This window comes from Salvelinus alpinus, chromosome 3 (genome assembly GCF_045679555.1).
Source record: "Salvelinus alpinus chromosome 3, SLU_Salpinus.1, whole genome shotgun sequence".
In the NCBI taxonomy this organism is placed as follows: domain Eukaryota; kingdom Metazoa; phylum Chordata; class Actinopteri; order Salmoniformes; family Salmonidae; genus Salvelinus; species Salvelinus alpinus.
In genome coordinates, this window is record NC_092088.1 from 71996739 (window position 1) to 72140917 (window position 144179).

The following is a 144179-nucleotide window of genomic DNA, read 5'->3' on the forward strand; positions in this document are numbered from 1 at the left end:
AGAATTTGATTTGATTTGATTTGACATATGTTTCCATAGCCGCCGTCTCCGCCTGTGACAGGGGAAACACGTGCCTCCTGGGAAGTGTGGCGTCTACCAGGAGATTTATCGCACAATCCCCGCGTCGATGTGGTGGTAATTGAGTCGCCTTCTTTTTGGAGAAGGCGAGAGTCAAATCGGCATATTCAGGGGGGATGTGAGAGACGCAGACTCGGTCTCAACCTTTAAGTCTTTACTGAAGACTCATCTCTTCAGTAGGTCATATGATTGAGTGTAGTCTGGCCCAGGAGTGTGAAGGTGAACGGAAAGGCTCTGGAGCAACGAACCGCCCTTGCTGTCTCTGCCTGGCCGGTTCCCCTCTCTCCACTGGGATTCTCTGCCTCTAACCCTATTACAGGGGCTGAGTCACTGGCTTACTGGTGCTCTTCCATGCCGTCCCTAGGAGGGGTGCGTCACTTGAGTGGGTTGAGTCACTGACGTGATCTTCCTGTCTGGGTTGGCGCCCCCCCTTGGGTTGTGCTGTGGCGGAGATCTTTGTGGGCTATACTCGGCCTTGTCTCAGGATGGTAAGTTGGTGGTTGAAGATTTCCCTCTAGTGGTGTGGGGGCTGTGCTTTGGCAAAGTGGGTGGGGTTATATCCTGCCTGTTTGGCCCTGTCCGGGGGTATCATCGGATGGGGCCACAGTGTCTCCTGACCCCTCCTGTCTCAGCCTCCAGTATGTATGCTGCAGTAGTCTATGTGTCGGGGGGCTAGGGTCAGTCTGTTATATCTGGACTACTTCTCCTGTCTTATCCGGTGTCCTGTGTGAATTTAAGTATGCTCTCTCTAATTCTCTCTTTCTCTCTTTCTTTCTCTCTCTCGGAGGACCTGAGCCCTAGGACCATGCCTCAGGACTACCTGGCATGATGACTCCTTGCTGACCCCAGTCCACCTGGCTGTGCTGCTGCTCCAGTTTCAACTGTTCTGCCTGTGGCTATGGAACCCTGACCTGTTCACCGGACGTGCTACCTGTCCCAGACCTGCTGTTTTCAACTCTCTAGAGACAGCAGGAGCGATAGAGATACTCTTAATGATTGGCTATGAAAAGCCAACTGACATTTACTCCTGAGGTGCTGACTTGTTGCACCCTCGACAACTACTGTGATTATTATTTGACCATGCTGGTAATTTATGAACATTTGAACATCTTGGTCATGCTCTGTTATAATCTCCACCCGGCACAGCCAGAAGAGGACTGACCACCCCTCATAGCCTGGTTCCTCTCTAAGTTTCTTCCTAGGTTTTGGCCTTTCTAGGGAACTTTTCCTAGCCACCGTGCTTCTACACCTGCATTGCTAGCTGTTTGGAGTTTTAGGCTGGGTTTCTGTACAGCACTTTGAGATATCAGCTATGTAAGAAGGGCTATATAAATACATTTGATTTGATTTGGATGTGCACGGTGGAGACCTGGTCTGGACTTTCCACCGTAGTAGCACCAACTGAAACCCCTAAACACCTCCCCGCGCACTCCCGCGACCACCCCGTGAGAGCCCCCTGTTGCCATGAAATGGTGGGGTCATGACGAGCTAAACATGGAAGGCCAAGTACCATGGGTAACGCAGGAGAATCAATGAGGAAGAGACTGACTCTCTCCTCGTGACCCCCCTGCGTCACTATGCCCAGGGGAGTGGTGGCCTCCCTAATCAACCCGGACCCTAATGGTCGACTGTCCAAAGCGTGAACTGGGAAAGGCCTAACCACTGGAACAATAGGGATCCCTAAACTATGGGCGAATGCTCTGTCAATAAAATTCCCAGCCGCGCCTGATTCGATGAGCGCCTTATGCTGGGAATGCGGGGAAAACTGAGGAAATATTACATGCACAAACAGGTGTACAACAGAGGGCTCTGGATGAGAGTGGTGCAGGCTCACCTGGGGTGACTCCAGAGTGCCCTGCCTGCTGCCTCGAACCCCAGAGGAACCAACCCGACAACGACTGGCAGTGTGACCTCTGCGGACACAGATGGTGCACGTGAAGGCCCCTCCTCCGGCCTCCCTGAGCGCAGCACCTCCCAGCTCCATAGGCACCGGAGAGGTGGTGCTGGGAGAGGGAACCGACAGAGCCCTCTCTGGACGTCCGCGGGTGACCAGCAGGTTATCCAACCGAATGGACAGGTCCACCAGCTGGTCGAAGGTGAGGGTGGTATCTCTGCAGGCCAACTCCCGACGGACATCCTCGCGCAGGCTGCAGCGGTAGTGGTCGATAAGGGCCCTGTCGTTCCATCCCGCTCTGGCGGCCAGGGTCCGAAATTACAGGGCGAACTCCTGGGCGCTCTTCGTCCCCTGTCTCAGGTGGAAGAGGCGTTCACCCGCCGCTCTACCCTCGGGCGGGTGGTCGAAGACTGCACAGACATGGGGGGGAACAGAGGATAATATACACGTAGAGTGATGAGGAGATGTAAAACAGGTGTGTGAAAAAACAAGACAAAACAAATGGAAAATGAAAGGTGGAGCGGCGATGGCTAGAAGACCGGTGACGTCGACCGCCAGGCGCCGCCCGAACAAGGAGAGCGGGAGTCGTGACAGTTTCAAGTTCCTTGGTGTCCACATCACCAACAAACTATCATAGTCCAAACACACCAAGACAGTCGTGAAGAGGGCACAACAAAACATTTTCCCCCTCAAGAGACTGAAAAGATTTGGCATGGGTCCCCAGATTCTCAAAAAGTTCTACAGCTCCACCATCGAGAGCATCCTGATCAGTTGCATCACCGCCTGGTATGGCAACTGCTCGGCATCTGACCGTAAGGATCTCCAGAGGGTAGTGCGTACGGCCCAGTACATCACTGGGGCCAAGCTCCTGCCATCCAGGAGCTTGGGCCCAGCACCTATAATAGGTGGTGTCAGAAGAAAGCCCAATCAATTTTCAGAGACTCCAGTCACCCAAGTTATAGACTGTTCTCTCTGCTACCGCACGGCAAGCGGTACCGGAGTGCTAAGTCTAGGACCAAAAGGCTCCTTAACAGCTTCTACCCCCAAGCCATAAGACTGCTGAACAATTAATCAAATGGCCACCGGACTATTTACATTGACCCCCCCATTTATTTTGTACACTGCTGCTACTCGCTGTTTATTATCTATGCATAGTCACTTCACCTCTACCTACATGTACAAATTACCTCAACTAACCTGTACCCCCGCACACTGATTCGGTACCGGTACCCCCTGCATATAGCCTTGTTACTGTTATTTTATTGTGTTACTTTTTATAATTTTTTACTTTAGTTTATTTGGTAAATATTTTCTTTACTTCTCTTGAACTGCACTGTTGGTTAAGGGCTTTTAAGTAAGCATTTCACGGTAAGGTCTACACTTGTATTTGGCGCATGTGAAAAATAAAGTTTGATTTGATTTGACCTCGCCCTCTGGATGGTAGCGGGATGAACAGACCGTGACTTGGATGTCTGAGTTCCTTAATGATCGTTTTGGCCTTCCCGTGACACCGGGTGCTGTAGATGTCCTGGAGGGCAGGCAGTATGCCCCCGGTGATGCGTTGGTCAGACTGACTCACCTTCTAGAGAGCCCTGCGGTTGCGGACTGTGCAGTTGCAGACCAGGCGGTGATACAGCCCGACAGAATGCTCTCAATGATGCATCTGTAAAAGTTTGTACACTAGAAGGTATAATAGTAATAAATGTTCAATGTGAATACAATAAGGAGATTCACGAAGAAGAATACGTTATTGTCCATTGTCATTTTCTGATTCTGGTAATTGATCTTCGTTTTACTTTTTAACCAAGACCCATTCAGCAAAGTCTTACTATTAGTTCACTGTACTAGGACTAGGTAGGCTACTAAGGGCTATGGTTCCTCTGGTGTCATGCTAACTCATTGTATCCGCTCTTCTTCTGTGGTGTCCCTCCCGGCAGACTTTAACACTCTGGATGCAGCGAGGGTCTTCCACAAGCTGATGGAGCATCTGGGATTCTGAGAGTATTATCTGCAGGGAGGAGACTGGGGCTCACTCATCAATACCAACATGGCCCAGATGAAGCCACAGTAAGAACAGAGTCCCAATTCTCCACTCTTTTCTAGATGTGTGCACTTGCACACTCCCAATCATGGATTTCAAAGCATGTGATTGGTGTAAGCATTGGCTGGAGTGATTTGCCAGCATTGTTTAATCCATGAGAAAAAAGTGTTCATCTGTATACTTTGGGTGAAAATCAGGACACACCCTAAGAACAGAGAGACAGCTTGCCCCAATTGTTCTTCCCCTTGGACCTCTTCATCTTTGTTGATCTATTAGGTGTGTTAGGTTCTTATTTTTCAGAGTAAATAACGGACACTAGAGAAGCTTAACCAAATTTAATTCTTACCAAAGGGTCGTTACAGCTGTAATTCAGACAAAGACATGTTCCCACCATCACAAGTATATATACTCAACTTTAGACACCCCTCCTTCTCTCCAATCCATACATCTTATAGTTCGACAGGAAGAGGGTAAGAAGATAATAAACCATTATTTCTCCCTTCAAGGGATTTGACCTGATCTCCTGACCTCAACCCCTCCTTCACCTAATCCACAGATGTCTTCTAGTATCACCTATCGCACTCCCGTGACTCCCTCCCGTCCACCCAGCACATTCCACAGCCACTCTGTCTTTCTACAGAGAACCATTAACTTCTGACATAAAAACGAGTCTCTTTCAATCCTTTATATACCATGCTTCTGATCTATCATGTCTTTAGTATATCCATGTTCAAAGTTTACCCCCTGAATCCAACAGGTGGAAGCAAGCAATATGGTGGAAGCGCCACCACTATACTGCTTACACATACCCAGACCCTTCAGATCTGCAAATATCGAAGGGTTAGGGCTGCAGGTACATTAGTGTACACAGATTCAAATGTTTTAAGTGCATTGAACTTGTGTCAAATCCTCAACACTAAACCCCACTAAGCAGACAGCCCCCTTTGTTTTATTCTCTAAATTGAGTGACCACATTCATTGCTCTCTTCCTGTGCTACTGTAGGTGTGTGAAGGGTCTCCACCTCAACATGTTAACTGGCAAGCAGAGGGGGTTGGGTGTCCTGTTTACTGTCCTGATTGGTCGCTAACTGCCCTGGCTGGGTTCACCCAGGAGGACGTCAGGAGATTGTATGGCTTAATAGGTTTCATGGAGGGGAACGTACCGTATATGATCCAAAGTGGCGCAACGGTCTAAGGCACTGCATCTCAGTGCAAGAGGTGTCACTACAGTCCCTGGTTCAAATCCAGGCTGTATCACATCTGGCTGTGATTGGGAGTCCCATAGGGTGGTGCACAATTGGTCCAGCATTGTCCGGGTTTGGCTGGGGTAGGCCATCATTGTAAATAAGAATTTGTTCTTAACTGACTTGCTTAGTTAAATAAAACAATTAAATAAAAAAATATGAGATCCTCAGGGAGACTGGCTAGCTGCACATCCAGGCCACCAAGCCAGACTCTGTTGGTGAGAATGTGATCATCATTTTTACCTCACTGTCAAACACACAAACTGCCCATCTGAAATTCAAAGTAGTAATATGATGTATTGTATGATCATATATGTTTTTAACCTGTGATATCCTTCGTGGAAGCAATAGCACTTTTTAATGTCCAAGACACATTTCCCCTCAGGGACAACAAAATAAATACTAAATCCTAATCGAGGCGTTCTGAAGAAACCTACACTGGATGGATTCGAGGTGGCTCTAGTCATGTAAATAAAAATAAATAAATACAATTTGTGGACAATGTCTCCCCTTGCAGGTTGAGGGGTGAATGACTCTCCAGTGGCTCTACAGACTGGAAAAGTTTTCCACCTGGACTGACTTCAACAACAGGGACTTGGGTAACACTTTATCTGATTAGTCCATCTGTAGTTTCTCTACAGACTATTTACAGATTATCAGTAACATTTCAACTATCTACTAAAACTAACCCTAACCTAGCAGTTGCTTATCAAAAGGTACACTGAACAAAAATATAAATGCAACATGTAAAGGGCTAGTCCCATGTTTCATTACCTGAAATAAATTATCCCTGAAATGTTTCATACACATAAAAACCTGTTAGTGAGCATTTATCCTTTGCCAAGATAATCAATCCATCTGACAGGTGTGGCATATAAAGAAGCTGATTAAACAGTGTGATCATTACACAGGTGCACCTTGTTTTGGGGACAATAAAAAGCCACTCTATAATGTTCAATGCCACAGATGTCTCAAGTTTTGAGGGAGTGTGCAGTTGGCATGGTGATTGCAGGAATGTCCACCAGAGCTGTTGCCAGTGAATTTAATGTTAATTTCTGTACCATAAGTCGCCTCCAACGTTGTTTTAGAGAATCTGGCAGTACATCCAACCGGGCCTCACAACCTCAGACCACCTGTATGGTGTTGTGTGGGCGAGCGGTTTGCTAATGTCAAAGTTGTGAACAGAGTGCCCCATGGTGGCTGTGGGGTTATGGTATGGGCAGGCATAAGCTACAGACAACAAACACAATTGCATTTTATAGATGGGAAATTTAAATGCACAGAGATACCGTGACTGAGGCCCATTGTCGTGCCATTTATCCACCGCCATCACCTTTTTCAGCATGATAATGTACAGACCCATGTCGCAAGGAATGACTTGTACACAGTTCCTGGAAGCAGAACATGTCCCAGTTCTTCCATGGCCTGCATACTCACCAGACGTCACCCATTGAGCTTGTTTGGGATGTTCTGGATCGACTTATCCGACAGCGTGTTGCAGTTCCCCACAATATACCACTTCGCACACCCATTGAAGAGTGGTTCAACATGCCACAGGCCACAATCAACAGCCTGATGAACTCTATGTGAAGGAGATGTGTTACGCTGCATGAGGCAAATGTTGGTCACACCAGATACTGACTGGTTTTCTGATCCACGCCCTTACTTTTTTTTAAAGGTATGTGACCTGTATTCCCAGACATGTGAAATCCATAGATTAGGGCCTAATGAATTTATTACAATTGACTGATTTCCTTATATGAATTATAACTCAGTCAAATCTTTGAAATTGTTGCATGTTGAGTTTACATTTTTGTTCAGTATAGTTTGTTGATAGAACATATACAGTGGGGCAAAAACGTATTTAGTCAGCCACCAATTGTGCAAGTTCTCCCACTTAAAAAGATGAGGCCTGTAATTTTCATCATAGGTACACTTCAACTATGACAGAAAAAATGAGGGGAAAAAATCCAGAAAATCACATTGTAGGATTTTTAATGAATTTATTTGCAAATTATGGTGGAAAATAAGTATTTGGTCACCTACAAACAAGCAAGATTTCTGCCTCTCACAGACCTGTAACTTCTTCTTTAAGAGGCTCCTCTGTCCTCCACTCGTTACCTGTATTAATGGCACCTGTTTGAACTTGTTATCAGTATAAAAGACACCTGTCCACAACCTCAAACAGTCACACTCCAAACTCCACTATGGCCAAGACCAAAGAGCTTGTCAAAGGACACCAGAAACAAAATTGTAGACCTGCACCAGGCTGGGAAGACTGAATCTGCAATAGGTAAGCAGCTTGGTTTGAAGAAATCAACTGTGGGAGCAATTATTAGGAAATGGAAGACATACAAGACCACTGATAATCTCCCTCGATCTGGGGCTCCACACAAGATCTCACCCCGTGGGGTCAAAATGATCACAAGAACGGTGAACAAAAATCCCAGAACCACACGGGGGGACCTAGTGAATGACCTGCAGAGAGCTGGGACCAAAGTAACAAAGCCTACCATCAGTAACACACTACGCCGCCAGGGACTCAAATCCTGCAGTGCCAGACGTGTCCCTCTGCTTAAGCCAGTACATGTCCAGGCCCGTCTGAAGTTTGCTAGAGAGCATTTGGATAATCAAGAAGAAGATTGGGAGAATGTCATATGGTCAGATGAAACCAAAATAGAACTTTTTGGTAAAAACTCAACTCGTCGTGTTTGGAGGACAAAGAATGCTGAGTTGCATCCAAAGAACACCATACCTACTGTGAAGCATGGGGGTGGAAACATCATGCTTTGGGGCTGTTTTTCTGCAAAGGGACCAGGACGACTGATCCGTGTAAAGGAAAGAATGAATGGGGCCATGTATCGTGAGATTTTGAGTGAAAACCTCCTTCCATCAGCAAGGGCATTGAAGATGAAACGTGGCTGGGTCTTTCAGCATGACAATGATCCCAAACACACCGCCCGGGCAACGAAGGAGTGGCTTCGTAAGAAGCATTTCAAGGTCCTGGAGTGGCCTAGCCAGTCTCCAGATCTCAACCCCATAGAAAATCTTTGGAGGGAGTTGAAAGTCCGTGTTGCCCAGCAACAGTCCAAAAACATCACTGCTCTAGAGGAGATCTGCATGGAGGAATGGGCCAAAATACCAGCAACAGTGTGTGAAAACCTTATGAGGACTTACAGAAAACGTTTGACCTCTGTCATTGCCAACAAAGGGTATATAACAAAGTATTGAGATAAACTTCTGTTATTGACCAAATACTTATTTTCCACCATAATTTGCAAATAAATTCATTAAAAATTCTACAATGTGATTTTCTGGATTTTTCTTCTAATTTTGTCTGTCATAGTTGAAGTGTACATATGATGAAAATTACAGGCCTCTCTCATCTTTTTAAGTGGGAGAACTTGCACAATTGGTGGCTGACTAAATACTTTTTTGCCCCACTGTAGTTGAAGTCAGAAGTTTACATACACCTTAGCCAAATACATTTAAACTCAGTTTTTCACAATTCCTGACATTTAATCCTAGTAAAAATTCCCTGTCTTGGGTCAGTTAGGATCACCACTTTATTTTCAGAATGTGAAATAATAGTAGAAAGTGATTTATTTCAGCTTTTATTTCTTTCACATTCCCAGTGGGTCAGAAGTTTACATACACTCAATTAGTATTTGGTAGCATTGCCTTTAAATTGTTTAACTAGGGTCAAACGTTTTGGGTAGCCTTCCACAAGCTTCCCACAATAAGTTGGGTGAATTTTGGCCCATTCCTCCTGATATAGCTGGTGTAACTGAGTCAGGTTTGTAGGCCTCCTTGCTCGCACACACTTTTTCAGTTCTGCCAACAAATTTTCTATAGGATTGAGGTCAGGGCTTTGTGATGGTCACTCCAATACCTTGACTTTGTTGTCCTTAAGCCATCTTGCCACAAATTTGGAAGTATGCTTGGGGTCATTGTCCATTTGGAAGACCCATTTGTGACTAAGCTTTAACTTCCTGACTGATCTTGAGAATTCCTGTCCTGAGATGTTGCTTCAATATATCCACATAATTGTCCTTCCTCATGATGCCATCTATTTTGTGAAGTGCACCAGTCCTTCTTGCAGCAAAGCACCCCCACAAGATGATGCTGCCACCCCCAGGCTTCACGGTTGGGATGGTGTTCTTCGGCTTGCAAGCCTCCCTTTTTTTCCTCCAAACATAACAATGGTCATTATGACCAAACAGTTCTATTTTTGTTTCATCAGACCAAAAAGTACAATCTTTGTCACCATGTGCAGTTGCAAACCGTAGTCTGGATTTTTTATGGCGGTTTTGGAGCAGTGGCTTCTTCCTTGCTGAGCGGCCTTTCAGGTTATGTCGATATAGGACTCGTTTTTACTGTGGATATATATACTTTTGTATCCGTTTCCTCCAGCATCTTCACGAGGTCCTTTGCTGTTCTGCGATTGATTTGCACTTCACGCACCAAAGTACATTCATCTCTAGAAGACAGAACGCGTCTCCTTCCTGAGCGGTATGACGGCTGCGTGGTCCCATGGTGTTTATACTTGCATACTATTGTTTGTACAGATGAACGTGGTACCTTCAGGCAGTTGGAAATTGCTCCCAAGGATGAACCAGACAGTGAAGGTTTACAATTTTTGGCTGATTTCTTTTGATTTCCCCATGATGTCAAGCAAAGAGGCACTGAGTTTGAAGGTTGGCCTTGAAATACATCCACAGGTACACCTCCAATTGACTCAAATGATGTCAATTAGCCTATCAGAAGCTTCTAAAGCCATGACATAATTTTCTGGAATTTTCCAAGCTGTTTAAAGGCACAGTCAACTTAGTGAATGTTAACTTCTGACCCACTGGAATTGTGACAAGTGAATTATAAGTGAAATAATCTGTCTGTAAACAATTGTTGGAAAAATGACTTGTGTCATGCATAAAATAGATATCCTAACCGACTTGCCAAAACTAGTTTGTTAACAAGACATTTGTGGAGTGGTTGAAAAACAAGTTTTAATGACTCCAACCTAAGTGTATGTAAACTTCCGACTTCAACTGTATACAGATGGACTATCCGGAGTATCCAAATAAAGTGTGACCGGGACTTGGAAGATGGGGGGGGGGGGCTAGAGGAGAAATCCACCCCCTTTTGATGGCCAGTCCTATCAGCTGCTGGTTATAACTGCATCCCAAATGGCACCCCAATCCTTTCTAGTGCACTACATTTGACACAGATCAAAAATAGAGCACTATATAGACAATGGAGTAGCATTTCAGATGCAGACACAGCATTCCTGTTGTCAGAGCTGCTGATTGGTCATTTCTTTTTCCTATCTTTATGAAGTTCACCCTGGACTACCTGCTGACCAACACCATGATCTACTGGACCACCGGCTCCATCGTCGCTGCCATGAGGTTCTAGAAAGAGAACCTCAAGACTAACATCGAGAACAGACTGGATAACGAGTGAGTGTTTGTGTTGCTGCACAGTGCTCCATAATGACATAAGGCTGTTGGCTTTCTCTCTACAGGGCCTGTCATGTAATACCCGTTTAATGACAACAGTAATGCTACTTAATATACCATAAGTAACTTACTGTACATTTGTAGTTGTATGTGATCCTTGCAGGACTTGAACTCATGACCAACTTAATTACAGAGCCCTAATCATGCTTGCTTTATGATAGCAGGCTCCCAATAATGAGGGGCTCTAAGTGGTTGTTTGACCTACTTTAATTGAATGGACTGATTCTAATTCACCCTGGGAAAGAGCGCCTGCTAAATGAGTGTCTGCTGTAAATAAAATGTAATTGTGTTGCAGTGTTTGTTCTCTCTCGTGTCCTCAGGAAGATGGTGTACAGTATGTGCCTACAGGCTTAGCGACATTCCTTAATGAGATAATGCATGTGCCCCAGCCGTAGGAACATCTACGAAGCCACTTCGCTGCCTTCGAAGAGGCACGGCTCTTGGCCGACAACCTGCTGCAGTTTGTTAGGAAGGTGGAGAAGTTGTAGGGCTGTTGCAACAACAGCCAGTCCCAAATTGCTCCCTACCACCTGGCACAAACCCCTCGATGTTTGCAGTTCTGTAGATTCTGGATAGGTAGAAGAAGTGCAGTGGTGAAGCTCACACCATATTTGCTGACACCTTAATAAAGATCTGCAGAAATGAAATTAGGGCCAAGAAATGGGTTAGGGCCAAGGAAGAGAGGTAGGAAGCGTTTGGGACCGTCAGGAGAAGGGGTGGGACATGGGTTTGGTATGTAATGAACACAACCCAGGTATGTTCACTGCACTCTCCAGCCAAGTGCCAGGAAGACAACCAACAGCACTTCAGGGACTTAGTGTTATCACAGAGGTGCACAACTAACTACTAATAGTCCAAGTTTCTCTAAAACCATTTTATACTGGTATCAAAGCTCAAAATCAAACTGTCTTATCAAGTCAATATTTGAAATACTCTGTCAAACAATGCTATTATAATTTAAGATCAATGTAATATGAATAAAGCTTAGTCATTTGATAATGTGCACTATCAGTCAAAACATAATTGACCAGCACTAACACATTCAGGTTACACATGTCTTCCATATTGAACAAGAACTGTGGAAGCAACATATAATCAGATGTTTCAGCTCTTTCCTTCTCCTGTCCTTGTTGCAATAATGCACTACTGCTGTAATCACATCTATTGTGACAACCCTGTAATGTCTGGCTTGTTAAGTCTTTTGTAGTGTCTAATACTGGGTGGGGCTGGTTTCCCAGAATAAGTCTAGTCCTGGGATGTATACTATAATTCAGCTTTTAGCTGCAGATGTGTACAATTCAAATGAACCTGAAATCATTTAGTGATCATGCTAAAACTGACAAACAGCACTGTATATTTACAAAAGATTGTTTCAGACCTCCATTTTTAAGCAATTGAAAACCATGACATGTGAATGTACAATACAGGTACAGCCAGTGTTGCGTCTCAACCAGATGAAAAGTAGGCATACTGTCCATAACATTTTTTAGAAGGCTATATTATACACAGTAACAGCACCAACACTGCTTTCATTACAGCACATAGCCAAGCTAAAAGTAAATACATAGCTAAAAGACAACATAATTAATAAAAAATTATGTACAGATCCCGACAGCTTTTCATATGAATTGTAATAAAAACAGTCCCTGGACTAGGCTCAGGGTTACATACGCTGTGTTTACACAGGCAGCACAATTTTGATAATTTTTCAATTTCACATGAGAAATTTTTCAGAGCTGATCTGATTGTTCAAAAGACCAATTAGTGAAAACAAGATCAGAACTGGACTGCCTGTGTAAATGCAGCCAGAGAGACAGGTGTCCCTGAAAGAGAGGTATGGCAAATGTGTAAATCCACTCGGTCAACATTTGGGCTGCTTTTACACAGGTCCATATTCACAAATGGTCTCAGAGTGCTGATCTAGGATCAGGTGCACTAGGTCCATATAATGTTAGTCATTGTGATCCAAAAGGTCAAACTGAACCTAGATCAGCACTCCTACTCTGAGACACTTCATAAAGAAGTGTCTCAGAAGGCCCAGTTTTGCCTTCAGATCAGTACAAGTAGGATTATTTAAACAGGGGGGACCTGATCCTAGATTAGCACTCTTACTTTCAGACTCTGAATACAGGACCTTGTCTCATCTCATACTATGCTATGGCTGTGGGTTAGAGTACCTTCCTTGTCCCTTGTATGTCACTTGCTGAAGCCTTTGATAGTCAAGGGGGCCTGAAACCACACATAGTCCTGCCAGGCAGTCTGCCCTCCTCCCTCAGACATCCCAGACCCAGAGACACTACTGGGGTCACAAGACAGAGAAATAACCTGGCTCTTCACCCGTGTGGGGACCTTGAAATCCAGCTTGGGCCGGAACCACCCCACGCCACAGTCCCTATGGGCCAGAACCATGACCGTCGTGGCTGTGAGCAGGACAGGTTTAGCGTCAGACAACAGGTCGGCCACGAAGAGCGTGCGGAAGACTTGGCGCAAACACGAGGAGACGCGTAGGCTCCGGTCGCCGGTGGCTAGTATCACATCCTCCATGTTGACTTCGTACAGCTCCTTGGGAAGGAGGAGGGAGCCGCCGAGCAGGAGGAGCACACGGGGGACCAGGGAGAGGGAGAAGAGCACTTCCAGTTGTTGTAGCACCTGCTCAAGGTCTTGGAGGGTACGCTGGCACCTCCTCCAGTCCAGGCCTTCTGCAGTGGACTGACCGGGCCTCCAGCCCACCGCCTCCTCATTCTGGGGGAAAGAGGAAGAGCGAGGGCCTGGGGTCAAACAGCAACTCATAGAGCCTAGACAACACTGCTAGGAGTAGGGCTATTATAGCAGCCAGTATTTATTCAATTGGAATAAATCTGTATTGCAAGAGGTTCCCAAGGTTCATCCCCTCCGACCTTCTCCAATGCATTTTGAGAAGGTGGTGAGAAGAGATGAAACAAGGAATCAAAGAAAGACAAATTGGGAAAACAGTCATTGATGTTAAATAAGTAGTGAGAGAAACATGGTTGAGAACGTTGGAAGCATCACTGCCCAGCACTCACCTGCATGGCAGCTTGCTGTCTCTTCTGAGAGTAAACCAGCTGGTCATAGGTCATGGGCAGCTGTTGTCTTTGGTAAAGGATACACTTCAGTATCTCACTGACGAAGCGGCAGCAGCCCTCCTGTGTGACCAAGCCTGGGAAGACTACCTCCACACGGCCCTCCTCCCTGGCCCTCCGTAGCGTCGCTGCATCGTCAGCCTCAGCCTGCTTGGAGGGGGTCAGAGGGGGGAGAGTGGTGGCTGTGTCTGTGCTGCTGGTCTCGGTGATAACCTGACAGGTACTGTCTGCGGATGACGGATCTGTGGATAGAACACAATAGAATCATCTGATAGGTCCACCTCAGAATTTGAGCAGATCACTGTCAAATTACTTTTTGGGAGATAGGTTCTGGGTTTCCGAGACTAATGACAGCCTAGGCACCATGGTGGCAGGCAACCAGTCAGAGAGACTAGGCTGTCATAAGTGTTGTTGGTTCAATAAGCTTATTTTACAATACAAACAATTTCTACAGCTATGTTTCAAAGAATTGATCACCTGACATATCATGCGTATGACCTGGCTGACTGACGTATGATACATTTATCATGGACACAGAGAGATATCGTAGCTACAAGTACTGTAGCTACCTACGAATAGCAACACGTGAACATCATGCGCAAGTGAATAGGAATAGAAGAGAGACCGACCAACATCAGAAACACAGGAGAGGATGTAGTTTTCCTTATCTTCCGTGGTTACTACGATATCTTTGGATTTAATCTCATCTGACTTTGAGCTGTTTGGTGTGTTACATTTGCTTGTTGTTGTCGGTGTTTCCTGGGATAGTCGCCCCGAGGTTTCCGTAGCTGATTGTTCGTCTGAGAAGTCGTTTGTTCGGCTCGGGACGTTACATTTGGTGTCGGATTTAATGTGTATGTTGAGCCCTTTTCCTTGCGAAGTTGGGAGACACATTTTTGATCGGAGGTTGTGATCATTTGTGAATATATTCGTTGTCTCTACGCTCCCCGTTACCACCTCCCTGCTTGTTTGTTTCGCCATCGCTGACTCGTTTTGAAAAATTCCACTCAGTGCGTTGCATCATGGGAAGACGAGTGGAAACCGGTCATTGCGTGAAGGGATCCAGCTCATTCTTCTTCTTTGAGGTTCAACGGCGGTTGGCATCAAATACATTTAGCATTTCCGCCACCTACTACACTGGAGTATAACTCCCTTATACTTCGCTTGAATCTTTAAATTAAAAACAAAAAAAATACCCTACCATCTAAACCTACCAACCTACTCCACTATTTAAATCTATTTAGTTCTACCTAAGGCCAACAGCCTGAAAGGATGGGACACCACCACTTAACACACCCTGTAACTCTTCTGACGTCAAGTCTCGCACACCCAAATACCTCTCTGCAGCTGCCACCACCACCTCAACTTTCTTCACTGCCTCAGCATAAGACAACTTCTGCACTACTCTAACCCTGGAAACCTCAACCTGCCTTTCTTGACCAGACATTTTTGATCCCCAGCCTCATGGACACCCCTACAATTAACACATACCACTACTTTCCCCAGTGCTACACATTCCTTTGTCTCATGCCCTTCTGCACACTTCTCACACCTAGGAACCTCCCTCCTACATACTGCTGTGACATGCCCATAAGCTTGACACCTGTAACAACGTAATGTATTCGGCACAAAAGCTTGCACGGGATAACTTATACTTCCTACCATCACTATGTCAGGCAAAGACTCAACATCAAAACTGAAAAGGACAGACCGATTCTTATTTTTCACCACTCACGCCACCCTGTCTGCGTCGCACCAAACGACGAGCATCACAAACACCAGGAATCTTAAGGGATCCAGCTTTAGTCAAATGAACGTCAAAAGTAGAATTTGGGGGGATTTTAACTAACCCTAAACCTTTTCTAAACATTTACCTAATTCTCTTAACCTGCTACATGTATTATCCTAACCTGCTCCCTAAGTTCCTAAGAATCCAAGATGGCGTAGCAGTGTAGACGTGTTTCTTTAGTCCTCTCGTGTACGTTCGTATTTTTTCGTATTTCTTGTATATATTTAAAAAAAAAAATTCTATCTCTTTTCGATTTTTAATTCGATTATACCTTCCGGTAACCTACCTCACCCAATGTGATACGGAATCGCTATTATTTTTTAAACTTTGGAACACTTTCAAGAACCCCCAGTAGCTAACCAGCTAATCAGCTACAAGCTAATTTAGCCATTTTTTGCCGCTGCTAGCAGCTTTTACCTTCTGCACAGACACCAGCCCTGTTATTAGCCTGGATATTACTCACCAATTTACCAGCATCGGACTGTCTCTCGACAACAACGCCGGATTCCTGCCGTAATCCCTGAGCCACTACTTCTGATCCTCACAGCTAGCTTGCAGCTAGCGCAGCTAGCGCCACTGCCACGAAGCTAGCACCAGTTAGCAAACACAATTCTACAATTCACAACCTCTCTTTCGCCATCGCCATCCGGCTTGGATTCTCTGTCGACACGACCACGTCTGGTCTGCAGACGAATACCCCATCCGCTGTGCCCTCAACCGGCCTCCGTCTGAGCAGACCCCCTCCGTCTGAGCAGACCACCCCCCGGGCTACTAACTTTAAACGCCGCGTGCTAGCTTAGTGGAGGCCTCCCTGCTCCATCTACGGCTGCCCCCTGGACACTATGATCACTTGGCTACATAGCTGATGCCTGCTTGACTGTCCATTAATTCACGGTACTCCATTCTGTTTATTTGTGTTTTATCTGTCGGCTCTGTGCTTTAACTCAGGATCTGTGTGTAGTTAATCCGACCCTCTCTGCCTAGTCGTCGCCATTTTTACCTGTTGTTGCTGTGTTAGTGGACTAGCTGCTGTTATCTTACCTGTTGTTTTAGCTAGCTCTCCCAATCAAGACCTGCAATCACTTTATGCCTTATTGTATGTCTCTCTCAAATATCAATATGCCTTGCATACTGTTGTTCAGGCTAGTTATCATTATCATTGTTTTGGTTTGCAATGGACCCCGTAGTTCCACTCTCCGTACCTCTGATACCTCCTTTGTCCCACCCCCCACACATGCGGTGACCTCACCCATTGAGACCAGCATGTCCAGAGATACAACCTCTCTTATCATCACCCAGTGCCTGGGCTTGCCTCCGCTGTACCCGTGCCCCACCATACCCCTGTCTGCACATTATGCCCAGAATCTATTCTACCACGCCCATAAATCTGCTCCTTTTATTCTTTGTCCCCAACGCTCTAGGCGACCAGTTTTGATAGCCTTTAGCCGCACCCTCATCCTACTACTCCTCTGTTCCTCGGGTGATGTGGAGGTAAACCCAGGCCCTGCATGTCCCCAGTCACCCTCATTTGTTGACTTCTGTGATCGAAAAAGCCTTGGCCTCATGCATGTCAACATCAGAAGCCTCCTCCCTAAGTTTTCCTTACTCACCGCTTTAGCACACTCTGCCAACCCTGATGTCCTTGCCGTGTCCGAATCCTGGCTTAGGAAGGCCACCAAAAATTCTGGGATTTCCATACCCAACTATAACACTTTCCGTCAAGATAGAACTGCCAAAGGGGGAGGAGTTGCAATCTACTGCAGAGATAGCCTGCAAAGTTCTGTCATACTTTCCAGGTCTATGCCCAAACAGTTCGAACTTCTAATTTAAAAAATTTATCTCTCCAGAAATAAGTCTCTCACTGTTGCCGCCTGCTACCGACCCCCCTCAGCTCCCAGCTGTGCCCTGGACACCATCTGTGAATTGATCGCTCCCCATCTAGCTTCAGAGTTTGTTCTGTTAGGTGACCTAAACTGGGATATGCTTAACACCCCGGCAGTCCTACAATCCAAGCTTGATGCCCTCAATCTCACACAAATCATCAAGGAACCCACCAGGTACAACCCTAAATCCGTAAACATGGGCACCCTAATAGACATTATCCTGACCAACCTGCCCTCCAAATACACCTCTGCTGTCTTCAATCAAGATCTCAGCGATCACTGCCTCATTGCCTGTATCCGCCACGGGTCCGCGGTCAAACGACCACCCCTCATCACTGTCAAACGCTCCCTAAAACACTTCTGCGAGCAGGCCTTTCTAATCGACCTGGCCCGGGTACCCTGGAAGGATATTGACCTCATCCCGTCAGTTGAGGATGCCTGGTCATTCTTTAAAAGTTACTTCCTCACCATATTAGACAAGCATGCTCCGTTCAAAAAATGCAGAACCAAGAACAGATATAGCCCTTGGTTCACTCCAGACCTGACTGCCCTCGACCAGCACAAAAACATCCTGTGGCGAACTGCAATAGCATCGAAGAGCCCCCGCGATATGCAACTGTTCAGGGAAGTCAGGAACCAATACACGCAGTCAGTCAGGAAAGCAAAGGCCAGCTTTTTCAAGCAGAAATTTGCATCCTGTAGCTCTAACTCCAAAAAGTTCTGGGATACTGTAAAGTCCATGGAAAACAAGAGCACCTCCTCCCAGCTGCCCACTGCACTGAGGCTAGGTAACACGGTCACCACTGATAAGTCCGTGATAATCGAAAACTTCAACAAACATTTCTCAATGGCTGGCCATGCCTTCCTCCTGGCGACTCCAACCTTGGCCAACAGCCCCGCCCCCCCCCGCTGCTACTCGCCCAAGCCTCCCCAGCTTCTCCTTTACCCATATCCAGATAGCAGATGTTCTGAAAGAGCTGGAAAACCTGGACCCATACAAATCAGCTGGGCTTGACAATCTGGACCCCCTATTTCTGAAACTGTCCGCCGCCATTGTCGCACCCCCTATTACCAGCCTGTTCAACCTCTCCTTCGTATCATCTGAGATCCCCAAGGATTGGAAAGCTGCCGCGGTCATCCCCCTCTTCAAAGGGGGAGACACCCTGGACCCAAACTGTTACAGACCTATATCCATCCTGCCCTGCCTATCTAAGGTCTTCGAAAGCCAAGTCAACAAACAGATCACTGACCATCTCGAATCCCACCGTACCTTCTCCGCTGTGCAATCCGGTTTCCGAGCCGGTCACGGGTGCACCTCAGCCACGCTCAAGGTACTAAACGATATCATAACCGCCATCGATAAAAGACATTACTGTGCAGCCGTCTTCATCGACCTGGCCAAGGCTTTCGACTCTGTCAATCACCATATTCTTATCGGCAGACTCAGTAGCCTCGGTTTTTCTAATGACTGCCTTGCCTGGTTCACCAACTACTTTGCAGACAGAGTTCAGTGTGTCAAATCGGAGGGCATGTTGTCCGGTCCTCTGGCAGTCTCTATGGGGGTACCACAGGGTTCAATTCTCGGGCCGACTCTTTTCTCTGTATACATCAATGATGTTGCTCTTGCTGCGGGCGATTCCCTGATCCACCTCTACGCAGACGACACCATTCTATATACTTCCGGCCTTTCCTTGGACACTGTGCTATCTAACCTCCAAACGAGCTTCAATGCCATACAACACTCCTTCCGTGGCCTCCAACTGCTCTTAAACGCTAGTAAAACCAAATGCATGCTTTTCAACCGGTCGCTGCCTGCACCCGCACGCCCGACTAGCATCACCACCCTGGACGGTTCCGACCTAGAATATGTGGAAATCTATAAGTACCTAGGTGTCTGGCTAGACTGCAAACTCTCCTTCCAGACTCATATCAAACATCTCCAATCCAAAATCAAATCAAGAATCGGCTTTCTATTCCGCAACAAAGCCTCCTTCACTCACGCCGCCAAACTTACCCTAGTAAAACTGACTATCCTACCGATCCTCGACTTCGGCGATGTCATCTACAAAATAGCTTCCAATACTCTACTCAGCAAACTGGATGCAGTTTATCACAGTGCCATTAGTTTTGTTACTAAAGCACCTTATACGACCCACCACTGCGACCTGTATGCCCTAGTCGGCTGGCCCTCGCTACATGTTCGTCGTCAGACCCACTGGCTCCAGGTCATCTACAAGGCTATGCTAGGTAAAGTGCCGCCTTATCTCAGTTCACTGGTCACGATGGCTACACCCACCCGCAGCACGCGCTCCAGCAGGTGTATCTCACTGATCATCCCTAAAGCCAAAACCTCATTTGGACGCCTTTCCTTCCAGTTCTCTGCTGCCTGCGACTGGAACGAATTGCAAAAATCTCTGAAGTTGGAGACTTTTATCTCCCTCAACAACTTTAAAAATCTGCTATCCGAGCAGCTAACCGATCGCTGCAGCTGTACATAGTCCATCTGTAAACTACCCACCCAATTTACCTACCTCACCCCCCATACTGCTTTTATTTATTTACTTTTCTGCTCTTTTGCACACCAGTATCTCTTCTTGCACATGATCATCTGATGATTTATCACTCCAGTGTTAATCTGCTAAATTGTAATTATTCGATTTATTGCCTACCTCATGCCTTTTGCACACATTGTATATAGATTCTCTTTTTTTCTACCATGTTATTGACTTGTTTATTGTTTACTCCATGTGTAACTCTGTGTTGTCTGTTCACACTGCTATGCTTTATCTTGGCCAGGTCGCAGTTGCAAATGAGAACTTGTTCTCAACTAGCCTACCTGGTTAAATAAAGGTGAAAAAAAAAATAAAAAAAAATAATAAGTTCTCTTAACCTGCTGTGAAAAGTCAAATCTGACTTTAATTTGACAAAAGCTCCATTATGAAAAAAGATTGCAGTCAGGGTGTAGTATAACTGCAGTATGCGACAAATACTGCGTCCAAAATAACATTTTTTTTACTGCAGTGATTTTAGAGTGCAGTATAACTACTAGAGTTATTCTGCAATTACTGCGTCCAAAATACCATAGTCGACTGCAGTTACTGCACTTTGACTGCAGTTTCAAAACTCAAATCTTTTTTTGTAAGGCCTGGATCAAAGGTGTTTATAACTAACCCAAGACAGACCACAGCACTTCTTCTTTTGCTTCTTCTATGATATCATGGCAGACTGCAAACAAATGTTTAAAGTGAATGTAGTCACCTACTGTGCTTGAATGTCCGATCAATCATGATATGCCCAATTCTATACTACCATGAAAATTCTAAACCAAATAAATCCCTACTAACTTCTACCACACCCTCTCCCCCAAAAAACTGCCCAACCCCATTAAACTTGATCTATATTATGCTGAAAAAATCCACCCTTAGGAGTGTTCAGCATGTCAGCAACCATTTCAACAGTAACGTATGTTACCCACAATATCTCTTCTGCCATCTCCACAATAACCTTCATCCTGGCATTTCTGCTTTCCACAACCGAGTTGTATTGATAACCGTACCAATTAAAGCTATGAAGTCAACTTTATTAATTATCAAAGTGTCATTTGACACCGCACATTCATGAGTTCAAGATTTTATGAGCAGGCCTCAAAACCATGCCAAGACCAGTAGAAGCAATGACTACAGTTGCTACTACAGGAACATCCATGTAAGCTCCATCAGTCCGCAGTGTAGTTCTACCAATATGTCTTACAGCCTCTGCACATTATGACTGATCCTATATCTCTGGAACTCTCTAACCTCTCTCTGCACCTGGCATCCACCAAATGCTGCACTGTGTTCTCCCCCACAATTACAGCACTCACATTGCTTCCACAATCACCGTAATCATGTTCCTCTCTGCACTTGGCACATCTTTTCTTTCCTTTACACTGAGCAGCTTCATGTCCCATTCTTTGGCATTTAAAACAATTTGTATTTTTTGTATTTAATATGCTGCCAAAGCAGCAGCTACTCTTCCTGGGGTCCAGCAAAATGAAGGAAGTTTATACAATTTTAAAACACAATACATTCACAGATTTCACAACACACTGTGTGCCCTCAGGCACTCCACCACTACCACATATCTCCAGTACTAAATCCATGTGTATGTATAGTGCGTATGTTATCATTTGTGTGTGTGTGTGTGTGGGTGTGTGTATGCATGTGTCTGTGCCCATGTTTGATTTGCTTCACAGTCCCCGCTGTTCCATAAGATGTTTTTGCGTCAGTTACTTGTTGTGGAATAGAGTTCCATGTAGTCATGGCTCTATGTAGTACGGTGTGCCTCCCATAGTCTGTTCTGGACTTGGGGACTGTGAAGAGACCTCTTGTGGCATTTCTTGTGGGGTATGCATGTGTGTCCGAGCTGTGTGCCAGTAGTTTAGACAGACAGCTCGGTGCATTCAACATGTCAATACATCTCATAAATAAAAGTACTGATGAAGTCAATCTCTCCTCCACTTTAAGCCAGGAGAGATTGACATGCATATTATTAATATTAGCCCTCTGTGTACATCCAAGAGCCAGCCGTGCTGCCCTGTTCTGAGCCAATTGCAATTTTCCTAAGTCCTTTTTTGTGGCACCTGACCACATAAAAAAAGATATAACAAAATTCACCTTTATTTAACCAGGTAGGCTAGTTGAGAACACATTCTCATTTGCAACTGCGACCTGGCCAAGATAAAGCATAGCAATTCGACACATACAACAACACAGAGTTACACATGGAATAAACAAAACATACAGTCAATAATACAGTAGAAAAATAAGTCTATATACAATGTGAGCAAATGAGGTGAGATAAGGGCAAAAAAAGGCCACGGTGGCGAGGTAAATACAATATAGCAAGTAAAACACTGGAATGGTAGATTTGCAGTGGAAAAATGTGCAAAGTAGAAATAGAAATAATGGGGTGCAAAGGAGCAAAATAAATAAATAAATACATGACTGAACAGTAGTCAAGGTGTGACAAAACTAGGGCCTGTAGGACCTGCCTTGTTGATAGTGTTGTTAAGGCAGAGCATCGCTTTATTATAGACAGACTTCTCCCCATCTTAGCTACGACTGCGTCAATATGTTTTGACCATGACAGTTTACAATCTAGTGTTACTCCAAGCAGTTTAGTCATCTCAACTTGCTCAATTTCCACATTATTTATTAAAAGATTTAGTTGAGGTTTAGGGTTTAGTGAGTGTTTTGTTTAATGCTTTTAGTTTTAGAAATATTTAGGGCTAACTTATTCCTTGTCACCCACTCTGAAACTAACTGCAGCTCTTTGTTGAGTGTTGCAGTCATTTCAGTCGCTGTAGTAGCTGACGTGTATAGTGTTGAGTCATCCACATACATAGAAACTCTGGCTTTATTCAAAGTCAGTGACAATGCAGTGCATATGGGACAAATTCTCAAACATTGAAACTAAGGAATCCTATCTGTACATTTTCTTTAATATCATCTATGGACATAGATATTGTGACCTCATTGATGACTCCGCTCAACATAGCATAAGCACCAGGTAAGCATTTCACTGTAAGGTCTACTACACCTGTTGTATTCAGCGCATGTGACAAATAAAATGGGATTTGAGGTACATTGCTTTTAATCTTCTTCCCATTAAGCTTTTCCATTTGCAGAATCTTCCCTTGTTGAGCCTGGCTATCCACAGCCTGTCGTTTTCAATGGGAACAAATTAGTCATAGTAGGCAGAACAATGAAGGGGGCAGAGCCAAGCACGAGCATGCGCAACCTGGCTAGCGAGATCCTATTGCCGCGTTCTAGCATGTATTTGGCTATTTCCTTTAGGGAACGCCTACTCTAAAGTGCGCGTGTGTGATAACTCAATTCGCAACTGTACTCCTTCTAAACAACGCAATTTTTTAAACATTTGGCAAAGGGTAAAGACTACAAAACTTAGTCCACTCTGTTCGTAATAAATTATAGTTTTGGGAACAGAAAACTGTTGAGATCAAATGTTTAATCGATGAGAACATTTGTCAGAATTTCGTCCACAATCCATCTCGCTCCATCTTCTCCCACTGGCCACTGCGCCTTCTCTAACCACCATATAAGGTAGTGAGTGGAAACGCCAAGCGGATGCTTCACATTTATACATCCGGTTAAATATATTTCTCATTGCTCTATCTGTGGCGGAATACCTTCTTAACATGGCCGTGGAAGACTGGAGCTCAATCCTATGAACCCAAGTCAAGTAGAGCCACCTAGCGGTGAGTCTGTGCAGACGGGGACAAGCACAATGGCAGCAGCTGCATCACGCAGTTAATCAAGTTGATATCAGTCCGTTCTGAGAAGTAAACTATTGGAAGAGGCCTGTAAACGAGTAAGTTTCCCACAGCTATTAAAGCTGAATCAGTTTATTGCCATTTCAAAGTTAACGGATTGTAGCTACTTATGTGACTGACACGGTGCAGTTCTCAGGTGACTTGGACGAAAGTGCGCTGTGCCATGGCGTCAGTGCGTGTGGCTGCCCGTGTACGACCCTTGATCAAAAGGTCTGTATACTGATGGAGTCAGTCAATACGCACTATGGCAACGTTAATGAACAGTATTTCCAGCACTTCTACACAGTTTGACATTACTTATTATTCTTCTCTTGGGTACATGGAGCGGCATTTTGAAAACAGTATAAGTGGAAAGTAAAAATGTTGCAGTTTTAACTGTTCAGTTACTATCTCATATGTTCATATTCTGTTAACTCCTACCCAAATAATGTTGTTGACTCATCCTATAGTGGTATTTGTGGCCAAGGCATACATTCTAGAAAAAACACTTCCAAAAACTACACCTCAAACAGCCCGTTTAAAACATGCTTGCGATTTCCTCAGAGGATGATGTCTGGCCAATCAGCAGTCTACTCACCTTAATATTTTTAATGACCAGTATACACCTCCACCATTCTGTTGTTGGGGTGCTTCCACACTATCAACACAGAAAATCTGCTTTTTAACATACTTTTTAACAATAATTTGTCAGGATAACGATTTCACTTGTCTTTTAATTATAGGTCATATGTTATAGACATTTGCAAACATTGGACAATCACTTTAAAGGTTGACTTTTGGTAAAAACTCAAATACTTGATTTAAACTGTGTAACTGATTTAATGTACTATCACAGGCTTTCCTAAACTCATATCCCCTTTTTCAACTAGGCCTTTATTTTTTTTATTTTACTTTTATTTAACTAGGCAAGTCAGTTAAGAACAAATTCTTATTTTCAATGACGGCCTAGGAACAGTGGGTTAACTTCTTTGTTCAGGGGCAGAAGGACAGATTTTTACCTTGTCAGCTCAGGGATTCAATCTTGCAACCTTTCGGTTACTAGTCCAACGCTCTAACCACTGGGCTATGTACAGTCATGTTGACATCAGCATATTTTTTTGTTATATGACTTAGCCCTTTAATGGACTAAAGAAGCCTAATGTTACTCTTTATATTGTTAGGGTTCCCACATAGCCATATGTCCATGTTACAGCGCTTGTTTAGGGAAAACAGAGCAGAGTCGACTATCTGTGCTAATCATCTGCGTCTACGAACACCTGTGTGCAATAGGAATACACAAATGTGTTGTCACTGAAAAAAAGGAGGGTGCTTTATGTTTCTAGAACAATAATGGAATTGAGAATTGATTCACGTTTAGATGGAGTATTTGGCTGCCACAGCCAATTCTCCCCTAAACAGAACATTTAAGGTCCTTGGACTATAAAGGTGTGTAGTAATATAACCGTGTTGTAAAATAAAATGATTTCTCGCTGATATTGAACATGCGTTCCTTATGTTTCCAAAACCAAACCGTCAGCGTTAACATTTTGAGCAAGCGTTGGGGCTCTTAATAAAACTCCCCCGGCCAGAAGATACTATCGTCAATAGGGGCTAAATGTAGTTGGCGTCTAAATGGGCTAGATATGACTCGGCATATGAACGAAGGCTATATATGTTTTGATATAGTCATGATTCGCACAACACATTTTGAAGTCCAATGGTGATTTTTCAAAGAATAACTGCACAGTTCAAACTCTTCTTACCTGATAAGAGGGGAATTTCTGATTCAAGTAAATTATCATCACGACACTGACTGTATTTATCAAGGCACTACCAATCAATTGGCTGTAGGCCAACATTGGGCATTGTATTCAGTTTTCTACATAAAACAGCCTGACTGACTTCAAGTAAACTGCTCAAAAGTCTACATTAATTTCACAGAGAAAAGGAAGTGTCTGCGAAGGTCATTATCCACATGGAGGGGAGCACCACTTCTATAGATTGCAACAAAAAGGTGAATTATTGATTCATTTCAATGCTATATATATATATATATAAGCATTCAAAAAAACAGACAATGTTTAAGAGACATTTTTGTACAAATATTGGGACCAACTAAAGGCTCTAGAATGAGGATGACATGTTGCACAATGACTAAAATAACAATACCTCTCCTGTTTTATAAATTAATCTAAGCGATTATGCTTGTAGCACCTTTCCAAAGGCACCCCTGGCACTGGCCTGAAGGAAAGAGGCAGACAGTCATTCTCCTATGATTTCTCCTATGATTCTACCGATGTCGGAAGCCCCAACTTTGTGCCTCAGGAGAAGGTATAGAACACACACACACCTCTAAACCTGCAGCCACTCTCAAGCCAAGTGGTAAGCTGTTGGTTACAACTTCATCAGCTATACTCTGTGGTGTGTGTGTTCTCTTTTCTACATGGAGAAGAGGCTGTACATCTTATCTTCAGCTCCAGACTTGAGTCCTGCAGTGATGTTCTTCAAGCTCTTTGTACTCGAGAGCAGAACCCTCAGATACCGACTGAACTCACCCCGTTTTCACACATGCTTCAGGCTTAACCCCTATTTCACCTCTTACTCTCACCTCCAGGGCCCTCTTCAACCACCCCCATCACTGTTGCACCCCATATGATTACATATAGGAGACCTCTATGCTCCTCTCTCACCACTGTCTACTAAGATTCCAGTGTTTTGTACACCATGCACTGTCTGAGGCTGTATATAATACTATACATGTTCAAGTAAGACCAACTCTTGTGAACCTGTCCCGAACCATTGCATACTCTGTACCTAAAACCAAATCAAATGTTATTTGTCACATGCGCTGAATACAATGGGTAGACCTTACAGTGAAATGCTTACTTACAAGCCCTTAACCAACAAAGCAGTTTTTTTTAAATGCCTGGGGAGAAGAAAATGCCTGAAAATAAATAAATATATATATATATAACAAATAATTAAAGAGCAGCAGTCAAATAACAATAGCGCGGCTATATACAGGGTGGTACCGGTACAGAGTCAAGGTGTGGGGGCACCAGTTAGTTGAGGTAATTGAGGTAATATGTATATGTAGTTATTAAAATGACTATGCATGGATGATAACAGAGAGCAGCAGCGATGTAAAAGAGGGGTGGGGGAGGCAGTGCAAATAGTCTGGGTAGCCATTTGATTAGATGTTCAGAAGTCTTGTGGCTTGTTTAGCTGTTTAGAAGCCTCTTGGACCTAGACTTTGCACTCCGGTACCGCTTGCCATGTGGTAGCAGAGAGAACAGTCTATGACTAGGGTGGCTAGAATCGGACAATTTTTAGGGCCTTCCTCGAACACCGCCTGGTCTAGAGATCATGGATGGCAGGAAGCTTGACTCCAGTGATGTACTGGGCCGTACGCACTACCCTCTGTAGTGCCTTGCGGTTGGAGGCTGAGCAGTTACCATACCAGGCAGTAATGCAACCATTCAGGATGCTCTCGATGGTGCAGCTGTAGAACCTTTTGAGGATCTGGGGACCCATGCAAAATCTTTTCAGTCTCCTGAGGGGGAATAGGGTTCTGTTGGGGTCTGAGAATATGAAATATACATATTCATGTCACTGAGGGAGAGAGGGTAATGTATAACGTTTACATTATATCAGGTATCCTATTGATATATTGAGTGCAGGGAAGTGATCACATGTGGCAGGCATTGATAAGGGGAGAGAGCCATGGATTAGTGATGAAGGGGGGTCGAGATCAGGTCAGGTTACATTAAGGGAGAAATAAGTTTATGGCTGTATTACTTTGTCCTGCCTAGCAGTAAAGACAAACAAGATGTGTAGGAGGAGACTCAGCCTAGGAGAAAGGGTTAAATATCAGTACTTCTGTGAACAATGTCTTTGTCTAATGCAGCTGTATTGATCCTCTGGGAAGAATAAACTTGGTTAAGCTTTCATAGTGTCAGTTGAGTTTTTACTCTGAGAATTAGTACGTAACAGTGCCCTCATCATGATTGTCTTGGTGTGCATGGACCATGTTATTTTGTTGGTGATGTTGAAGCTCCACTACAGCCCCATCGATGAAAATGGGAGCGTGCTTGGTCCTCCTTTTCCTGTAGTCCACAATCATCTCATTTGTCTTGATCACGTTGAGGGAGAGGTTGTTGTCCTGGCACCACACGGACAGGTCTCTGACCTCCTCCCTATAGGCTGTCTCGTCTGTGATCAGGTCTGTTGTGTCATTGGCAAACTTGATGATGGTGTTGGAGTCGTGCCTGTCCATGCGGTCATGCGTGAACAGGGAGTACAGGAGGGGACTGAGCACACACCCCTGAGGGGGCCCCGGTTCCTCTCTAGGTTTCTTTTTAGGTTCTGGCCTTTCTAGGGAGTTTTTCCTAACCACCGTGCTTCTACACCTGCATTGCTTGCTGTTTGGGGTTTTAGGCTGGGTTTCTGTACAGCACTTTGTGACATCAGCTGATGTAAGAAGGGCTTTATAAATAAATTTGATTGATTGAGGATCAGCGTGGTGGATGTGTTAATCTTACAGCCTGGGGGTGGCCCGTCAGGAAGTCCAGGATCCAGTTGTAGAGGGAGGGGTTTAGTCCCAGGGTCCTTGGCTTAGTGATGAGCTTTGAGTGCACTATGGTGTTGAACGCTGAGCTGTAGTCAATGAATAGCATTCTCAAAAAGGTGTTCCTTTTGTCCAGGTGGGAAAGGGCAGTGTGGAGTGCAATAGAGATTGCATCATCTGTGGATCTGTTGGGACGGTATGCAAATTGGAGTGGGTCTAGTGTTCCTGGGACAATGGTGTTGATATGAGCCATGACCAGCCTTTCAAAGCACTTCATGGCTACATATTTGAGTGCTATGGGTCGGTCTTTTTCCTATTTTGTTGCATTACAACCTGTATTTAAATATATTTTTATTTGGATTTCATGTAATTGACATACACAAAATAGTCCAAATTGGTGAAATTTAAAAAATTACTTGTTTAAAAAAAATGGAAAAGAGGTGCGTGTACATGTATTCACCCCCTTTGCTATGAAGCCACTAAATAAGATCTGGTGCAACTAATTCCCTTCAGAAGTCACATAATTAGTTAGATTGCACACAGGTGGACTTTATTTAAGTGTCACATGATCTCAGTGTATATACACACACCTGTTCTGAAAGGCCCCAAAGACTGCAACACCACTAAGCAAGGGGCACAACCAAGCAAGTGGCACTATAAAACCAAGGAGCTCTCCAAACAGGTCAGGGACAAAGTTGTGGAGAAGTACAGATCAGGGTTGAGTTCTAAAAAACATCAGAAACTTTGATCATCCCATAGAGCACCATTTAAATCCATTATTAAAAAATGGAAAGAATATGGCACCACAACAAACCTGCCAAGAGAGGGCCGCCCACCAACATTCACGGACCAGGCAAGGAGGGCATTAATCAGAGAGGCAACAAAGGGACCCATAGATAACCCCGAAGGAGCTGCAAAGCTCCACAGCGGAGATTGGAGTATCTGTCCATAGGATCAATTTAAGCCGTACACTCCACAGAGTTGGGCTTTACAGAAGAGTGGCCAGAAAAAAGCCATTGCTTAAAGAAAAAAAATAAGCAAACATGTTTGGTCTTCGGCATGTGGGAGACTCCCCAAACATATGGAAGAAGGTACTCTGGTCAGATGAAACTAAAATTTAGCTTTTTGGCCATCAAGGAAAACGCTATGTCTGGCGTAAACCCAACACCTCATCCTGGGGACACCATACCCACAGTGAAGCGTGGTGGCAGCATCATGCTGTGTAGAGGTTGACAGATTCCGATTTTTCAAAGCCGATACCGATTAATCAGCCATTTAAAAAAAAAATTATATATTTGTAATAATGACAATTACAACAATACTGAATGAACAATGAACACTTTTGTTTTAACTTAATATAATACATAAATAAAATATATTTAGTCTTAAATAATGAAACATGCTCAATTTGGTTTAAATGCTGGAAAAACACAGTTTTAGAGAACAAAGTATAAGTGCCATGTAAAAAAAGCTAATGTTTAAGTTCCTTGTTCAGAACATGAAAGCTGGTGGTTCAATATTCCCAGTTAAGAAGTTTTAGGTTGTAGTTATTATAGGAATTATGACGCGTTGACTATTTCTCTCTATACCATTTGTATTTCATATACCTTTGACTATTGGATGTTCTAATAGGCACTTTGGTATTGCAAGCCTAATCTCAGGAGTTGATAGGCTTGAACACATGAACAGTGTGTGAATCAAGCATTGCTAAGAGCTGTTGGCAAACGCAGTAAAGTTTGAATGAATGCTTACGAGCCTGCTGCTGCCTACCACCGCTCAGTCACTGCTATATCAAATCATAGACATAATTATAATATAATAAACACAGAAATACGAGCCTTTGGTTATTAATATGGTCAAATCCAGAAACTATCATTTCGAAAACAAAACGTTTATTCTTTCAGTGAAATACGGAACCGTTCCGTATTTTATCGAACGGGTGGCAACCCTAAGTCTAAATATTGCTGTTACATTGCACAACCTTCAATGTTATGTCATAATTATGTAAAATTCTGGCCATTTAGTTTGCAACGAGCCAGGCGGCCCAAACCGTTGCATATACCCTGACTCTGCATGCAATGAATGCAAGAGAAGTGACACAATTTCCCTAGTTAATATTGCCTGCTAACATGAATTTCTTTTAACTAAATATGCAGGTTTAAAAAAATATACTTCTGTGTATTGATTTTAAGAAAACCATTGATGTTTATTGTTAGGTACATTAGTGCAACGAATGCGCTTTTGTTAAAACATCACCCGTTTGGTGAAGTAGGCTGTGATTCGATGATAAATTAACAGGCACTACATTGATTATATGCAACACAGGACAAGCTATGGTTGATGATATTACTAGGTTAACTAGTGATTATGTTAAGATTGATTGTTTTTTTTATAAGATAAGTGTAATGCTAGCTAGCAACTTACCTTGGCTCCTTGCTGCACTCGCGTAACCGGTGGTCAGCCTGCCACACAGTTTCCCCCTGGAATGCAATATAATTTTAGTCCAAAAATGCCGATTACCGATTGTTATGAAAATGTGAAATCGGCCCCAATTAATCGGTATGGCCAACTAATCGGTCGACCTCTAATGCTGTGGGGATGTTTTTCATCAGCCCGGACTGGGAAACTGGTCAGAATTGAAGGAATGATGGATGATGCTAAATACAGGGAAATTCTTGAGGGAAACCTGTTTCAGTTTTCCAGAGATGTGAGACTGGGACTGCTAAAGCAACACTCGAGTGGCTTAAGGGGAAACATTTAAATGTATTGGAATGGCCTAGTCAAAGCCCAGACCTCAATCCAATTTGAGAATCTGTGGTATGACTTAAATATTGCTGTACACCAGTGGAACCCATCTAACTTGAAGGAGCTGGAGCAGTTTTGCCTTGAAGAATGGGCAAAAATCCCACTGGCTAGATGTGCCAAGCTTATAGAGACATACCCCAAGAGACTTGCAGCTGTAATTGCTGTAAAAGGTGGCTCTACAAAGTATTGACTTTTGGGGTGGGGGGGTGAATAGTTATGCATGCTCAAGTTTTCTGTTTTTTTTGTCTTGTTTCACAAAAAAAAAAATGTTGCATCTTCAAAGTGGTAGGCGTGTTGTGTAAATCAAATGATACAAACCCCCAAAAATCAATTTTAATTCCAGGTTGTAAGGCAACAAAATAAGAAAAATGCCAAGGGGGGTGAATACTTTCGCAAGCTGCTGTAGGCAGGTTACCTTAATGTTCTTGGGCACAGGGACTATGGTGGTCTGCTTGAAACATTTTGATATTACAGACTCCGACAGGGAGAGGTTGAATATGTCAGTGAAGACACTTGCCAGTTGGTCAGCGCATATAGTTGCAGGTGTTTAAGGACTTGCACTGTGATGTTTCTGTGTCATTGCAGGTGTTTAAAGACTTGGGCTGTGATGTCCTGGAGGCAGCGTTTGATGGTTATAACGCCTGTGTGTTCGCCTATGGACAAACGGGATCAGGGAAGTCTCATACCATGATGGGAAGCCCAGTAAGTCACTTTTGAGAAACCATGATAATATGCACTATTGTTGATTCACTCCGGTCACAGAGCTGTTTGTTGAGTTAGTGTTTGTGCCACAGAGATCCTATTAAATAATATGCAGTTCTATGTAGTGTTGCCTTCAATTATTTCAATTTAATCAATTCTGTAAGAAATCCTAAAGTTCCAATTTTCCTAATTTAAAACACTTTCTTCCTGAATGAACCATTTCTATCCATTTTTTAAATATCTCTCTCTGCAACTGGATCCTGGACTTCCTGACAGGCCGCCCCCAGGTGGTAAGGGTAGGCAACAACACATACGCCACGCTGATCTTTAACACAGGGGACCCTCAGGGGTGTGTGCTCAGTCCCCTCCTGTACTCCCTGTTCTCCCTGTTCACTCATGACTGCATGGCCAGGCACGACTCCAACACAATCAAGTTTTCCAATGACACAACAGTGGTAGGCCTGATAGCTTATAGGGAGGAGGTCAGAGCCCTGGCTGTGTGGTGCCAGGACAACAACCTCTCCCTCATCGTGGTCAAGACAAAGGAGATGATTATGGAATACAGGAAAAAGAGGACCGAGCACGTCCCCATTCTCATCGACGGGGCTGTAGTGGAGCAGGTTGAGAGCTTCAAGTTCCTTGGTGTTCACATCACCAACATACTATCATGGTCCAAGCACACACAGACAGTTGTGAAGAGGGCACGGCAAAGCATATTCCCCCTCAGGAGACTGAAAAGATATGGCATGGGCCCCCAGATCCTCAAAAGGTTTTACAGCTGCACCATCGAGTGCATCCTGACCGGTTGCATCACTGCCTGGTATGGCAACTGCTCAGCCTCTGACCGCACGACACTACAGAGGGTAGTATGTACAGCTCAGTATCTTACTGGTGCCAAGCTTCCTGCCATCCAGGACCTCTATACCAGGCTGTGTCCGAGGAAGGCCCTAAACATTGTCAGACTCCAGCCACCCTTGTCATGGACTGTTCTCTCTGCTACTGCATGGCAAGCGGTACCAGAGCGCCACGTCTAGGTCCAAGAGGCTTCTACCCCAAGCCATAAGACTCCTGAACGGCTAATCAAAGGGCTACCCAGACCCCTCTTTTACGCTGCTGCTACTCTATTTATTTGCTATGCATAGTCACTTTAACTCTATCTAAATGTACATATTACTTCGACTAACTAAAGCCTCACTATTGTTATTTTACTGCTGCTGTTAAATATTTGTTACTCTTATTTTCAATGTTACTTTTTTTTACTCTTTAATAAAGCATTGTTGGATAAGGGCTTGTAAGTAAGCATGTCACTTTAAGGTCTACACCTGTTGAATTCAGAGCATGTGACATAAAATTTGATTTGTTTCTCTCCACTAATCAGAAAATGTGATGAGTGGAGCCGTCTGAGTCCTGTCCATTTACGGTCTCTCTCCCATATCTCTTCTTGCACAGGAAACACTCAGTACACAAAAGTCAGACCGTCTGAGGCTAATGAGTTTTCTGCTTGTCTAACCACCAGGAGACTTTTATACAAGGTCAACAGCACCATACAGAGCTGCTGTCAACATGTAGGATAATCATACAGGGCTGTTAATAACATTATTCACTATCTGCTGTGTGTGCTAATTAGAAACAAGGACAGGACATCACAAATCAGAGTGGACCGACGTGCTGTTACGCCTCAGTGACGCTAACTCCACATTAGATTCCCTGGCTGGCTAGTTGGTATTTGTAGGCTGTTAAAGCAGTTGCCTGAATGGATGAGTCAGTGTGTGTGTACAGGACAGAAGAGGAGATGGAATATAGGAAACGTTTTACCACACACAGCCTCTAATGGTGATCAGGGATAGTACTAAGGTTAATCAAATACAGTTTTCATTTATTTATAATAAATGTAAATAATTCTGAAGGGCTTTATTATAGAATTACAGTATGTTTAGCAAATATAAATGTAAGTCCTCTGTCATACTTTCTACTGTTGCAGGGAGATATAGGTCTGATTCCACGGATCTGTGAAGGCCTGTTCTGTCAGATATCAGAGGAGAGCCAGGGGGATGGGGCCTCCTTCCGCACAGAGGTCAGGTAAGAGTCAGCACTGCTGAGCAACAAACAACAACCAGGATGCTGTCACGGAACATTTTATGGCGACGCAAGAGATGGCTACAAGGTACAGATTTCCTCTGGGGGACCAGTAGCAGTTTAAATACGTCTGGCAGACACCGTGGTCCAACGGTCTTGGCTGGAGGGCATATTAATTTAGCTCCTATCTAACAAGTAACTAATTACCTGACAAGTGAGGAATGGACCATGTGCGGCCATCCCTGTTGGTTTTTGCTGCGTTTACCTGGCTAGACTTTTAGCCAGTAGTGCAGATAAGAACAATATGTGGAGGATGCCCCAACTGGAAGTCTGAGGGACAATAGCTAGCTATCCGCTAGCTGAATTAATTGCTTAACCCCATAGAGGAGTGATAGCTGTTCTGACTGCCAATCCTCATAGGAGCTGAGCTAATTGCTACAGTAGCTGACCTGACTGGCAAGCCTTAAGCTTCTGACTTAAGACTTCTGCCCATTGTGAATGATTGAGGAGTACAGAGTGCGTACAGTATGTCTGTATGCCAATGAGCATAAAGAAACGCTGTAATTTAATATCTCCTGTCAGTAATAATTATTTAGGCTTTTATGACTAAATAAAAACATTTCCCCAGACACTGTCAGAATAAATGGGTTGTGAGAACTATTGTAATTCAATAAATATCATCTAGGTGTTTTAAAATGTTCTCAGGTGGAAGTTGTTTCAGCTTTCATTTGTGTACTCACAGAGAAATCATTGTGAGCATTAAAGTAGGCAGGTCGTTGACTCGAGTTTTCCAAACAACTGAGCAATAATATTCACTGTCATTTCCTCTCGCTAACAAACAAACAGAATCTCTGTTCAGGCTGTGAATATTATTTGCTCTGAAGTTAGTGTCTCTTTAATCTCTGTCAGTACAACAATCGATGAGAAAAAATCATGGATATTAATGTGTTTTTCTGACATGGTTTAATTGGGTAATTTGTTAACTGAGAGCTGAAAATGAGCTTGAAAATACCATTTATGTCAGTGGATGATTTGGATCTAGTGATAAGTTGTGTCGATATTATTCTTATGGTTGAATGAAAGCAGCCATGTCAGTGTGACAGACATCAGGAAATGGAGTAGCTTTCTAACGTCTTCAGACTGACGTAATTCTCTGAGGTGTGATAGTGGAATGAAGACAAGTAGTTTTAACCACAAATGGCAAACCTCTTTAGAGCATGTAGCTACTGAAGGAAGCTTTCGGTAGATTGTTCTGCAGCCCGACGATGGTGACGTGAAATGTTCAATGTGTTTTTCTGTTAGTTACCTGGAGATCTATAACGAGCGTGTGCAGGATCTTCTCACGACTAAGAAGAGCCCAGAGAACGGGTCAGGACTCAAGGTCAGAGAACACCCCAAGGATGGGCCGTATGTGGAGGGTAAGACTTCCTCTCTCACAACCATACTATCGCATTGATTAAGAACAGACCAGTGGTATAATCTTAATGTTGACAAGCATATACATACAATGAATAGAGAGGGCATCTCCAGTCAAGTCAATGATGGCATAATGGGTGGACTGGCAGCCATTTTGAGTATAGGAAGTAAAAGCTGAAAGTGTACCCTTCAATTTGTGCTGTAATTTGTTGAGTCAACTCAACTGACACTACAAAAATACATTCCATTCTAAATTACCATAGCAATCCAGCATCAGTTGATAGAACATTTCAAAATACCATGGACATGATTGCATCACAATACCAGGCAGCCATTACGAGTATACCCATGACTTTACCAGTCAAATTACCAGGGTTAGAGCTTCCAAGACCGTTCTATTCATTATATTACCCTTTACAGACAGAATGCCTGTACAGTGACGTGTCGATAGAAACAATTGATAACCTTTAAGACAATTTAAAAAAAGTTCTGCATCAGAAACATCTGTACTTTTTCAGACAGTAGAATTCTGCTCTGGCATAGAATGTTTTGTATGTTTCCCTGACCACAATAGACACCGCTGATTTTTACTGCAGTGTAATTTTTTATGGTATGGTAGCTAGATGTTTTATTTCTACTAAATGTCTTGGTAAGTCACAGTATTTAATTAACTTTAACATCCCTTTTTTTAGGAGAGTGGTCTGAGTGCTGGCAGCTGGAGATGATTTAATTGACAGTTCTGGTGATGGACGTTAGTCCCACTTCAGAAGCGGCATTCCTTTACAGACAAGTAAAATGGCTGTTCAGTGGCGCTTCGAAACAATCTCCAGAGGTTTCATGGCAGGCATTTAAAAAGCTGTAGTGTACCCTTACAGACAAACAAACATGTCGTAGCCGAGGCGCTTTCAAGGCGGCACGTTCCGTAAGTCTGAAAAGGGTATATTTCTATGTTGACAAGGCTCCTTTCTCTAGTGAGATTCTCCTACTGGTCTGGGCCGTAGACAGATATGATGCTAACCAACACAGACAGGTCATAGTGGCTAACAGGATCTGAGCATGTCAGCATATGTGATGTGTCAGGTGTGATTCTCCTTGGGGTGTGTGTGTTCAGACCTGTCGAAGCACCTGGTTCAGAACTACAGGGATATAGAGAAGCTGTTGCATGCTGGGAAAGCCAAACGCACCACGTCGAGCACGGGCATGAATGATGTTAGCAGCCGCTCGCACGCCATCTTCACCATCAACTTCACACAGGTACACACACACACTGTCGGTGACCAAGTGTTCAGTACATATATTTTGATTAATATAACAATATATGCTACTTTTATCCAAAGCATCTTACTGTACATTGAGTCATAAAAATGTTTCTCTGTCACTGTGTGATCCCTGTAGGTAATTGAACCCACAACCATGCTTACAACCTTCTTATCAAGTGGTGTGTGTGTAGTTGACACTTTTGAATTTGTAAATACATTATCTTCTAGCCTTAGGGTGTAACCGAAGACCAGCCCTCAAGAGCCAGTTAGTCCATTTATTGAGTAAATTTGTCCAATATTAGTATCGAACATGTTTGCTTTGAGCCACATCCAGCTATACATGTTAAGTAGCACAGTATTGATTGTTAGTTCCCCTCTGTTAAATGGATGGTTTGCTTTGGATCTTTCTCTCCCTCCCTTCATCCATTCCCATGGATAACAGCTCTGAGTATATGTACCCATCTCCAGGCTCGTTTTGATGCAGAGCTGCCATGTGAGATGGTGAGTAAGATCCACCTGGTAGATTTGGCGGGCAGTGAAAGGGCTGACGCAACGTGCGCCACAGGTGCCAGGCTGAAGGAAGGAGCCAACATCAACAAGTCCCTGGTCACACTGGGCATTGTCATCTCTGCTCTTGGTAAATGATGCTTAGTACACACACACACACACCAGGATTTCTGTTAGCCGATTACATAAATAAAAATAAAAAAGTAAAGCCAATAAATAAAATAGCTGCTGGTCAATTGTCCGGGCGAAGAAAAACAATCGAATTGCAAAATGATGCTTTTTAGCCTATTCATTCATGGAAATTCTAGTCGATGGAAATGCATATCACTGTTCATGCTTATCAGTCTATAGGTTAATTTGCATAATTTCGTGGAATTAAATTGTTTTGCGTGTGAAGTATATTCGTTATGGATCTTATTTATCACGCGGGTACAGGATACAGAGCCTTTGGAGAATCTGTCAGACAGCGCGAGAGCAGCTGCTACAGCATCTCAAACTGCATGCGTAGGCAACGCAATTCAGGCTTCATCAGCGCGTCTCACACCACTAATGAGCAGTATGCATTTTGAAAACATATACTTAATTCTTTTGAAACACGTTTTACTACATGTTATGAGGCATGTCTTGCTTCATAGAAGCCTAGCCAAAACCAGACCATATCCGTGGAGGCAATTATTTTATATAAACCTTCTTTCATTGTCCAGTATCCAAAGGCACAATCCTAGTCATATTAGCAACCTATGTTAGTTGTTGCATATTTGATCTCCCCTCTTTCTAAATGCCCACAAAAAAATGCAGCAGATCAGAACGTTTGGCTTAAAATGTTGATTCACTATTGTTTCTTCACATTATAAACACAGCAATATTTTAACCTCTGTCATATGAAACCGCATTGCTGAGCTTTTGAAAATTGCATTATGGAACGAAGATTCACCTGTAGCCTACTGCCTTGTGCGCATTGCTGAGCTTATTATGTGAAGAAACAATAGTGTATCAACATATTAAGCTAAACAGATCAGATAAGTTATTTAAAAAGTTCAAAGAAATTGTACTTTTTACCCATTTTCCTCCCCTATTTCGTGATATCCAATTGGTAGTTACAGTCCTGTCCTATCGCTGCAACTCCCGTACGGACTCGGGAGAGGCGAAGGTCGAGAGCCATGGGTCCTCCAAAACAAGACCCTGCCAAGCCACACTGCTTCTTGACACACTACTTGCTTAACCCGGAAGCCAGCCGCACCAATGTGTTGGAGGAAACACTGTACAACTGGCGACCGAAGTCCAGTTACAGGCTCCCGGCCCACCACAAGGAGTTGCTAGAGTGTGATGGAACAAGGACATGCTGGCCAAACCCTTCCATAACCAGGATGACGCTGGGCCAATTGTGCACCGCCTCATGGGTCTCCCGGTCATGGCCGGCTGTCTGTAGTGGTGCCTCAAGCACTGCAATGCAGTGCCTTATACCGCTGCACCACTCGGGAGGCGGAATTACCATATCGCATTTAGAATTTCTAACGACTGTTGGTGGATGCACTAATCATGGGTCCGGTACGTTTCTCAATGTCCATTTTAAATTAAAATTCTACAGTTCAAATGTCCAGTGCCACAAACCCTGACACAGACATGGTACACACACGTGCCATGCCTGATGCCAACCATGACACAACAACTTACTCCATTTTAGACTCAGTAAGGCTATTAATAAGTTAATAACACCAATTAGACTCTGGATAAGGATTCATTTTTTAAATCAGTCTGCTGCACAAGTGGTAGCTACATGTACCTATGATTCCATTTCTATCTGTCCAGTTTTGTGGCACATTCTTACATGCTTTTGTAGTTGGTTTTGGAGAGGATGTTTTTGTGTAATTTTCTATTTCAGTGTTGTGTGTGTCTCTACATGGAGGAGGAGTTGGAGGGGTTACCAAGAGGAAAAAGCAGCTCTTTGTCCCCCTATAAAGACTCTGTCCTAACCCCTCTTTCTGTCTGTGTGTGTCCTCCTAGATGATATAATTGGAGCATTAGGGAGTAAGTGAAGGCTCTCAGTCCCAGACCATGGGAAGAGGAGGAAGCAGCTGTTTATCCCCTACAGAGACTGTTCTGACCAGGCTTTTTCTCTATCTCTCTTGGTCTCTCGCTCTGTGTCTGTGTGTGGCTGGAGGAGGAGATGGAGGGGGCTCCCACAAGGGAAAAAGGAAGAAGCAGCACTTCATCCCCTACAGAGATTCTGTTCTGACCTGGCTCCTGAAAGACAGCCTAGGAGGAAACTCCAAGACCATCATGATAGCAAGTATGGTTGATCTTAGTCAGTTGTATTCAAATTGGGGTCACAATCCTATATTTATAAAAATAAGTAAGAGTACATATTATAATGGACAATATACAGACTTTTTGAGAAGAATACATAGAAAAATAACATTTTGAGTAAATATAATTATTGGATGACTTGATTTTGATGAGATGAAAATGAATTGAAGGTTATTTCTTGTTGATGTAAAAATAGAAATGTACTGATTTTAAAGGTTGCCATTAGATTAAGGGTTGAGGTCGTGAAATAAATGGTGTCCCTACTGAAAAAGTTTGAATACCACTGATCTAATTCCTACCTCTGACACTACACAGTGTAACACATTCTTTGTTCCCTCCACCAAGCAGTTAAGCGATGCCTTTACATGTTGATAAAGGGGGAACTAGTAATGTAACCTATTTGGTGGGGAATTTTCATACTATTCCTTTGGGTATTACTGTTTAGCACAGCTGCTGATTTAAATACAGGCTTGAGTTAAAGTTATCCTTCTTTGCGACGGATTTACGTTATATGGACTTTTACAATTTAATTTAGTATTTTTGGGGGGGAGATGTATATTAAATATGAATCCAATATTGAAAAGGACTGAAATTAGTCAACTATCATTTAATACATGATGGTTATTACTTTTTTTACATGAAAGGGAAGGTTAACACTCGTCGTGCCGGAATTCCAGAACTACTAGAATGGCCATCCTGACCGTTGATATTTCAACTGTGTAAATATTCCAGAATAAATAGTGAAATTAATGCATTTTTTATGTTTAAAATATGTCATATATGAAACCTCAGGACACCAAATGTTAATTGTAATCAGACAAATGTATTGATTGATCCAGAAGCGCATAGACTGTAAATACAAAAATAAGACAATATTGTATTTTCGGCTTGTAAGACAGTAGTTGCCTGCCCAGCTAATGCCTTACCCAAACTACGCCTAAACTATATTGAAACTAAATTTGCACACATTTTAGATGTAACCTAAAGACAAGATTAAATTGACAATAGTCTGATGGGTATAAAATTGTCTTAATATCATTTAAAGAAAATAAAAATCTATGACCTTCCTAAACAAAATATTTATGAATTTCTTTGATATATTTTAAATGGATTTATTAGACTGGTCTATTGTTACTTGTGGACGCCTGGCTATTTTACTGTTAATATGCATACAGTCATTTTGAGGTAGAAATGCAAAAAGTTTTTGTACTTTTGGGGTATTTATCTCAAAGTACTACTACTAAAATACACATATTTAGGAAAAGTCAGGGACAGGTATGTTTAAGGTTTTATTGAAATTAAGTTATTAAAATGACTAAATTGAAAACGGTCAGATTTTCGTGGTATTTCTACTGTTAACTTGGCCGCAGACAGTCGATCGTCTTACGTTTCAGTCATGGGATTATCATTTGCTTTAACTCCTGTACAGGGGATTTTTAGTAAGAGATGTGTTCCTGTCAATGTTCCCGCCCAGCTCTTTCTCCCGCTGACGTGAACTACAGTGAGACACTGAGCACGCTGCACTACGCTAACCGAGCTAAGAACATCGTCAACAAGCCCACAGTCAACGAGGACAGCAGTGTTACAGTCATCAGAAAACTGCAGGAGGAGATTGTCAGACTGAAAGGTCTAGTGGAGAAGAACAACCAGGTAGATGGGGAGGGTGGGTGTGTGTGTTAAAGCATTTGGCTAATATCTGTACATGTGACTCTCCAGCAAAGCAACCAGGTGTGTGTGTGTGTGTGTGTGTGGGAGATTATGTAAGGGTATGTTGAAGTACAATGCTCATACAGTAGGGCCTCTCTCGCCAGGCTCGCCTTTCTCCTCAGGATCTCTCCAAGACACTGAAGGTGGAGGAGAAACTTCACAAGAATGAGGTCAAAGTGAGTGCACTCTTCAGGACTACAGGAAGTGTTCCTGGGTTGACTTGTGTATGTTTCTCAGAGTGTGACTCCTAAGGTCTGGGTTCTATTCCTGCTGGGATCGCCATACACATTCTAAAGCTGGATGCATTCACTGTAGCCTATAGCCTATCACTGTAGCCCGTGTCTGCCAGTACGTAGTGGAATGGACTGAATGTGTTTCTCTGCAAATATGAAAAGTTGTATGTCAATGTTTTGTGACTACAGATCTGTTCTCAACAGTTCTCTCAACAACTGGAAATGCATAAGTTTAGCTTTTTTAATTAATTAGAAAATCAACAGTTATTTCTGGTTGTTTATTAAAGTTAGACAGCTAACTCATTGATCCTGCTTTGTAGTAAACTCTTCTGTGCTCTCCCACAGGTGTTAGAACTGACCAGGGAGTGGACCAACAAGTGGGGGGAGACCCAGAACATTCTCAAGGTACGCTAATATGTTTTACAATTTATTTGACAATTGAAAAATGCTACAACCACACCTGTGGACGCAATGGATTTCAAATGATGATGACCAAGTTAAACACATTTCCATTGTGGCCCTCTTAACAATTATGGAGATTAATAAAATAAAATTGATAATGCCATTGTAGCTTTTTGGTGGAAGGAGTATGCCCACTCATGGTGAAGACTGGTGTTTCTGCTGGTAACCCACTTGAGTTTGATGATGGTTTGATGATAGTGATGCCAGATGGTGGTGATGCAGTTGGCAATCCTTCCTCTGTTACTGTTTTGGATCTAAACCTACGTACCAAATTTTCTCTGACTCACACAATTTTGGCTAGATGAGATATGCTCTCTCTCACTCATCCCCATCGCTGGCATATTGGCTGACTCATAGGTCAGCAACAAAGGCTCTCCACTAGATAGATGATATCATGTTCTCATTTTCTTACATCTGGGGTATGCTGGAATGTAGAATTAGTCTTGGCCGCTGGAATGTCAGTCACTGTGTAAACCTAGTGAACAATACGACATTTGAACCTTTTCTTTCACTGGCTCTGTCATCTTGTCTCCATTTGTGTGATTATCGGTCACACTTTCTCAGACACATGCGCGTGCGTACACTTCTCCCAGTAGATCAGTCGAACAGATGGCTGTGTGTCAGTGTCTGAGCTTTGGGCTCTGTCTGACCGTCTATCTAGATCCACGGCTCCCTCAGAAGGCCATAGGCGTTTGACATGTATAAGCACTATTTATCTTTTAGGCTGTATCCCAAATGAAACCTATTCTCTTTATAGTGTACTACTTTTGGTCAAAAGTAGTGCACTACATAGGGTGACATTTGGGACATACACTTAGTCTTGGCTGCCTGGCTTCTCATCTCACACAATTCTGTTGCTAGAATCATCTCTTGTTTGTGTGGCAGCCAAATAAGATTACAAAAAAGTTCTTAAATATCCAGGGACCAATTTGCTGTTGGTTCTGTCAACTCGGAACCTCTATCCCAAATGGCACCCTATTCCCTTTATAGGGCTCTGGTCAAAAGTAGTGCACTGTAAAAGTAGTGCACAAAAGTAGTGCACATTTGGGACGTGGTAACAGAGGCTCAGCGGGCGTCATAGTGCTGTCTGGTGTATGGAAATGAGTTGGTTGATACTCGGCACAGTATAATCACTTGATGTAGCAGGACTTTGGTGTAGTATATTCTAGTTTTCCAGTAAATGAACATTTTGTTTTCTGTTTATTAGTTCTTCTGTCGTGGAGTGATTAGCCTGCTATGCTGATTATGAACTAAATAATGTTGCTTGGAAAGAAGAACCAAATTGTTTGGAAATTAAAGTTGGGGTATTTTGTAAGTAAACTTTGTTTGGAGGATTTTGCAAGATTCTTATAATACAATTGCACTAAGCCACACTGGCCACTTGATTTAATACTAGAACTTGCTCGTCCATGTACCCTTTTGTCTTCTTAACGATCAGCCCTTCGATTGGGTCTGTTAGCTTACCAGCTTCAATCAGTGTAGATGAAGGGGAGGAGACAGGTTAAAAAATCATTTTTAAGCCTTGAGACAATTGAGACATGGATTGTGTATCTGTGCCATTAAGAGGTTGAATGGGAAAGACAAAATATTTATTGAACAGGGTATGGTAGTAGGTGCCAGGCACACCGGTTTGTGTCCAGAACTGCAACGTTGCTCGGATTTTCATGCTCAACAGTTTCCTGTGTTTATCAAGAATGGTCCACCACCCAAAGGACATAAAAATCAAGCAGCAGTAAAATAACAATAGCGAGACTATACACAGGGGGGTACCAGTACAGAGTCAATGTGCGGAGGCACCGGTTAGTTGAGGTAATATGTACATGTAGGTAGAGTTATTAAAGTGGCTATGCATAGATAATAACAACAGAGTAGCAGCGGTATAAAAAAGGGGGGTGGGGGGGGGCGGCAATGCAAATAGTCTTGGTAGCCATTTAATTAGATGTTCAGGAGTCTTATGGATTGGGGGTAGAAGCTGTTCAGAAGCATCTTGGACCTAGACCTGGCGCTCCGGTACCGCTTGCCATGCGGTAGCAGAAAGAACAGTATGACTAAGGTGGCTGAAGCCTTTGACAATTTTTAGGACCTTCCTCTGGTGAAGAGGTCCTGGATGGCAGGAAGCTTGATCCTAGTGGTGTACTGGGCCGTACGCACTACCCCCTGTAGTGCCTTGTGGTCGGAGGCCGAGCAGTTGCCATACCAGGCAGTGATGCAACCAGTCGGGATGCTCTTGATGGTGCAGCTGTAGAACCTTTTGAGGACCAATACCAAATCCTGCCAACTTGACACAACAGTGGGAAACATTGGAGTGAACATGGGCCAGCATCCCTATGGAATGCTTTCGACACCTTGTAGAGTCCATGCCCCGACGAATTGAGGACAAAAGGGGAGGAGGGGGGAAGATGTTTTAGGAAGATGTTCCTAATGTTTGATATACTCAGTGTATATACACAACCGGTCTAAAGTTTTTTTAGAACACCTACTCATTCAAGGGTTTTTCTTTATTTTGACTATTTTCTTCATTGCAGAATAATAGTGAAGACATCAAAACTGTAAAATTACACATATGGAATCATGTAGTAACCAAAAAGTGTTAAATCAAAGTAGCCACCCTTTGCCTAGATGACAGCTTTGCACACTCTTGGCATTCTCTCAACCAGCTTCAGCAGGAATGGTTTCCAACAGTCTTTAAGGAATTCCCACATATGCTGAGCACTTTCCATTCAATCTGCGGTCCGACTCATCCCAAACCATCTCAATTTGGTGGAGGCCAGGTCATCTGATGCAGCACTCCATCACTCTCCTTGGTAAAATAGCCCTTACACAGCCTGGAGGTGTGTTGGGTCATTGTCCTGTTGAAAAACAAATGATAGTCCCACTAAGAACAAACCATATGGGATGGTGTATCGCTGCAGAATGCTGTGAAGCCATGCTGGTTAAGTGTGCCTTGAAGTCAAAATAAATCAGACCGTGTCACCAGCAAAGCACCCCCACATCATAACACCTCTTCCTCCATGCTTCACGGTGGGACATGCGGAGATCATCCGTTCACCCACACCGCGTCTCACAAAGACACGGCAGTTGGGATCAAAAATCTCCAATTTGGACTCCAGACCAAAGGATACATTTTCCACAGGTCTAATGTCCATTGCTCATGTTTCTTGGCCAAAGCAAGTGTCTTCTTCTTATTGGTGTCCTTTAGTAGTGATTTTGCAGCAATTCGACCATGAGGGCCTGATTCACGCAGTCTCTGAACAGTTGATGTGTCTGTTACTTGAACTCTGAAGCATTTATTTGGGCTGTAATTTCTCGGGCTGATAACTCTTATCGTCTGCAGCAGAGGTAACTTTGGGTCTTCCATTCCTGTGGGGTCCTCATGAGAGCCTGTTTCATCATAGCACTGAAATGTTCCATATTGACTGACCTTCATGTCATAAAGTACTGATGGACTGTCGTTCTTCACTTATTTGAGCTGTTCTTGCCATAATATGCACTTAGAGCTATTTTGTAAAAGACTATCTTCTGCATACCACCCCTACCTTGTCACAACGCAACTGGTTGGCTCAAATGCATTATATTCCACAGATTAACTTTTAGCAAGGGACACCTGGTTGAGAGAATGCCAAGCATGCAAAGGGGGGTTACTTTGAAGAATCTTAAATATATTTTGACTGGTTTAACCCTTTTTTTGGTTACTACATGAATCCATATGTGTTATTTCATAGTTTTGATGTCTTCACTATTATTCTACAATGTATGTATGTCTGTATACTGGAATACTTATAAATAGTCATAAAGCAACCCAATATGGAGTTAGTTGCAGGTTTTCCTACATTCCTACATTCCAGTTGCCTGTTTACGAAACAGTCTAACCAGCATTACCCTCTCTTCCTCATTCCGTCCCATGTAACTGCTTCTTATAGTTCCTGTATCCTACCAGCTGGTGTCAGTGTTGCTCTGCTGAACCTCAACATGGCGTTGCTATTTAATTTTCCAGCTATTTAGCTTAAATGGCATCCAGCTGACATTATAGCTGCTTAAATGGTCCTGAAGTCAACATCTGACACTGGGAGAAGAGTGAGGGAGAGAAGGGGAAACTCATCAGACATGCCTAATCGCTTACTCGCTCTACATCCCATATGGCTCATCAGTGTGCCGGAGAGAATTTCCCCCTTCACACTTAAGCGTGCCAGCCCAGAGTTTAGTTGATGCTACTCAGGCCCAAGGAAAGAGTTAGTTGATGTTCACTTCAGCTTCACAGAGATGACAGGTTTTGAGGCAAAAGTTGGATAAAGCGTTCTAGGGGATGGGGAAAACACAGGTCGCGCAGCCACTCCATTTGAATCTCAATTGCATTTCCATGATTCCTCTCGTCTCCTGCTCAAAACCCATTGGATGAGAAGTTCAGAGGGGAGAGACCTCTGACCTTCTCAATCAATGGGTTTTGATAAGGTGAGGAATCAAGGAAAAGCAGTTGAGTTTCTCACATGGACTTGGCCCAGCTGAGACGAGTTGAAAATGACTCGATTTACTTTCACATTGAAATTGGTTCCACTTCTCAAGTAGGTCTTGTTCAGGCCTTCAGTTTTCCTACAGTGTCTACATGGACTAGTCCTAGATGGTGGTGTTTGTTCCCCACGTAAGACAGCAGGGTCATACTCTAAGGCTTGAAAATATTGGGTATAAACCAGTGGAGGCTCCTCAGAGGAGGAAGGGGAGGGCCATTTTCAGTGAATTTCATAAAACAAAAAATAGTGGAACATTAAATGTTATCCTTTTTAGATACAACTATACTACATATATTCACGTCACCAAATAATCGATTAAAACAGGTCTATCCTCAGCAGCACTCAAAATTAAGGAAAAGCGAGAACATTGCTTGCTATATATATACACTGCTCAAAAAAATAAAGGGAACACTTAAACAACACAATGTAACTCAAGTCAATCACACTTCTATGAAATCAAACTGTCCACTTAGGAAGCAACACTGATTGACAATAAATTTCACATGCTGTTGTGCAAATGGAATAGACAAAAGGTGGAAATTATAGGCAATTAGCAAGACACCCCCAATAAAGGAGTAATTCTGCAGGTGGTGACCACAGACCACTTCTCAGTTCCTATGCTTCCTGGCTGATGTTTTGGTCACTTTTGAATGCTGGCGGTGCTCTCACTCTAATGGTAGCATGAGACGGAGTCTACAACCCACACAAGTGGCTCAGGTAGTGCAGTTCATCCAGGATGGCACATCAATGCGAGCTGTGGCAAAAAGGTTTGCTGTGTCTGTCAGCGTAGTGTCCAGAGCATGGAGGCGCTACCAGGAGACAGGCCAGTACATCAGGAGACGTGGAGGAGGCCGTAGGAGGGCAACAACCCAGCAGCAGGACCGCTACCTCCGCCTTTGTGCAAGGAGGTGCACTGCCAGAGCCCTGCAGAATGACCTCCAGCAGGCCACAAATGTGCATATGTCAGCATATGGTCTCACAAGGGGTCTGAGGATCTCATATCGGTACCTAATGGCAGTCAGGCTACCTCTGGCGAGCACATGGAGGGCTGTGCGGCCCCACAAAGAAATGCCACCCCACACCATGACTGACCCACCGCCAAACCGGTCATGCTGGAGGATGTTGCAGGCAGCAGAACATTCTCCACGGCGTCTCCAGACTCTGTCACGTCTGTCACATGTGCTCATGTGCTCAGTGTGAACCTGCTTTCATCTGTGAAGAGCACAGGGCGCCAGTGGCGAATTTGCCAATCTTGGTGTTCTCTGGCAAATGCCAAACGTCCTGCACGGTGCTGGGCTGTAAGCACAACCCCCACCTGTGGACGTCGGGCCCTCATACCACCCTCATGGAGTCTGTTTCTGACCGTTTGAGCAGACACATGCACATTTGTGGCCTGCTGGAGGTCATTTTGCATGGCTCTGGCAGTGCACCTCCTTGCACAAAGGCGGAGGTAGCGTTCCTGCTGCTGGGTTGTTGCCCTCCTACGGCCTCCTCCACGTCTCCTGATGTACTGGCCTGTCTCCTGGTAGCGCCTCCATGCTCTGGACACTACGCTGACAGACACAGCAAACCTTTTTGCCACAGCTCGCATTGATGTGCCATCCTGGATGAACTGCACTACCTGAGCCACTTGTGTGGGTTGTAGACTCCGTCTCATGCTACCACTAGAGTGAGAGCACCGCCAGCATTCAAAAGTGACCAAAACATCAGCCAGGAAGCATAGGAACTGAGAAGTGGTCTGTGGTCACCACCTGCAGAATCACTCCTTTTTTGGGGGTGTCTTGCTAATTGCCTATAATTTCCACCTTTTGTCTATTCCATTTGCACAACAGCATGTGAAAATTATTGTCAATCAGTGTTGCTTCCTAAGTGGACAGTTTGATTTCATAGAAGTGTGATTGACTTGGAGTTACATTGTGTTGTTTAAGTGTTCCCTTTATTTTTTTGAGCAGTGTATATATATATATATATATATATTTAAATAAAATACACAGTTGAAGTCAGAAGTTTACATACACTTAGGTTGGAGTCATTAAAACTCGTTTTTCAACCACTCCACACATTGTTAACAGGAAAACTATAGTTTTGGCAAGACGGTTAGGACATCTACTTTGTGCATGACACAAGTAATTTTTCCAACAATTGTTTACAGACAGATTATTTCACTTATAATTCACTGTATCACAATTCCAGTGGGTCAGAAGTTTACATACACTAAGTTGACTGTGCCTTTAGCTTGGAAATTTCCAGAAAATTGTCATGGCTTTAGAAGCTTCTGATAGGCAAATTGACATAATTTGAGTCAATTGGAAGTGTAGGAAGGCCTTGAAGTACATCCAAACTCAGTGCCTCTTTGCTTGACATCATGGGAAAATCAAAAGAAATCAGCCAAGACCTCAGAAAAAAATTGTAGACCACAAGTCTGGTTCATCCCTGGGAGTAATTTCCAAATACCTGAAGGTACCACGTTCATCTGTACAAACAATTGTACGCAAGTATAAACACCATGGGACCACGCAGCTGTCATTTCGCTCAGGAAGGAGATGTGTTCTGTCTCCTAGAGATGAATGTACTTTGGTGAGAAAAGTGCAAATCAATCCCAGAACAACAGCAAAGGACCTTGTGAAGATGCTGGAGGAAACAGGTGCAAAAGTATCTAAATCCACAGTAAAACGAGTCCTATATCGATATAACCTGAAAGGCCGCTCAGCAAGGAAGAAGCCACTGCTCCAAAACCGCCATAAAAAATCCAGACTACGGTTTGCAATTGCACATGGGGACGAAGATTGTACTTTTTGGAGAAATGTCCTCTGGTCTGATGAAACAAAAATAGAACTGTTTGGCCATAATGTCCATCGTTATGTTTTGAGGAGAAAGGGGGAGGCTTGCAAACCGAAGAACACCATCTCAACTGTGAAGCACAGGGTTGGCAGCGTCATGTTGCGGGGGTGCTTTGCTGCAGGAGGGACTGGTGCACTTCACAAAATAGATGGCATCATGAGGGAGGAAAATTGTGGATATATTGAAGCAACATCTCAAGACATCAGTCAGGAAGTTAAAGCTTGGTTGCGAATGGGTCTTCCAAATGGACAATGACCCCAAGCATACATACTAAAGTCAAGGTATTGGAGTGGCCATCACAAAGCTCTGGCCTCAATCCAATACAGAAAATGTGTGGGCAGAACTGAAAAAAATGTGTGTGAGCAAGGAGGCCATCAAACCTGACTCAGTTACACCAGTTATGTCAGGCGGAATGGGCCAAAATTCACCCAACTTATTGTGGGAAGCTTGTGGAAGGCTACCCAAAACGTTTGACCCAAGTTAAACAATGTAAGGGAATGCTACCAAATACTAATTGAGTGTATGTAAACTTCTGACCCACTGTGAATGTGGTGAAAGAAATCAAAGCTGAAATAAATAATTCTCTCTACTATTATTCTGACATTTCACATACTTAAAATTAAGAGGTGATCCTAACTGACCAAAGACAGGGAATTTTACTAGAATTAAATGTCAGGAATTGTGAAAAACAGAGTTTAAATGTATTTGGCTAAGGTGTATGTAAACTTCCGACTTCAACTATATATATTTCACTTAGCTTGCAATGCAGCTAGCTAGTTTAGCCTACTCAAACACCCGGGTAAAACAGAGAGGGATGCTATGTTAGCTAGCTGGCTTTGGCTATCCAACACTGGAACTCTTCCAAGTCAAAGTAAGCTTTTGGTTTTATTAATTTACGGCATGATGTGGTTACTAATGCATTAGTTCTAGTAGCCATGTTGACAGACGTTAATGTAGGCTTGGTGTAGCGGTTATGGTATGAATATTTTTTATTTTTTTATTATTTCAGCTGGTCATAGACAGCAGTTGTACACACCCTTGATCACATGCATACACAGAACTAGCAGCCACGTATAAACCGCATCACTTTGCTCATTGTATATACACTGCTCAAAAAAATAAAGGGAACACTTAAACAACACAATGTAACTCCAAGTCAATCACACGTCTGTGAAATCAAACTGTCCACTTAGGAAGCAACACTGATTGACAATAAATTTCACATGCTGTTGTGCAAATGGAATAGACAAAAGGTGGAAATTATAGGCACTTAGCAAGACACCCCCAATAAAGGAGTGGTTCTGCAGGTGGTGACCACAAACCACTTCTCAGTTCCTATGCTTCCTGGCTGATGTTTTGGTCACTTTTGAATGCTGGCGGTGCTTTCACTCTAGTGGTAGCATGAGACGGAGTCTACAACCCACACAAGTGGCTCAGGTAGTGCAGCTCATCCAGGATGGCACATCAATGCGAGCTGTGGCAAGAAGGTTTGCTGTGTCTGTCAGCGTAGTGCCCAGAGCATGTAGGCGCTACCAGGAGACAGGCCAGTACATCAGGAGACGTGGAGGAGGCCGTAGGAGGGCAACAACCCAGCAGCAGGACCGCTACCTCCACCTTTGTACAAGGAGGAGCACTGCCAGAGCCCTGCAAATTATTTTTATTTGAGCAGTGTAGAATTCCTTCTTGCATCTATGCTCGCTCTTCCTTTCCCCTTGTCAACTTCAGTGCACAATACAACAGATGTATCCCAATCATGCACTACTGTGTACAGCAAGCATGTTAGCAGTTACACTGGCGGGCCCCGGTGACAATATATTAGCCAGCTAGCTAACATAGCATCCCTCTTTGTTTTGAACCGGGTGTTATGAGTAGGCTAAACTAGCTAGCTGCATTGCTAGCTAAGTGAAAGTTAAAAAAAAATACAAACACATATAGCTAGCTTGCTCTCTCTTGCTTCTTAATTCTAGAAGAAATGAATTTGTTAAACTATTCTTTCTCTGAATCAACTTCAAACCACATGTTATGCACTGCAGTGCTAGCTAGTTGTAGCTTGTGCTTTCATTACTAGATTCCTTCTCTGATCCTTCGTTCTCTGCAGGAGCTCTGATAGGTTGGAGAATGTACTCTGGAGTTGTCATAATTACTGTGTACGTCTATGGGAGATGGTGAGAACCATGAGCCTCCTAGGTTTTGTATTGAAGTCAATGTACCCAGAGGAGGACAGAAGCTAGCTGTCCTCTGGCTACACCATGGTGCTACCTTACAGAGTGTTGCTGATGCTACTTTAGACCTACATTGCCAAACAGTGGGTTTTTAATCAATTATTTAATATAGTGCCATCTAAAAAGGATAACTTCACTGAGGATGGTCCTGTGAGGAGCCTCCACTGATTCTCGCCAAAATATGTATAGTTCTTGAGTGGAACAGCGTCCACCCTCCATTGCACAGTAGAAGGCTGCATGATTTTATTCACTTTTTTAAAACTATAACACTTTTTTTGCCTTTTTTAAAGTATAACATATGCATTTCATTCCATCTGTGGACCGTTTATAGATATACAAGGGCTAGACCCTCCTTTTTGACTTGTATATTTGTCTGGCCTACTGATGCTGTTGCCTTTTATTTATTTATTTATTTTTAATTATTTTATTTGCATCCATTATGTGTGGATGGATTGGTCCCACTAAGAATCTGTTACCATACCTGTCTATACCTCGGAGTTGTGCTTCTTGGTCCTGGTCCTTGGGACCCATCAAACCTCTAATTTGGGTTGGGTGTGGACCAGGGGAGGGAATATGTGCACCCCTTTGGGTTCCCAGGGCCAGGAGTTGGGAAGCATTTCCCTTCAACAATGTAAAAATGTCTGTGTCTTTGAATGTACACGACCCATCTGAATGCATACAGTACCAATCAAAAGTTTGGACACACCTACTCATTCCAGGCTTTTTAATTGTTTACTATTTTATACATTGTAGAATAATAGTGAAGACATCAAAACTATGAAATAAGACCTATGGAATCATGTAGTAAACAAAAAAGTGTTAAACAAATCAAAATATATTTATGACTCTTCAAAGTAGAAACTCTGCCTTGATGACAGCTTTGCACACTCTTGGCATTCTCTCAACCAGCTTCAACAACAGTTGTGTTGTGAAAAGGTAGGGCAATCTTCTGTATACCACCCCTATTTGTTAAGAGACCAAGTCCATATTATGGCACGAACAGCTCAAATAAGCAAAGAGAAATGACAGTCCATCATTACTTTAAGACATGAAGGTCAGTCAATGCTGAACATTTCAAAAAGTTACCAGCCTCAGAAATTGCAGCCCAAATAAATGCTTCACAGAATTCAAGTAACAGACACATCTCAACATCAACTGTTCAGAGGAGACTGTGTGAATCAGGCCTTCATGGTTGAATTGCTGCAATTAAACCACTACTAAAGGACATCAATAAGATGAAGAGACTTGGACATTAGACCGGTGGAAGTCTGTCCTTTTGGTCTGAGTCAAAATTTTAGATTTTTGGTTCCAACCGTTGTCTTTGAGATACAGAGAAGGCAATGCAAATAGTCTGGGTGGCCATTTGATTAGATGTTCAGGAGTCTTGTCTTGGGCGAGGAAGCTGTTTAGAAGCCTCTTGGACCGAGACTTGGCTGGAGTCTTTGACAATTTTTAGGGCCTTCCTCGGACACCGCCTGGTATAAAGGTCCTGGATGGCGGGAAGCTTGGCCCCAGTGGTGTACCGTGCCGTATGCACTACCCTCTGTAGTGCCTTGCGGTCGGAGCCTGAGCAGTTGCCATACCAGACAGTGATGCAACCAGTCAGGATGCTCTCGATGGTGCAGCTGTAGAACCTTTTGAGGATCTGAGGACTCATGCCAAATCTTTTCAGTCCTGAGGGGGATTAGGTTTTATCGTGCCCTCTTTACAACAAAACCCTTGAATGAGTAGTTGTGTCAACTTTTGACTGGTACTGCGCGCGCACGCACACACACACACCACACACACTCTGATATGAAGCCTGGCCATGTTTTTCCATGTTAAACGTTCAGCATGGCACCCTGTGACACCCGGTCTGAAAGGCCACTGTACTGGCAAGCGGCAGGCATACTGATGTTGCCATAACGATAAGTGTTTGATGAACAGCTTTATGGATTTGACATTTTGTCTTCTGCTATATTTGAATTCTGTGCAGGGTGACGAGTGGTAGAACCAGCCATGGAGCCAGGGGTACGGTGTGGAATGCAGGGGATGTATTAGTGGCTATAGTGTGTGTGTGTGTGGAGACGGGTTAATTCTGTTGATGAGAGCTGCTTCGCTTCTTCCTGAAAGGAAAAGGCTGTGAGGCTCCCACCATGGAGCCAGGGGTACGGTGAGGAATGCGGGGGACATATTAGGCTCCCGCTCCTCGTCGTTAGAGAAAGAGAGCAGTGTAAACACAATGTTAATGCCATTTCCCAAGTAGATTTAGAATGCAAATGGCACCCAATTCCTCATTTAGTCCACTACTAAATGAGTAGTGCACTAAATAGGGAATAGGGTGCCATTTGGGAGTATCAGAACCGATGGTTACATATTTTAATCTCTACTGTCCGATGTGCTTATCACAGCACGTTCAAAGGAGTCTGATGACACAGAGACAGACACACAGAGAGCGAGACACACACACAGACAGTTTCTCTAGAGAAATCACATCCAGCCTGAATTATGCAATGTAGCAGGGAGTTGTAGTTTCCAACAGGCTAATATTCTACGTAGTTTAGCGCATAAAAAGTGGTGATTTAACTACATTGCGCATCTACTTGTCCGGTCTGTGTTTCAAAAGAACAAACGCCTGCTACAGAAGAGACAGTAATCCGTGATCGATCTTGAGGAGATATAGATAGGGAGCTGCTGTTGCTTCGTGAGGTATCTCTACCTGAAAATACATGATCAAAGTGATTTTGAAGTACTACAAAATGGTGATTTCTGTCAGAGCATACGCAGCAGCTCTAAAGAGATGAGATTATGACTTGGAATGAAAAGTCTTCAAATAAAACAAATGTAATATATACAACATTAAATATTTTAGGAAAGTAATGTGAATAAAATACTGGTAATAAGTGATAGACAGTAATGGGCATTCACTACCATCATGGGGCATTTATGTATTATTTATTTTTTATTCTCTTACAGCATTCAACCCAAATAATCGAAATCGAAAAATCGTGATTGTTTTTGATAGTCGAACCGACCACAAAAAGCACTAATCGCTCGCTCAGCACTACATCTGGGTGATCCCCACAGACTGTCTTCTGTTCTTCCGCCATTGTCTTTGGTCTGTCATTTCTACATTATATTTAATCATTAAGGGATTCCATGACATTCTAGTATCCACCCTGTCAGCAGTTAGGCCTTGATGTATCATTTGAGATGACCTTTGTGATTGTTCTATCTATAACCTTTACATGAGCGATAGAGCTCAATTTCAGATGGCTTGACTCGACTTGACTCGCAGTGGAAATCAATAAGCATTCAAGTTGCTGCTGTTTTTGAGCCCTTAACTTCAATCAAGTCCACAGTAAATCCCATTAATGCCTAGATCTGTAATCTATGAGCTTCATTCTAATGTCTTTTTGGAGACTTCCCTTAGACCTGCTCCGAATGGAGAAGTCTTGTGCTCTTCTATTGAAGTTTTTCAGTATGGGTTTCTGTACGCGAGTTGGACAGACTGGTGACTTTCTTGCAAGCTGGACAGGTGCTTTGCTGTCCTACTGTGTAGTTTGTTTGATATGTAGGGAAACTCCTAGGTGTCTGGAGATGCTCAGAAACCCGTTTAAAGATGGAATCTGCATGTAGGGGATACGGCGCAACTGTCGGTCCCACGGCAATTATTGTTTTGTTGCCGAAGCAGAGCTGGGGAGCGTTGCACATCGTCATTTTTTGTTGTTGTTGCAGTACATATGCTGCTGTTCTATCGTGTGTGTGTGTGCAATGATGTCGGAGGTGTAAAAAAACAGCGCTAGCAGTAACTTTTTCTGTTTAAATATCGCAAAAGGACATGCCAGTTTCACCATTATGGAGTCTAGCTTTAAAGCCATCTGCAGTTGGGTGACATTTTAATAATGCAATGTTTGCTCTCAAAGCCTCAAGCATTTTGTTGCAACTCCCAAATATAAAACCCAATAATGCAAATATCTGTGATGGGTGAACTTAATTTCAACTTCTTTGAAGAGATATCCCCCCAAGTTACCACAGTACTGTTCCATTTTGAGATGGCCTACTACCCTACTCTGCCCTGTGCTATCTCTGTGGGAGGAGTTTTTATTGATGTGTTGTAGTGTGGGCTCCTGACGCACTGTAAAGTTTGTGCCATATTTTATAAAATATATTGGAAATCTTACTCACTAGTTTTCCCATCATAGCTCTCCGATGGATAGAAGCTCTCATCAGAGCTCTCATGGACAGGTGGTGGGCTGACCTTGCAGTGTAGTTACTTTTAATTTATGTAAAGTGAAGTAGGGAAACTCTGAGTGGAAGTGCTCACAAATGCATGAAAGCCATCATCTGCAGTTGGGTGAAATTTTAATGCGAGTTTAAATGCTGCCCAAGCCTGGCTGATAGATGAGGTGTGTGTGAGTGTTTGTGCCCAAGCCTGCCCAAAAGATAATTACGTCCACCACCTGCCTCAATCAAGGGATGGAGAGCGGCATCATGCTGCATGGCCTGGCCCTATATTCTGATTTGGTCTGACTAAGAAAGAGAATCTCATCTACCCATCCTGTCTCAGGGAAGTGTGTGTCCAGGCCTGTAGTTAATTAAAGGGTTCCTTCACAGACTTCATTAGAGGTGAAGAGAGGAGCCTGGCAGATTAATGCACTGTGTCACTTCACTGAGACAGGACTGGGAGATGAGACACACAGACACACACTGAAGGAGTTAGTTTGTTATTCAACAGGAGCCACTGACTGAAAGGAAAAGGCCGTTTAGCCTTGAACCCAAGGTGGGAAGTCTGCTCTGTTTTTAATGTCTGGTGCCATTTCATCAATGTCAATAGTCATAACACTGGTGACTTGTATACTGTTTGTTTTTCAGCCTCCATTATAGAATAAAAAGACACACACACACACACGGCTGTCGACTCCCTCTCTCAGGACAGTTTCCTGACATTAGCCCAGCTCCCGTACTGTGGGCAGTGAAGCAGACAGATCGCCGATGGAAATGTAGAGTTGTAGCTCTCTGTACTAAAGCCTTAAAAATGTCTTCCACAGATCAATTGCATTTATCCTGCCTCTTATCACCCTCTTCTGACGTGCAGAAACCTAAAAAGCATTAAATACATATTTAGCAGGGATTTCTGGACAAGCGGCATGGATTTTTCCACCTGAACATTCATTGATTTGAGGCTGACTTTTGAGTTTCTGATGCGACTAAGGCTAACGTGGGGGTGTGACTGCCTGTAATGTGAATGTCAGCACTATAGGGCAGCATTTATCACACACACACACACACACACACACACACACACACACACACACACACACACACACACACACACACACACACACACACACACTAGGGTAGCATTAATCAGACTCGTGTGTGGAGTATGGACGTTAAAAACCCTTCTATTAGTCAGTGTTTGACATGGAGGTTTCTGTGTGAATAAATTTAAAAAAGGAAAATGGTTGCTACGGCCATGAAATTGTTCAATAATGATTCATATTCACCCGATCCTTCAACCTTTCCTCAGGAAGATGGTGCATTGAAAGAAATTTTGGCGCAGAGAAAACACATCACTTGTTGTATAATGGGCTTAGAAGTAAGCATTTCACTGTAAGGTTGTATTCGGCGCATGTGACAAATGCGATTTGATTACTAGGAGGGCAACATGCAGTGCCTTCAGAAAGTATTCCTGCCCCTTGACTTATTCCACATTGTGGTGTTACAGCCTGAATTCAACATAGCATACTTTTTGTTTCTCTCACCCATCTACACACTACCCCATAATGACAGTGAAAACATGTTTTTAGACATTTTTGTACAGAAATATCTAATTTTACATAAGTATTCACACCCCTGAGTCAATACATGATAGACTAAAGCTGTGAGTCTTTCTAAGTAAGTCTGTAAGAGCTTTCCATACCTGGAAAATTCTTCATTCTTTGTTAAGTTGGTTATTGATCATTGCGAGACAACCATTTTCAGGTTTTGCCTTAGCTTTTCAAGCCGTATTAAGTTACTTTTAACTTGGCTACTCAGGAACATTCAATGTCGTCTTGGGAAGCAACTCCAGTGTATTTTATTTTGCCTTGTTTTAGGTTACTGTCCTGCTGAAAGGTGAATTTGTCTCCCAGTGTTGGTTGGAACGCAGACTGAACTAAGTTTTCCTCTAGGATTTTGCCTGTGATTAGCTCTATTCTGATTATTATTATTTATTTATTTTAAATACTCCCTAGTCCTTCCTGATAACGGGCATACCCATAACATGTTCCAGTCACCACCATGCTTGAAACTATGAAGTGGTACTCAGTGACGTTGGATTTACCCCAAACATAACGCTTTGTATTCAGGACATAAAGTACATTTATTTACCACTTTTTTGGCAGTTTAGTGCCTTATTACAAACAGGATGCATGTTTTCGGAATATTTTTATTCTGTACAGGCTTCCTTTTCAGTGTCATTTAGGATATTAGCCTAGTAGTTTGAGCATTGGGCCAGTAACTGAAAGGTTGCTAGATCGAATCCCCAAGCTGACTAGGTATCCCCCTTTCCCTAGTATTGTGGAGTAACAATGTTGTTGTTCCATCCTCAGTTTTCTTCTATCACAGCCATTAAACTCTGTAACTGTTTTAAAGTCACCATTGGCCTCATGGTGAAATCCCTGAGCAGATTCCTTCCTCTCCGACAACTGAGTTAGGAAGGACTCCTGTATCTTTAGTGACTGGGTGTAGTGATAGACCATCAAATTATAATTAATGTACTGTTTGCTTTGGTATTTTTTTATTTTTACCCATCTATCAATAGGTGCTCTTTGTGAGGCATTGGAAAACCTCCATGGTCTTTGGTTGAATCTTTGTTAGAAATTCACTGCTCAACTGAGGGATCTTACAATCATCTGTATGTGTGGGGTACAGAGATCAGCTAATCATTCAAAAATCATTTTGAACACAGTGAGTCCATGCAATTTATGTGACTTAAGCAAATCTTTACTCCTTAACTTATTTAGGCTTGCCATAACATAGGTTGAATGCTTATTGACTCAAGACATTTCAGCTTTTCATTTTTTATTAATTTGTAAACCGTTCTGAAAGCATAATTCCATTTTGACATTATGGGGTATTTTGTGTAGTCCAGTGACAATCTCAATATATATATATACATTTTAAATTCAAGCTGTTACACAACAAAATGTGGAAAACATCAAGGGGTGTGAATAGTTTCTGAAGGCACGCTATACCTTTATATTCAGAAGAGGTGAATGGGGTTTGGAGGGTGTGTTTAGAGTAACAAAATCGCTGCCAAGGCAACATCTATTCTTCCTGGGGTCCAAACAGGAAACACAAATAAAATGAATAATATACGGTACATAATACAATACAAAATATATGTTTGTCTCTGGCGGGAATTCCACTAACGGTACGTATGTAGCCAAAAGTAACTGCTGTTCATTCCGTTTGCTCGAAAATGGTTAAAAAAGTAAGGCCTGTGTCCATAGACACATACCAGCTCTACTGGTAGTACTGCTACTACACCTGCACCTGTCGACGACACAAGTTCTGCTTCCACGAGCAGATCCAATGCTTGCATCAGTAATTCTACATTTTGTTGTTAGCCCAGCTAGCATGGACACTGGCAGTTGTGAATCTGATGCAGTCGAAGAGCTACTGCTCGCTTACCCGGGAAAGCACCGAACAACAGACAGGGACGTTGGACCATCGAAGAGGCGAAAATATGATGAACTACATTGATTTGGGTTTCACTTGTATTGGGAGTAGTACCTTTCCTCAGCCAAAGTGTGTTTTTTATATGTGAAAAAGTACTATCTCACAACTCAATGAAACTCTTGTGCAGACATTTAGAAACAAAAATAAGCCACGGAAGTTTTTTGAGTGAAAATTAAGATGATTTTCGAGTAGTAAGACATGTATAAAAGCAACAGATACCATGACTGAGAAGGGGCTCGAAGTGTCTTATATGGTGAGCTACTGAGTGGCTAGGACAGGCAAGCCCCATACTATTGTGGAGGACTTAATTCTTCCTGCTGCCACGGATATGGCTGGGACAATGCTGGGGGAAAAGGCCCAAAAAACTGTACAGACAATGCCTTCATCAAACAACACTGTTTCACGACGCATCAGTGACATGGCAGGAGCTGTTTTGAAACAATTACTGCGTTGCGTACAAGCCAGTGAATTCTAAGCGTTACAGCTGGATGAGTCAACTGACTTGGCGGGCCTGGCACTGCTCCTGGTATATGTCCGTTACGTTTCTGGGGTGTCAATTGAGGACATCCTCTTCTGCAAACCATTGGAAACCAGGACAACAGGTGAGGATATTTTTTAAAGTACTGGACAGCTTTGTGACATCAAATGGACTTTGTTGGTCAAGATGTGTTGGTACATGTACTGTGATGGCACAAAAGCCACAAAATAGTGGAGTGGTAATGCACGTGCAAGCAGTTGCTCCCTGACGCCACTTGGGTACACTGCAGCATCCACCGAGAGGCTCTTGCTGCCAAGGAAATGCCTGACAGCTTGAAAGACGTTTTGGACACTACAGTGAAAATGGTTAACTTTGTTAAAGCAAGGCCTCTGAACTCTCGTGTATTTTCTGCGGTATGCAATGATATGGGCAGCGACCATGTAACGCTTTTACAACACACATAGAAGTGTGCTGTATGTGTCTGACTATGTATGACTGTCTGTGTCTGACTGTTATGTACGATCATACATACACTACCGTTCAAAAGTTTGGGGTCACTTAGAAATGTCCTTGTTTTTGAAAGAACTTCTCGCATGGAATAGCCTTCATTTCTCAGAACAAGAATAGACTGACGAGTTTCAGAAATTGTTTTTGGCCAGTTTGAGCTTGTAATCGAACTGTGACTGTCTGTGACCCTGACTGTGTCTGATTCTGTGTGTCTTTGACTGACTGTGACTGTGCTGATGATCCAGATACTCAACTAGTCTATTGCATGTTTTGTTTATTCCGTGTGTAACTCTGTGTTATATGTGTCGAACTGCTTTGCTTTATCTTGGCCAGGTCGCAGTTGCAAATGAGAACTTGTTCTCAATTTTTTTATTTTACCGTTATTTTACCAGGTAAGTTGACTGAGAACACGTTCTCATTTGCAGCAACGACCTGGGGAATAGTTACAGGGGAGAGGAGGGGGATGAATGAGCCAATTGTAAACTGGGGATTATTAGTTGACCGTGATGGTTGAGGGCCAGATTGGGAATTTAGCCAGGACACCGGGGTTAACACCCCTACTCTTACGATAAGTGCCATGGGATCTTTAATGACCTCAGAGAGTCAGGACACCCGTTTAACGTCCCATCCGAAAGACGGCACCCTACACAGAGCAGTGTCCCCAATCACTGCCCTGGGGCATTGGGATCTTTGTTTAGACCAGAGGAAAGAAAAACTAGCCTACCTGGTTAAATAAAGTTTAAATAAATAAAAAATAAAGGCCAGTTTTATTGCTTCTTTAATCAGAACAACAGTTTTCAGCTGTGCTAACATGATTGCAAAAGGGTTTAAAATTATAAACTTGGATTAGCTAACACAACGTGCCATTGGAACACAGGAGTGATGGTTGCTGATAATGGGCCTCTGTACGCCTGTGTAGATATTCCATAAAAAAATCAGTTGTCTCCAGCTACAATAGTCATTTACAATGTCTACACTGTATTTCTGATCAATTTGATGTTATTTTAATGGACAAATGTGCTTTTCAAAAACATGGACATTTCTAAGTCACCCCAAACCTTTGAACGTTGGTGTGTATGAGACGACAGTGTTGGACTCTTACCTCACCTGTCTGTTAATCTCCTGCTATATAGGAGACTGTAGCTCTGAGGAAGCAGGGTATAGGCGTAGAGCTGGGTTAACATGTTATCATAATAGTAGTACTACCCTGTTCTGTGTCTGGTACTATATAGGAGGAGACTGTAGCTCTGAGGAAGCAGGGTATAGGCGTGGTCATGGACTCCAAACTACCTCACCTAATCGGCATCAATGATGATCTTCTCAGCACTGGCATCATTCTCTATCATTTAAAAGTGAGTAAGACAAATACATGTATAGAGTATACTGTATACACTAAGTGTCTAAAACTTTATGAACACCTTCCAAACTTTCATTTGCACTCCCTTGTGCCTTCAGAACAGCCTCAATTTGTCAGGGCATGGACTCTACAAGGTGTCGAAAGCATTCTACAGGGATGCTTGCCCATGTTGACTGCAATGCTTCCCACAGTTGTCATTGGCTGGATGTCCTTTGGGTGGTGGACCATTCTTCATAGACACAAGAAACTGTTGAGCGTGAAAAACCCAGCAGCGTTGCAGTTCTTGACAAAAACCGGTGTGCCTGGCATCTACTACCATAGCCCATTCAAAGGCACTTAAATATTTTGTCTTGCCCAGTCACCCTCTGAATGGCACAGATACACAATCCATGTCTCAATTGTTTCACGGCTTAAAAATCCTTTAACCTCTGTCCTTCCCTTCATCTACACTGATTGAAGTGGATTTAACAAGTGACATCAATAAGGGATCATAGCTTTCACCTGGATTCACCTGGTCAGTCTGTCATGGAAAGAGCAGGTGTTCCTAATTTTTTGTACACTACTAGCCAATAATGTAGCTTGTTTTAAAACTACTGCTAAATGTGGAAAATCCATATTAGTTTATTCACTACTGGTCTCTTAGTCTACATCCCAAATGTCACCCTCTTCCCTTTAAAGTGCACTCCTTTTTACCAGGGCCATGGTAGTGCACTATATAGGGAATAGGGTGCCGTTTGGGATGCATCCTTAGATTTGGATTCTCCCGTGAGCAAATCAGCTTACGATCAGGCAGACCTAATGACATTGGCCTTGTGATCTGATTGCAGGAGGGCAGGACGCTGGTGGGTCGAGACGAGGCTTCATCCAATCCGGATATAGGTGAGTCAGTAGGCAGACAGGATATCTGCTGTGGGCTGTTGCTTGGGGTTCATGTGAATTTAGTGTTATTCCTGAGCATTAGGCACTCATTTCCCTGTGTCTTACACTGCTCGTTATATCATCAAGATAAGTGATTCTGAGCCTCACCTCAACTGACCCCCTTAAACTCACGCTTTTTTTTTTACATCAACCTCTGACCGCTTCCCTCCCTTTATTCCCTGCAGTGCTCCATGGTGCTGGTCTGCTGGAGGAACACTGTGTGTTTGAGAACCGTGATGGAGTTGTTACTCTGATCCCCCAGACGGGGGCGCTGTGCTCTGTCAACAGACTGGAGACGACCCAGCCCTGTCAGCTGACACAGGGTAATGATCTGTGTGTGTATGTGTCATCTCTCATCTCCCGGTCGTGTGTGAGTGTGTGGAGACTCTGCAGGATAATGTGTACAAAATCCTCTCTCTGGCCCTGGGAGTTGGAGGCACAAACTTTGAGGCTTACAAACTTTGCGACTGGTCATTTACATCCTCTAACTGGGGCGCTGGGACAGTTGGTCATTTACGTCCTCTAACCGGGGCTTTGGGACAGTTGGTCATTTACGTCCTCTAACCGGGGCGCTGGGACAGTTGGTCATTTACGTCCTCTAACCGGGGCGCTGGGACAGTTGGTCATTTACGTCCTCTAACCGGGGCGCTGGGACAGTTGGTCATTTACGTCCTCTAACTGGGGCACTGGGACAGTTGTACCTATAATCTAAACCTGCACCTCTCTTTCAATGAGCCTGTGTGGACTTGGAAGACATGCTAAACCTATAGTGCCTGCTCCAACTTTGGAGACCTCATCTTTCCCCTTCTTACTTTGGGACTAGACAACACAACTCTTAACTTTCAGGCAACTTGACAAATAAACCGAAAAAGTTTTACTCATTTTCTCAGTCCTTTGCCGCGGTAAAGTGAATACATTGCCATGAAGTACACAATCTCTCTGACATGATTGGCTTTCGTCAAGACCCCGCCTGGGTGATTTACCGAAGGTAATAGGCTAGAAAAACTCTAGGATGTGTTGTAAAGCTATGGAATAGAGGCTGATATTGGGGCTTATATATCTAGCAGGCTCACACTTATAAGATTTTCTCCAGGTCTCCTCTCTTTCTCACACGCACGCTCTCTCTCCTTCTTTCTGTGCAGAAAATACTAATCTTGCTTCGATTAATGGCTTCTGACTAGTGACAATACACCTGAGCTGCAACAGGAGTAGAAATTACTATCATTTGTTGTGTAGAAAATGGCCTGAGATGCAGTTGCTTCGGAGGGGCTATTGGGTCAATTGAAATGGCTATGAAGGAGTATTGGCAGGGACCTTTTGATGTGGGGTGCTGGGACTCTCACTCTTTCTCCTCTATCCTCACACACACACACACACACAGCTGTTCTTTATATTTCTGAGCCAGAGCGGGTTGGTGTAAGCGAGGCTACGATGGGAAAAAAAGCTCACAGGCAGACAGACCTGGCAGAGCTAACTGAATAGTGGGTTTTTCTATCGGGGCCAAAGTTAGCTCTTCAGCTCTCTGCCTGCCTGGCTGGCTCTATTCCCACTTTTCTGTAAAGGTTGATCCTGGTCTCTACTTCAGAACCCACTCTGCTATCACCACCATCTGCCAATTGACCGGAGAGGCCTGGAGCTTTGTTCAGGGCTTTTTCCGAGGCCTGGAGCTTTGTTCAGGGCTTTTTCCAAGGCCTCTCGCCCTCAAATGTTTAGTAAAAGAAATGTCCTCTGCCCTGTGGAGAAGGGATGGGAGCGTGGTTCACAGCCACTCTTGACTGGTAACACTGAATGCTTCAGAGGGAGACAGAATGCAGGAATTTGAAGTGGATACCATGGGAAGTGGTGAAGAGGCAGCACTTTAATCTTAACATTTGGGAGAGATGTGTTGTGTGCCTCCCACTAAAACTGAACCCACTATCAGCTTTTAATACTGTTCCAATTACCAACCATCCAATGCCATAGCACTCAACTCAGGGCTGGTTTCCCAGACACCGATCAAGCTTAGTCCTAGACTAAAAAGCTATTTCAATAGAGATTCTCTTTAGTCCAGGACTAAGTTTGATCTGTGTCCAGGAAACCAACCATCGGTGTAAAACTTTGTTCACGGTATAATAACTTATGTGCCATTTACATTGAGTATGTTTGTCTCTGTGTCTGGTTGGTTTCAGGTGCAGTAATCCAGCTAGGGAGAGGGACTATATTCCGTTTCAACCATCCTAAAGAAGCTGCACATCTCAGAGAGCAACGCAAGGTGAGTCACACCACAACCACTCTTACTAACCCAAACCCCCCAGACCACACCACAACCACTCTTACTAACCCAAACCCCCCAGACCACACCACAACCACTCTTACTAACCCAAACCCCCCAGACCACACCACAACCACTCTTACTAACCCAAACCCCCCAGACCACACCACAACCACTCTTACTAACCCAAACCCCCCAGACCACACCACAACCACTCTTACTAACCCAGACCACACCACAACTGCTTTTACTAACCCAGACCACACCACAACCGCTCTTACTAACCCAGACCACACCACAACCGCTCTTACTAACCCAGACCACACCACAACCGCTCTTACTAACCCAGACCACACCACAACCGCTCTTACTAACCCAGACCACACCACAACCGCTCTTACTAACCCAGACCACACCACAACCGCTCTTACTAACCCAGACCACACCACAACCGCTCTTACTAACCCAGACCACACCACAACCGCTCTTACTAACCCAGACCACACCACAACCGCTCTTACTAACCCAGACCACACCACAACCGCTCTTACTAACCCAGACCACACCACAACCGCTCTTACTAACCCAGACCACACCACAACCGCTCTTACTAACCCAGACCACACCACAACCGCTCTTACTAACCCAGACCACACCACAACCGCTCTTACTAACCCAGACCACACCACAACCGCTCTTATTCTCTTAGAGCCAGTTTCCCGGACACCGACTAAGCCTATCCCTGGACTAAAAAACACTTTCAATAGACAATTTACATTGAGCATGCTCTTTATTCCAGGGCTAGTTTTGTATTCATATTTTTGGGAAACCAGTCCTTGCAACCCAACCAACTCTTATTTCCAGACCAGAGTAAACTCAGCCCAGAACATAACCTTACATTTCCCTAACTTTCCTGTTATAGATCAGTTAGCTTGTGATTTCTGCTCAAGTTTATCTAACCCAGTACGTAAAGTCATTTGCATTTCTTAGTCTCGGAGTCATAATTAGTGCTGTGCCGTCGGATATATATCAAACAAGGAAAAAACACATCTTCAAAGAAATGCATCTTCCACTTCCTCTAAGCTATCACTGTAAATACTGTATCTCCTCCTACTTTACCATGTCTGTACACACCACACACACACACAGATATGTGAAGCACTTCTGGTAACACCTGCTGGCATAATACTTCATAGCTTGTTATCAACAAGTATTTATTTATAATGTCTTATAATAAGGCATATAATATGCTCTCAAGGTGGCTGGTATTTAGTCAGGATCATGAGATGATTCTAAGACATAAGGGGGTCATATATTGTATGCTTATGACAAGTCTAGTCTAACTGAATTAAAATGCATTATATACCTGCTGGTTTTAAGTACTGTAAAGTGTTACCGAACTGCTTCTTTGGATAATGGGCTGTAACTGGCAGGTTCCAGGCTCAGTGCTCTTTATAGTGTACTACTTTTGACCAGGGACCATAGGGCACTTTGTAGGGAATAGGGTTCGATTTGGGACGCTGACATCCATCTACTGAGGCAGGTTCAGCAGGTAATGGTAGAGTTCCAGGTTGTTAAGTCATTTTAATATAGAGTATATTTCATGAAGCCAGTGACTGATGCAAGAGTTTCTATACCAACAATTATAGTGCTCACATTTATAGTTATTAATTTGTATTGTGGACAAAACATTTTTTCTTCATTATTTAAAATTGGGTAATAAAAATGGATCACAAAAAGAAATTGCGTTGTGGGTCTTCCTTCCTGTATGCATTTATGTGGGGTTGAAATTAAGTTTCAATATGTTCAAGCAGAGTGCCTAGTGAAAGTCTACACACCCCTCTTCACATTTTAATGCCTTTAAAACTAAAATGGGATTAAATTGGATTTTGTCCTACTGATCTTCACAACCTTCTCCACATTTTAAAGCCAAAGAGAAATTATAGAACATTTTCCAAATTAATAAAAAAAGCAAGTCAAGAGTTAATACTAGCTGTAGGAACCTTTTGGTAGCCATTACATCTGTAAGCTCTATTGAATAAGATTGTACCAACTCTTAGGTCAACATATATACAAAAAGATTCAGTCCAATTGCTCAAGCTCAATAAATTTGCTTGGGAATCATTGGACAGCAATGACGCTGGAGGAGATGGTTGCTGTTTTTAGGGGCTCCTAACCAATTGTGCTATTGTGTAATTTTTAACTTACTTTGTACATAATGTTTCTGCCAACGTCTCTTATGACCGAAAAGAGCTTCTGGATATCAGGACAGTGATAACTCCCCTCGCACTGGACAAATATTTTTTTCTTTAACGAGTCAAGGCAAAGGATTTAAATCCCAAATCCCTGTCAATCGCTTGAAGAGACGCAGATATCGGGGACGTAGTTTGGGATGCCTTGTAAGGATCCGAAGGCGAGGATCCGCCTCTACCATCAGTCCTATTAGCCAACGTGCAATAATTGGATAATAAAATCGATGAGCTCCGATCAAGACTAACCTACCAACGGGACATTAAAAACTGTAATATCTGATGTTTAACCGAGTCGTCGTTGCTGAACGACGACATGGATAACATACAGTTGGCTGGGTTTTCCATACATCGGCAAGATAGAACAGCTGCCTCCGGTAAGTCAAGGGGTGGCGGTCTGTCTATTGTTAAATAACAGCTGGTTCACAAAATCTAATATTAAGGAAGTCTCAAGGTTTTTTTCATCTGACGTAGAGTATCTCATGATAAGCTGTAGGCCACACTATTTACCAAGAGTTTTCATCTATATTTTACATAGCTGTCTATTTACCACCACAAACCGATGCCGGCACTAAGACCACACTCAACAAGCTGTTTAAGGCCATAAGCAAAGAAGAAAATGCTCATCCAGAGGCGACGCTCATTGTGGCCGGGGACTTTAATGCAGGGAAACTTTTAAATACGTTTTACATCATTTCTACCAGCATGTTACATGTGCAACCAGAGGGGAAAAAACTCGAGACCACCTTTACTCCACACACAGAGATGCGTACAAAGCTCTCCCTCGCCCTCCATTTGGCAAATAATATGACCATAACTAAAGCAGGAAGTACCAGTGACTCGCTCAATATGGAAATGCTCAGATGACACAGATGCTAAGCTACTGGAATGTTTTGCTAGCACAGACTGAATGTTCCGGTATTCTTTCAATGGCATTGAGGAGTACACCACATCAGTCACTGGCTTCGTGAATAAGGACATCGATGATGTCGTCCCCACAGTGACTGTACCTACATACTAGAGGTCGACCGATTATGATTTTTCAATGCCGATACCGATACCGATTATTGGAGGACAAAAAAAGCCAATGCCGATTTAAGGGGACGATTTTTTTTATATAAAAAAACAAAAACGTTTTTTAAATATATATATCATACACACACACACATTTTTGTAATAATGACAATTGCAACAATATTGAATGAACAATGAACACTTAACTTAATATAATACACACACACGCACACAGCTCTGAAGTGACAATGATACTGAAGAGTCTGCTTAGGAGACAAATACTCTCAACTGTTTGAATAAAAATAGAGTTTAAGTTACCTGTGATGAATGTTGAAAACAACTTTAATTTCTATATGCAGGAAATCCTATTTTAATAATGGGCATGGTAAGAATTGACAACCAAAGTGCGAGTCATAATTCCCATGACACCTTCTAGCAAAATCTGAAAAGCGGTTCCTTCATTTATTCCATAGGATATTTTTAGATTCACTTAAAATAAGGTCTGTGTTTCGTGTAGGCTTACATCACCGTGCCAATTTTATAACTGTGTAGATATCCATAGGACAAGGTAACTGATCAATATTGGCTAAATATAAGCGAAGATACATTTTTTTGTAGAGTGGATTTATGAAAATATGTTGACAAACGTTACCTTATCCTAGTGAGATTTACACTGGTATCAAAACATCGAGGCGGTTTAAGCCTGCACGAAACACAGACCTTATTTGAAGTAGATCAAGACATTCTCTATGGAAGACATGAACGGTAAAATAACGAAGGAACCCCTTTCAAATTCAGCCGTAAGTTATTACAGGAATTATAACGCGTCGACTATTTCTCTCTAAACCATATACCTTTGACTAATCCGGAAACTATCACCTCGAAAACAAAACGTTTATTCCGTTCCGTATTTTATCGAACGGGTGGCATCCATGAGTCTAAATATTCCTGTTACATTGCACAACCTTCAATGTTGTCATAATTACGTAAAATTCTGGCAAATTAGTTCGCAAAGAGCCAGGCGGCCCAAACTGTTGCATATACCCTGACTCTGCGTGCAATGAACGCAAGAGAAATGACACAATTTCACCTGGTTAATATTGCCTGCTAACCTGGATTTCTTTTAGCTAAATATGCAGGTTTAAAAAATATATACTTGTGTATTGATTTTAAGAAAGGCATTGATGTTTATGGTTAAGTACACATTGGAGCAATGACAGTCATTGATTGATTGTTTTTTATAAGATAAGTTTAATGCTAGCTAGCAACTTACCTTCGCTTACTGCATTCGCTAACAGGCAGGCTCCTCGTGGAGTGCAATGTAATCAGGTGTTAGAGCATTGGACTAGTTAACTGTAAGGTTGCAAGATTGGATCCCCCGAGCTGACAAGGTTAAAAAGGCAGAACGTTCCTAGGCCGTCATTGAAAATAAGAATATTAACTGACTTGCCTAGTTAAATAAAGATTAAATAAAGGTGTAAAAAATTAAAATAAAATAAAAAATAGGCAAATCGGCGCCCAAAAATACAAATTTCCGATTGTTATGAAAACTTGAAATCGGCCCCGATTAATCGGCCATTCCGATTAATCGGTCGACCTCTACTACATACCCCAACCAGAAGTCATGGATTACAGGCAACATCCGCACTGAGCTAAAGGGTAAAGCTGCCTCTTTCATGGAGCAGGACTCGAACCTGGAAGCTTAGAAGAAATCCCGCTAAGGCCTCCGACGAACCATCAAACAGGCAAAGCGTCAATACAGGACTAAGATTGGATCGTACTACACCAGCTCCAACACTCGTCGGATGTGGCAGTGCTTGCAATCTATTACGGACTACAAAGGGAAGCACAGCCGCGAGCTTCCCAGTGACACAAGCCTACCAGACGAGCTAAATTACTTCAATGCTCGCTTCGAGGCAAGCAACACTGAAGCATGCATGAGAGCACCAACTGTTCCAGATGACTGTGATCACGCTGTCCGTAGCCGATGTGAGTAAGACCTTTTTTAAATATATCAACCTTCACAAGGCCACAGGGCCAGATGGATTACCAGGATGTGTACTCCGAGCATGCGCTGACCTACTGGCAAGTGTCTACACTGACATTTTCAAACTGGCCCTGACCGGCTCTGTAATACCAACATGTTTCAAGCAGACCACCATAGTCCCTGTGCCCAAGAACACGAAGGCAAACTGCCTAAATGCCTACCGACCCGTAGCACTCAAGTCTGTAGCATGAAGTGCTTTGAAAGGCTGGTCATATCTCACATCAACACCATTATCCCAGAAACCCTAGACCCACTCCAATTTGCATACCGCTCCAACAGATCCACAGATGATGCAGTCTCTATTGCACTCCACACTGCCCTTTCCCACCTGGACAAAAGGAACACCTACGTGAGAATTCTATTCATTGACTACAGCTCGTGTTCAACACCATAGTGCCCTCAAAGCTCATCACTAAGCTAAGGACCCTGGGACTAAACACCTCCCTCTGCAACTGGACTTCCTGACGGGCCACCCCCAGGTGGTAAGGGTAGGTAGCAACGCATCTGCCATGCTGATCCTCAACACGGAGGCCCCTCATGGGTGCGTGCTCAGTCCCCTCCTGTACTCCCTGTTCACCCATTTCTGCATGGCCAAGCACGACTCCAACATCCTTACGTTTGCCGACGACACAACAGTGGTAGGCCTGATCACTGACAATGATGAGACAGCCTATAGACCTGGCAGTGTGGTGTCAGGATAACAACCTCTCCCTCAACATGATCAAGACAAAGGAGATGATTGTGGACTACAGGAAAATGAGGGCCAAGCACGTCCCCATTCTCATCGACAGGGCTGTAGTGGAGCAGGTCGAGAGCTTCAGGTTCATTGATTTCCATGTCACCAACAAACTATCATGGTCCAAGCACACCAAGACAGTCGTGAAGTGAGCACGACAACGCGTATTCCCCCTCAGGAGACTGGAAAGATTTGTCATGGGTCCTTAGATCCTCAAAAGGTTCTACAGCTGCACCATCGAGAGCATCCTGACTGGTTGCATCACTGCCTGGTATGGCAACTGCTCGGCCTCTGACCGCGCCCCAGTACATCATCACTGGGGCCAAGCTTCCTGCCATCCAGGACCTCTACACTGGTGTCCGAGGAAGGAAAGCCCAGAAATTGTCAGACTAGTCACTCTAGTCATAGAATGTTTCCTCTGTTACGCACGGAAAGTGGTACCGGAATGCCAACTCTAGGTCCAAATTGGCACCTTAACATTTTCTACTCCCAAGCCATAAGACACAACCGAACAGCTAATCAAATGGCTACCCGGACTATTTGCATTTGCACTTTCACTAAGCACTGTAATTGCCCGGTCTTTGGAAGGACGACAAGTGTATAGATCAGGAACAGCATGTTCGATGTCTCCAAAACCATTTGGAGCTTAGTTTCCATTATGTCCATGAAGTCCTTTGGTGGGACCTCTTATGTTTGCAACATCCAGTTGTTTTTACGAGTGAAAGGGTGTGTGTAATACTGTGTATCTTATGTTTTCTCCCAGAGTGGCCTTCTCTCCAGCCTTTCCTTGACCGACTTCTCCAGGCTTTTCCATTCTGGGTGAGTTAACACGCATGCATGCATGCACGCACACACACACACACACACACCCCTGAAACCCCTCTCCACTCCCACTACATTGCAACTACACAACCATGGCATTTGATGGGTATTCTAAATTCTGGGTAAAAATTAGATACCTTACTGTAACGGTTTTCCATTTAAAATGGTAAAAAAGACAGGTGGTAGTTTCATCAGCTGTTGTGCAATATGATTTTTGAATGCACAGGGCCTATAAAAATAGTAGGCTTCTCCAGTCAAAGATGACGTTACATGAATAAAAAATTGAGGATCGAAACACCATAAAGGAGGAGGCTTATTTACATTGTGGTCCTCCTCGGCATTGCTTATTGCCTAGTGTTGGTCAGTCTGGCATGAAGACCAAATAAAACCCATTCCTCATTGTTCCATCTGTCTGGCATGAAAACCAAATAAAACCCATTTGTCACTACTCCCTGCAATTGAAGTGTAAGTGGGGAGCGTACACACACACACACACACACACTCCTGTAGACCACTGATGGAGTAGGACACAGCAGGCTTCTCTCAGCCTCTGTGTGGGGGGGATCACAGTAGGCCTGTGTTTTTTGGCTCCTAGGCCTGGTTGTGTGATCTGATATTCTGGTGTTACAGCTACTACTCCTGTCTGACTTGTAATTTACTCCGCAAGACAACGTCCCCTAACAACGGCACAGCACTTTCTCCTGCAGGCTTTAGACAGAAGATATGATTTGGAGAGGGGATTGAGGGAGATGGAGGGAGAGACGAGGGATGGATGGAGGGAGGAAGATGTAGTGGGAGGGAGCGTCTGCAAGGGAGTGAGGAGAAAAGATGGGGGGGGAGTGAAGGAGACAAAGATAGAAGACAGGAGATGGAGAGGACGAGCTAGTCAGATGAGATGGATGTCCACTCGTGCTAGTGGGTGATATTGAGAATGCAATCTTGGAGAAGTTCAGAGGTCGTATATCCTTGTGGGTTTCAGAGAGATAAGATACAACCAACACATCTCCAACACTGAAAGATAGCAGACAGACAAAACAAAGCTAAAACAGAGATATGACAACATGCAGCCACCATAGTTACCACACACTGAAGCCGGGTGGACAGTTTCTCACATTAAACCACTTTTTTTTTTTTTGTCTTGCCAACGTAATGGTGCGCAGACTAAACTATGTAGCACAGACGGGTGTCGCACACTACAAGATTCTTCACTTGGTCGTGAGGATTCTCGAGCTGTGGCTAAAATCAAATTTTATTTGTCACATGCGCGAAAATACAACGGGTGTGGACCTTACAGTGAAATGCTTGTTATTGACTGTACTTTTGTTTATCCCACATGTAACTCTGTTGTTTTTTGTCACACTGCTTTGCTTTATCTTGGCCAGGTCGCAGTTGTAAATGAGAACTTGTTCTCAACTGGCCTACCTAGTTAAATAAAGGTGAAAAAAAACAATGCAGTTAAAAATAATTCAAATAAGAAACAAAAGTAAATAATAACAATAGCGAGACTATATATACAGGGGGGGGGGTACCGGTACAATGTGCTTGGGCACCGGTTAGTTGAGGTAATATGTACAGTGGGGCAAAAAAGTATTTTGTCAGCCACCAATTGTGCAAGTTCTCCCACTTAAAAAGATGAGAGAGGCCTGTAATTTTCATCATAGGTACACTTCAACTATGACAGACAAAATGAGGAAAAAAAATCCAGAAAATCACATTGTAGGATTTTTAATGAATTTATTTGCAAATTATGGTGGAAAATAAGTATTTGGTCAATAACAAAAGTTTATCTCAATACTTTGTTATATACCCTTTGTTGGCAATGACAGAGGTCAAACGTTTTCTGTAAGTCTTCACAAGGTTTTCACACACTGTTGCTGGTATTTTGGCCCATTCCTCCATGCAGATCTCCTCTAGAGCAGTGATGTTTTGGGGCTGTTGCTGGGCAACACGGACTTTCAACTCCCTCCAAAGATTTTCTATGGGGTTGAGATCTGGAGACTGGCTAGGCCACTCCAGGACCTTGAAATGCTTCTTACGAAGCCACTCCTTCGTTGCCCGGGCGGTGTGTTTGGGATCATTGTCATGCTGAAAGACCCAGCCACGTTTCATCTTCAATGCCCTTGCTGATGGAAGGAGGTTTTCACTCAAAATCTCATGATACATGGCCCCATTCATTCTTTCCTTTACACGGATCAGTCGTCCTGGTCCCTTTGCAGAAAAACAGCCCCAAAGCATGATGTTTCCACCCCCATGCTTCACAGTAGGTATGGTGTTCTTTGGATGCAACTCAGCATTCTTTGTCCCCCAAACACGGCGAGTTGAGTTTTTACCAAAAAGTTCTATTTTGGTTTCATCTGACCATATGACATTCTCCCAATCTTCTTCTGGATCATCCAAATGCTCTCTAGCAAACTTCAGACGGGCCTGGACATGTACTGGCTTAAGCAGGGGGGCACGTCTGGCACTGCAGGATTTGAGTCCCTGGCGGCGTAGTGTGTTACTGATGGTAGGCTTTGTTACTTTGGTCCCAGCTCTCTGCAGGTTATTCACTAGGTCCCCCCCGTGTGGTTCTGGGATTTTTGCTCACTGTTCTTGTGATCATTTTGACCCCACGGGGTGAGATCTTGCGTGGAGCCCCAGATCGAGGGAGATTATCAGTGGTCTTGTATGTCTTCCATTTCCTAATAATTGCTCCCACAGTTGATTTCTTCAAACCAAGCTGCTTACCTATTGCAGATTCAGTCTTCCCAGCCTGGTGCAGGTCTACAATTTTGTTTCTGGTGTCCTTTGACAGCTCTTTGGTCTTGGCCATAGTGGAGTTTGGAGTGTGACTGTTTGAGGTTGTGGACAGGTGTCTTTTATACTGATAACAAGTTCAAACAGGTGCCATTAATACAGGTAACGAGTGAAGGACAGAGGAGCCTCTTAAAGAAGAAGTTACAGGTCTGTGAGAGGCAGAAATCTTGCTTGTTTGTAGGTGACCAAATACTTATTTTCCACCATAATTTGCAAATAAATTCATAAAAAATCCTACAATGTGATTTTCTAATTTTGTCTGTCATAGTTGAAGTGTACCTATGATGAAAATTACAGGCCTCATCTTTTTAAGTGGGAGAACTTGCACAATTGGTGGCTGAGTAAATATTTTTTTGCCCCACTGTATGTCAGAAGGAATGGGCCAAAATTCAACCAACTTATTGTGGGAAGCTACCCGTAACATTTTAACCAAGTTAAACAATTTAAATGCAATGCTACCAAATACTAATTGAGTGTATGTAAACTTCTGACCCACTGGGAATGTGATGGAAAAAATAAAAGCTGAAATAAATAATTCTCTATTATTCTGACATTTCACATTCTTAAAATAAAGTGGTGATCCTAACTGACCTAAGACAGGGAATTTTACTAGGATTAAATGTCAGGAATTGTGAAAAACTGAGTTTAAATGTATTCGGCTAAAGTGTATTTAAACTTCCGACTTCAACTGTGTGTATGTATACATACATACATACATACATACATACATACATACATACATACATACATACATACATACATACATACATACATACATACATACATACATACATACATACATACACACACACCTGTCTTGCTGTACTTGTGAGGACGTTTTGGGGATCAACAATCTGTTTCAATTCAAAATACTATTTTCCCTAACCCTAATTCTAACCCCTAACCTTTAAACTTAACCTCTAAGCCTAAAATAGCCTTTTTACAAGTGAGGACCGGCAAAACGTCCAGACTTTAGATTTTTTTTGTTGGTTTACGATTCTTATGAGGACGTCTAGTAAAGTATAGTAAAACGTGTCGCACGCGTGCTCGCGCACACACACTGTTCGATTTGAATAGCAAACAGCCCCAATGTCTGGATAAGGATTATGAGACACTCAACTAGCTGTGAAGTGAAGCAGAATGACTGTGTGCGTGTAGATTGGAGGATTAACATAAAGTACAATACTGGGTGTGCGTCCCAAATGGCACCCTATTTCTTATGTTCCCTGGTCAAAAGTAGTGCACTATACAGGAACCAGGGTGCTATTTGTTACACAACCTCTATCTGGGAGTGTGGGGGGGAGGAGAACACAGAGCGAAACCAAATATACAGCTCAAGAAGATATCTGACAGCAGACTTAGCGAGGGCTAAATGTATTATGCTATTAGTGTGTGTGTGTGTGTCTGCACATGTGCATGAGTCTCTTGTGTCACAGCATGAAACTAATTTAAATCGCTTTTGGGAAAAAAAGTTACTGCCAGCGGGATAAACCCCCAATTGCTCTGAACCTCCACCCCCCTCGTCTTTTATATATTGTTAGGTCCTCATTTCTGAGTAAAAACTTGACGGACACTATGAAAGCTTAAACCAAGTTTATTCTTCCCAGAGGATCAATACAGCTGCATTAAACAAAGACATTGTTCACACAAGTACTGATATTTAACCCTTTCTCCTAGGCTGAGTTGAGTCAATTTCTCCTACTGCTAGGCAGGAAACTAAATAATTTGCCCGTAAACTTTTCATTCTCCCTTAACGTGACCTGACCTCGACCCCCTTCATCACTAATCCATGGCTCTCTCCCCTTATCAATGCCTGCCACGTGATCGCTTTCCCTGCACTCAGCACATTCCAAGCTTAATTGCACACACTATTATACCTTCCTCCTACAGATAACCATTAACTTCTGGTGTAGACCCTCTAAACCTAAGCACTCAATATTTCAATAGGATACCTGATAATTAACCCTATCCCAAGTTTAGGAGTTAGTACCCAGAGTCTATCGATCTAGAGAGGGAGAGAGAGATCCATGTCCTCTGGCTTAACCGCTGCCTTATCGAGATCCTATTAAATTACTTTACCAATATGGATGATTTCTAGTGTTCTAATTCTTAATTATATGGCTACCTCCTTCTCCACCAACAGGATGGATGTGTTCGCTGTAGCAGGAGAGAATGGAGACTATAGACAACAGAGGAGCTCTGTGCTCTCTCAACTACAAACCTGTACGGTTCTGGTACGTACACACAGTGACATAAACACGTACATTCATAGATGGATACTGTGCTAGTGGATGGGTAAACCTTTTACTAACTAACAATGGGGCAAATTTGCAAAATGTTTCTAACAAAAAGGTAAAATAGAGATTAAGGGTTTAAGATAAACCCACTTCACATGTTGTCTAACAGTCAGACTATGGTGTAGGCTGCGTATCTATCTCCACAGCATGCCCAATACATTGCTTTATTCCATGTGTATGTGAGTGCTCTGAACGTCGCCATCTCAGCTCTAGTCAGGTCGGGTTTCACATCTTCTTTGCAAATTGTTAGATAATAATATAATGGCTACTCCTGTCCCCTGCCTCGGCCTAATGCATTCACGCACGCACACACACACAGCCTAATACAGACTTTTATGGAGCATGAAATGCCTGTTCCCTTGGCTTGGTTTCTTTGTTTAATATGCACATATTTCAAACCCATTACCTTCCTGCAGGGTTTTCAGAGCCGACCTCAGAGAAAACGACTAGCGTTTTGTGAAAGCACATTGTACACAAAGCAAGACGTTAGTGTGTTTACATCTCTCCCCGTCTCTCTCTCCCGCTCCCCCTCTCTCTGATCCTCACTCCATTGGCTTGTTAATGCTTTGATTAATGGTTTTTCTACAGAAGAAAACAGACATGCTTTAAATACTTGAAAAGGTTTTTTTATTTTTTATTGGCAATGTGGGTTAACTGTAGCTTTCTTATCAGTCCTTTTACTTTCGAATGAACAATTTCTGTTAAAAACAAACAGGCTACCTGGTTATATGAGGAATGACTTGTTTCAAAAATGTGAAACATGAAGCCGAAGTTATTTATCATGTTTTTCTCTCTCACCCAGACAGAGACCATGTCTATGGAGGCTCCTGTCTCTGTCTCTCGTCATCCTTCAGCGTGTTATGCTGTACCTCTTCAGATTGGAGCCGGAGCCCCTCAGCATCTTCAGGCCGTCTCCTCTCTGCATGCTGGGGTAAACAGGTGGAGCTTCGGTGCAGCTGAGGGCCGTGAACGGCCCTGCAGTAGTGCTAATGAAGAGAGCCAGAGGAGGGCCAGGGCCTCCCCAGTCCACCGGACAGGGACTCCTACTCTCACTCCCACTGCCTTGGAACAGGATAGCCTGCAGCAGGGATTGGAAGGAGAGGTGGAAGAGTGGGACTCGTGTCATCAATCAGGGTCTGGGGTGGGAGTGTCTGATAGGTGGCTGGAGAGAGCTCTACTTCTGCGTAGAGCGAGGGAAGAGGGAGGACTCTATTGGGGTGAGGAGGCCTGGTCTGGACCTGGGGACAGAGACGAGGAAAGGAACCGAGCCCTCCAGCAGACACCTGTCCTCCTGGTCCAGCAGGCTGATGTATATACCGTTGGGCCGGAGGGGCTACCGGGGCCTGCTAACAAGAGCCCAGGTGTCCTGTCAGGCCTACCTGATGGCTGCAGGGTCCTGGGAGGGGTCCTGGCAACTGACTGCTGCAGACGGGACCTGTCCAGGGCCGGAGCCCGCTACGGTGGCCCTGCAGGGACCTCATTAGGCACTGCTGTATCCTATCTGCAGAGAGGAGACGGAGGAGGAATAGACGGGTGGACGGAGGAACGAACGGACCGTGCCCACCTCCCACAGGCCAGCAGCAGCTCAACATACACACAGACCTCTCCCTCTCGGTTTGACACACACACCCCCTCTATGTCTCAGCTCGACAATCACAGCCAGGCAACACACACTGCCACTCGGCAGGACAGACACAGACGTAGCCAGGCGGTACGCGGCCTACCGCTAGAGGCTTTGGAGGGCCAGTTCAGTCGTGTCATGATGGATCGATTCAGGATGACGGTGGAGGGCCACAGGGAGAATGACAAGGAGGGGGAGGCTGGGGCTAGGAGGGAAGAGGTGGAGCAGAGCTTCAGGCTGGGCGCTCTGGTCAGCAGGGTGTTTAGGGAGAAGGAGAAGCAGTTCTCTGTCTCTGGACTAAGTGCTCTGGTTAGAAGGGTATGCCAGATCTCTGGGATTGGAGGGGAGCAGGAGCTAGACTCTCTGGGGGAAGAGGTCTCTGGGATGGGTTCTCTGGTCAGCAGGGGGCTCTCCTGGATGTTTCCGGACACAGGCAGTCTCCGCAGCTCCACCCCCAGGATCCTGCAGCAGGTCTGGGAAGGTACAGGAGTTCTGCATCCTGGAGCTGGGGGAGGAGCCAGCTCCAACTGGTCCAGTCAGGTTGTGAGGGAAAGTCAGGTGCTGTCGGTGGTCAAAGATAGCCAGGTCTTCTCATTGGTCAGAGAGAGTCGCATGTACTCCCTGGTCCGAGACAGTCAGGTGTTCTCTATGGTAAGTGAGCTGCCGTTTGTGCATCACATCAGCACAGAGCTAACTCAAGACTTCAGGATCATTCACAATGAGCTCACTCAGGTTCTTCAGCCAGTGGAGTCAACTGGACTCCAGCAGAAAGCTATTGACCTCAACACAACACCAGAAATAAAACTGCCCCTAGTCCACAACACTGTCCTCAGCACAGTACCAAGCCTGTACCCAGCCCACAACACCATAGAATTTGCAAATAAACAGAGCACAGGTAAAGAAGTGGATTGGAGAGCAGAGGACCAGAGTCCCATCAGTGAACTGGCTTGTACATCGGAGCAGGAGGGTAGAGAGGAAGCTCTAGCTAAGTCGGAGGAACAGAGTCCCGTCAGAGAACTACAGTGTACATCAGACCACGAGGGTGGAGAGGAAGCTCCCGCTAAGTCAGAAGAACCAAGTTCCATCAGAGAAGTGGAGTGTACATCAGAGCTGGAGGGCAGAGAGGAAGCTCTAACCAAGTCAGAAGAACCAAGTCCCATCAGAGAAGTGGAGTGTACATTGGAGCAGGAGGGCAAAGAGGAAGCTCTAGCTAAGTCGGAGGAACAGAGACCCATCACAGAATTGGAGTGTACATCAGAGAACGAGGGCAGAGAGGAAGCTCTAGCTAAGTCGGAGGAACAGAGACCCATCACAGAACTGGAGTGTACATCAGAGAACGAGGGTGGAGAGGAAGCTCTAGCTAAGTCGGAGGAACAGAGACCCATCACAGAACTGGAGTGTACATCAGAGAACGAGGGCAAAGAGGAAGCTCTAGCTAAGTCGGAGGAACAGAGACCCATCACAGAACTGGAGTGTACATCAGAGAACGAGGGCAAAGAGGAAGCTCTAGCTAAGTCGGAGGAACAGAGACCCATCACAGAATTGGAGTGTACATCAGAGAACGAGGGTGGAGAGGAAGCTCTAGCTAAGTCAGAGGAACAGAGTATAACCAAGGAGGCGCTGTGGCCATCAAAGGACCAGATCGAGATCGTGGAGGACCAACATTGTGTCACTTGTGGAGCCAAGAGCACCAAGTCACAGCCCCCTCCAGAGCAGCGTAACAACACCAGTTCCACAGGCCCAGAGAATATCTTTATTCCTGGGCATGGGAATCAGAGGACTGATGATGTTCAGGTGTATTATGGGGTGTGTTTTCTTTTCGTAAAAAAAACATATATAATAATTGTAAATTGTGATTAAATAATTCAGCCTTCGCTGCTATTGATACCATGGGTGCGTTCACTACGAGAAAATGGTTTCCAACGTTTAATTCAATGGAGATGGCCACTGTATTTAACGACCAGAACAGTGTGATTATGGTGGCCCAGAGGGAGATTTTATATGGTGTTTTCTGCACGAGTTTTACGATTTCAAATGGTCACACCCATATTGATCTGGCCACACCGCAAAGGCTGCTGAAGAACGATGTGCACCGTTTTGGGTAAACGTGTCGTTCAGTGCAAACGTCAAGCAACGTAGCAAACGCTGAATCGAACTGAACGCACATATGTAACTTTGCTTTAATAAAGTAAACCATTTTCTCTTTCTCTCAGAGCCTGGTGGAGTTCCCAGGGGCTCTGGTTAAACTCCAGTCCCTTCCCGTATCCACCCTCCTGGGCTGTCTCCAGTCCGTCCTCCCCTCCGTCTTCACCTCACAGAGACTACTGGCTCTCTACTGGCTGGGCGTGACTAACTGCAGCCAGCCCCACCCACACCTCGCCCTTGTTCTCCTATTGGAGTCCTGCCTCTACGCCCTGACCTTTGACCCTGACACGCCAGATCAGACCACGTCTCTGACAGTGTTCCACCACCTCCCCCTGCTACAGATTAAGGAGATCCTGGTAGGCTGTTATTTTATTTGAAAAAATGTATATTATATAAATGTTATTGTTCTACCAATTAATAATTATTCTTTGTACCTACTAAGATTTTTACATTTCTTTATCAGCATTATCAGCATCCAGATTTTTCTATATATTCACTATATACACTACCGTTCAAAAGTTTGGGGTCAGTTAGAACTGTCCTTGTTTTTCAAAGAAAAGCAAATTTTTGTAAATGTGTAAACATTTAATGTTGTAAATGACTATTGTAGCTGGAAACGGCTTATTTTATTTTTTAAATTGAATATCTACGTAGGTGTACTATGGTGGAAAATTTCAAGATTATGTTATAATTCTTTTATTGCATCGAATGGTTGTTTTATGCATCAGAATAGAGTATTATTATAACTATTGTGTGTGTGTTCTACTGAGGATGGGCCTCTGGGAGATAACACTGACAGGAGATTTACGATGTCTTTTGGGTGATAAAACCTAAAGGTCATTCCAGAGCATGACCCATTCTATACATCTGTTGTTCGTCATGTAGGTTGAAAGGGGTGTATCTTGGCTATAAAATACTTTTGTACTTTTGTCTCGGGCTCTTAACGAATCATCTGAGTTTGATTTGTCGAGCAGCCATCGCTATTGCAAAGCTCTCACTAATAAAGATTTAGTTTAAGTATAACTCTGACTTGTGTGAAAAGTTTGTCTCTCCTCATTTGATAATACAGAAATTAACCACCACAGTACAGAGGCCCATTATCAGCAACCATCACTCCTGTTTCAATGGCACGTTGTGTTAGCTAATCCAAGTTTATAATTTTAAAAGGCTAATTGATAATTAGAAAACCATTTTGCAGTTATGTTAGCACATATGAAAACTGTTGTGCTGATTTTAAAGAAGCAATAAAACTGGTCTTCTTTAGACTAGTTGAGTATCTGGAGCATCACCATTTGTGGGTTTGATTACAGGCTCAAAATGGCAAGAAGAAATGGCCTTTCTTCTGAAACTCGTCAGTCTATTCTTGTTCTGAGAAATTAAGTCTATTCCATGCGAGAAATTGACAAGAAACTGAGGATCTCGTACAACGCTGTGTACTACTCCCTTCACAGAACAGCACAAACTGGCCCTAACCAGAATAGAAAGAGTGGGAGGCCCCGGTGCACAACTGAGCAAGAGGATAAGTACATTTAGTGTCTCTTTGAGAACAGACAGCTCACAAGTCCTCAACTGGAAGCTTCATTAAATAGTACCCGCAAAACACCAGTCTCAACAGTGAAGAGGCGACTCCGGAATGCTGGCCTTCTAGGCAGAGTTGCAAAGAAAAAGCCATATCTCAGACTGGCCAATAAAAATAAAAGATTAAGATGGGCAAAAGAGCACAGACAATGGACAGAGAAACTCTGCCAAGAAGGCCAGCATCCCGGAGTCGCCTCTTCACTGTTGACGTTTAGACGGGTGTTTTCCGGGTACTATTTAATGAAGCTGCCAGTTGAGGACTTGTGAGGCTTCTTTAATCACCAGAACAGTTTTCAGCTGTGCTAACATAACTGCAAAAGGGTTTTCTAATGATCAATTAGCCTTTTAAAATGATAAACTTGGATTAGCTAACACAACGTGCCATTGGAACACGGGAGTGATGGTTGCTGATAATGGGCCTCTGTACGCCTATGTAGATATTCCATAAAAAATCAGGCGTTTCCAGCTACAATAGTCATTTACAACAATGTCTAAACTGTATTTCTGATCAATTTGATGCTATTTTAATGGACAAAAAAATGTGTTTTTCTTTCAAAAACAAGGACATTTCTAAGTGACCCCAAACGTTTGAACGGTAGTATATATACAAAAGTATGTGGACACCCCTTCGAATGAGTGGTTTTGGTAATTTCAGCCACACCCGTTGCTGACAGGTGTATAAAATTGAGCACGCAGCCCATGATTTTGGAATGAGATGTTTGATAAGTGTCTACATACTTTTGATCATGTAGTTTATATCCATCTGTTCATCTATTCATTTATCCATCCATCCAGGTGGGTTTTGGCAGTCAGAGCCTGCGTCTCAAGGCCTACAGTGAGGAGTGTGTCCTCACCCTCTACACCCACAGGTAAAGGACAGAACCAAGGTGCTTAACTCTTATCCTCTAAACAAATGAATGGGTGCTTGGAAACAACAGTGGATCAAGAACGATCGTTAATCAAATGGTCCATTTTTTTTCCAGATAGGCCAGCACTTGAATATAAGTAGATTGTAAAGTAGTTTACTAAGAAATGTTGCTGAAATATATATATATATATTTAAACAAAGCTTCAGTTGCACCCTATACCTCCAAACCCACAGCCAGACCCTCACCCAGGCCCTCACCCACACCCTGCTTGGGGTACTCTGTCCTGGGGACCAGCGAGTGTCCCAACACCCCCTCCTGGTGGAGAACCTGATGGTTCTGTCTCTGGACTGGAAGGCCCAGGCACCTGACCTGCTGTTGAATGATGAACTCAGGCTGTCTGGCCAGTTCCACAAGACCCTAGCTGACCTGGTCTACCTCGTCCATGGCAACATGAACCGGTATGGTAGTAGTAGTAGTAGTAGTGGTGGTCTTAGGCTGTCTGGCCAGTTCCACAAGACCCTAGCTGACCTGGTCTACCTCGTCCATGGCAACATGAACCGGTATGGTAGTAGTAGTAGTAGTAGTGGTGGTCTTAGGCTGTCTGGCCAGTTCCACAAAACCATAGCTGACCTGGTCTACCTCCTACACAGTAACATGCCCAGGTAGTAGTATTTCCTGTTCTTGAAAGGATAGCTCAAATATTATAGCTCTATTTCTTCTATTCAGTGTCTGTGTTTCAGGGAAAGCAAGTCAGTGGGCAGTTGAGAGGTAAAGATCTAGATCGATCGATAGATCCTATCTAATCTATATATACACACACAGTTGAAGTCGGAAGATTACATACACCTTAGCCAAATACATTTAAACTCAGTTTTTCACAATTCCTGACATTTAATCCTATTAAAAATTCCCTGTCTTAGGTCAGTTAGGATCGCCACTTTATTTTAAGAATGTAAAATGTCAGAATAATAGTAGAGAGAATGATTTATTTCAGCTTTTATTTCTTCCATCACATTCCCAGTGGGTCAGAAGTTTACATACACTCAATTAGTATTTGGAAGCATTGCCTTTAAATTGTTTAACTTGAGGCAAACGTTTCGCGTAGCCTTCTACAAGCTTCCCACAATAAGTTGGGTGAATTTTGGCCCATTCCTCGTGACAGAGCAGGTGTAACTGAGTCAGGTTTGTAGGCCTCCTTGCTCGCACACGCTTTTTCAGTTCAGCCCATGACATTTCTTTAGGATTGAGGTCAGGGCTTTGTGATGGTCACTCCAATACTTTGACTTTGTTGTCCTTAAACCATTTTGCCACAACTTTGGAAGTATGCTTGGGGTCATTGTCCATTTGGAAGACCCATTTGCGACCAAGCTTTAACTTCCTGACTGATGTCTTGAGATGTTGCTTCAATATATCCACCTAATGTTCCTCCCTCATGATGCCATCTATTTTGTGAAGTGCACCAGTCCCTCCTGCAGCAAAGCACCCCCACAACATGATGCTGCCACCCCCGTGCTTCACGGTTGGGATGGTGTTCTTCGGCTTGCAAGCATCCCCCTTTTTCCTCCAAACATAACGATGGTCATTATGGCCAAGCAGTTCTATTTTTGTTTCATCAGACCAGAGGACATTTCTCCAAAAAGTACAATCTTTGTCCCCATGTGCAGTTGCAAACCGTAGTCTGGCTTTTTTATGGCGGTTTTGGAGCAGTGGCTTCACGGCCGTTCAGGTTCTGTCAATATAGGACTCGTTTTACTGTGGATATAGATACTTTTGTACCTGTTTCCTCCAGCATCTTCACAAGGTCCTTTGCTGCTGTTCTGGGATTAATTTGCACTTTTCGCACCAAAGTACGTTCATCTTTAGGAGACAGAACGCGTCTCCTTCCTGAGCTGTATGACGGCTTTGTGGTCCCATGGTGTTTATACTTGCATACTGTTGTTTGTACAGATGAACGTGGTACCTTCAGGCGTTTGGAAATTGCTCCCAAGTATGAACCAGACTTGTGGAGGTCTACAATTTATTTTCTGAGATCTTGGCTGATTTCTTTTGATTTTCTCATGATGTCAAGCAAAGAGGCACTGAGTTTGAAGGTAGGCTTTGAAATACATCCACAGGTACACCTCCAATTTACTCAAATGATGTCAATTAGCCTATCAAAAGCTTCTAAAGCCATGACATAATTTTCTGGAATTTTCCAAGCTGTTTAAAGGCACAGTCAATTTAGTGTATGTGAACTTCTGACCCACTGGAATTGTGATACATTGAATTATAAGTGAAATAATCTGTCTGTTAACAATTGTTGGAAAAACAACTTGTGTCATGCACAAAGTAGATGTCATATATATATATATATATATATATATATATATATATATATATATATATATATATACACACACACAAAATAAACCTAAAATGTTTTCGTCTTTTCAGAGAGAAGCCTCATCTGGGAGAGGTTAGACTGCTGCTTTACACCAGCGTTGGTGTGACAACGACCCCTGACCCCAGACCTGACCCCTGGGCCCAGCTCCTCCTCACAGACACACACCTGGGACTGGTGCAGGTACATTAACTATGTCAAATACATTTCTTAATAAATTAATACATTCATTAATTTATGCAGGAGGATGCGCAAAGCACTCACTCACTCGTTCACTTAGGAGGATACAGTGTTCCACCCCGCCCCCCACCACGTCCCCCTGCTGTCCCGCCAGGCCCAGTTCAAGGGGGTGACCCTCCGTTGCCTCTCCGACGTCCGCTGTGTGATAGTCCGAGACGGGGTTGGGAGCTCGACCAGTGTGGGTGGAGATGGAGCCGGGGATGAAGGTATTTGATTTATATGGCCATTTAAAACACAATTCAACCACACATATGGATACAGTTTATTTAAATTAATCAACAAAAACAGTTTAACAACTTATTTCTGTATGGTCTTAGGTGGGGCAACCAGGCTGGACATCATCCTGTCTCAGGACTGGAGGACCAGGAGAGAGAGGCCTAGAGGTCACCCTGAAAGAGGTGCTGTTGCTGAAGCTGATGGAAGTGCGGTAGGGGGGGTAGCTGGAGCTAGTGTCCTGTCTGCTGCCTCTAATTCATGTCCTCCGCAGCAGCAGGCTGAAGTATGGAAATTACATTTCAGCTGCTCCTCCGAGGCCGCCTGTCTGATTAATCACTTGTCAAACGTCTGAATGGTCACTGATCAAGGACTAGAGGACTGGACAGAACATAATGAACTACAGAACAGGTACCAGTTCTGTCCGGTCCTAACTCTCATCGAGAGGACGGCAAGGTGTGTGTTTGCTCACTGAGTGGCAGTCAAGGGTCCAATGTATCTCAAACAAACAATGGAGAATATCGCTACCATTAAGCTCTTTAGGGCCAGTTTCCCGAACACAGACTAAACCTAGTCATGGACTTAACAGCAGGCTCAAAAGACAACCTCCTTATTCCTTATAGTCCAGGGAACAGGCCCATAGAGTATAGTAATACATTGATGATGTGTTTAAGTTTTGGTGAATGTTTCCATGCACATAGTTCTAGGCAATTTCTAAATCAAATGTTCCACTTTCACGTTAATTTAAAGAGACTCCGGGACATGACGTCGTAGTGGTTCTTAGTGGGTCAATTTCCGCAAAAACTAAGAGCATTGAAGCGCGAGGCTCAACTTCTCCGCTGTCTTGGTGCCCTAGCTACCAGCGAACACATGCGCATGAGCAGATATTGTGTGTGACTGAGAGCGAAGTCCTGAATCTCGCTCATCTCAATATTTGCGGAGCTGCTTGTGGCCACATCATTTCGCAGTCTACCTTTTTAAGTCTTTCTGAAATGCACTATATTTGTTTCTCTTCTGTTCAAGGCTGTGTGTTATTGTTAGTCTGTTCATACTGTTTTTGTTCACCTTGTGGAGGGAATACAGGACACTTGGTTCTACAGAATGTAAGCCATTTTAAGGGAAGATGTGAAGGGCACAAATAATTGCAGGGTAAGCTTTTTAAGCATATTTGAACATTTGACCACAAAACAGACCAGTGTTAAATATTTTTTTTTAAATAGCGTTTTATGGACATGTGTAAACGATGAATGTATTTTATACCAAATAAAGTCATGCAATTGAAATTAAATATATTTCGAATATTTGCCTGTCATAATTTAAAAATACATGTATTAAAATGATCATGTTTACAATGCTGCAGGTGGCAAGGCTGTTTGTTTTTGTTTGTTTGTAAACTAATAAAAGTAATTGTTTTTTGATTTGTCAATCAATTGTTTATAGTAGACTTGTGTGAAGGGTTGAAACTCATCAGAATGTAGCTGACGCTGCTCATTCTTTGAATCTCTCTGGCGCCATGATCTAATTGCCCTTTGTTTTCCTGTCTTTCACACATTCTGTCTCATCTCTCTCTCCATCTCTGTCTGGCTGTCTTTCTCCCCCCCTCTTCTGTCTCTCTGTGTTGGTCTGTCTCTTTCGCTTGCTCTCTCTCTCTCTCTCTGTGTCTCTCTGTGTCTCTCTGTGTCTCTCTGTGTCTCTCTGTGTCTCTCTGTGTCTCTCTGTGTCTCTCTGTGTCTCTCTCTGTCTCTCTCTGTCTCTCTGTGTGTGATAACTCTGTCAGTAACTTGCTTCCTCTTGTCCCTCAGGACCCAGCCTAGGGTAAATCAGTATTCTACTCCAAGCTCGGCACCACACACACACACCTGTCTAAGTGCCTGAGGTCAAGGTGAACCTCTTAACTGCTATTTCCCAGCTCCTACACCCAATACCCAATAGATTTTCCCATGCCTTTCCAGTTAACATTGCGCTGGATAGGCCTTTTGTAGTGGATAAAAACTGATGATGTTGGTTTAACAGCTAATCATCATGGTCCATCTAAGAATTTGAGGTCAAACTAATTTATAAGCTGACAGGTAGACAGGCTGAGTGCACATACACTGAGATCAGGACTGACTGTGCTCCAACACAGCCGGCTAAATTACAGGCCCAGCAGCAGCAGAGTGCAATAAGTCCTGCTTTCTCTTCCTCTCCTAGTCTGACTGGGATGATGGGGAGAAAAGGGTATGTGCATAGGGACAGGAGGTTTGGGCAATTTGAGGCACTATGCTTTTACTGGTATTTCCAGCAATGTCCACTAGTTTTCCTGCAGGTAGGAATCCTAGGAAATGTTCTGCGATTGACACAATGTCTGGTTTGTGGGTGTGTGTTTGGCAGGGGGATTGCCTAAACCAGGGGAAGTGTAGCTCTGCGACTCAATCGCACAAAGCCTATTTGGCAGGGAATACTATTAAATAGATAAGTGATTCTACACCTCGCTTTGTTCAAACTGATCAACTCCAACAGACTTGGGAAGTTATAGCTAAAAATGTGTCAATTAGGCATAGTTAATGGGTGAGTTGATTCAACTAACCAATGAAGTATGATTTTGTGAATTTGGGGGTAGCCCTGACCAGGACTCAAACCCAGGTCTAGCGACCGTTAAGCCAACACCTTAACCATTTGGCCAAGAGGACCAAACCTCTTCGCATACGGTTAAAGTGTTGGCTTGACAGTCGCTGGGTTTGGGTCGGGGCTACCCCCGAATTCACTGCCCTTTTAACTGTTCCTAATTTACAATTTTTTCCCCCCGTAACTTCTGAGTCCATTGTCCTTTCAAATGATCAAAGATTGATGAGTTGGTTATTTGAATCAGCTGTGTAGTTCTAGGGCAAAAACCAACATGTGCCCCACTTGTGGTCAAGAGGAAGGAGGTTGGCAAGCCCTGATGTAGGGAATAGGGTGCCATTTAGGGGGGTGGGCCCTGTTCTCCCCTTCAGATTAGACCAGGCTGTGAATGTACACGAGACGTATCACACCTCTTTACAGGTCTCACGTTTAGACGGGCTGAAAGTATAAAAAGGCTCTCTACTTTCTCTCTTCCTCTCCTTTCTCTTCCTCCCTGTTCTCTTCCTCTTTCTCTCCTGAGCGCTGAAAGACATTTCATTAGTGCACTCAAACCATCCATCTGTCCTTCGTTGTGTATTTTGTCATCTCCATCCCCTTCATCCCTCTCTTGTATCAAACACCAACAGGATGAGAAGAAAAAAGAAATCATAACCTAATGTTGCGTATTAAAATGTAGATCCATGCTCTAACAACGTGCAAAGGAACATTTGAATTATGGCTTCATTTTCTTCGCCCCTGGCTCATTTCTAAATTCTGAAGCTATATTGGAGGGGGGCTAATGTATTGCAAATATTTGTACAGGTCCTGAAAGGGGTTGTTAATATACTGTAGATGAGAGAGGAGACTCTGTCCTCTAGTAGATAAGCCTATAAAGTGGAGTCTGTAATTGAAAATACAGCGTAAGTTCATTCAGTTCTGAATTAGGCTTCACCTCACACACACTTTATGAAGGTCCATATAACAAACCAGTTGAGATTTGTGATTGAAAAATAATCATGGATCATTCTCTCCCTCTATGTCCCAAATGGCACCCTATTCCCAATCTAGTGCACTACTGCCCTATAGTCCCTGATTAAAAGTAGTGCACTACATAGAAAATAGGGTGCCATTTGGCATATATACCATCTCTTAGTAGAGAAGCAGTGAGAGAAGGACTGTTCTGTCTTACTAAAACCAGTCACTCTAACATTTCATCTTCAATAACCCCTCGTGTTCTCTTCTGCCATAGCAACCTAAGAGACCTTCAAAGTTTTTCTTTGTAACTGCTGCTTTGAACATTCATGGGGGAAAAAAATATCTGTGTAAAAACGTGTCTAATCTTTCAGTGGTTGTCATCTTGGTATCTCTCTCAAAATAAAATAAATAGTGATTTTGTTTGGGTCATAAAGTTCAGACGGTTCTGTATCATAATGCACTGTATCAATCATACCATCTCTAATGGCACTGACTGAATATTTTATCAGACTGAAAGTATAAACGTGTTGTAGGCTAAATGTCCCTGCCCAGCCTGGTCAGCGCCAAGTTTTGGTGCCAACAGATCATTCCTCCAGCCTACAGAAAATGTATTCTTGGTTGTCAAAAAGGATTCACACGCGGGTATAAATTACTCTGCCGGTAGAAAGAGCCTATAGGCCACGTGTCAAATACAAGGCCCCTGGGCCAAATCTGTCCTGCCCTTGGAATTTGTTGTTCTTTTCAATATGGCTCTTGGAATTCGTTCTTTTCATTATGGCTCTTGGAATTTGTTATTTTCAATATGGCTCTTGGAATTCGTTCTTTTCATTATGGCTCTTGGAATTTGTTCTTTTCAATATGGCTCTTGGAATTCATTGTTCTTTTCAATATGGCTCTATGCTGATTGCATTTGATACCCCTGCTATAGGCCTACAACAAGTTAGTACAAACCACCAATTCACCCATCTCTCATTTAATTGGACCCAAGTCACAGTAGTAAATAGATAAGCTATTTCAAGTATTTTGTTCTAGGCTATGCATCTGAAAAGGAGCTTGGCTTTTAAAGATACAGTAGAATTTAACAGGTGACCAGAATATTTTGCATGGAAGTCTGTAGTCTACCACTGTAAGTAGGCCGAGTGTATTTGTATTTTTTTCAGAGTAGACAATGTTTTCAGAATTTGCGGGCAGTACAGGATATTTAGGTTTGGGGAAAAATACATGCAAAACATTATTCAAACGATTCAAATGATCTGTTTACAGGTCCACAACAATTTGGAAATGTTTTTGTCTTTCAGAGAAATGGTCAGACACAGCAAATGTCACTGCAAAAGAAAACATTCTGCCAAGACCTCCAAAGACATTTGATCAAGTTCGCAATAACTATTTCTTTTAGATACTGTCTTGGCCTGATTCCAATACTTCCAAAGTATACATTAAATAAGGGTGTTTTTCAGGCGGCGTTATAATGCTCTTTTACACGCACACTTTTTTACGACAGGTCTGATTTATAACGGGAATCATGCCAATGTATGGCGTGCGCCAAGTTGATAAATCTCTATATTTTTGTTCAGTACCAGTCAAAAGTTTGGACACACTGACTCATTCAAGGGTTTTTCTTTATTTTTACTATTTTTCTACATTGTAGAATAATAGTGGAGATCTCAAAACTATGAAATAACACATATGGAATCATGTAGTAACCAATAAAGTGTTAAACAAATGAAAATATATTTTATATTTGAGATTCTTCAAAGTAGCCCCCCTTTGCCTTGATGACAGCTTTGCACACTCTTGGCATTCTCTCAACCAGCTTCATGAGTTAGTCGCCTGGAATGCATTTCATTTAATAGGTGTGTCTTTTTAAAAGTTAATTTGTCTAATTTATTTCCTTAATGCGTTTGAGACAATCAGTTGTGTTGTGACAAGGTAGGGGTGGTATACAGAAGATATCCACATTTGGTAAAAGACCAAGTCCATATTATGGCAAGAACAGCTCAAATAAGCAAAGAGAATAATGACAAACAGTTAAATATACAGGGAGGACAGGGGATCAATCACATCTATTTATAAAGCCCTTTTAACATCAGCAGATGTCACAAAGTGCTTATACAGAAACCCAGCCTAAAACCCCAAACAGCAAGCAATGCAGATGTATGTCCCCTCTTCCTCTGTCCCATGTCCCCCTGTCCCCAGTCTTGTGCCCTGTCCCCTCTACCTTTTCCCCCTGTCCCCCTGCCCCATGCCCCCTTTTTCCTGTCCCTGTCCCCTGTATGTGTTCACTGTGTGTCATTATTATTTTCTGTGAAAGATGGCCGAGCCGTACAGGCCACAGTCAGGGTTCAGGTTACCTCCGCCCCAGGCAACTTCGAGCGAGAGTATGGTTTAGGAGACACTGGATGCATCCCAAATACACCCTATATAGGAGACACTGGATGCAGGCTCTGGTCAAAAGTAGAGCACTAGAAAGGGAATAGGGTGCTATTTGGGATGCAACCAATCATTCTTAGCATAGGCATCAGGAGATATTCATAGGTCAAGCTCTGAATTCTAATGCTTACCGTTGTTGGATTTCTCTGCTTGGCCTCCAGTATTAGTGTTCTGAATCTGAACACAGTTTGTTTCCTTCACAATTTAGTCATAAACAAAGCTGTCAGTTCTCAGTGTATTTAGCCTTACCTGTGAATGTAATGTCCTCTCAAGGCTTTGTATTCTAATGCCATAGACTTAGACAACTCTAGTGCCCCAAAACACATTTTAGCATGGGCAGTGCCATTGAGGACTTAAACCATTTTGAAGTAGTCAACTGGATGGGACATCCTATAGGTCAAGGAAGGATCATATAATTCCATCCAGGTCATCAGGAGGGATCAGCCAATGAATTATACTCTCAAGTTAACATTCCATACCTGCAGGTGTCAATAAATAATCAACCGTTATACCTGTTCAAACAACACACTCCAGGTGGCAGTATGCACCCTTAAAGTTAGTTTACCAAAGTAGTAGAAGAAGAAATTGACTACTTTCAAATGGAGATAGCATCAATAGCATTGCCCATGTGGTCAGAGATGCTATAATGGAGCAGATACAAAGATGAGAAGTCAAACTAAGTCTATGTATAAAGCTCTGTATTGTTTGAGTTTATCTGTGTTCATTATTCATAGTTTGTTTACCTCTTAATTTAGTCATAAACGGAGCTGTCAGTCTTCAGTCAGATTTCTGAGGTTGAGCTCACTTGATCACTCTATCCTTAGAGGGCAAAATTAATTAACCAAGATGTACACAATCCAAATAATGCAAAAAAGTATAAAGGCTGCAGGGCTATTTCTGCTGTTGCTCAATTAGCCAATGGATATATAAAGGCTAAATTCAGTAAGACATATACCGGAGAATATTAAAACTAGTTGAATTATCTACAGTATAATAGCTGTATTCTTTGTTCTGTTTTCAGTGGCGGGTTCTTCACATTTCTACTTTAACACAGAAGGAGCGTCAAAGTTGCACTGAACATGTGTGAGAGTCTGAGTGTATATCTGAGTGTGTATCTGAGTGTCTGAGTATCTGAGTGTCTGAGTGTGTGAGTATCTGAGTGTCTGAGTATCTGAGTGTCTGAATGTGTGAGTGTGTGAGTATCTGAGTGTGTGAGTGTGTGAGTGTCTGAGTGTGTGAGTATCTGAGTGTGTGAGTATCTGAGTGTCTGAGTGTGTGAGTGTCTGAGTGTGTGAGTATCTGAGTGTCTGAGTGTGTATCTGAGTATCTGACTGTGTGAGTATCTGATTGTCAGAGTGTGTCTGAGTATCTCAGTGTCTGAGTATCTGAGTGTCTGAGTATCTGAGTGTCTGCGTGTGTGAGTGTCTGAGTGTGTGAGTGTGTGAGTGTGTGAGTGTGTGAGTATCTGAGTGTCTGAGTGTGTGAGTGTGTGAGTGTGTGAGTGTGTGAGTGTCTGAGTGTGTGAGTATCTGAGTGTCTGAGTGTGTCTGAGTATCTGAGTGTCTGAGTAGCTGAGTGTCTGCGTGTGTGAGTGTCTGAGTGTGTGAGTATCTGAGTGTGTGAGTGTGTGAGTGTGTGAGTGTCTGAGTGTGTGAGTATCTGAGTGTCTGAGTGTGTGAGTGTCTGAGTGTGTGAGTGTCTGAGTGTGTGAGTATCTGAGTGTCTGAGTGTGTGAGTGTGTGAGTGTCTGAGTGTGTGAGTATCTGAGTGTCTGAGTGTGTGAGTGTCTGAGTGTGTGAGTATCTGAGTGTCTGAGTGTGTGAGTGTCTGAGTGTGTGAGTGTCTGAGTGTGTGAGTATCTGAGTGTCTGAGTGAGTGTCTGAGTGTGTGAGTGTCTGAGTGTGTGAGTATCTGAGTGTGTGAGTATCTGAGTGTGTGAGTATCTGATTGTCTGAGTGTGTGAGTGTCTGAGTGTGTGAGTGTCCGAGTGTGTGAGTATCTGAGTGTCTGAGTATCTGAGTGTCTGAGTGTGTGAGTGTCTGAGTGTGTGAGTATCTGAGTGTCTGAGTGTGTGAGTGTCTGAGTATCTGAGTGTGTGAGTATCTGAGTGTGTGAGTATCTGAGTATCTGAGTGTCTGAGTATCTGAGTGAATGAGTGTGTGAGTATCTGAGTGTGTGAGTATCTGAGTGTGTGAGTATCTGAGTGTGTGAGTATCTGAGTGTGTGAGTATCTGAGAGTCTGAGTATCTGAGTGTCTGAGTGTCTGAGTGTGTGAGTATCTGAGTGTCTGACTGTGTGAGTGTGTGAGTGTGTGAGTATCTGAGTGTGTGAGTATCTGAGTGTCTGAGTATCTGAGTGTCTGAGTATCTCAGTGTCTGAGTATCTGAGTGTCTGAGTATCTGAGTGTCTGCGTGTGTGAGTGTCTGAGTGTGTGAGTGTGTGAGTGTGTGAGTGTGTGAGTATCTGAGTGTCTGAGTGTGTGAGTGTGTGAGTGTGTGAGTGTGTGAGTGTCTGAGTGTGTGAGTATCTGAGTGTCTGAGTGTGTCTGAGTATCTGAGTGTCTGAGTAGCTGAGTGTCTGCGTGTGTGAGTGTCTGAGTGTGTGAGTATCTGAGTGTGTGAGTGTGTGAGTGTGTGAGTGTGTGAGTGTCTGAGTGTGTGAGTATCTGAGTGTCTGAGTGTGTGAGTGTCTGAGTGTGTGAGTGTCTGAGTGTGTGAGTATCTGAGTGTCTGAGTGTGTGAGTGTGTGAGTGTCTGAGTGTGTGAGTATCTGAGTGTCTGAGTGTGTGAGTGTCTGAGTGTGTGAGTATCTGAGTGTCTGAGTGTGTGAGTGTCTGAGTGTGTGAGTGTCTGAGTGTGTGAGTATCTGAGTGTCTGAGTGAGTGTCTGAGTGTGTGAGTGTCTGAGTGTGTGAGTATCTGAGTGTGTGAGTATCTGAGTGTGTGAGTATCTGATTGTCTGAGTGTGTGAGTGTCTGAGTGTGTGAGTGTCCGAGTGTGTGAGTATCTGAGTGTCTGAGTATCTGAGTGTCTGAGTGTGTGAGTGTCTGAGTGTGTGAGTATCTGAGTGTCTGAGTGTGTGAGTGTCTGAGTATCTGAGTGTGTGAGTATCTGAGTGTGTGAGTATCTGAGTATCTGAGTGTCTGAGTATCTGAGTGAATGAGTGTGTGAGTATCTGAGTGTGTGAGTATCTGAGTGTGTGAGTATCTGAGTGTGTGAGTATCTGAGTGTGTGAGTATCTGAGAGTCTGAGTATCTGAGTGTCTGAGTGTCTGAGTGTGTGAGTATCTGAGTGTCTGACTGTGTGAGTGTGTGAGTGTGTGAGTATCTGAGTGTGTGAGTATCTGAGTGTCTGAGTATCTGAGTGTCTGAGTGTCTTAGTGTGTGAGTATCTGAGTGTCTGACTGTGTGAGTGTGTGAGTATCTGAGTGTCTGAGTATCTGAGTGTGTGAGTATCTGAGTGTCTGAGTGTGTCTGAGTATCTCAGTGTCTGAGTATCTGAGTGTCTGAGTATCTGAGTGTCTGAGTGTGTGAGTGTCTGAGTGTGTGAGTATCTGATTGTCAGAGTGTGTCTGAGTATCTCAGTGTCTGAGTATCTGAGTGTCTGAGTATCTGAGTGTCTGAGTGTGTGAGTGTCTGAGTGTGTGAGTATCTGAGTGTCTGAGTGTGTGAGTGTGTGAGTGTTTGAGTGTCTGAGTGTGTGAGTATCTGAGTGTCTGAGTGTGTGAGTGTCTGAGTGTGTGAGTGTCTGAGTGTGTGAGTATCTGAGTGTCTGAGTGTGTGAGTGTGTGAGTGTGTGAGTGTGTGAGTGTCTGAGTGTGTGAGTATCTGAGTGTCTGAGTGTGTCTGAGTATCTCAGTGTCTGAGTATCTGAGTGTCTGAGTATCTGAGTGTCTGAGTGTGTGAGTGTCTGAGTGTGTGAGTATCTGATTGTCTGAGTGTCTGAGTGTGTGAGTGTCCGAGTGTGTGAGTGTCTGAGTGTGTGAGTATCTGATTGTGTGAGTGTCTGAGTGTGTGAGTATCTGAGTGTGTGAGTATCTGAGTGTGTGAGTATCTGATTGTCTGAGTGTGTGAGTGTCTGAGTGTGTGAGTGTCTGAGTGTCTGAGTGTGTGAGTATCTGATTGTCAGAGTGTGTCTGAGTATCTCAGTGTCTGAGTATCTGAGTGTCTGAGTGTGTGAGTATCTGAGTGTGTGAGTATCTGAGTGTCTGAGTGTGTGAGTGTGTGAGTGTCTGAGTGTGTGAGTATCTGAGAGTCTGAGTATCTGAGTGACTGAGTGTCTGAGTGTCTGAGTGTCTGAGTGTCTGAGTGTCTGAGTGTGTGAGTATCTGAGTGTGTGAGTGTGTGAGTATCTGAGTGTCTGACTGTGTGAGTGTGTGAGTATCTGAGTGTCTGAGTGTCTGAGTATCTGAGTGTCTGAGTGTGTGAGTATTTGAGTGTCTGACTGTGTGAGTGTGTGAGTATCTGAGTATCTGAGTGTCTGAGTATCTGAGTGTCTGAGTGTGTGAGTATCTGAGTGTCTGACTGTGTGAGTGTGTGAGTATCTGAGTGTCTGAATATCTGAGTGTCTGAGTATCTGAGTGTCTGAGTGTCTGAGTGTGTGAGTATCTGAGTGTGTATCTGAGTGTCTGAGTGTGTGAGTATCTGAGTGTGTGAATGTCTGAGTGTGTATCTGAGCATCTGAGTGTCTGAGTATGTGAGTGTCTGAGTGTGTGTCTGAGTGTGTGAGTGTCTGAGTGTGTGAGTATCTGATTGTCTGAGTGTGTGAGTGTCTGAGTGTGTGAGTGTCTGAGTGTGTGAGTGTCTGAGTGTGTGAGTGTCTGAGTGTGTGAGTATCTGAGTGTCTGAGTATCTGAGTGTCTGAGTATCTGAGTGTCTGAGTGTCTGAGTGTGTGAGTGTCTGAGTGTGTGAGTATCTGAGTGTCTGAGTATCTGAGTGTCTGAGTGTGTGAGTGTCTGAGTGTGTGAGTATCTGAGTGTCTGAGTGTGTGAGTGTCTGAGTGTGTGAGTGTCTGAGTGTGTGAGTATCTGAGTGTCTGAGTGTGTGTCTGAGTGTGTGAGTATCTGAGTGTGTGAGTATCTGAGTGTGTGAGTATCTGAGTGTGTGAGTATCTGATTGTCTGAGTATCTGAGTATCTCAGTGTCTGAGTATCTGAGTGTCTGAGTATCTGAGTGTGTGAGTATCTGAGTGTGTGAGTATCTGAGTGTCTGAGTATCTGAGTGCCTGAGTATCTGAGTATCTCAGTGTCTGAGTATCTGAGTGTCTGAGTATCTGAGTGTCTGAGTGTGTGAGTGTCTGAGTGTGTGAGTATCTGAGTGTCTGAGTGTGTGAGTGTCTGAGTATCTGAGTGTGTGAGTATCTGAGTGTGTGAGTATCTGAGTATCTGAGTGTCTGAGTATCTGAGTGAATGAGTGTGTGAGTATCTGAGTGTGTGAGTATCTGAGAGTCTGAGTATCTGAGTGTCTGAGTGTCTGAGTGTGTGAGTATCTGAGTGTCTGACTGTGTGAGTGTGTGAGTGTGTGAGTATCTGAGTGTGTGAGTATCTGAGTGTCTGAGTATCTGAGTGTCTGAGTGTCTGAGTGTGTGAGTATCTGAGTGTCTGACTGTGTGAGTGTGTGAGTATCTGAGTGTGTGAGTATCTGAGTGTCTGACTGTGTGAGTGTGTGAGTGTGTGAGTATCTGAGTGTGTGAGTATCTGAGTGTCTGAGTATCTGAGTGTCTGAGTGTCTGAGTGTGTGAGTATCTGAGTGTCTGACTGTGTGAGTGTGTGAGTGTGTGAGTATCTGAGTGTGTGAGTATCTGAGTGTCTGACTGTGTGAGTGTGTGAGTGTGTGAGTATCTGAGTGTGTGAGTATCTGAGTGTCTGAGTGTCTGAGTATCTGAGTGTCTGAGTGTCTGAGTGTGTGAGTATCTGAGTGTCTGACTGTGTGAGTGTGTGAGTGTGTGAGTGTGTGAGTATCTGAGTGTGTGAGTATCTGAGTGTCTGAGTATCTGAGTGTCTGAGTGTCTGAGTGTGTGAGTATCTGAGTGTCTGACTGTGTGAGTGTGTGAGTATCTGAGTATCTGAGTGTGTGAGTGTGTCTGAGTATCTCAGTGTCTGAGTATCTGAGTGTCTGAGTATCTGAGTGTCTGAGTGTGTGAGTGTCTGAGTGTCTGAGTATCTGAGTGTCTGAGTGTGTGAGTGTCTGAGTGTGTGAGTATCTGATTGTCAGAGTGTGTCTGAGTATCTCAGTGTCTGAGTATCTGAGTGTCTGAGTATCTGAGTGTCTGAGTGTGTGAGTGTCTGAGTGTGTGAGTATCTGAGTGTCTGAGTGTGTGAGTGTGTGAGTGTGTGAGTGTCTGAGTGTGTGAGTATCTGAGTGTCTGAGTGTGTGAGTGTCTGAGTGTGTGAGTGTCTGAGTGTGTGAGTATCTGAGTGTCTGAGTGTGTGAGTGTGTGAGTGTGTGAGTGTGTGAGTGTCTGAGTGTGTGAGTATCTGAGTGTCTGAGTGTGTCTGAGTGTCTGAGTGTGTGAGTATCTGAGTGTCTGAGTGTGTGAGTGTGTGAGTGTGTGAGTGTCTGAGTGTGTGAGTATCTGATTGTCAGAGTGTGTCTGAGTATCTCAGTGTCTGAGTATCTGAGTGTCTGAGTATCTGAGTATCTGAGTGTCTGAGTGTGTGAGTGTCTGAGTATCTGAGTGTCTGAGTGTGTGAGTATCTGAGTGTGTGAGTATCTGAGTATCTGAGTGTCTGAGTATCTGAGTGAATGAGTGTGTGAGTATCTGAGTGTGTGAGTATCTGAGAGTCTGAGTATCTGAGTGTCTGAGTGTCTGAGTGTCTGAGTGTCTGAGTATCTGAGTGAATGAGTGTGTGAGTATCTGAGTGTGTGAGTATCTGAGTATCTGAGTGTCTGAGTATCTGAGTGAATGAGTGTGTGAGTATCTGAGTGTGTGAGTATCTGAGAGTCTGAGTATCTGAGTGTCTGAGTGTGTGAGTATCTGAGTGTCTGACTGTGTGAGTGTGTGAGTGTGTGAGTATCTGAGTGTGTGAGTATCTGAGTGTCTGAGTATCTGAGTGTCTGAGTGTCTGAGTGTGTGAGTATCTGAGTGTCTGACTGTGTGAGTGTGTGAGTATCTGAGTGTCTGAGTATCTGAGTGTGTGAGTATCTGAGTGCCTGAGTGTGTCTGAGTATCTCAGTGTCTGAGTATCTGAGTGTCTGAGTGTGTGAGTATCTGAGTGTCTGAGTGTGTGAGTGTGTGAGTGTGTGAGTGTGTGAGTGTCTGAGTGTGTGAGTATCTGAGTGTCTGAGTGTGTCTGAGTATCTCAGTGTCTGAGTATCTGAGTGTCTGAGTGTGTCTGAGTATCTCAGTGTCTGAGTATCTGAGTGTCTGAGTATCTGAGTGTCTGAGTGTGTGAGTGTCTGAGTATCTGAGTGTCTGAGTGTGTGAGTGTCTGAGTGTGTGAGTATCTGCTTGTCAGAGTGTGTCTGAGTATCTCAGTGTCTGAGTATCTGAGTGTCTGAGTATCTGAGTGTCTGAGTGTGTGAGTATCTGAGTGTCTGAGTGTGTGAGTGTGTGAGTGTGTGAGTGTCTGAGTGTGTGAGTATCTGAGTGTCTGAGTGTGTGAGTGTCTGAGTGTGTGAGTATCTGAGTGTCTGAGTGTGTGAGTGTCTGAGTGTGTGAGTATCTGAGTGTCTGAGTGTGTGTCTGAGTGTGTGAGTGTCTGAGTGTGTGAGTATATGAGTGTGTGAGTATCTGAGTGTGTGAGTATCTGATTGTCTGAGTGTGTGAGTGTCTGAGTGTGTGAGTATCTGATTGTCTGAGTGTCTGAGTGTGTGAGTGTCCGAGTGTGTGAGTGTCTGAGTGTGTGAGTATCTGATTGTGTGAGTGTCTGAGTGTGTGAGTATCTGAGTGTGTGAGTATCTGAGTGTGTGAGTATCTGATTGTCTGAGTGTGTGAGTGTCTGAGTGTGTGAGTGTCTGAGTGTCTGAGTGTGTGAGTATCTGATTATCAGAGTGTGTCTGAGTATCTCAGTGTCTGAGTGTCTGAGTATCTGAGTGTCTGAGTGTGTGAGTGTCTGAGTGTGTGAGTATCTGAGTGTCTGAGTGTCTGAGTGTCTGAGTGTCTGAGTGTCTGAGTATCTGAGTGTCTGAGTATCTGAGTGTCTGAGTGTCTGAGTGTGTGAGTATCTGAGTGTGTGAGTATCTGAGTGTCTGAGTATCTGAGTGTCTGAGTGTCTGAGTGTGTGAGTATCTGAGTGTCTGACTGTGTGAGTGTGTGAGTATCTGAGTATCTGAGTGTGTGAGTGTCTGAATGTCTGAGTATCTGAGTGTCTGAGTGTCTGAGTGTGTGAGTATCTGAGTGTCTGACTGTGTGAGTGTGTGAGTATCTGAGTGTCTGAGTGTCTGAGTATCTGAGTGTCTGAGTATCTGAGTGTCTGAGTGTCTGAGTGTGTGAGTATCTGAGTGTCTGAGTATCTGAGTGTGTGAGTGTGTGAGTATCTGAGTGTCTGAGTGTGTGAGTGTCTGAGTGTGTGAGTATCTGAGTGTGTGAGTATCTGAGTGTCTGAGTGTGTGAGTGTCTGAGTGTGTGAGTATCTGAGAGTCTGAGTGTGTGAGTGTCTGAGTGTGTATTTGAGTGTCTGAGTGTGTGAGTATCTGAGTGTGTGAATGTCTGAGTGTGTATCTGAGCATCTGAGTGTCTGAGTATGTGAGTGTCTGAGTGTGTGTCTGAGTGTGTGAGTGTCTGAGTGTGTGAGTATCTGATTGTCTGAGTGTGTGAGTGTCTGAGTGTGTGAGTGTCTGAGTGTGTGAGTGTCTGAGTGTGTGAGTGTCTGAGTGTGTGAGTATCTGAGTGTCTGAGTATCTGAGTGTCTGAGTATCTGAGTGTCTGAGTGTCTGAGTGTGTGAGTGTCTGAGTGTGTGAGTATCTGAGTGTCTGAGTATCTGAGTGTCTGAGTGTGTGAGTGTCTGAGTGTGTGAGTATCTGAGTGTCTGAGTGTGTGAGTGTCTGAGTGTGTGAGTGTCTGAGTGTGTGAGTATCTGAGTGTCTGAGTGTGTGTCTGAGTGTGTGAGTGTCTGAGTGTGTGAGTATCTGAGTGTGTGAGTATCTGAGTGTGTGAGTATCTGAGTGTGTGAGTATCTGATTGTCTGAGTATCTGAGTATCTCAGTGTCTGAGTATCTGAGTGTCTGAGTATCTGAGTGTGTGAGTATCTGAGTGTCTGAGTATCTGAGTGCCTGAGTATCTGAGTATCTCAGTGTCTGAGTATCTGAGTGTCTGAGTATCTGAGTGTCTGAGTGTGTGAGTGTCTGAGTGTGTGAGTATCTGAGTGTCTGAGTGTGTGAGTATCTGAGTGTGTGAGTATCTGAGTGTGTGAGTATCTGAGTATCTGAGTGTCTGAGTATCTGAGTGAATGAGTGTGTGAGTATCTGAGTGTGTGAGTATCTGAGTGTGTGAGTATCTGAGAGTCTGAGTATCTGAGTGTCTGAGTGTCTGAGTGTGTGAGTATCTGAGTGTCTGACTGTGTGAGTGTGTGAGTGTGTGAGTATCTGAGTGTGTGAGTATCTGAGTGTCTGAGTATCTGAGTGTCTGAGTGTCTGAGTGTGTGAGTATCTGAGTGTCTGACTGTGTGAGTGTGTGAGTATCTGAGTGTCTGAGTATCTGAGTGTGTGAGTATCTGAGTGTCTGAGTGTGTCTGAGTATCTCAGTGTCTGAGTATCTGAGTGTCTGAGTATCTGAGTGTCTGAGTGTGTGAGTGTCTGAGTGTCTGAGTATCTGAGTGTCTGAGTGTGTGAGTGTCTGAGTGTTTGAGTATCTGATTGTCAGAGTGTGTCTGAGTATCTCAGTGTCTGAGTATCTGAGTGTCTGAGTATCTGAGTGTCTGAGTGTGTGAGTGTCTGAGTGTGTGAGTATCTGAGTGTCTGAGTGTGTGAGTGTGTGAGTGTGTGAGTGTCTGAGTGTGTGAGTATCTGAGTGTCTGAGTGTGTGAGTGTCTGAGTGTGTGAGTGTCTGAGTGTGTGAGTATCTGAGTGTCTGAGTGTGTGAGTGTGTGAGTGTGTGAGTGTGTGAGTGTCTGAGTGTGTGAGTATCTGAGTGTCTGAGTGTGTGAGTGTCTGAGTGTGTGAGTATCTGAGTGTCTGAGTGTGTGAGTGTCTGAGTGTGTGAGTGTCTGAGTGTGTGAGTATCTGAGTGTCTGAGTGTGTGTCTGAGTGTGTGAGTGTCTGAGTGTGTGAGTATCTGAGTGTGTGAGTATCTGAGTGTGTGAGAATCTGATTGTCTGAGTGTGTGAGTGTCTGAGTGTGTGAGTATCTGATTGTCTGAGTGTCTGAGTGTGTGAGTGTCCGAGTGTGTGAGTGTCTGAGTGTGTGAGTATCTGATTGTGTGAGTGTCTGAGTGTGTGAGTATCTGAGTGTGTGAGTATCTGAGTGTGTGAGTATCTGATTGTCTGAGTGTGTGAGTGTCTGAGTGTGTGAGTGTCTGAGTGTCTGAGTGTGTGAGTATCTGATTGTCAGAGTGTGTCTGAGTATCTCAGTGTCTGACTGTGTGAGTGTGTGAGTATCTGAGTATCTGAGTGTGTGAGTATCTGAGTGTCTGAGTATCTGAGTGTCTGAGTGTCTGAGTGTGTGAGTATCTGAGTGTCTGACTGTGTGAGTGTGTGAGTATCTGAGTGTCTGAGTATCTGAGTGTCTGAGTATCTGAGTGTCTGAGTGTCTGAGTGTGTGAGTATCTGAGTGTCTGAGTATCTGAGTGTGTGAGTATCTGAGTGTCTGAGTGTCTGAGTGTGTGAGTGTCTGAGTGTGTGAGTATCTGAGTGTGTGAGTATCTGAGTGTCTGAGTGTGTGAGTGTCTGAGTGTGTGAGTATCTGAGAGTCTGAGTGTGTGAGTGTCTGAGTGTGTGAGTGTCTGAGTGTGTGAGTATCTGAGTGTGTGAGTATCTGAGTGTCTGAGTGTGTGAGTGTCTGAGTGTGTGAGTATCTGAGTGTCTGAGTGTGTGAGTATCTGAGTGTGTGAATGTCTGAGTGTGTATCTGAGCATCTGAGTGTCTGAGTATGTGAGTGTCTGAGTGTGTGTCTGAGTGTGTGAGTGTCTGAGTGTGTGAGTATCTGATTGTCTGAGTGTGTGAGTGTCTGAGTGTGTGAGTGTCTGAGTGTGTGAGTGTCTGAGTGTGTGAGTGTCTGAGTGTGTGAGTATCTGAGTGTCTGAGTATCTGAGTGTCTGAGTATCTGAGTGTCTGAGTGTCTGAGTGTGTGAGTGTCTGAGTGTGTGAGTATCTGAGTGTCTGAGTATCTGAGTGTCTGAGTGTGTGAGTGTCTGAGTGTGTGAGTATCTGAGTGTCTGAGTGTGTGAGTGTCTGAGTGTGTGAGTGTCTGAGTGTGTGAGTATCTGAGTGTCTGAGTGTGTGTCTGAGTGTGTGAGTGTCTGAGTGTGTGAGTATCTGAGTGTGTGAGTATCTGAGTGTGTGAGTATCTGATTGTCTGAGTGTGTGAGTGTCTGAGTGTGTGAATGTCCGAGTGTGTGAGTATCTGAGTGTGTGAGTATCTGAGTGTCTGAGTATCTGAGTGCCTGAGTATCTGAGTATCTCAGTGTCTGAGTATCTGAGTATCTGAGTGTCTGAGTATCTGAGTGTCTGAGTGTGTGAGTATCTGAGTGTCTGAGTGTGTGAGTGTCTGAGTATCTGAGTGTGTGAGTATCTGAGTGTGTGAGTATCTGAGTGTGTGAGTATCTGAGTGTCTGAGTATCTGAGTGTCTGAGTGTCTGAGTGTGTGAGTATCTGAGTGTCTGACTGTGTGAGTGTGTGAGTGTGTGAGTGTCTGAGTGTGTGAGTATCTGAGTGTCTGAGTGTGTGAGTGTCTGAGTGTGTGAGTGTCTGAGTGTGTGAGTATCTGAGTGAATGAGTGTGTGAGTATCTGAGTGTGTGAGTATCTGAGAGTCTGAGTATCTGAGTGTCTGAGTGTCTGAGTGTGTGAGTATCTGAGTGTCTCACTGTGTGAGTGTGTGAGTGTCTGAGTATCTGAGTGTGTGAGTATCTGAGTGTCTGAGTATCTGAGTGTCTGAGTGTCTGAGTGTGTGAGTATCTGAGTGTCTGACTGTGTGAGTGTGTGAGTATCTGAGTGTCTGAGTATATCAGTGTCTGAGTATCTGAGTGTCTGAGTATCTGAGTGTCTGAGTGTGTGAGTGTCTGAGTGTCTGAGTATCTGAGTGTCTGAGTGTGTGAGTGTCTGAGTGTGTGAGTATCTGATTGTCAGAGTGTGTCTGAGTATCTCAGTGTCTGAGTATCTGAGTGTCTGAGTATCTGAGTGTCTGAGTGTGTGAGTGTCTGAGTGTGTGAGTATCTGAGTGTCTGAGTGTGTGAGTGTGTGAGTGTGTGAGTGTCTGAGTGTGTGAGTATCTGAGTGTCTGAGTGTGTGAGTGTCTGAGTATGTGAGTGTCTGAGTGTGTGAGTATCTGAGTGTCTGAGTGTGTGAGTGTGTGAGTGTGTGAGTGTGTGAGTGTGTGAGTGTCTGAGTGTGTGAGTATCTGAGTGTCTGAGTGTGTGAGTGTCTGAGTGTGTGAGTATCTGAGTGTCTGAGTGTGTGAGTGTCTGAGTGTGTGAGTGTGTGAGTATCTGAGTGTCTGAGTGTGTGTCTGAGTGTGTGAGTGTCTGAGTGTGTGAGTATCTGAGTGTGTGAGTATCTGAGTGTGTGAGTATCTGAGTGTCTGAGTATCTGAGTGCCTGAGTATCTGAGTATCTCAGTGTCTGAGTATCTGAGTGTCTGAGTATCTGAGTGTCTGAGTGTGTGAGTATCTGAGTGTGTGAGTATCTGAGTGTGTGAGTGTGTGAGTGTCTGAGTATCTGAGTGTCTGAGTATCTGAGTATCTGAGTGTCTGAGTATCTGAGTGAATGAGTGTGTGAGTATCTGAGTGTGTGAGTATCTGAGTGTCTGACTGTGTGAGTGTGTGAGTGTGTGAGTATCTGAGTGTGTGAGTATCTGAGTGTCTGAGTATCTGAGTGTCTGAGTGTCTGAGTGTGTGAGTATCTGAGTGTCTGACTGTGTGAGTGTGTGAGTATCTGAGTGTCTGAGTATCTGAGTGTGTGAGTATCTGAGTGTCTGAGTGTGTGAGTGTCTGAGTATCTGAGTGTCTGAGTGTGTGAGTGTCTGAGTGTGTGAGTATCTGATTGTCAGAGTGTGTCTGAGTATCTCAGTGTCTGAGTATCTGAGTGTCTGAGTATCTGAGTGTCTGAGTGTGTGAGTGTGTGAGTGTCTGAGTGTGTGAGTATCTGAGTGTGTGAGTGTGTGAGTGTGTGAGTGTCTGAGTGTGTGAGTATCTGAGTGTCTGAGTGTGTGAGTGTCTGATTGTGTGAGTATCTGAGTGTCTGAGTGTGTGAGTGTCTGAGTGTGTGAGTGTCTGAGTGTGTGAGTATCTGAGTGTCTGAGTGTGTGAGTGTCTGAGTGTGTGAGTGTCTGAGTGTGTGAGTATCTGAGTGTCTGAGTGTGTGAGTGTCTGAGTGTGTGAGTATCTGAGTGTCTGAGTGTGTGAGTGTCTGAGTATCTGAGTGTCTGAGTGTGTGTCTGAGTGTGTGAGTGTCTGAGTGTGTGAGTATCTGAGTGTGTGAGTATCTGAGTGTGTGAGTATCTGATTGTCTGAGTGTGTGAGTGTCTGAGTGTGTGAGTATCTGAGTGTCTGAGTGTCTGAGTGTGTGAGTGTCCGAGTGTGTGAGTGTCTGAGTGTGTGAATATCTGATTGTGTGAGTGTCTGAGTGTGTGAGTATCTGAGTGTGTGAGTATCTGAGTGTGTGAGTATCTGAGTGTCTGAGTGTCTGAGTGTGTGAGTGTCTGAGTGTGTGAGTATCTGAGTGTCTGAGTATCTGAGTGTCTGAGTGTGTGAGTGTCTGAGTGTGTGAGTATCTGAGTGTCTGAGTGTGTGAGTGTCTGAGTGTGTGAGTGTCTGAGTGTGTGAGTATCTGAGTGTCTGAGTGTGTGTCTGAGTGTGTGAGTGTCTGAGTGTGTGAGTATCTGAGTGTGTGAGTATCTGAGTGTGTGAGTATCTGATTGTCTGAGTGTGTGAGTGTCTGAGTGTGTGAATGTCCGAGTGTGTGAGTATCTGAGTGTGTGAGTATCTGAGTGTCTGAGTATCTGAGTGCCTGAGTATCTGAGTATCTCAGTGTCTGAGTATCTGAGTATCTGAGTGTCTGAGTATCTGAGTGTCTGAGTGTGTGAGTATCTGAGTGTCTGAGTGTGTGAGTGTCTGAGTATCTGAGTGTGTGAGTATCTGAGTGTGTGAGTATCTGAGTGTGTGAGTATCTGAGTGTCTGAGTATCTGAGTGTCTGAGTGTCTGAGTGTGTGAGTATCTGAGTGTCTGACTGTGTGAGTGTGTGAGTGTGTGAGTGTCTGAGTGTGTGAGTATCTGAGTGTCTGAGTGTGTGAGTGTCTGAGTGTGTGAGTGTCTGAGTGTGTGAGTATCTGAGTGAATGAGTGTGTGAGTATCTGAGTGTGTGAGTATCTGAGAGTCTGAGTATCTGAGTGTCTGAGTGTCTGAGTGTGTGAGTATCTGAGTGTCTGACTGTGTGAGTGTGTGAGTGTCTGAGTATCTGAGTGTGTGAGTATCTGAGTGTCTGAGTATCTGAGTGTCTGAGTGTCTGAGTGTGTGAGTATCTGAGTGTCTGACTGTGTGAGTGTGTGAGTATCTGAGTGTCTGAGTATATCAGTGTCTGAGTATCTGAGTGTCTGAGTATCTGAGTGTCTGAGTGTGTGAGTGTCTGAGTGTCTGAGTATCTGAGTGTCTGAGTGTGTGAGTGTCTGAGTGTGTGAGTATCTGATTGTCAGAGTGTGTCTGAGTATCTCAGTGTCTGAGTATCTGAGTGTCTGAGTATCTGAGTGTCTGAGTGTGTGAGTGTCTGAGTGTGTGAGTATCTGAGTGTCTGAGTGTGTGAGTGTGTGAGTGTGTGAGTGTGTGAGTGTCTGAGTGTGTGAGTATCTGAGTGTCTGAGTGTGTGAGTGTCTGAGTATGTGAGTGTCTGAGTGTGTGAGTATCTGAGTGTCTGAGTGTGTGAGTGTGTGAGTGTGTGAGTGTGTGAGTGTGTGAGTGTCTGAGTGTGTGAGTATCTGAGTGTCTGAGTGTGTGAGTGTCTGAGTGTGTGAGTATCTGAGTGTCTGAGTGTGTGAGTGTCTGAGTGTGTGAGTGTGTGAGTATCTGAGTGTCTGAGTGTGTGTCTGAGTGTGTGAGTGTCTGAGTGTGTGAGTATCTGAGTGTGTGAGTATCTGAGTGTGTGAGTATCTGAGTGTCTGAGTATCTGAGTGCCTGAGTATCTGAGTATCTCAGTGTCTGAGTATCTGAGTGTCTGAGTATCTGAGTGTCTGAGTGTGTGAGTATCTGAGTGTGTGAGTATCTGAGTGTGTGAGTGTGTGAGTGTCTGAGTATCTGAGTGTCTGAGTATCTGAGTATCTGAGTGTCTGAGTATCTGAGTGAATGAGTGTGTGAGTATCTGAGTGTGTGAGTATCTGAGTGTCTGACTGTGTGAGTGTGTGAGTGTGTGAGTATCTGAGTGTGTGAGTATCTGAGTGTCTGAGTATCTGAGTGTCTGAGTGTCTGAGTGTGTGAGTATCTGAGTGTCTGACTGTGTGAGTGTGTGAGTATCTGAGTGTCTGAGTATCTGAGTGTGTGAGTATCTGAGTGTCTGAGTGTGTGAGTGTCTGAGTATCTGAGTGTCTGAGTGTGTGAGTGTCTGAGTGTGTGAGTATCTGATTGTCAGAGTGTGTCTGAGTATCTCAGTGTCTGAGTATCTGAGTGTCTGAGTATCTGAGTGTCTGAGTGTGTGAGTGTGTGAGTGTCTGAGTGTGTGAGTATCTGAGTGTGTGAGTGTGTGAGTGTGTGAGTGTCTGAGTGTGTGAGTATCTGAGTGTCTGAGTGTGTGAGTGTCTGATTGTGTGAGTATCTGAGTGTCTGAGTGTGTGAGTGTCTGAGTGTGTGAGTGTCTGAGTGTGTGAGTATCTGAGTGTCTGAGTGTGTGAGTGTCTGAGTGTGTGAGTGTCTGAGTGTGTGAGTATCTGAGTGTCTGAGTGTGTGAGTGTCTGAGTGTGTGAGTATCTGAGTGTCTGAGTGTGTGAGTGTCTGAGTATCTGAGTGTCTGAGTGTGTGTCTGAGTGTGTGAGTGTCTGAGTGTGTGAGTATCTGAGTGTGTGAGTATCTGAGTGTGTGAGTATCTGATTGTCTGAGTGTGTGAGTGTCTGAGTGTGTGAGTATCTGAGTGTCTGAGTGTCTGAGTGTGTGAGTGTCCGAGTGTGTGAGTGTCTGAGTGTGTGAATATCTGATTGTGTGAGTGTCTGAGTGTGTGAGTATCTGAGTGTGTGAGTATCTGAGTGTGTGAGTATCTGATTGTCTGAGTGTGTGAGTGTCTGAGTGTGTGAGTGTCTGAGTGTCTGAGTGTGTGAGTATCTGATTGTCAGAGTGTGTCTGAGTATCTCAGTGTCTGAGTATCTGAGTGTCTGAGTGTGTGAGTGTCTGAGTGTGTGAGTATCTGAGTGTCTGAGTGTGTGAGTGTGTGAGTGTCTGAGTGTGTGAGTATCTGAGAGTCTGAGTATCTGAGTGTCTGAGTGTCTGAGTGTCTGAGTGTCTGAGTGTCTGAGTGTCTGAGTGTGAGTGAGTATCTGAGTGTCTGACTGTGTGAGTGTGTGAGTATCTGAGTATCTGAGTGTGTGAGTATCTGAGTGTCTGAGTATCTGAGTGTCTGAGTGTCTGAGTGTGTGAGTATCTGAGTGTCTGAGTGTGTGAGTATCTGAGTGTCTGACTGTGTGAGTGTGTGAGTATCTGAGTGTCTGAGTGTCTGAGTATCTGAGTGTCTGAGTATCTGAGTGTCTGAGTGTCTGAGTGTGTGAGTATCTGAGTGTCTGAGTATCTGAGTGTGTGAGTATCTGAGTGTCTGAGTATCTGAGTGTGTGAGTATCTGAGTGTGTCTGAGTGTGTGAGTGTCTGAGTGTGTGAGTATCTGAGAGTCTGAGTGTGTGAGTGTCTGAGTGTGTATCTGAGTGTCTGAGTGTGTGAGTATCTGAGTGTGTGAATGTCTGAGTGTGTATCTGAGCATCTGAGTGTCTGAGTATGTGAGTGTCTGAGTGTGTGTCTGAGTGTGTGAGTGTCTGAGTGTGTGAGTATCTGATTGTCTGAGTATCTGAGTGTCTGAGTATCTGAGTGTCTGAGTGTCTGAGTGTGTGAGTGTCTGAGTGTGTGAGTGTCTGAGTGTGTGAGTGTCTGAGTGTGTGAGTGTCTGAGTGTGTGAGTATCTGAGTGTCTGAGTATCTGAGTGTCTGAGTATCTGAGTGTCTGAGTGTCTGAGTGTGTGAGTGTCTGAGTGTGTGAGTATCTGAGTGTCTGAGTATCTGAGTGTCTGAGTGTGTGAGTGTCTGAATGTGTTAGTGTCTGAGTGTGTGAGTGTGTGAGTATCTGAGTATCTGAGTGTCTGAGTGTCTGAGTGTGTGAGTGTCTGAGTGTGTGAGTATCTGAGTGTCTGAGTATCTGAGCGTCTGAGTGTCTGAGTATCTGAGTATCTGAGTGTGTGAGTGTCTGAGTGTCTGAGTGTCTGACTGTGTGAGTGTGTGAGTATCTGAGTGTGTGAGTATCTGAGTGTCTGAGTGTGTGAGTGTCTGAGCGTCTGAGTATCTGAGTGTCTGAGTGTGTGAGTGTCTGAGTGTCTGAGTGTCTGACTGTGTGAGTGTGTGAGTATCTGAGTGTGTGAGTATCTGAGTGTCTGAGTGTGTGAGTATCTGAGTGTCTGAGTGTCTGAGTGTGTGAGTATCTGAGTGTCTGAGTGTCTGAGTATCTGAGTGTCTGAGTATCTGAGTGTGTGAGTGTCTGAGTGTGTGAGTATCTGAGTGTCTGAGTGTGTGAGTGTCTGAATATCTGAGTGTCTGAGTGTGTGAGTGTCTGAGTGTGTGAGTATCTGAGTGTCTGAGTATCTCAGTGTCTGAGTATCTGAGTGTCTGAGTGTGTGAGTGTCTGAGAGTCTGAGTATCTGAGTGTCTGAGTGTCTGAGTGTCTGAGTGTCTGAGTGTCTGAGTGTGTGAGTATCTGAGTGTCTGACTGTGTGAGTGTGTGAGTATCTGAGTATCTGAGTGTGTGAGTATCTGAGTGTCTGAGTATCTGAGTGTCTGAGTGTCTGAGTGTGTAAGTATCTGAGTGTCTGAGTGTGTGAGTATCTGAGTGTCTGACTGTGTGAGTGTGTGAGTATCTGAGTGTCTGAGTGTCTGAGTATCTGAGTGTCTGAGTATCTGAGTGTCTGAGTGTCTGAGTGTCTGAGTGTGTGAGTATCTGAGTGTCTGAGTATCTGAGTGTGTGAGTATCTGAGTGTCTGAGTGTCTGAGTATCTGAGTGTGTGAGTATCTGAGTGTGTCTGAGTGTGTGAGTGTCTGAGTGTGTGAGTATCTGAGAGTCTGAGTGTGTGAGTGTCTGAGTGTGTATCTGAGTGTCTGAGTGTGTGAGTATCTGAGTGTGTGAATGTCTGAGTGTGTATCTGAGCATCTGAGTGTCTGAGTATGTGAGTGTCTGAGTGTGTGTCTGAGTGTGTGAGTGTCTGAGTGTGTGAGTATCTGATTGTCTGAGTGTGTGAGTGTCTGAGTGTGTGAGTGTCTGAGTGTGTGAGTGTCTGAGTGTGTGAGTATCTGAGTGTCTGAGTATCTGAGTGTCTGAGTATCTGAGTGTCTGAGTGTCTGAGTGTGTGAGTGTCTGAGTGTGTGAGTATCTGAGTGTCTGAGTATCTGAGTGTCTGAGTGTGTGAGTGTCTGAATGTGTTAGTGTCTGAGTGTGTGAGTGTGTGAGTATCTGAGTATCTGAGTGTCTGAGTGTCTGAGTGTGTGAGTGTCTGAGTGTGTGAGTATCTGAGTGTCTGAGTATCTGAGCATCTGAGTGTCTGAGTATCTGAGTATCTGAGTGTGTGAGTGTCTGAGTGTCTGAGTGTCTGACTGTGTGAGTGTGTGAGTATCTGAGTGTGTGAGTATCTGAGTGTCTGAGTGTGTGAGTGTCTGAGCGTCTGAGTATCTGAGTGTCTGAGTGTGTGAGTGTCTGAGTGTCTGAGTGTCTGACTGTGTGAGTGTGTGAGTATCTGAGTGTGTGAGTATCTGAGTGTCTGAGTGTGTGAGAATCTGAGTGTCTGAGTGTCTGAGTGTGTGAGTATCTGAGTGTCTGAGTGTCTGAGTATCTGAGTGTCTGAGTATCTGAGTGTGTGAGTGTCTGAGTGTGTGAGTATCTGAGTGTCTGAGTGTGTGAGTGTCTGAATATCTGAGTGTCTGAGTGTGTGAGTGTGTGAGTGTCTGAGTGTGTGAGTATCTGAGTGTCTGAGTATCTGAGTGTCTGAGTGTGTGAGTGTCTGAGTGTGTGAGTGTCTGAGTGTGTGAGTGTCTGAGTGTGTGAGTATCTGAGTGTGTGAGTATCTGATTGTCAGAGTGTGTCTGAGTATCTCAGTATCTGAGTGTCTGAGTGTCTGAGTATCTGAGTGTCTGAGTATCTGAGTGTCTGAGTGTCTGAGTGTGTGAGTATCTGAGTGTCTGAGTATCTGAGTGTGTGAGTATCTGAGTGTCTGAGTGTCTGAGTATCTAAGTGTGTGAGTATCTGAGTGTGTCTGAGTGTGTGAGTGTCTGAGTGTGTGAGTATCTGAGAGTCTGAGTGTGTGAGTGTCTGAGTGTGTATCTGAGTGTCTGAGTGTGTGAGTATCTGAGTGTGTGAATGTCTGAGTGTGTATCTGAGCATCTGAGTGTCTGAGTATGTGAGTGTCTGAGTGTGTGTCTGAGTGTGTGAGTGTCTGAGTGTGTGAGTATCTGATTGTCTGAGTGTGTGAGTGTCTGAGTGTGTGAGTGTCTGAGTGTGTGAGTGTCTGAGTGTGTGAGTGTCTGAGTGTGTGAGTATCTGAGTGTCTGAGTATCTGAGTGTCTGAGTATCTGAGTGTCTGAGTGTCTGAGTGTGTGAGTGTCTGAGTGTGTGAGTATCTGAGTGTCTGAGTATCTGAGTGTCTGAGTGTGTGAGTGTCTGAATGTGTTAGTGTCTGAGTGTGTGAGTGTGTGAGTATCTGAGTATCTGAGTGTCTGAGTGTCTGAGTGTGTGAGTGTCTGAGTGTGTGAGTATCTGAGTGTCTGAGTATCTGAGCGTCTGAGTGTCTGAGTATCTGAGTATCTGAGTGTGTGAGTGTCTGAGTGTCTGAGTGTCTGACTGTGTGAGTGTGTGAGTATCTGAGTGTGTGAGTATCTGAGTGTCTGAGTGTGTGAGTGTCTGAGCGTCTGAGTGTGTGAGTGTCTGAGTGTCTGAGTGTCTGACTGTGTGAGTGTGTGAGTATCTGAGTGTGTGAGTATCTGAGTGTCTGAGTGTGTGAGTATCTGAGTGTCTGAGTGTCTGAGTGTGTGAGTATCTGAGTGTCTGAGTGTCTGACTGTGTGAGTGTGTGAGTATCTGAGTGTGTGAGTATCTGAGTGTCTGAGTATCTGAGTGTGTGAGTATCTGAGTGTCTGAGTGTGTGAGTGTCTGAGTGTCTGAGTGTCTGACTGTGTGAGTGTGTGAGTATCTGAGTGTGTGAGTATCTGAGTGTCTGAGTGTGTGAGTATCTGAGTGTCTGAGTGTCTGAGTGTGTGAGTATCTGAGTGTCTGAGTGTCTGAGTATCTGAGTGTCTGAGTATCTGAGTGTGTGAGTGTCTGAGTGTGTGAGTATCTGAGTGTCTGAGTGTGTGAGTGTCTGAATATCTGAGTGTCTGAGTGTGTGAGTGTGTGAGTGTCTGAGTGTGTGAGTATCTGAGTGTCTGAGTATCTGAGTGTCTGAGTGTGTGAGTGTCTGAGTGTGTGAGTGTCTGAGTGTGTGAGTGTCTGAGTGTGTGAGTATCTGAGTGTGTGAGTATCTGATTGTCAGAGTGTGTCTGAGTATCTCAGTGTCTGAGTATCTGAGTGTCTGAGTGTGTGAGTGTCTGAGTGTGTGAGTATCTGAGTGTGTGAGTATCTGAGTGTCTGAGTATCTGAGTGTCTGAGTGTGTGAGTGTCTGAGTGTGTGAGTGTCTGAGTGTCTGAGTGTGTGAGTGTCTGAGTGTGTGAGTATCTGAGTGTGTGAGTATCTGATTGTCTGAGTGTGTGAGTGTCTGAGTGTGTGAGTATCTGAGTGTGTGAGTATCTGAGTGTCTGAGTGTGTGAGTGTCTGAGCGTCTGAGTATCTGAGTGTCTGAGTGTGTGAGTGTCTGAGTGTCTGAGTGTCTGACTGTGTGAGTGTGTGAGTATCTGAGTGTGTGAGTATCTGAGTGTCTGAGTGTGTGAGTATCTGAGTGTCTGAGTGTCTGAGTGTGTGAGTATCTGAGTGTCTGAGTGTCTGAGTATCTGAGTGTCTGAGTATCTGAGTGTGTGAGTGTCTGAGTGTGTGAGTATCTGAGTGTCTGAGTGTGTGAGTGTCTGAATATCTGAGTGTCTGAGTGTGTGAGTGTGTGAGTGTCTGAGTGTGTGAGTATCTGAGTGTCTGAGTATCTGAGTGTCTGAGTGTGTGAGTGTCTGAGTGTGTGAGTGTCTGAGTGTGTGAGTGTCTGAGTGTGTGAGTATCTGAGTGTGTGAGTATCTGATTGTCAGAGTGTGTCTGAGTATCTCAGTGTCTGAGTATCTGAGTGTCTGAGTGTCTGAGTATCTGAGTGTGTGAGTGTCTGAGTGTGTGAGTATCTGAGTGTGTGAGTATCTGAGTGTCTGAGTATCTGAGTGTCTGAGTGTCTGAGTATCTGAGTATCTGAGTGTGTGAGTGTCTGAGTGTCTGAGTGTCTGACTGTGTGAGTGTGTGAGTATCTGAGTGTGTGAGTATCTGAGTGTCTGAGTGTGTGAGTGTCTGAGCGTCTGAGTATCTGAGTGTCTGAGTGTGTGAGTGTCTGAGTGTCTGAGTGTCTGACTGTGTGAGTGTGTGAGTATCTGAGTGTGTGAGTATCTGAGTGTCTGAGTGTGTGAGTATCTGAGTGTCTGAGTGTCTGAGTGTGTGAGTATCTGAGTGTCTGAGTGTCTGAGTATCTGAGTGTCTGAGTATCTGAGTGTGTGAGTGTCTGAGTGTGTGAGTATCTGAGTGTCTGAGTGTGTGAGTGTCTGAATATCTGAGTGTCTGAGTGTGTGAGTGTCTGAGTGTGTGAGTATCTGAGTGTCTGAGTATCTCAGTGTCTGAGTATCTGAGTGTCTGAGTGTGTGAGTGTCTGAGTGTGTGAGTATCTGAGTGTCTGAGTGTGTGAGTGTGTGAGTGTCTGAGTGTGTGAGTATCTGAGAGTCTGAGTATCTGAGTGTCTGAGTGTCTGAGTGTCTGAGTGTCTGAGTGTCTGAGTGTCTGAGTGTGTGAGTATCTGAGTGTCTGACTGTGTGAGTGTGTGAGTATCTGAGTATCTGAGTGTGTGAGTATCTGAGTGTCTGAGTATCTGAGTGTCTGAGTGTCTGAGTGTGTGAGTATCTGAGTGTCTGAGTGTGTGAGTATCTGAGTGTCTGACTGTGTGAGTGTGTGAGTATCTGAGTGTCTGAGTGTCTGAGTATCTGAGTGTCTGAGTATCTGAGTGTCTGAGTGTCTGAGTGTGTGAGTATCTGAGTGTCTGAGTATCTGAGTGTGTGAGTATCTGAGTGTCTGAGTGTCTGAGTATCTGAGTGTGTGAGTATCTGAGTGTGTCTGAGTGTGTGAGTGTCTGAGTGTGTGAGTATCTGAGAGTCTGAGTGTGTGAGTGTCTGAGTGTGTATCTGAGTGTCTGAGTGTGTGAGTATCTGAGTGTGTGAATGTCTGAGTGTGTATCTGAGCATCTGAGTGTCTGAGTATGTGAGTGTCTGAGTGTGTGTCTGAGTGTGTGAGTGTCTGAGTGTGTGAGTATCTGATCGTCTGAGTGTGTGAGTGTCTGAGTGTGTGAGTGTCTGAGTGTGTGAGTGTCTGAGTGTGTGAGTGTCTGAGTGTGTGAGTATCTGAGTGTCTGAGTATCTGAGTGTCTGAGTATCTGAGTGTCTGAGTGTCTGAGTGTGTGAGTGTCTGAGTGTGTGAGTATCTGAGTGTCTGAGTATCTGAGTGTCTGAGTGTGTGAGTGTCTGAATGTGTTAGTGTCTGAGTGTGTGAGTGTGTGAGTATCTGAGTATCTGAGTGTCTGAGTGTCTGAGTGTGTGAGTGTCTGAGTGTGTGAGTATCTGAGTGTCTGAGTATCTGAGCGTCTGAGTGTCTGAGTATCTGAGTATCTGAGTGTGTGAGTGTCTGAGTGTCTGAGTGTCTGACTGTGTGAGTGTGTGAGTATCTGAGTGTGTGAGTATCTGAGTGTCTGAGTGTGTGAGTGTCTGAGCGTCTGAGTATCTGAGTGTCTGAGTGTGTGAGTGTCTGAGTGTCTGAGTGTCTGACTGTGTGAGTGTGTGAGTATCTGAGTGTGTGAGTATCTGAGTGTCTGAGTGTGTGAGTATCTGAGTGTCTGAGTGTCTGAGTGTGTGAGTATCTGAGTGTCTGAGTGTCTGAGTGTCTGAGTATCTGAGTGTCTGAGTATCTGAGTGTGTGAGTGTCTGAGTGTGTGAGTATCTGAGTGTCTGAGTGTGTGAGTGTCTGAATATCTGAGTGTCTGAGTGTGTGAGTGTCTGAGTGTGTGAGTATCTGAGTGTCTGAGTATCTGAGTGTCTGAGTGTGTGAGTGTCTGAGTGTGTGAGTGTCTGAGTGTGTGAGTGTCTGAGTGTGTGAGTATCTGAGTGTGTGAGTATCTGATTGTCAGAGTGTGTCTGAGTATCTCAGTGTCTGAGTATCTGAGTGTCTGAGTGTGTGAGTGTCTGAGTGTGTGAGTATCTGAGTGTGTGAGTATCTGAGTGTCTGAGTATCTGAGTGTCTGATTGTGTGAGTGTCTGAGTGTGTGAGTGTCTGAGTGTCTGAGTGTGTGAGTGTCTGAGTGTGTGAGTATCTGAGTGTGTGAGTATCTGATTGTCAGAGTGTGTCTGAGTTTGTGAGTGTCTGAGTGTGTGAGTATCTGAGTGTGTGAGTATCTGAGTGTCTGAGTATCTGAGTGTCTGAGTGTGTGGGTGTCTGAGTGTGTGAGTATCTGAGTGTCTGAGTATCTGAGTGTCTGAGTGTGTGAGTGTCTGAGTGTCTGAGTGTGTGAGTGTGTGAGTGTGTGCGTGTCTGAGTATCTGAGTGTGTGAGTATCTGAGTGTGTGTGTGTGTGTGTGTGTGTCTGTGTGTCTGTGTGTGTGTGTTTGTGTGTGTGTGTGTGTGTGTGTGTGTGTGTGTGTGTGTGTGTGTGTGTGTGTGTGTGTGTGTGTGTGTGTGTGTGTGTGTGTGTGTGTGTGTGTGTGTGTGTGTGTGTGTGTGTGTGTGTGTGCGTGTGTGTGAGTGACAGTCAGACACTCAGACACTCACACACTCAGATTGAGTGTCTGTGTGTGGGAGTATTTGTGTGTGGGAGTATCTGTGTATCTGAGTGTGTGAGTATCTGAGTATCTGAGTGTCTGAGTGTCTGAGTGTGTGAGTATCTGAGTATCTGAGTGTGTGAGTATCTGAGTGTGTGTGTGTGTGTGTGTGTGTGTGTGTGTGTGTGTGTGTGTGTGTGTGTGTGTGTGTGTGTGTGTGTGTGTGTGTGTGTGTGTGTGTGTGTGTGTGTGTGTGTGTGTGTGTGTGTGTGTGTGTGTGTGTGTGTGTGAGTGAGAGAGTATCTGAGTGTGTGAGTATCTGAGTGTCTGAGTATCTAGGTGTCTGAGTATCTGAGTGTCTGAGTGTGTGAGTATCTGAGTGTCTGAGTGTCTGAGTGTCTGAGTGTCTGAGTGTCTGAGTGTGTGAGTATCTGAGTGTCTGAGTGTCTGAGTGTCTGAGTGTCTGAGTATCTGAGTGTGTGAGTGTCAAGGGAAGACAAAGTGTTGAGATGTGTGTTTGATCTGCCGTGTTTTCACATTTAGACTTCCTTCCCCTGTTTATATTCACAGGATTCATCCATCAACTGCTGCATTGAAAAACGTTGCTAATTTTTGGTGTCATGTCGTGACAGAGTAACAGTGCGTGTCCAGCCTGTGCTAATCAAGAAATGAGAAGTGTCATTGTATATTCCAAAAGCGTGCTTTCATGCGCACATACATTTTCGTAAGGTGGTCCCAGGAATCGAACCAACTAACTTGGTGTTGCAAGCACCATTCTCTCTCTCTCTCTCTCTCGCTCTGTGCACTCTTCTCTAATGAACCCAGCGTGAGCCAGCAGAGCAGGGTTTTATTACGCCCTTCTAATGTAATGTAGTCTCTGAGGAGAATGTCACAATGGCACCCTGAATGTCACACCACCACCACCACATCCCTCTGAGCTCAGCTCATTTGTGTCTGTCTGTCCTCAGGCCAGATACATTTCAATGCCCTTTTTAGAAGGATGGTTTTGTACCTTTCTAAATTGGAATAAACTCTGAGTCCCCTCCAACCCTGTCGACCACACTTCCTCCAACCCTCCTCGTTTTTTTGGACCTCTCATGAGTTGAATTAGCATTTGTAGGAACTGCGAGACATTTGCCACCATGGTTTGTGACAAATTTCACAGGTTCCGTTTGACTGCTGCTGCCTTGGGGGGGGGAGACGGAGCAGGGCAGCATTCAGTCAGACCATCTGTTGACTCTCTGTGACTGGCTGGAGCTACTTAGCGGATACTTAAAGGTCCAATGCAGCTGTTTTTATCTCAATATCAGATCATTTCTGGGTAACAATGAAGTACCTTACTGTATTTGTTTTCAATTCAAATTGTAAAAAATAAACCAAAATAGCTTCTTAGCAAAGGGGAATTTCTCAAACAAGAATTTAGCTAGGACTGTCTGAGAGTGGTCTGAGATGGGAGGAGAAAACAGAAAATGTGCTTTTATTGGCAGAGGTTTGGAACTCTTTCTTATTGGTCTATCAACTAATTTACCACATGATGATGTCACCAGGCAAGCCAAGACTCCATCCCACCAAAACATTCAGAAATTGCTGGCGGCCTTTTCAAACATCTCTTACACTAAAAGGGCATTATCATATGTTTCACACTTTCACATTATTATTCCAACCTCATAGTGTGGATAATATATGAAACAGGCAAATCGCGTTTTTCATTGCACTGGGCCTTTAAGAGGGGAGAGAGAGTGTGTGCACATGTGTCTGTGTGCGTGAGAGAGAGTCCTTCAAGGACCACCGCCATTTCTGCCACTGCTCTCTGAAGCCCAAAGGACTGTGATGTCTGGGGATTGGAATGTGACATCACCACAAGGCTCTCTAGGCATCAGCAGACTGAAAATGTAGTATTTACATGAGCTATTATGGAACATTGTTTTGTAAGAAGAACTAAAATACCCCGTTCTTTTCAAATGTGCATATGTCTATGTGGGAAGATTATGTTTTTGAATGGAGACTGTATGCCCAGTGGTATTCATACATTGAGTGTGTTTTGAATGGAGACTGTATGCCCAGTGGTATTCATACATTGAGTGTGTTTTGAATGGACTCTTACTTTTACAGTGGTTTACTGTAATGCCATTAGTTAGATAACATCTAGGAAAATGGTAAATGTCCATTACATTTTCATAGAAAGGACATTTTCTTTTGGCACTCAGGCTTGAATAGAAGCAGAGGACAATTGGATGGAATAATAGTGTTTACACATAGATAGACTGAAAGGGCACAGAGTGGAGGGGTGAAGGGATGGAGGGGTGGTGTATTAACATAACGATACATCCTTAAAAAGCATGGAGGCAATTTACATCAGGGCTGGAAGGGCAGAGCAGAGCCAGGCAGTCTTCTGAGGCCTAAAGCACTTAGAATCCATTATGCTCTTCAACAGCCTATTAATTAAGGAGAGAGTGGTAGAGGGATGTATATAGGACATTCTGAATGTATAGGACATCTATACAGCTATAAATTATTGTTCTGTATGATAATCATTATAGAATGAGTTCTTTACAAAACCATGTTGTGGTAGATGTGAAAAGACTGTGTATTGTGGAAGTGGGTGCGAGATACGCATGGGAGGTATCTGTATTTATTATGGACCAAGGCAGCAGCTACTCTTCCTGGGGTCCAGCAAAATGAAGGCAGTTTATACCATTTTAAAAACATTACAATACATTCACAACAGATTTCACAACACATGACTGAACAGTAGTCAAGGTGTGACTAGGGCCTGTAGGACCTGCCTTGTTGAATGTACTGTTAAGAAGGCAGAGCAGCTCTTTATTATGGACAGACTTCTCCCCATCTTAGCTACTGTTGTATCAATATGTTTTGATGACAGTTTGCAATCCAGGGTTACTCCAAGCAGTTTAATTACCTCAACTTGCTCAGTTTCCACATCATTCATTACAAGATTTAGTTGAGGTTTAGGGCTTAGTGAATGATTTGTCTGAAATACAATGCTTTTAGTTTTTGAAATATTTAGGACAAATTTATTCTTTGGCACCCATTCTGAAACTAACTGCAGCTCTTTGTTACGTTTTGCAGTCATTTCAGTTGCTGTAATATCTGACGTGTATAGTGTTGAGTCATCCGCATACATAGACACACTGGCTTTACTCAAAGCCAGTGGCACATCATTAGTAAAGAATTTAAAAAGTAAGGGGCCTAGAAAGCTGCACTGGGGAATTCCTGATTCTACCAGGAATATGTTGGATAGGCTTCCATTAAAGAACATCCTCTGTGTTCTGTTAGACAGGTAACTCTTTATTCACAATATAGCAGTGGGTGTAAAGCCATAACACATACGTTTTTCCAGCAGCAGACTATGATCGATAATGTCAAAAGCCGCACTGAAGTCTAACAAAACAGACCCCACAATCTTTTTATCATCAATTTCTCTCCGCCAATCATCAGTCATTTATGTACGTGTTGTGCTGGTTGAATGGGGCGGCAGGTAGCCTAGTGGTTAGAGCCCGAGCTGACAAGGTAAACATCTGTTGTTCTGTCCCTGAACAAGGCAGTTAACCCACTGTTCCTAGGCTGTCACTGAAAACAAGAATTTGTTCTTTAACTGACTTGCCTGGTTAAATTAAAACATTTACATGTCCTTCCAGATAAGCATGCTGAAAGTCTGTTGTCAATTTGTTTACTTTAAAATTGTCACATGAATTGACGCTGGAGAGACGAAACAGGTACGGGGAGTAAAACATTTAATAAAGACAGACATAGAACGAGACAGGAACAGCGTCAGCAAACTAATATTAAAGACAAAAACAATACAATGCAGCAGCGGGGAACAGAGCTGGGGAACTGACAAATATTTCGGAGGAAATGAACAGGTGATAAGTGAGTCCAGGTGAGTCCAATAACGCTGATGCACGTGACGAGGGAAGGCAGGTGTGCGTGATGGATGGCAGGAGTGCGTGATGCAGGGTAACCTGGCGCCCTCAAGCGCCAGGGGGAGGGAAGAGCGGGAGCAGACATGACAGTACCTCCCCCTCTTGGGGCGCCACCCGGTATCGCACCTGGGCGAACTGGCCGAGACATGGGCGCTGGGCAAGCCGGGTGGGGCGTGAAAGCACGACGAACCGGCAGGAGGGTGAGAGCCTGGCGAGCCGGCTGAGGCATGGAAGCCCGAGGATCCGGCTGAGGCAAGACGCCTGTCGATCCCGCTGCAGAGAAGGAGCCCGAAGATCTGGTGGAGTGTGACGTGGGATGGGAAGCCGCCAAGCCAACCGAGGCAAGGAAACCTCTCGAGCCAGCCAGGGCGTGAAAGCCCGACAGGCTGGCTTAGGCACCCCTGGTTCCAATCTCCGTTCAGTCAGTCATGCTTCTAGCTATTTGTTGTTATGTAAGATCCTGTATCCTGCTGTGCCTATTTCCTTGCCTGATCCTGTTTCTCCTCTCACTGCAGTTTTGCTGCTCTGACTCTGTTCTGGATTCAACTCATTACCACTCCCTTGGATTCCCCTCCGGACCTGTTTACCCTGTCCCAACCCAGCTCACTCCAACCTCAGCTTCCACATCTGGTTTCCTGGTTTCCTACAACTCATCCAAGCTTCCCTGGATCTGCACTTCATCTGTGTTACAATAAATATCATGCTTCATTCAACCCCGTTTCCTGGTCTGAGTCTGCTCTTGGGTTCCCCTGTGCTGCTCCGCTTAACAAAAATAGCATTGCATCTGGTCAAACACCATTTTTCCTGAAAGTTTACTAAGGGTTGGTAACAGGCTGATTGGTCAACTATTTGAGCTGGTAAAGGGGGCTTTACTATTCTTAGGTAGGATAACTTTTTCTGACTTTTTCTTCCCTCCAGTCCTGAGGGCACACACTTTCTAGTAAACTTAAATTGAAGATATGGCAAATAGGAGTGGCAATATCGTCCGTTATTATCCTCAGTAATTTTTCATCCAAGTTGTCAGACCCCGGTGGCTTGTCAATGTTGATAGACAACATTACTTTTTTAACCTCTTCCACACTCACTTACAGAATTCAAAATGAAAACGCTTGTCTTTCATAATTTGGTCAGATATACTTGTATCTGTAGTGTCGGTGTTTGTTGCTGGCATGTCATGCCTACGTTTGTTAATCTTGCCTATGAAAAAATCATTAGTTGGCAATATCAGTGGGTTTTGTGATGAATGAGCCATTGGATTCAATGAATGATGGAGCAAAGTTTGCCTTTTTGCCCAAAAATGTAATTTAGGGTGCTCCACATCGGTTACACACACTATAGGAGGTAGTAGAGGGCGTTGGGAAATACTAAAAGTACTGTCTGGGTTTCTGTAGTGAGATGTACTCCCTGGGCGATGATGAGTTCTATCACCATGCCTCTCGCCTCTACAGATTCTGTCTTCTACCACCAGTCTCTATTATTTACGACAGCCAGACACACACGCATGCACACACACAAACATACACACGTGCAAGCACAACCACAGAGACACACACACTCACCCACTCTGCCTTCCACGCAGCAGACAGCCTGTCATATTTACGACAGCCCCTCTGACAAACAGGACAAGGCTGTTTTCCCAACCAACCTGCTGCATTTTACTTTTATGGGTGAAGGGATAAAGTGTGTGAGAGAGAAGAGGAGATCTGACAGAGAGAGGAGAGGAGAGAGAGAAGAGGAGATGAGCTAACAGAGAGAGGAGAGTAGAGAGAAGAGGAGAGGAGAGCTGTGACCGAGAGAAAGAGGAGAGAAGATGAGAAGAGAACTGACAGAGAGAGAGAGGAGATGAGAGAGAAGAGGAGAGGAGAGCTGTGACAGAGAGAAAGAGGAGAGAAGATGAGAAGAGAACTGACAGAGAGAGAGAGGAGATGAGAGAGAAGAGGAGAGGAGAGCTGTGACAGAGAGAGTAGAGTAGAGAGAAGAGGAGAGGAGAGCTGTGACCGAGAGAAAGAGGAGATGAGAGAGAAGAGAAGAGGAGAGCTGTGACAGAGAGGAGAGGAGAGCTGACAAAGAGAGAGGAGAGGAGAGGAGAGCTGTGACAGAGAGAAAGAGGAGATGAGAGAGAAGAGGAGAGGAGAGCTGTGACAGAGAGAGGAGAGGATAGAGAAGAGGAGAGGAGAGCTGTGGCAGAGAGAGGAGAGGAGAGAGAAGAGGAGATGAGCTAACAGAGAGAGGAGAGGGGAGAGAAGAGGAGAGGAGAGCTGTGACCGAGAGAAAGAGGAGAGAAGATGAGAAGAGAACTGACAGAGAGAGAGAGGAGAGCTGACAGAGAGAGAGAGAGGAGAGGAAATAGAGAAGAGGAGAGTTGTGACAGAGACATTGCGAGAGAGAAGAGGAGAGTTGTGACAGAGAGGGAGAGGAGAGGAGAGAGAGAAGAGGAGAGTTGTGACAGAGAGGGAGAGAGGAGAGGAGAGAGAGAAGAGGAGAGAAGAGCTGACAGAGAGAGAGGAGAGAGAGAAGGGAAGAGGAGAGCTGTGACAGAGAGAGGAGAGAGGAGGGTAGAGCTGACAGAGAGAAGAGAGAGAAGAGGAGATGAGAGCAGTGACAGAGAGAGAGAGGAGAGAGAGAAGAGGAGAGAGAATAAGAGAGGAGAGCTGACAGGGAGATGAGAGGAGAGAAGGGAGAGAAGAGGAGAGGAGAGCTGTGACAGAGAGAGAGAGGAGAGAGAGAATAGGAGAGCTGGCAGAGAGAGAGAGGGAGAAAGAGAGAGAGAGAGGAGAGGAAAGAGAGAAGAGACGAGGAGAGCTGACAGAGAGAGAAGGGAGAGCTATGAGAGAGAGAGAGAGAGAATAGGAGAGCTGGCAGAGAGAGAAAGGAGAGCTATGAGAGAGAGAGGGAGAAAGAGAGAGAGAGAGAGGAGAGGAAAGAGAGAAGAGAAGAGGAGAGCTGACAGAGAGAGAGAGAGAGAGAGAGAGAGAGAGAGAGAGAGAGAGAGAGAGAGAGAGAGAGAGAGAGAGAGAGGAGAGGAAAGAGAGAAGAGGAGAGCGGTGACAGAGAGAGAGAGAGAGATAGAGAGAGAGGAGAGCTGTGACAGAGAGAGAGAGAGATAGGAGAGGAAAGAGAGAAGAGGAGAGCGGTTACAGAGAGAGTGAGGGGAGGAGAGGAAAGCTTCAACAGAGAGCATGAGAACCCACATGAAGAAATACTATAGTGTATAGTGTGGTAGGAATTCACTGTAGTGTTGTTGTGGACTTTACAGTAGTATTCACTGTAGTTTATTGTAGTGTACTGCAGTATTTACAGTTTACTATAGTAGAAATACTGTAGTAGGAAAAATAGTAGTATATACTATAGTAATTACTGTGGTGTTTTTGCAGACATTACTGTAGTATTTACTAGAGTGTTTTTGTTTTATTATCTTTAACTTAAAAGTGGGATATTTCTCCTTGAGGAAACCTACTGGAGAAATACTAAAAGAGCACTTTTCTATAATCTGTAGGTAGGTCTGGGTTCTGAATGGAGAGTCCAGCACTTCTGCTCTTGTCATTAACCTGTAGGTAGGTCTGGGTTCTGAATGGAGAGTCCAGCACTTCTGCTCTTTTCTATAACCTGTAGGGAACACATTATATGGTCTGTACTTGGCATGTAGGTTTCTCACTAACAGGTGGCAGAAATTGGAATATAGGGGAGAGGAATGCTACCAACTCTCACAGTCTCATGTCAGAATTTGACGTTCATCCATGTTTCTCAAATGTGAAATTTCGAAGTTGTTCCAAACGTCAAATTTGGAAGTGTTTAGGGTTACGTTTAGGCATTAACTCCAAATTCTTCAGGTTAGGCATTAACTCTGAATGGTTAAGGTAAGGGTTAAGGTTTGGGATAAAACAAAAATATAAAAACAACTTTCTATCGCTGGATTCAAACTCACAACCTTTGGAATCAGAGGCAGAGGCAGATGCTTATGCCTATCCACCATCCCTGTCCACAAAACCAAAACCTACTTGAAGGTATCAGTGCTCACTGTTTCCCTAGTGGCTGGATCCACATCATGTCCCGACACCCTCAAACATGGATGGACGTTGAATACTGACTTGTATAACGGGTGACCTGGCTGGGGGAATGGACAGGGTATATACATATTAAATACTTCAGTATTTACTAAAGTTGCAGACTGTGGTGTTTCTGAGGACATTTCTGCAGTATTACTGAAGTGATTTTTGTGTGGATAATACTGTAATATTTACTACAGTATTCTACAATATACTACAACATTCTATACTAAATACTTATGATCGAGGGATACTACAGTGTGTAGTATAGTATTCTACAGTATACTAAAGTTTACTACAGAATTGTATATTAAGTACTGTAGTATTCTATAGTAAACTGTAGTATTTTTTTCATGTGGGAAAGGTGCCCTTCAACCTAACACAAGCCTAATTCAAGGTCCATGTAGGTCCAATTTACTACATTCACAGTCATACCACTTCCCTCTTTCATATTGTCATTGAGAGGCTTTTTATATGATATTGATATAGATGTTCAACCTTTTATCCCAGGTAGTTCTTGGCCTGCTCTGCTGTCATGTCTGAGTCAGTCTTAACATCTTGTTACATAGGCATTCTCCTGTAATATCCTAGTAAACTGCATTATTTTTATGTGGCAAGGATAGGAAAGAGGAGAGGAGAGTAGAGGAAAGAGGAGAGGAGAGGAAAGAGGAGAGGAAAGAGGAGAGGAGAGGAAAGAGGAGAGGAGAGGAAAGAGGAGAGGAGAAAAAAAGAGGAGAGGAGAGGAGAGGAAAGAGGAGAGGAGAGGAAAGAGGAGAGGAAAGAGGAGAGGAGAGGAAAGAGGAGAGGAGAGGAAAGAGGAGAGGAGAAAAAAGAGGAGAGGAGAGGAGAGGAGAGGAAAGAGGAGAGGAGAGGAAAGAGGAGAGGAGAAAAAAAGAGGAGAGGAGAGAAGAGGAGTGCTGTGACAGAGAGCGAGGAGTAGAAACAAGACGAGACAAGAGGAAAGGAAAGGAAAGGAGAGACAAGAGGAGAGCTTCAACAGGGGCGAGAGGAGGAGAGGAAAGAGAGAGAGAGAGCTGTGACAGAGTGAGCGAGAGAGAGAGAGAGAGGGAGAGGGAGAGAGAGAGAGAGAGAGAGAGAGAGAGAGAGAGAGAGAGAGAGAGAGAGAGAGAGAGAGAGAGAGAGAGAGAGAGAGAGAGAGAGAGAGAGAGAGAGAGAGAAAGAAAAGAATAGTATAGGAGAGCCTTGACAGAGAGAGGCAGCCAGTCCAGACTGCTGATGCTGCTGATGTGATGTAAGGCTTCTTCTCAGCAGCTCCGCTATGTGTGTGTGTGTGTGTGTGTGTGTGTGTGTGTGTGTGTGTGTGTGTGTGTGTGTGTGTGTGTGTGTGTGTGTGTGTGTGTGTGTGTGTGTGTGTGTGTGTGTGTGTGCGTGCATGCTTTCGTGCTTGTGTGTGTGTGTGTGTGTGTGTCTATGCTCCTATTTCTAGGCCTGCAGTCCCAGCTCCAGCACCATTAATCAAGCAGTAGAAGTTAAGTGTTACTGCAGGCAGTAGCGTTGTCGTGGCAACACTTATAAATTGCACAGGAAGATGCATAATTAGTTTGCTCGAGACAAATCTATTTTACAGTTGTAGCTTGCTACTGTATTCAGTTGGGGATGGGGTTTGTGCTGATTGCTTTCCTACAGGGTTGTAGATGAGGATAATAAGGGTTTTTGGACCAGCGGCTGTGTTGACTCACCTACTGATGAAAGTGCAGGCTCAGTGAAGAAAGTTTTGAAACCCAAATGAGAATTGATGAATCTGAGCAAAAACAGATGGAAATAGAATCAACTTTTGAGGCACCCAACCCCAATGACACTTAGTGAAGCCAAGTGGCTGGAAGTATAAACGTCTCAGAGCCTTCAGTGTAGGCCTGCTGGTCCTTACAGCTGAGCTCAATATGTTGCTCTTGGTCACTCGTTAGTCTGTCTAGACAGACAGGTTGCCTCTACAATATTACCAGTGATCTCCTAGGTCTGGGTTTTCCAGGACTAGTCAGTTGTTCCGCTGGCCTGCACCTTGTTATATCAGTTGAACCAAATCATACTATACAGATGAGCATGAAATAGAGAATACGTTTTCCCAGCTTTGCTGATAGCGCAAAATAACTGTTTCCAGGCCAGTTCTGTGTGTATGAAAGCGCTTTGCTGCATGATAGTGGAAGGCTTTAGTTGACCCTGCCCAGTCAAAACTGTTCTCAGACCTGTCTCTGATCCTGTTCTGTGAGGCCTGCTTTATCACTGAGCCAGGCTGAACAACCTGTCCTGTCCTCTCTCTGTGTCACTGAGCCAAAGTCAAGATAATGCCCATTCTCCTCCTCCTAACTCCCTCTGCCCCCAGCCTGCAGAGGTACACTATACCTTTCTTCTTCCAGCCAAGACACACACACACACACACACACACACACACACACACACACACACACACACACACACACACACACACACACACACACACACACACACACACACACACACACACACACACACACACACACACACACACACTCACACACACACACACACACACACACACACACACACACACACACACACACACACACACACACACACACACACACACACACACACACACACACACACACACACACACACACACACACACACACACACACACACACACACACTCACACACACACACACACTTTCCCAGCCTCTACATGACCTTTCCCACCTGTACGAACTCCTTTGCCAAGTTTACATATCATCAGACAGGTTCACAGAGTTCCAGAGTCCCATATTTCCTCCCTGTCAGCACACTCGCTCTTCTAGTGTGTGTCTTCCCTTTAAGAACAGTACTCCCATCAGCCCCAGCCAGTCCTGTTCTTGTTCTCAGCCCCAGCCAGCTCTGTTCTTGTTCTCAGCCCCAGCCAGCTCTGCTGTATTTACATGTAATTGGTAATGATAGTGCTCCAGGTGCCATTTTGGATGATTGATAATATAGTACTCCTCTTAATGGAGGGAGCAGACATGACACAAAGTCCTTCTCTCTCTCTTTCTCCCTCTCTCTCTAGCTCTCTCCCTCTCTCTTTCTCCCTCTCTCGCTCTCTCTCTGTCTCTCTCTCTCTGTTTCACTCTCTGTCTCTGTCTCTCTCTCTCTGTCTCTGTCTCTGTCTCTGTCTCTGTCTCTGTCTCTGTCTCTGTCTCTGTCTCTGTCTCTGTCTCTGTCTCTCTCTCTGTCTCTGTCTCTGTCTCTGTCTCTGTCTCTCTCTCTGTCTCTGTCTCTGTCTCTGTCTCTCTCTCTGTTTCACTCTCTCTCTCTGTCTCTCTCTCTGTCTCTCTCTCTGTCTCTCTCTCTGTCTCTCTCTCTATCTCTCTCTCTCTCTGTCTCTCTCCCTGTCTCTCTCTCTGTCTCTCTGTCTCTCTCTCTGTCTCTCTCTCTGTCTCTCTCTCTGTCTCTCTATCTGTCTCTCTCTCTGACTCTCTCTCTGACTCTCTCTCTGTCTCTCTCTCTGTCTCTGTCTCTCTCTCTGTCTCTCTCTCTGTCTCTCTCTCTGTTTCACTCTCTCTCTCTCTCTCTCTCTCTCTCTCTCTCTCTCTCTCTCTCTCTCTCTCTCTCTCTCTCTCTCTCTCTCTCTCTCTCTCTCTCTCTCTCTCTCTCTCTCTCTCTCTCTCTGTCTCTCTCTCTGTCTCTCTGTGTGCAGACCTATAAACTACTCCTCTCCTCAGAGGGTACTCACCCTCTGCCCGGCCGAGAACTACCCGCTGACGAGGCGCTGTGGCTGGGGCAATTTGTCCAACATGAATAGCCTCTCCTGGGAGTGTGTTTAAGTGTTAAATGAACTCAATACTAATCCTCCACAGCGCTGGGGCACTCGTCAAAAATGGCACCCTATTCTCTATATAGCACACAATGGGTCCAGGTCAACAGTAGTGCCCTATATAGGGAATAACATGCCATTTGGGACGCACTGAGCAGCAGCAGTAGCAGCCATTTGAAGACTGTTTATGTAAATTCAAGGTGATGTGATTTGTCTCTCGGCGCTGGTTTACCGTCCATTTCTCATCTCCCCTGGGGACAGACTGCTACAGTCACTCCAGTTATCCCCCTTCTCCACCTCCCCTCCACCCCTCCACCCCCAATGGGAGTATGAACAGGCAGACAAACGGATGGGAGTACAGGCCTGAATACATTGGAATACATATAGAGAATCCACACAGAAATATCACAGTAATGATGCCAGTTATCCTCCTCTCTGTGTCTCTTTCTGGACCATTCTCTTCCCCATGCTGGTAGGCCTCCACACACAACGTTTGTGCACCATTAGCAGACACTCACTCTTTATCAAACAGAAATGACCTGTGGTTTATGTAGTGTGTGTGTGTGTGTGTTTTGTAGTAAAGATATTGGAAGTGTTCCAGTGTTAACAGTAGGGGGCAGCAGGAAGCTATGCTGACATCCAACATTTGCTTTCTCTCCTCCTCCTACTCTCGCTCTCTCTCTCTCTCCCCTAACTCTATGTCTCTCTCTCCCTCTCTTTTTCTCTCACAAACAGGATTGTGGTGTGCCTGCCCTCCAGACATCTGGCTGGTTGTAAAGAAAACCGGATAAATAACAACAAAGGCTGAATGACATGTAACAGAATTTATGCTCCATGGAGACACATATTCCCTGTTATGATATTACAGTCCTTTTATTGGTGGCTGCACCCTAAATGGTCGTGGTCAAAAGTTGTGCACTATATAGGAATTAGGGTGCCATTTGGGACGCAGCCGGGACGCAGCCGGTAAATTTATGTCGCTTTGCGTCAGCGGTTATGTTAAAGAGCACTTGTGTTTTTCTCTGAAAGCTATTTGTTAAATAAAAAGCAGATGAGAGAGAAGGGTAGGGAGAGATAGAGAATAGAGCAGAGAGAGGAGAGGAGGGGAAGGGATGGAAGTGAGAAAAGGTAGAAAATATTGGGAGAGAGGGGGAGACGGAGAGAGAGGGAGAGAGATAGTGACAAACAGTAAGAGTATGGGTCATTAATTAATACAGCTGGCAGTGTGAAGGGAACCAATTCACCCCCAGACTGGAACACCACTCACCCCCGCCCCTCAGGAGGAGGAGGGAGGAGGGAGGAGGGAGGAGGGAGGAGGGAGGAGGAGGAGGGGAAGGAGGAGGAGGAGACGGAGGAGGAGGAAGAGGAGAGGGATGAGGAGGAGGGAGGAGGATGAGGAGGAGAGGGATGAGGAGGAGAAGGAAGATGAGGAGGAGAGGGATGAGGAGGAGAAGGAGGATGAGGAGGAGAGGGATGAGGAGTATGGGCTGGGCTGGGTTCTGTATGGTAGAGGGTGACATGGTTGATTTCAGAAGCTGGTGTTTTTTTCATTGTGATTTCTGTGCTGTACCGTTGCCCACCCATACAGGAGATTGTGCTGGGCTCTGTCAGGGGCAGAGGATGACAGCTGGCACTCTCTACCCCCCTGATGATCACAGTGTGCTTGTGTCTGTTGGAGGGGGACCAGCCTCGTGTTGCCCGCATACCCCGGCCTTCCCCATTCTGCCCAGGTCCCCCTACTACCACCCCATTCTGCCCACTCCACCCCGCTCCCCTGCACAGCAAAAACACACACACACAAGCACACACATTACCGCCGCCCGCCCGCCCACACACTCACAAACACACTGATCTCCCTCCCTGCCACACACACACAGCAGCCCGCTACCCTGCTCCCTCAGATCCTCACGCTGCATATGGGCCTGACCAACCGTAGCCAACCATGGAAACCTGCCCTACCAAATTAGAGGCAGTCGCCAGCTGGGCCCCCCGCCCCCAACCGACGTGTGTGTGTCTGTGTGTGTATGATGTATATCTGCGTGTGTGTGTGTGTGTGTGTGGAGTTGTTTGAATGTGTGTGTGTGTGTGGCGACGGATGGGGGTCGACATGGGTTGTGTGTTTCATCGATGCACCGGGGACGCCGTGCCCATCAGCGTAGAGTGATTGCGGGTGCGAGAGGGCCTGATTGTTGGAAGGCTGGAGCGTGAAGCCATTGGAGAGAGTGGGGGAGAGAGGAGAAAGGGAGGGGAGGTATAAAGGGAGAGAGGAGAAAGGAGAAAATGAGAGGGAGAGAAAGAGAAAGAGAGGGGAGGTATAAAGGGAGAGGGGAGAAAGGAGAAAATGAGAGGGAGAGAAAGAGAAAGAGAGGGGAGGTAGAGGGAGCGGTAGAAAGGGAGAAAGGTAGGAGAGAAAGAGGTAGAAAGAGAGAGGGGTGAGAGGGAGAGAGAGAGAAGGGAGAGAAAGAGAGACATTGCATAGCATGTGTGTGTGTGATGTGCACACACGTCTTCCATTATATGCATAAAGTGACTGATTTATAGAGCATACCTGTATATACAGTTGAAGTCGGAAGTTTACATACACTTAGGTTGGAGTCATTAAAACTTGTTTTTCAACAACTCCACAAATTTCTTGTTAACAAACTATTGTTTTGGCAAGTCAGTTAGGACATCTACTGTGTGCATGACACAAGTAATTTTTCTAACAATTGTTTACAGACAGATTATTTCACTTATAATTCACTGTATCACAACTCCAGTGGGTCAGAAGTTTACATAAACTAAGTTGACTGTACCTTTAAACAGCTTGGAAGATTCCAGAAAATTATGTCATGGCTTTAGAAGCTTTAGAAGCTTCTGGATAGACATTCTAGAATCTCTCCTCATCTCACAATACACTGTTAGCTGATAATGTTTACTCTGCAAGCTACCGGTAGAAACTTTGTACAGTTGGCTAAACATAGTGGTATATAGACCTAATGTACTTTTTTCTCCAACCAACGTAGACCTACCTAGCGAAGTTAGCTAACATTATTCTGTTTTCAACATTGTTTTTAAGAGTGTTTAATCATGATTACTGCTGACAGCCATGATAGGCTACATTGATGAACCACATCAAATTGGCTAGCTAACAAACTAACTTTCAGGGGCTAAACTAGATGGACATATCAAAATGTTGTTTGATTTGCTTGCCATCTACAGTGCCTTGCAAAAGTATTCATCCCCCTTCAATTTTCCTATTTTGTTGCATTACAACCAGTAATTTAAATGGATTTTTATTTGGATTTCATGTAATGGACATCCACAAAATAGTCCAAATTGGTGAAGTGAAATGAAAATAATAACTAACGGAAAAGTGGTGCGTGCATATGTATTCACCTCCTTTACTATGAAGCCCCTAAATAAGATCTGGTGCAACCAATTACCTTCTGAAGTCACATAATTAGTTAAATAAAGTCCACCAGTGTGCAATCTAAGTGTCACATGATCTGTCACATGATCTCAGTATATATACACCTGTTCTGAAAGTCCCCAGAGTCTGCAACACCACTAAGCAAGGGGAACCATCAAGCAAGCGGCACCATGAATACCAAGGAGCTCTCCAAATAGGTCAGGGACAAAGTTGTGGAGAAGTACAGATCATGGTTGGGTTATAAAAAAATATCCGAAACTTTGAACCACCCACGGAGCACCATTAAATCCATTATTAAAAAATGGAAAGAATATTTCACCACAACAAACCTGCCAAGAGAGGGCCGCCCACCAAAAATCACGGACCAGGAGGGCATTAATCGGAGAGGCAACAAAGAGACCAAAGATAACCCTGAAGGTGCTGCAAAAATCCACATCGTACATTGGAGTATCTGTCCATAGGACTACTTTAAGCCGTACACTCCACAGAGCTGGGATTTACGGAAAAGTGGCCAGAAAAAAAACATTGCTTAAAGAAAAAATAAGCAAACACGTTTGGTGTTTGCCAAAGGCATGTGGGAGACTCCCCAAACATATGGGAGAAGGTACTCTGGTCAGATGAAACTAAATTGAGATTTTTGGCCATCAAGGAAAACGCTGTGTCTGGCGCAAACCCAAAGCCACCTCAATAACAACTTCCTGCTGTGGGGATGTTTTTCATCAGCAGGGACTGGGAAACTGATCAGAATTGAAGCAATGATGGAGGAGGAAATTCTTGAGGGAAACCTGTTTCAGTCTTCCACAGATTTGAGACTGGGACAGACGTTCACCTTCCAGCAGGAAAATGACCCTAAGCATACTGCTAAAGCAACACTCAAGTGGTTTAAGGGGAAACATTTAAATGTATTGGAATGGCCTAGTCAAAGCCCAGACCTCAATCCAATTGAGAATCTGTGGTATGACTTAAAGATTGCTGTACACCAGCAGAACCCATCCAACTTGAAGGAGCTGGAGCAGTTTTGCCTTGAAGAATGGGCAAAAATCCCAGTGACTAGATGTGCCAAGCATATAGAGACACACCCCAAGAGGCTTGCAGCTGTAATTGCTGCAAAAGGGGGCTCTACAAAGTATTGACTTTGGGGGGGTGAATAGTTATGCACGCTCAAGTTTTCTGTTTTTTTTGTCTTATTTCTTGTTTGTTTCACAAGAAAATATATTTTGCATCTTCAAAGTGGTAGTAGACATGTTGTGTAAATCAAATGATACAAACCCCCCCCAAAAATCTATTTTAATTCCAGGTTGTAAGGCAACAAAATAGGAAAAATGCCAAGGGGCGTGAATACTTTCGCAAGCCACTGTAGTGGTGATGACAGTAGTCTGACTGACAACTTTACCAGGATGAGGACTTGCCTATGTCAAGCTCTTTCCAAATGCCTAATCTCTGATGAAGCAAGCGAATGACACATGCTATTTGCTTAGCTAGTTAGCTACATGCCAAATGTATAGGCTACACTCACGTATCTGAAATGACATGATCAATTGATGTTTACTGATCATGAAAAGCATGCAGTTACTTGCTGTATAACTCTGATGACAGAGCTAAACAGTTACTTCCTGTAACTCTGATGACAGAGATAAACAGTTACTTGCTGTAACTGATGACAGAGCTAAACAGTTACTTGCTGTAACTCTGATGACAGAGCTAAACAGTTACTTGCTGTATAACTCTGATGACAGAGCTAAACAGTTACTTGCTGTAACTCTGATGACAGAGCTAAACAGTTATTTGCCGTATAACTCTGATGACAGAGCTAAACAGTTACTTGCTGTATAACTCTGATGACAGAGCTAAATAGTTACTTGCTGTATAACTCTGATGACAGAGCTAAACAGTTACTTGCTGTATAACTCTGATGATAGAGCTAAACAGTTACTTCCTGTAACTCTGATGATAGAGCTAAACAGTTACTTGCTGTATAACTCTGATGATAGAGATAAACAGTTACTTGCTGTATAACACTGATGATAGAGCTAAACAGTTACTTGCTGTATAACTGTCACGCCCTGACCTTAGAGATCCTTTTTATGTCTCTATTTTGGTTTGGTCAGGGCGTGAGTTGGGGTGGGAATTCTATGTTTTGTGTTCTATGTTTTCTATTTCTGTGTGTTTGGCCGGGTGTGGTTCTCAATCAGAGGCAGCTGTCTATCGTTGTCTCTGATTGAGAACCATACTTAGGTAGCCTTTTCCCACCTGTGTGTTGTGGGTAGTTGTTTTCTGTTTTGTGTTGCTGCACCTGACAGGACTGTTTTGTTTTCATTCATTCTCTTTGTTATTTTGTTGAGTGTTCTGTTTTAATAAATATAACATGAACACTTCCCACGCTGCGCTTTGGTCCACACCTAATTCAACAGACGATCGTTACAATAACTCTGATGACAGAGCTAAACAGTTACTTGCTGTATAACTCTGATGACAGAGCTAAATAGTTACTTGCTGTATAACTCTGATGATAGAGCTAAACAGTTACTTGCTGTATAACTCTGATGACAGAGCTAAACAGTTACTTGCTGTATAACTCTGATGACAGAGCTAAACAGTTACTTGCTGTATAACTCTGATGATAGAGATAAACAGTTACTGGCTGTATAACTCTGATGACAGAGCTAAACAGTTACTTGCTGTATAACTCTGATGACAGAGCTAAACAGTTTGTCACGCCCTGACCTTAGAGACCCTTTTTATGTCTCTATTTGGTTTGGTCAGGGTTTGATTTGGGGTGGGCATTCTATGTTCTTTAGTTCTATTATTTGTATTTCTATGTTTTGTCCGGGTAGGGTTCCCAATCAGGGACAGCTGTCTATTTTTGTCTCTGATTGAGAACCATACTTAGGTAGCCCTTTTTCCCTCCTTTCGTTGTGGGAGGTTGACTTTGTTAGAGGCATCATAGCCTTTAGCGTCACGGTTTGTTTTTGTAGTGTTTATTGTTTTGTTTGGCGACATCTACTATTAAAAGAAAATGTACGCTCACTACGCTGCACCTTGGTCCTCTTCTTTTCACGGCCGTGACAGTCTCCTTGTCACCAAGTAGCCAAATCGAACGCTCTGCACCATATTGTGACGTTTTATTGATAATAACAACCTATAAATTTTTTCTTTCATGAAACAATCCAAAGCAGTCAAGTCAAACCATAACTCTTATATTGTATCCAAACATACAGCTCTGAGTTAGACAAGGTTACCATTCTCAATAATGCAATCACTTCAACATTATTTTTGAAGTTAGCTGGAGTAGGAGAGTTATCCTTGCATTATAATGTGGATGTCTTCTCATTTGGACTTGACTCTTTCTTTACTGATTCCTTCCCTGTCTGTCTGTCTCTCTCTCTCTCGCTCTCGTTTTTCTTGCATGCGATTGCGTGAAGGCTTTTAGTTCGTTTGGACTATAGTATATGACAGTTTTTATACTCTCCCCTCCGGCTTGGTCAAACTGAAGGACTAACAGAGAGAGGGTTATTATACTCTCCCCTCCGGCTTGGTCAAACTGAAGGACTAACAGAGAGAGGGTTATTATACTCTCCCCTCCGGCTTGGTCAAACTGAAGGACTAACAGAGAGAGGGTTATTATACTCTCTCCTCCGGCTTGGTCAAACTGAAGGACTAACAGAGAGAGGGTTATTATACTCCCCCCTCCGGCTTGGTCAAACTGAAGGACTAACAGAGAGAGGGTTATTATACTCTCCCCTCCGGCTTGGTCAAACTGAAGGACTAACAGAGAGAGGGTTATTATACTCTCCCCTCCGGCTTGGTCAAACTGAAGGACTAACAGAGAGAGGGTTATTATACTCTCCCCTCCGGCTTGGTCAAACTGAAGGACTAACAGAGAGAGGGTTATTATACTCTCCCCTCCGGCTTGGTCAAACTGAAGGACTAACAGAGAGAGGGTTATTATACTCTCCCCTCCGGCTTGGTCAAACTGAAGGACTAACAGACAGAGGGTTATTACACTCTCCGCTCCGGCTTGGTCAAACTGAAGGACTAACAGAGAGAGGGTTATTACACTCTCCCCTCCGGCTTGGTCAAACTGAAGGACTAACAGAGAGAGGGTTATTACACTCTCCCTTCCGGCTTGGTCAAACTGAAGGACTAACAGAGAGAGGGTTATTACACTCTCCCCTCCGGCTTGGTCAAACTGAAGGACTAACAGAGAGAGGGTTATTACACTCTCCCCTCCGGCTTGGTCAAACTGAAGGACTAACAGAGAGAGGGTTATTACACTCTCCCCTCCGGCTTGGTCAAACTGAAGGACTAACAGAGAGAGGGTTATTATACTCTCCCCTCCGGCTTGGTCAAACTGAAGGACTAACAGAGAGAGGGTTATTACACTCTCCCCTCCGGCTTGGTCAAACTGAAGGACTAACAGAGAGAGGGTTATTACACTCTCCCCTCCGGCTTGGTCAAACTGAAGGACTAACAGAGAGAGGGTTATTACACTCTCCCCTCCGGCTTGGTCAAACTGAAGGACTAACAGAGAGAGGGTTATTACACTCTCCCCTCCGGCTTGGTCAAACTGAAGGACTAACAGAGAGAGGGTTATTACACTCTCCCCTCCGGCTTGGTCAAACTGAAGGACTAACAGAGAGAGGGTTATTACACTCTCCCCTCCGGCTTGGTCAAACTGAAGGACTAACAGAGAGAGGGTTATTACACTCTCCCCTCCGGCTTGGTCAAACTGAAGGACTAACAGAGAGAGGGTTATTACACTCTCCCCTCCGGCTTGGTCAAACTGAAGGACTAACAGAGAGAGGGTTATTATACTCTCCCCTCCGGCTTGGTCAAACTGAAGGACTAACAGAGAGAGGGTTATTATACTCTCCCCTCCGGCTTGGTCAAACTGAAGGACTAACAGAGAGAGGGTTATTATACTCTCCCCTCCGGCTTGGTCAAACTGAAGGACTAACAGAGAGAGGGTTATTACACTCTCCCCTCCGGCTTGGTCAAACTGAAGGACTAACAGAGAGAGGGTTATTACACTCTCCCCTCCGGCTTGGTCAAACTGAAGGACTAACAGAGAGAGGGTTATTACACTCTCCCCTCCGGCTTGGTCAAACTGAAGGACTAACAGAGAGAGGGTTATTACACTCTCCCCTCCGGCTTGGTCAAACTGAAGGACTAACAGAGAGAGGGTTATTACACTCTCCCCTCCGGCTTGGTCAAACTGAAGGACTAACAGAGAGAGGGTTATTACACTCTCCCCTCCGGCTTGGTCAAACTGAAGGACTAACAGAGAGAGGGTTATTACACTCTCCCCTCCGGCTTGGTCAAACTGAAGGACTAACAGAGAGAGGGTTATTACACTCTCCCCTCCGGCTTGGTCAAACTGAAGGACTAACAGAGAGAGGGTTATTACACTCTCCCCTCCGGCTTGGTCAAACTGAAGGACTAACAGAGAGAGGGTTATTACACTCTCCCCTCCGGCTTGGTCAAACTGAAGGACTAACAGAGAGAGGGTTATTACACTCTCCCCTCCGGCTTGGTCAAACTGAAGGACTAACAGAGAGAGGGTTATTACACTCTCCCCTCCGGCTTGGTCAAACTGAAGGACTAACAGAGAGAGGGTTATTACACTCTCCCCTCCGGCTTGGTCAAACTGAAGGACTAACAGAGAGAGGGTTATTACACTCTCCCCTCCGGCTTGGTCAAACTGAAGGACTAACAGAGAGAGGGTTATTACACTCTCCCCTCCGGCTTGGTCAAACTGAAGGACTAACAGAGAGAGGGTTATTATACTCTCCCCTCCGGCTTGGTCAAACTGAAGGACTAACAGAGAGAGGGTTATTATACTCTCCCCTCCGGCTTGGTCAAACTGAAGGACTAACAGAGAGAGGGTTATTACACTCTCCCCTCCGGCTTGGTCAAACTGAAGGACTAACAGAGAGAGGGTTATTACACTCTCCCCTCCGGCTTGGTCAAACTGAAGGACTAACAGAGAGAGGGTTATTACACTCTCCCCTCCGGCTTGGTCAAACTGAAGGACTAACAGAGAGAGGGTTATTACACTCTCCCCTCCGGCTTGGTCAAACTGAAGGACTAACAGAGAGAGGGTTATTACACTCTCCCCTCCGGCTTGGTCAAACTGAAGGACTAACAGAGAGAGGGTTATTACACTCTCCCCTCCGGCTTGGTCAAACTGAAGGACTAACAGAGAGAGGGTTATTACACTCTCCCCTCCGGCTTGGTCAAACTGAAGGACTAACAGAGAGAGGGTTATTACACTCTCCCCTCCGGCTTGGTCAAACTGAAGGACTAACAGAGAGAGGGTTATTACACTCTCCCCTCCGGCTTGGTCAAACTGAAGGACTAACAGAGAGAGGGTTATTACACTCCCCCCTCCGGCTTGGTCAAACTGAAGGACTAACAGAGAGAGGGTTATTACACTCCCCCCTCCGGCTTGGTCAAACTGAAGGACTAACAGAGAGAGGGTTATTACACTCCCCCCTCCGGCTTGGTCAAACTGAAGGACTAACAGAGAGAGGGTTATTATACTCCCCTCCGGCTTGGTCAAACTGAAGGACTAACAGAGAGAGGGTTATTATACTCCCCCCTCCGGCTTGGTCAAACTGAAGGACTAACAGAGAGAGGGTTATTATACTCCCCCCTCCGGCTTGGTCAAACTGAAGGACTAACAGAGAGAGGGTTATTATACTCTCCCCTCCGGCTTGGTCAAACTGAAGGACTAACAGAGAGAGGGTTATTATACTCTCCCCTCCGGCTTGGTCAAACTGAAGGACTAACAGAGAGAGGGTTATTATACTCTCCCCTCCGGCTTGGTCAAACTGAATGCTAACAGAGAGAGGATTATTATACTCTCCCCTCCGGCTTGGTCAAACTGAAGGACTAACAGAGAGAGGGTTATTATACTCTCCCCTCCGGTGTCAGGACCCGGTGCGAGAAACAGTCACTTAATAATTGGCAGAACCCAGAAGATGAGGCAGACACAGCAGTACTAGAGATGGTGGTTTAATGAAAAATGGATATCCTCCAAAATACAACGAAAAATCCACAAAGTGGTAAAAAACAGCAGGGAAAAAACAAACCTCAAAAGACTACTCAAATAATAAACAAGAACAAAACCAGAGAACCTCTGGAAAATCCAACAAGAGAAAAGTCTATATAAAACAAGGCTTGGGCTGGGGCTGGGTGCTAACTTACAAACACTGAGCAAGGAACTAAGGAACACACAGGGTTTAAATACTAACAAGGGAATGACTTACAGGTGCAAACAATAATTGGAGCAAGAAAAACAAAAGGTACAAAAAAGGTGCAAGGGGGACATCTAGTGAACAAAACCTAAACAGTCCTGGCCAAAACCTGACAGAATCCCCCCCCTAGGAACGGCTCCTGACGTTCCTACCAGCCTTCTCAGGGTGGAGGACCCTGAACTGACGAATGAGGTCAGGGTCCAGTATGTCCTTGGCAGGAACCCAGGAGCGCTCCTCGGGACCGTAGCCTTCCCAGTCCACCAGATACTGCCAGGACCGCTGCACCCGGCGGGAATCCAGTATCCGGTGGACGGTATAAGCCGACTGGCCTCCGATGACACGGGGCGGAGGGGGAGGTCTGCCTGCCGGGATAAGGGGAGAAAAAACAACAGGTTTTAATAAGGAAATGTGAAATGTGGGATTGATCTTAAGGGATCTGGGTAAGTGCAGGCGAAAAGTAACGGGATTGACTCTCCTGGCAATCTTAAAGGGACCGATGAATCTCTGGGACAGCTTGCGAGACTCCACCCTTAGCGGTAAGTCTTTTGTTGAGAGCCATACTCTCTGGCAGGGGTACAGGGTAGGACCGGGACGGCGACGTCTGTTGGCTTGTCGCTGGTACTGCTGTGAGGAACGCAGAAGATTAAGACGGGCCTTCTTCCACGTAAGCCGACAGCGTCTGATGAACCTCGAGGCTGAAGGCACTCTGACTTCTGCCTCCTGGTCCGGGAACAATAGCGGAGCATAGCCAAACTGACACTCATGCGGAGACATACCAGTGGAGGAGGAGCACAAGGTGTTGTGCGCGTACTCGGCCCAAACAATGAAGGATGACCATGTGGACGGGTTGTTAGAAACCATACATCTGAGGGTGGTTTCCAGCTCCTGATTCATCCTCTCAGTTTGGCCGTTGGACTCCGGATGGTACCCTGAAGATAAACTGGCCGTGGCCCCTATGAGTTGGCAGAAGGCCTTCCAAAACCTTGAGGCGAACTGGGGACCTCTGTCGGAAACCATATCTTGCGGGATACCAAAGACTCGGAACACATGGTTAATCACCAACTCAGCTGTTTCCTTGGCAGAAGGTAATTTGGTCAAGGGAACAAACCTGGCCGCCTTAGAAAACCTGTCGATGATGACTAGGATAGTAGTATTACCATGGGACGGAGGAAGGCCAGTAATAAAGTCCAACGAGATATGGGACCAGGGTCGGTGGGGAATAGATAAAGGGTGAAGGAGTCCTTGAGGGCGGAGGTGAGAAGATTTGCCCTGGCAGCACACGGGACAGGCCTTGACGAAAGTGGCAACGTCTTCTTTTATGGTGGGCCACCAGAACTTACGCTGAATGAACTCCAAGGTGCGACCTACGCCCGGGTGACAGGTGAGGCGAGAGGAGTGCCCCCACAGAAGGACTTGGGATCTTGCTGCCTTGGGAACAAACAACCGATTAGCAGGACCTCCTCCAGGGCCCGGTTCGATGGCTTGAGCTTGTTTCACGGTATCCTCCACTTGCCACGAGATCGGAGCCACGATCTTAGCGGCCGGAAGGACAGTCATGTCAGTATCTTCTCGAATGGCAGGAGAGTAGATTCGTGACAAGGCGTCCGGTTTGAGATTCTTCGACCCGGGTCTATAGGTGAGGATAAACTGAAATCGGCTGAAGAAAAGAGACCATCGAGCTTGTCTGGAGTTCAACCGCTTCGCCTGCTGGATATACTCCAGATTTTTGTGGTCCGTAAGCACTTGAAACGGTTGAGAAGCCCCCTCGAGCCAGTGTCTCCATTCCTTCAATACCATCTTAACCGCTAGGAGTTCACGATCCCCCACATCGTAATTCCTCTCGGCCGGGGTAAGCCGGTGAGAGAAGAAGGCGCAAGGATGAAGCTTCTTGTCTTCACCCCTCTGAGACAGGACAGCTCCAACCCCAACCTCTGATGCGTCTACCTCCACCACAAAAGGTTCATCCGCCGTTGGTAGTGTCAGGATGGGAGCAGAGAGGATGCGCTGCTTGAGTCCTTGGAAGGCCGTCTCAGCTTCTCTTCCCCACCGAAACCTTGTGTTGCCACCCTTGGTTACAGCTGAGAGAGGGGCTGCCACCGAGCTGAAGTTCTTGATGAACTTGCGGTAAAAGTTGGTGAAGCCCAGGAAACGCTGAACTTCCTTAACGGACTTGGGGGTGGGCCAATCCGCTACCGCCCCTACCTTCTTGGGGTCCATCTGGACTCGACCGGGTTCCACTATAAATCCCAGGAATTGTACTCGAGAGGAATGGAATTCACACTTTTCCGGCTTAACGTACAAATGGCTGTCTAGGAGGCGTTTGAGCACTTGTCTGACATGCTTGGTGTGTTCTTGAAGGGAGCTCGAAAAGATGAGGATGTCATCCAAGTAAACAAACACGAAAATGTTAAGCATATCCCTAAGCACATCGTTTATGAGCGCTTGGAACACAGCCGGGGCGTTGGTCAGGCCGAAGGGCATCACCAAGTATTCGTAGTGACCAGTAGGCGTGTTGAAAGCGGTCTTCCACTCGTCACCGGGTTTGATCCGCACAAGATGGTATGCGTTCCGCAGGTCAAGCTTAGTGAAGACCACTGCTTCCTGGAGCAGCTCAAAGGCTGTGGCCATAAGGGGTAGCGGGTAGCGGTTACGGACGGTTATGGCATTAAGTCCCCGGGAGTCGATGCAAGGACGTAATCCCCCGTCTTTTTTGGCCACAAAGAAAAACCCTGCTCCCGCTGGCGAGGTGGATGGACGCATGAGGCCTGCTGCCAGAGAGTCCTTGATGTAGGTATCCATAGCAGCTCGTTCGGGAGGAGATAGGGAAAAGATCCGACCCCTGGGGGGGCAGGTGCCCGGAAACAGGTCGATGGGGCAATCGTAAGGTCTATGGGGTGGTAGTTTGGTGGCCCTCTGTTTGCTAAATACCGGTTTGAGGTCATGGTAACACTCGGGAACTCGGGACAGGTCGATGGATTCTAGAGACTCGGGAGGGGAACTCGGGGAACTTGGGAAGATACAAGTGGCTTGGCACGTAGGACCCCACTGCTTGATAGTGCCCACAGACCAGTCGATGTGAGGGTTATGGCTGTGAAGCCAGGGGTATCCAAGGACGAGAGGGAACTCGGAACACGAGGTCAGATGAAAGTTCATCACTTCCTGGTGTTGGGAAACTGAAAGTCGCAAGGGGGTAGTGACACGAGTGACAAGTCCAGGACCCAAAGGGCTTCCATCCAACGTAGTAACCCTTATGGGGTCACTTAGAGGTTCAGAGGGAACGCCATTCTCCTTCGCCCAGACACCATCCATGAAGTTACCTGCGGCTCCAGAGTCTACCAAGGCTTGAAGGGGAAGCTCGTGGTTGTCCCAGGAAAGGGTAACTGGAATGAGCAGGCGGGAGTTGGATGGATGGGAGGAGGTTATGTTTCCCGTTACAGTCCTCCCAGGCCTGCACGGGAGAGTGCATTTTCCCTGGAGCCCGGAACACGTGGAGAGGAAATGGCCCGGTTTGCCGCAATATAGACAGCATCGCTCCCTCATCCGGCGGTCTCTCTCAGCCTGGGAGATGCGTCCAACCTGCATGGGTTCCGGTGGAGTCAGCGAGGATAAAGGTGGAGACTCGGAGCTGGGACCGATAGGAGCTAGGGTGAGAGATCTACGGTTGAGCTCTCTCTCTCTCTCAGACGCTGGTCTATGCGTGAAGCCAACTTGATCAGGGACTCGAGGTTGTCTGGTGGTTCCCGAGTGGCCAGTTCATCTTGGATGGTGTCGGAAAGACCCTTCAAAAAGCACACTGTGAGCGCCTCGTCGTTCCAGCCACTCGCTGCTGTCACCGTGTGGAACTGGATGGCATAGTCCGTCACGCTGCGCCGACCTTGGCGGAGAGTCAGGAGCTGTTTGGCTGAGTCAGGACCGCTGGTAGGACCTTGAAACACTCGCTTGAATTCTTCAGCAAAGGTAGAGTAGCTGGCACAGCAGGGACTTTGGGCATCCCACACAGCAGTAGCCCAGGCTAGGGCTTTTTCCGACAGCAGGGTGATGATATATGCTATCTTGGACCGGTCGGTGGGAAACGACGAGGGTTGCAGCTCGAAGGAGAGAGAACATTGGGTGAAAAACCCCTTACAAACACTCGGATCACCTGAGAACCGTTGGGGAGGCGGCAGACGAGGTTCAGCCAGGGGGTTAACTGCCACGGGCACTTGAATCTGATGAACTGGAGCAGAAGCGGTTGCAGGAGAAAGTTGATCAGAAATCTGCTTTATGGAAGTCATCATCTCCGACAGAAGTTGAGAATGTCCAGCCAGTAAGGCCTCTTGCTGAACCAGAGCAGCTTCGTGACGTTGGACAGTCCCCTCGTGGTGGGACAGCATGGGAAAAAAGTCCTGGGTACTGGCTGCCTCTGGGTTCATATTAATGGCTCAGTGTTTCTGTCAGGACCCGGTGCGAGAAACAGTCACTTAATAATTGGCAGAACCCAGAAGATGAGGCAGACACAGCAGTACTAGAGATGGTGGTTTAATGAAAAATGGATATCCTCCAAAATACAACGAAAAATCCACAAAGTGGTAAAAAACAGCAGGGAAAAAACAAACCTCAAAAGACTACTCAAATAATAAACAAGAACAAAACCAGAGAACCTCTGGAAAATCCAACAAGAGAAAAGTCTATATAAAACAAGGCTTGGGCTGGGGCTGGGTGCTAACTTACAAACACTGAGCAAGGAACTAAGGAACACACAGGGTTTAAATACTAACAAGGGAATGACTTACAGGTGCAAACAATAATTGGAGCAAGAAAAACAAAAGGTACAAAAAAGGTGCAAGGGGGACATCTAGTGAACAAAACCTAAACAGTCCTGGCCAAAACCTGACATCCGGCTTGGTCAAACTGAAGGACTAACAGAGAGAGGGTTATTATACTCTCCCCTCCGGCTTGGTCAAACTGAAGGACTAACAGAGAGAGGGTTATTATACTCGGGCACTAAAAAGGCCACATGAGGGGTTGTAAAAAGGCCACCCAGGAAACCCGTGATGATGAGCGTTTTAAACATCATCTGAAAAAACCTCTCACTGCCTCATTGTGAATCCAATTAAAATGTCAAGCCTGGCACTGACTCTCCTCTATATCCTGACTTTGGGAAGAAACTTCTCTGTCTGGAAGGAGCCCTTTGATTAATTCCAGTTGTTAATATGAAATAGAATTTCTCTGGACATTAGAGAACAGAGGGGAACAGAAGTGAAGAGAGGGATGAAATTAATGAAGAGATAATTATGCCCCAGATCCAATGAAGTTGTAATCTTTAAACGATAATGAGGATGTAATGGAAAATATTAAAGGCCGCTCGGGAAGGTGAAATAGCAAAGGCACATAAACACAGACATGCTGTGAATTATGTTGTATATTTTGCAACAAATGACATCTAAATTGACTCACCTCAACAGTTAAAATGGTCTCGTTAGAGTATATGTCAAAATAGTGAAGTGCGACTATTGTAGTAATATCTAATCTCGGTTCACGAATATGTAATGAGATACGTTTGCGAGAGCAGCTATGCTCAGAGTCACGAATATGTAATGAGATACGTTTGCGAGAGCAGCTATGCTCAGAGTCACGAATATGTAATGAGATACGTTTGCGAGAGCAGCTATGCTCAGAGTCACGAATATGTAATGAGATACGTTTGCGAGAGCAGCTATGCTCAGAGTCACGAATATGTAATGAGATACGTTTGCGAGAGCAGCTATGCTCAGAGTCACGAATATGTAATGAGATAC

General features: G+C 44.4%; 2 protein-coding genes across 6 annotated transcripts; one reads left to right on the plus strand and one right to left on the minus strand.

The window, feature by feature from the left end:
- Nucleotides 1–12107: 12107 nt before the first annotated feature.
- On the minus strand, nucleotides 12108–14951 carry mad2l1bp (MAD2L1 binding protein). The gene is made up of 3 exons (XM_071393954.1): nucleotides 14507–14951; nucleotides 13821–14119; nucleotides 12108–13518 (listed from the first exon to the last, which is right to left on the minus strand). The coding sequence occupies exons 1-3, from the start codon at nucleotides 14856–14858 to the stop codon at nucleotides 12973–12975; spliced, it is 1197 nt and encodes a 398-aa protein (XP_071250055.1). The 5' UTR covers nucleotides 14859–14951; the 3' UTR covers nucleotides 12108–12972.
- An 8427-nt stretch (nucleotides 14952–23378) lies between these two features.
- LOC139571261 (uncharacterized) lies at nucleotides 23379–87122 on the plus strand. Of its 5 annotated transcripts, none has more exons than XM_071393955.1 (26): nucleotides 23386–23921; nucleotides 24013–24093; nucleotides 25804–25876; nucleotides 26074–26193; nucleotides 31820–31936; nucleotides 33918–34015; nucleotides 35315–35430; nucleotides 36540–36682; nucleotides 37156–37324; nucleotides 39356–39484; nucleotides 40976–41151; nucleotides 41313–41384; nucleotides 41787–41846; nucleotides 61396–61515; nucleotides 62348–62399; nucleotides 62624–62761; nucleotides 64607–64689; nucleotides 71499–71554; nucleotides 76497–76587; nucleotides 77453–80077; nucleotides 80485–80772; nucleotides 82790–82863; nucleotides 83097–83321; nucleotides 85297–85426; nucleotides 85524–85689; nucleotides 85801–87122. In XM_071393955.1, exons 2-26 carry the CDS (start codon nucleotides 24047–24049, stop codon nucleotides 86049–86051), a joined length of 5619 nt encoding a protein of 1872 aa, XP_071250056.1. In that variant the 5' UTR covers nucleotides 23386–23921; nucleotides 24013–24046; the 3' UTR covers nucleotides 86052–87122. The 5 variants fall into 5 exon arrangements, with proteins under 5 accessions (XP_071250060.1, XP_071250056.1, XP_071250058.1 ...); XM_071393957.1 differs by having other exon boundaries at nucleotides 39359–39484; XM_071393956.1 differs by having other exon boundaries at nucleotides 24020–24093.
- The last annotated feature ends 57057 nt before the right edge of the window (nucleotides 87123–144179 follow it).

Excerpts from the sequence above, each read along its gene's own strand:
- mad2l1bp (XM_071393954.1), bottom strand. The coding sequence starts at position 14,858 with ATGGCGAAACAAACAAGCAGGGAGGTGGTAACGGGGAGCGTAGAGACA. Across the intron at positions 14,120-14,506 it reads CTCCTGTGTTTCTGATGTTG|ATCCGTCATCCGCAGACAGT; the intron begins GTCGGTCTCTCT and ends TTCTATCCACAG. Across the intron at positions 13,519-13,820 it reads GACAGCAAGCTGCCATGCAG|AATGAGGAGGCGGTGGGCTG; the intron begins GTGAGTGCTGGG and ends TCTTTCCCCCAG.
- LOC139571261 (XM_071393955.1), top strand. The coding sequence starts at position 24,047 with ATGGCGTCAGTGCGTGTGGCTGCCCGTGTACGACCCTTGATCAAAAG. Across the intron at positions 41,152-41,312 it reads TAGTGGAGAAGAACAACCAG|GCTCGCCTTTCTCCTCAGGA; the intron begins GTAGATGGGGAG and ends CTCTCTCGCCAG. Across the intron at positions 76,588-77,452 it reads TACAAACCTGTACGGTTCTG|ACAGAGACCATGTCTATGGA; the intron begins GTACGTACACAC and ends TCTCTCACCCAG.